This window comes from Plectropomus leopardus, chromosome 13, assembly GCF_008729295.1.
Source record: "Plectropomus leopardus isolate mb chromosome 13, YSFRI_Pleo_2.0, whole genome shotgun sequence".
NCBI lineage: Eukaryota > Metazoa > Chordata > Actinopteri > Perciformes > Serranidae > Plectropomus > Plectropomus leopardus.
The window spans coordinates 5674298-5815502 of record NC_056475.1 but is presented as its reverse complement, the minus strand read 5'-3'; the positions used below and the strand labels follow the sequence as shown (position 1 = coordinate 5815502).

Here is a 141205-nt window from a genome sequence, read left to right as displayed (position 1 = left end):
ACTTAATTGCACTGCAGGAAAGTCTGACACCTCTTTAGTGAGAAAAACTGCAGAAATCTTCCTGCAGTTTCTAGAATAAAACCCTGTAATTCATTCATTTTCTGTTGTAGCAATGCAATGTGTTTTCTCAACATTTCCTTGCACCTCACATTTTTAAATGCCAGGTCTGTGTGTGAAATGCTCTTTCATTTTTTCTGGGTGACACAAGGTTTCTGCAGGATGCACACACAATCTTTCTCTTAAGTTGTTCATGTTCAGCACCAGAACTCATCAGAAAAAGGAACCCTTCATATTTGACTAAAAAACAGAAGCTGGCATGTTACTGAGCTCACACACTGAAAACTCAAAGACACTTTAAACCCTGTCCGAATTTTCGGTCCTTTTTAATATTTCCATTTCGATTGAATCCAGCAATCTGGAAACCCTGAAACGCAGCAGCAGTGTCAGTGTGTGACTTTTTGTCACATGCAGCTCTGATCTATACAATTTTTTTTTCTTCTGATCCCAAAAAACTAAAATCTGTTGCTACAGTAGCATATAAAAAAAATCTATACATTAAAACATAAAAAACTTTAACACAAAACAAATAAGTGGAACGTTTCAGTGAGCAGGTGCCGAATTTTCAGTATTTCCTGAGACAATTTTTTTTTTTTTTTACAATTGATTTTGGATTTGTTTGTTCTGTTGGTTTGATTAAATTACAATTATGGTTAGACTTATTCTTCCCACCCTGCTTATTGAAATGCCCCTTTAGGGAGACAAATGAAGTTTTCATGTAGAGACCAAAAACACTGAACAGGAGGAAGTTTTCTCACTGTAATCTGCATCCTGGAGGGCTGTGTACTGTAATATGAGAGGGTTTTGGTCTGGTTGGGAAGAGTGTGGATAAAGTGCATATAGAGGGGATCATCCTAAACCAGGTTCACCATAATCTTCACAAAATCCTGAAGTGGCCCTCCAGGTAATCTGGTGTCAGAAGTCCAAATTGATGCAGCCAGGTGTAACAGTTAAAAGGATGAAGGACAGAAGGATTTTACAGCCAAGCAACAAAGTCAACGCCCGAGCAATGCAGAGAGGAAACTCTACTTTTTTAAAATTTGTTTCAGTGGCCAAGATGGTGGGTAGTCAGTGGTGATCTGAATGTTGGAGCTACTGTTGAATGGTCCCATGAAACAGCTTGGAGGTTAATGTTTCAACAGGTTTTTACATGAAAAATGATAATAATTTCTCTCCTCCAAAGCTGAGGTTTAACTGTTTGCTTTTGGGTTTTGTTTTTCACCAAAATGAGTGTGCCTAACCTTGGGATTGAGTGGCGTTGTTATTACTAACAGAAATAATGTACGAAAGTTTGAAAATGACACCCACGTTTTAATAAAACAGATTTATCTGCACAAGCAGACCTGCAGGATCCGTATTTCGAGGGGTCAGCTGGCTCGCCCCTAAACTTCATGATGGCGTTGCTGGATGAAAATGTCGGCCCAAATATTTCATGGGACCTTCGGCGTCTTGAGTGACGAGCAGCTTCGACACACGTCACATCTTAAAAGCCAGAGGGCGTGAGGATGTTCATGTCTCTGTGTTTGAGCTTGTGTGGGCGCGCTCCCTGCCGTCGACCCTCCACTGTGGGAATCTCCATTTTGGGAGGGGCCACCTTCTGAGCCACGGGGGCGTCAGCCAGCCGCGTGGCCTGTGACTTCATTACCTCCATTGGGGTCGGCTTCTGGGCACCGCGGTACCCCATCAATGCAAAGCCTGCCAGAAAAAGAGAAAAGAAAATAATCAGGGCTGTTAACGCAATGCTCGTAAAGTTTTTTATTTTTTTTTTTTTTTTTTAATTCACGTTAATCACCGTCTGCTGTTCCTGTCTTTAAGAGGCTGTACCGGGTTGAGTTTGAGTGATGATACTGCTGAAACTAGAAGAGAGAAAGTAAACTAAATAACGCTCCAAAGTTTGGCAAAATTTTGGCCACGGAAAAACTGCATGCCCGAAGGATTTGAGTTATAAAAATAGCTTTAATGTTGTTTATTTGTCTTAACATCCACCGTGGATGATTTATTTACAGCCTGTACTGCAGTCTGTAAATCATCTCAATAACTTCCTATGACATCTGGTGGACAGATCTGCTTCACATCAACAACTTTTTAAAGTGCTTTTGCCTGAAGCTCTTTAACTTATTAGACCTCAAAATCTAAGTAAATATTTAACTTTTTAAACCTGATTTCACATTTTCATTTTATTTATTGAATATTTTAACTTTGTCCTCATCATTGTTATTATGTATTATCTGTTATCTATTGCATATAAGTCTGTCCACTCTGGGTCCTTTTCTCCCGAAAGAGGATGTTTTATTGTTTTTTATTTAAATAAAACATTAAATAAATAAATACATCTAAATAAAGTAAATAAAGTAACCAAGAAAATTAATCAAAGACAGAAACTTAATTCCAACCTCTAAAGAATCTGTTTTCAGTGTTAGTGAATGTATTAAATTAAGTGCTACAGATGGTGTATGGTGTGTTGGTGGAGGTTTGTGCTCCTCTGGTTTATCGTGTATTATTGGATTGTTCAACAAAATGGCAAAGATTTAATATCCTGGCAGTGCAACGCGAAGTTTGCTCAATGACCCTGCCATCAGTCAGGACACCTGAGGTTATTTATCACCATGTTTATCACCACAGGAGGAGGTGAGTGAAGGGGAGAGCGTTTGTTTGTGTATGTGTTTCGTCCACTGTCTAGTGATAGAAAAGGCCTAAATTGCACTTTACACAGACAACAAGTTTATACTATTTAACGTAAGATTACAGTGGGGCATATTTTGTGTATTTTAATGTAATTAGTCTTTGACAGTCAAAGTTCAGTTCGGGGCCCATTCATGGCACACCATACAATATTATTTAATCAACAAATGAATCAGTGACAGCGCTATCATACAGTTTTTAGACATGTAAAAAGTACGATTTAAGTAGGCGGAGCTAATGTGGTTTCATAACAAGACGGTAAACAAGCAAACTAATGGTTACCTAACAGCAGACCTTTCTGGCGCGGTAGCAGACATAATGCTAATGATAATGATAATGATATAATAAACTTTATTTATATAGCACCTTCTAGACAGGAAATGCAGCACAAAGTGCTTTACAATAATGGGATTATAAGCACAGAGTGCTTCATATGAAAACAGACAGAATAAACATAAAAAAGGGCAGCGAGGCAATTTAGCATAAAAGAACATTTAAAAACAGTTTAAAACAAAAATTAAGTGCTTAAATTCGTAAAATCATAAGATGAAATCAAGTGAGATACATTTTAAAAGAATTGCAGCAGTCCTAAGTGTAAAAAGGAGAGTTTTAGAAAGTCAGAGCTAGTTAAAAGCTACAGTGAACATGCACTTTTAGCTTTTTTAAAAAATATATATATTTATGACATGGCCACAGCAAAGTAGTAATGTCGACAGTGATCGCCGTTGCTTTCAGGAGTGGTGGAAAATTGAATACTTTAACGCTGAAAGACAAAACAGTTTGTCTAATTTGTTTCTAAGGTTTTTTTATAACCCATATGACATGAGGAACAGCTGGACCCCAGGGATTTTTTACATAATCTAATCTGACTCCCACCCAAAAATATCCAGATAACTGCGGTTTAAGAGGGTGAATTTCATGCCCAATTTTGTTGTGCAAATAACTACTGAAACAAATAAATGTAACTGTCATAAAAAAGGTTCATCAATGTTTTAAGATTTTTTATTTTTCATCTCTATTTATTCTCAAGGCCTTTCATTGACGCTTCATTAACCTTGTGTGTTTTTATTCTCTGACAATGTTTACTTCATTTTTGTTTGAATGCTTTTTATTGCCATTGACAACTATTTAAGCACTTTGCAACCCTTTTTTTAAAAAGTGCTAAATACACTCTGAAAACTGTGACATTTCTAAACAATTGTTCTGAGTATATTGAGAGATTTTTGTCAATGTTCATACAGGTGTTTGGCATTATTGTATCTGCGAATACATTTCTCTGAAATTGAAAAGAAAATCCTTAAAATTTAATTTTAGCTGCCTTACTTTATAACAGAACCAACACTTTCCTGGTTAGTATCTCATATATTAATGTCTGTTTTTACATCAGTGCCTAAAACCTTAAAATCTATTTCCAGGTTACAATAATATTCCTGCTAATGACGAAGATATGCTGTTGAAGTGGATTTTCTTTCTTTGAGTGAAGAGCACCACAACGAAGTTAGTCTGTTACTTTATTGCAGCACCGCTATAAATGTCAATATCTACCCCTTTATAATGAAAAATTAAACCGACACAGGATAGTGTGAGTTTCTGGCCATTTTGTGAAAGATATCACGCATTTATTTGATTTGTTAGAAACCTTTTTTTTTAGCTTACAGATTTGTGAGGGAAACAACAGCGAAAACCTTTTGAAGTTTCACATAAATGACCTACCCAAAGTCATCGAGGAAAAAAGCTTCTCAGAGTTTCCAAACGCCATGTTTCGTCTGACATGAAAATAGAAACGTTGTTTCTCAGCAGCTGTTGGTGCTCTGAAATCAAACGCTTTTGATCGGACTTTTATACCACTGCGATGCAGAACAAGTGAACTTCATGCTAGAATTTGGTCTGCGTTTACTGTCAGTCCGAAGATCATTCGTTAACCCATTAACCCAATTTATTACATCTCTTCTCCTCATTGCATAACGTGTGTTGTTACATAACGTGTTGGCATGCCAGAACAAACAGGAGGGAGTATTTTTTGGCACCCCGCAGTGAGGCGATGCTGGTTACCTGGAGCTGTTGGGTCTGATCCCAGGTCAGAAGCCGACTTCTGGACAAGAGGCCGCGGGCCAAATACGCTCCATCGCTCAACTGCACCTCCCACTGCTGCGTCTCCTCCTCCCAGGTCTACGCTGCTGTTGGAGGAGCTGATGCTGATCTCTGAACTCGTACTGCCAAACCAGCCCCTAAAAACACAGAGTGCAAACTATCTGAGTTTGTTCATGATTAGATGATTAAGTGTGTGTGTGTGTGTGTGTGTGTGTGTGTGTGTACCTGCGTTGTTGTTTTGGGGAGGTGTGTGGTGTGTTGGATGGAGTGGACTGGGCGGACGAGGTCTGCCGCTCTTCTCTGGCCTCCATGCTCTGGATTTGCAATTTCTGAACAGCGACAAAAAAAACAAACTGAAGTAAAATCTTGGACGTATTTGCAGATAGATTTCAGTTTCATGGACCAGGACTCTGAAACTGTCATGAAATTACCATTAAGCACATTTTAAAGGGGATCTGCAGTAGGAGTTCTACTGCATGCGAGAAAAAAACATTATTTAAAGCCTTTTGTTACTCCAGAGGGAGCTGCGTCAATTCTCATAAATAGTCCCAAGTTGACCTATTATTACTGCTTTAAGAAACAGCTTAAAGATCTTTTTGGTAGTTAGGATGATTCATTTCCATCATCTGACAAACAAAAAATTAATGAAACAACAGACAAAGTGAAATTCTGCTCTGCTGAAACACTGCATTTATTAAAGCGATACTGCACTGATTTTCATCCAGGTCTGTGTCACTGTGGTGTGAGGAGTCTGTGCAGATAAACAGTGTTACGGAGGCCCCCAGGTTTTCAGCCCCCAAAGCTCCCCGCCTGTCCACCAGCCAAAATTGGATAACAAAAAAAAAAGACATATTTCACTTAACCTGGTGGATGTTTGCTCACAGCCATGAACAGTTCATCTGCACTCACTCCCCACAAAGCAGTGACACAGACCTGGTTAGAATTAGCAGTGCATGCCTTTGTATCTGCACCAACACTGATTTTCTCTGCCTGCAATAACAGCTACACAGTAAGCACAATGGCAAATGACTTTCTTATTACATTTCACAGTAGCACTATCTTGAACATAAAAGTCCATAAAATAAAAACACACTTAGTTATAGGCATTTCTGGTGCTGGGTTCCTGTATTCGATATCTTTAAGATATTAACCGAAATAACCAAGTCAAACAGTCCTGGTATTTGATCCTTTTTTTACCCAGATTGAAAATATCACCACAAACACTCTTTGATTTAATGCAATGTGTGAATGGCCAACTACAGCAGCAGATACAAACTCGTACAGCGAAGTCGAGCACGGTGTTGCTGATGATGTGTGTGTGTGGGTGTGTGTGTGTATTCCAGTGCAGGTCTTACCTGGAGTGATTCGGGCAGGCGGTGGTGGTGTCTCGTCTCCTCAGCGGTGAGGCCTTTATGGGGAGTGTAGCTGGTGTCAGTGAGCCCCGCTCTCTGCTCAAACTTGTACACGCTATCCTGAGTCTGCTCTGAAAGAGAGGGAGAGAAAATAGTTTTAATAATTGTTTTAAGGGACAATCCAATAACTCCACTACCTGCTAACTAACTAACTAACTAACTCACTAACTAACTAACTGCTTTCCGTCCCGATATCAGCGGTAAGTGCCGTATGATCAGGGATGGACAAAGTGCACAACTCTATTACTCGAGTATGGATACTCCTAGTCAAACATTACTCTAATACAAGTGAGAGTTGCTGAGTCAAAGTATTACTTGAGTTAAAGTATTGGAGTATTTACTTTTAAAAATACTTCAGTATATTGCAGAGCATGATACCAATTAAATTAAATAATGTATTAAACATGACAAAGCAAATGTTATGAGAGCCTTCGCAGGAATGCAGTGGGGTCAAAGAAGTACGTTTTCAAAAAAATAATAGTGAAATAAAGATACTCAAAAACTGTACTTGAGTACAGTACTCGAGTAAATGTACTTTATTACTGTCTACCACTGTGTATGATACAGTGCGGAGTGGGGGCGGTGAGCTGGCCTGTGGAAAAAGCTCTGAAATAAGAGGAAGTTCTTCTTAAACAGAATATTATGGTCATTAAGAGATGTAACTTACTGGTGATAAGAGAATTCATGATGATGGAGGACGCCTTGGTCTTCACTACATTTGGTGACCTGCAGGGGGCGCTCTCCGGCACCACAGACTGACTCACTGCGCCACTTTCATCCTCCTGGTGGGAAAAAACCCACACCATCATAATCATCATCTACATACTGAATCACGCCTTCCTCTTAATAATACAGACAGAAATAGAATAGTTTAACAGTAAATTAGGTTGTGTGTGTGTGTGTGTGTGTGTGTGTGTGTTGTGGAGGCCCTGGCTCACCTCAGCCAGGTGTGTGAACTTCCTCTCTGGTATGATGGGTCGTCTCCACAGGTTATTGATGCTGATGTCGTGTGGGGGCGTGGACATGGGGGCCTCCAGGTTGTCGTCGTAGCTGAGGCCCCGGCGGGTCATCCCGATGGGGAGCTTCATCCCGCCCATCCCCGAGCCCTCGATGGCTGCAGACACAAACAACAAACGGCAGCTAAACAACAGCTTTCCCTTCACGCTCATCACTCTGACACGGCGGCTCAGCAGAAACTAGCAGAAATCGATGACTCAGAAAGAGGACAGTCGTTAACTGCCTCACCAGTTGGCGGGTCTCCCAGCATGCCCCTCGGCTCCATGTTGTTAGGTAATTCACTGAGTGTCACATGCACATTAAAAGTTTTAGGAGTATTCCATGTCTGTGTTTGTGCATGTGAACATCACACACTAGTTTCAGAAACCTGGATCATGTTTTAAAAAATGGGTGTTTATTTTGTTTTGTGTAAACTTTATTTCCCCAAATAATCAAAGAGGATACTGTAGGACTAATCTTGGGTTAACTGTGAGACACTGGGACCCTGTCTTCTACACAGGAGCAAGACACACAGGTTTAATATTTGTTTCACCTCTTTTTGTTCTCTTTGTAGCCGTTATGCATCTCTCTGTGATTTTGTATATCTCTGTAGTCATTTAGTGTCTCTTTGTGGTCTTTTAGTGTCTCTTTGGTGTCATTTTGTGTGTCGTTGTGGCTGTTTTGACTCTTTTTATAGCCATTGTGAGTCTCCTTTATGCTGTAAAGCATCTTTTAATGTGTTTGTAGTATTTTTTTCCCTTTACTGCTGTTTTTGTTTTTCATGCAGCATTCCTACAGACAGGACTTGTGCTTTTGCTCTTGTTTAGTTCCTAAGAGCCAGTAGATAAGGATATTAATAGATACTAATACACAATGTGATTCAGTGTGACTCACAGTATAAATGTGTGGTTTAAATCCACTCAGATTTGTCTGACAAAACAAGACAAAACAATCTGTGTGACGCAACAAGTCGGTATTTCCTCCATCTGCTTCCAGTTGAAAGTAAAACTCTGCCTGCAAGCTAAAAATCACAGAGAAGACACTGAGGGCTTTAGAGGAAAGATGCTGTGGTCTGGCAAAACAGATGAATATTTAATATAGAAACATTGTATCATACAGTACAGAGCACAGGTATGTTGACGCCTGTGCATTACACCCATATCTGTTGCTGAACATTTAATTCCAGCCAATAAATCAGGCTTCCCACCAGATTTTGAAATCTGACTGCAGTGATTTGCTCCCATTCAGCCACTAAAGCATCAGTGAGGTCAGGTAGTTTGTCTGCATTTATGTGTGAGTATCATTTTTATGTGTTTGTTTGATTATGTGTGCCATCGTCTGGGATTTTTGGTGTGATGATACTGGTATGAGTGTGTTGGATGACGTTGGGTGGGAAAACCCTTTTCTTAATGGACATGTCTTTGTGAAAGGGGGCATTGTCTACTGGAAACAGGAAAAGGCCACAATCAAACTGTTGCTATAAAGTTTGGAGCATGTTATTGTCTAAAATGTCGCTGCAAGAGTAAGATTTCCCTTCGCTGAAAGTAAACGGCCGAGCTCAAACCATGAAAAACAGCCCCGTATCAGCATGGAAAGAATAACTTTTAATTTGAGAACCCAGACGGAAACCTTGGATGAAAACTGGACAAAATGGATAGTGAATGTTTCATGTGTCAGATTTGACTTAATGTCAAGTATCAGAAACACATTGTAAATTGCCTAATAGCCACCCATTGTATACATGTGCTGGTTTTGATCCAAAACCCTTGTCTTGAGAATTAAATTTTTTTTGTTTGCTTCTCGACTTATTTTCTACACCTATTTTATTGTATTGTTTTAATCTATTTAACTAACTTTTTTGTCTTTTTCCCACCTATTTATTTGTCCATTTAATTTTTATGTATTTATTCATTTATCTCTGTGATTTTGTTTCTCTGTAGTCATTTAATGTATCTTTATTTCGTTATTTATCTGCTTATTTATGTATTTATTTTTCCTTTTCACATGATTGAAAAGGTCTTTGTCTTTATTTGGTTGTGTCTTTTGTTTTCTATGTTCACATAAACCAATAAAAAAAGAATAAAAACTAAAAAAGGAAAAACAGTTCCAGACCAAAAAAAGCAATGACTTCTGCACCAACAAATAATCACCTGGTAAGTCCCCTGAGCCGGACATAGTTTCAGTAAGACGGTAAACAAGATCAAGCAGGACAAGACCTGGAAAAAGAGAGACAGAGTTTTCTCAATTATCTGGGGCTTTCATAGGATGAAAAAGTCCTCTCTTCACAGAACACATTTTATTCTGCAGCCCTATTCATCTGTTATATTTTTCCATAAATATCAGCGTGCATTAGAATACAGCAGAAGAGCAGAAGAGACACAAACACACTGAGCGAGATATGTGGTGGCACACGGTGAACAGGCTCCTACCTTCCGGCTGTGTTGATGTGATGCGAACTGGCTGGTGAGGTGACAGTGGCAACGGTTATATCGGTCTGTGTGAGACACACAAAGCCCTCTGGCAATGCATTGTGGGTAAGCAGCCGGGCCAGAGAAGCAACTATGTAGACAGGGGAGGTCAAAGGTCAACAGTGTGACAATCTCATCCATATAATTTGAGACAAATCCTTTTTACACTGAATTCTTTTGATATATTTCTTAAGGAATGTCAATCATTTGGCAGATTTATCCAGAAATAATAGCTGTAAAGAACCGTGAAAAAACTAGTAGTTACATTTCATTTTCATCTGTGAGAAGAAAATACCTTTATTTAACTGTATAAGAATTTTTCATGCTTGATTTGCCTGTTTCAACACTTGATGCTCATTAAAACAATGAGATGTTACGCTGTTTTTTCAGTGAAACATTCAAACTCAAAGACCATTCAATCACACTCTCATGCTCTTGATATATTGTGCATTATTTTACACAGATCAAAATCCAAGTTTGCATTCATTTTATATTTGCAAACTTTAACAGTTCCACTAAAAGGATGAAAAAATATGTTACATTGTCTTAATTAATGCTTGTTATTGTATACATTTTTAATGCTGAATGTACCAGCAGGGCCAAAAATGTAAACTATAGGTTTTATTTTAGGTTATTTTCACAAAATGGTGAGAAGGGAATACCGATTAAGACAGAAAAGATACAGTGTATGACAGAGGGGGCTTATGCTCTGTTATAACCAGTAGCTGACAGCAGGGTTGTCCCAGAGGATCACGGCAGACAGGCTGATTACATAATACCTGCAGCGGCGCTGCATCACTGACTTCAAAATAAAAGCATTTCTCTTTTCTTGTGTGCTTGATCGAACAAGCCTTGCAGTTTACACAGTAGACTTTATAATTATGTATTATTGTTATTATTATGATACAGCTGACTTATTGGGAACTGAATGATAAATGTAAATAGAAGCTGCATGCCCTCTCTTAAAGAGACTTCTCTTTGACCACAAACCAGATACTGTCTGTCAAAGACAAAAATAGAAATATATACACACCACCATCCCCAGACAGCATATATATATATATATATATATATATATATATATATATATATATATATGAATGGGTGTGTGGAAAGATGATGTTAGTGTTTTGAAAAAAGATGATGATTTTTGACTGCTTCGCACTGGTGAAATAAACCAGCTACGACCTCTGTATAACCAGTATCTATTATGTATAGCTAAGCTTGATCTTTCAGCGCGATCACATCACAAAGAAAACCAAAATAATCAAAGTCTGCCAGCATTATTCACGATAAGAGCCATAATCCCATACTCGCAAAACTCCATTCAAACACTCGGCATTTTAAGGCATTTTAAAGGCAGTGAGGACGGGCGGTATATTACTGTTTTATTGATGCCTTCGATATTCACGATATCAGTTTAAATAAAGGAAATACCAGAATCACCGAATAACGTTTATTTCCTTGCTAATGTTGATCGTTTATGTACGTCTCGGTGAGGGAGGCAACACAGAGGAGCCCGTTTTAAAACGTACATTTTCCCCTTTAAACAGGAAATATTGGGGATTTAATTGATGCCGAATGAAAGAATGGCTACTTCAAATTCACAAAATGTATTTAGTCGACTTTTTTCTCTTGCATACGTCAACACAGAAGCGCTGAAACGTTAAATTATTCATTTTTTGGAGTGTAGTTTGGTGGCAGCAGGAAGGTCGACGCGCCAGATAGCGGAACTGAAGCTGGCTGAAGGACAAGATGCTCATCAGCTGTCTGCTAACATCTGTCGACAAAAAAGTGCTTGTCTGCCTTATTTTCACTCACCGGAGGTAGAGGCGGTTTCACGACGACGATTCAGACATCGATGATCCTCCAATGTCGATGGGATCGCGTAGAAAACAACGGAGATGTTGGGTAGCAGCCATTATTGTGTCCGATAAATAATAGCCGCTTCCTCTCCATAGAACGGTACGTCGCCTGTTCTCGCGGCACATCGCGAGAGTTCTTAAAAAATGACTTAGGGTTACAAGGCAAGTATAAGCAAAGTTGTAATACGCAATTAAAATTTTTAAACTCATTAATTTTAAATTTGCAAAAGTGACGAGGTTATTTAGACATTTCAGTTTAGTTATACCTTTATAGCAGACCTTTTTTTCCCTTTTCTTTTAATTTATTATGAATTTGAATTTATTTTTTTATTAGGAAATATTGTCATACACTCTCTATTTTGGAAAATGTTGACTATATCTGTATAAAATGCATCAATAAAGTTTAAGGAATGTGAAAAGTTTCAAACACAAGTGCACATATTGAAATATTTTTTAAAAAAAATTTAAATGTATTTATCTAATAAACCAACACAACTCTTTTTTTGTGGAAATTACTAACTTTATTTTTTAAATACTAAATATCTTTATTTTTTATTTTCTTTTATTATTTGTTGTATCTTTTTATTTATTCATTTAAAATACTAAAGCCTTTGTAATGTCTATATTTATTTATTATTTAGTTTTAAAATATATAGGCCTACATATAATATGTCATGTTGTATGTAAATGCCAAATTCAACTCAACATTGCCAGGTTTTGAAGACATTTTTTAGTATTATTTAATTTATTGCATGTTTTAAAATTAAAAATCCCTTTTATCTAATCTTTCTATTAGATTATTTTGAATGAATTATTTAAAATATTTAGTCCCTTCAGCTAATTTCTGTTGTGTAAACACTGTAAATTTGAAAGATATTATTTTATTTGATGTATTATTTTATTTATGGAATACTTTATACTGTATTGTTTATTAATTATTTCTAACACTTTAGTTTCTTTTGTTTGCATATAATGTATTAATTTGAAGACACTTAATGTAATGTTAAGGTAAAAGTATAATATTTCTATCGGAGACATGAAGGACCAAACGTTTTAATAATCATAATGAAAATAAATAATAAGAAAATTAAAAATAATAATAATAATAATGCAAACATAAAATAAATACATTAAATGGGACAGGGTTTGGTTGAATTACTGGATAAATACACTTACATCAAATGACTAAAATTAGAGAAAAAAGGGAAGTGTAAATCTATTTATTTGTGTCTGCAGGTCTGTTTGTAGTTCCTATATATGTCCACAAGAGGAGGCTATTGCAACATAAAGCAGCAGCTGGTAAAACCATAGACTGTATATAAAGATTTATATATTTATTTATGGGTAAAACTCACGGATGTAGAAGTAAATGCTAATACTTTCAAATGTTGGTATTTTGAGTTCAGCGTATTTATCTAATGACCCAACCAAAATCTTTTGTTAAATGTTATCTAATGCATTTATTGTAAAATAATAAATCTTTTTATTTGAATCTATTTCTATTTTATTTTAGAATTTTGATATATTTATTTTTAAAAACGACAGCACTTTTGCTGTATTATTTTTCAGTCTTTTATTCCTCACTTTTAAGAATAAATATATATGTATTTCTTTAATTCCATCATTTTATTTTTATTAATAAAAAAGTGTTAACTGTATGAGTTTACTTGTCGGCTGCTGGTTTCTGCTGTAATGCTGCCCTCTAGTGGACACTAGTTGGAACTACAACCTAAGTTGCAGAGTACACAGATAAAACTGTTCACAGTTTTTTCCCTCTAATTTTATTATTTTAATCTAAATGTATTCATATAATATACCAATTCAGCCCTCTTAATTTAAGTTCAATGAGTTTAGTTTTAAATTATTAATCCCTTTATTTTAAAATTATTATATTTTTATATTACAATTATTTTAATTATTTTAAAAAAGTAACCTGCAGGCACTGTAATTATTTCTGTTTATTAAATTAAAGTTTAAAAAATGTTAAATGTATATACCATAATATATAAAGAATACATCATTTGTCATGTGTTAATATTACATTTTCTTCAGATTTGTTTATTAAGATCCCCATTAGCTTCTGTGTTAAACAGTAGCTACTCCATTAATTTCATTAACAGCGTTTCATTTATTCATTTATTAGATTACATGAATACACATCCAAAACATTCATACGCACAGTTTAGCTAAACACATTGCAGTACCAATACAGCAAATAACAATTAACACAAACTCAAAAACTAGCTAATACATACAGTAGCTTTGATTGATCTCTTCAAAAGTTGAGAAAAACTAACCTTAACCCAAGAAAAAAGATAGAAAGCTCAAAATCCATTTAATATCTGATTTGTCTACTATTGACATCATATTATGCAAAATTTGAAATTGAAAAATACGCATAATAAAGAAAGAAGGAATTGAATGTTTTGCGTGTTGATTGAAATCCACATACAAACATTTTTATGAAAGGACACTGATGATGGACACACACACAGTGTTATTAAAGAGCATTTTGGAGCGTCAAATCCACCTGCACGTGGGAGGAGCACCTGGAGTAAGCCCTCCTCCGCACGTTTTTTTTTTTTTTTGTTTTTCTCCAAAGAGCGATCAGGTCTTACTTCCTGCAGCTGAGAGTCTCTTCCCTCCCACCTCCTGAGCTGTACTCGCCTGCAGAGCGTCTTCCCCGGTAGTTTGGCTTTCTTGCTCCTGGGTGAACTGTTTTGACCGGACTTTTCACGCCAGTTTGCCCAGCAGAAGAGGACTTTAAACCGGGGCGACTCAACTTTCTAGCTACCTGCGTGTTTTTGTCCCGCGGCGACTTCTCCACTTCAAACTTTCTGCTATTTTTCGTTCACTCTCGGTTTCGTGGGGGGTCTGAGCTTCTCCTCTCCGCCGAAGATGTCTGTCGCGAGCCACAAGACGACGACGACAACCTACCGGACCGTGAACGTGGCCTCCCCGGAGCCGGTGGCCAGCACGTTGATCCGGACCACGCCGGCGTCCCCGTTGCCGTTAGCGGTGAACAACTCGTATGAGACGGTGCGGTACCTGGTCCCGGTGCAGCAGGCCGTCCAGCAGCCGTCCTACATCTTCATGCAGCAGCCTGTGGTGCAGCCGATGATGTCCCCGGTGTACCTGCACAGTGTGCCTCACCTGAGCGTCAGCAGCCAGGGGTCCGCAGACCTCCTGTACCAGCAGCAGAGCACCATGGAGGTGAGCCCCAATATTCAGCTTCCTAATGCTCGGTAAAACTAGGATTATAATCTTTGGTTTTCCTCTTCACAATAACAGAATGCAGGTCAGAATTCATGTTATTTGCATAATGAAAAAGTTAAACTAACTGAACTAACACTACAGTGATATTGACAGACAACACCAGTAAAAAAAAAAAAAGAGACGAGAAACTGGCGTACAAACTGGTTTAACTTATCCATCAAACACCTGCAGGCCAGTTGGCTTTCCTCATTCAAATTTTGCACCATGCACAAACAAAAAAAAAAACACTGCCCATGCTTTGACAAATATCTGTTTAATGTACATGTTGACCTCATAAGCAAAGATAAAGTCAACTTTTTTTTTAATTTTTAGAGTTAATATAAAGTAATTTCATAGCTTTATTTTTAATACTAAACCTCTTTAACCCTTTTATTTGTTTATTTTAATGTTTGCATTAAACCCTACATTTCAAGACATCGTTTTGTTTATTATATATAGTCCATATACTTTGGAGGCAATCTCTTATGCAAAGTTTAAGTACATGAGAAAATAGGACATACAATACTCATATTATTCAAACTAAACAGACCTTTGCAGGTGTAAATAAGTCATTTTTGGGCTCTTATAGGCTTTATGATTTGTACCTCTGCTGTGATCAAATGAAACTTGGTGTAAGATGAATGAGACAAGCTGTAATAATGCGAACTTCAACAGTTCGATGGTGGTGTCCATGTTTATTTTAATGAATGAAATGGGGTGCTTGCTGTTTCAGTGTACACCTTTCATGTTTTTCTGTCCCTCTTCACTTCGGTTGCTTGGTGTTCACTTGTGTCTGAACTGCCTTAAAAGCAGCTTGTTTATTGGACAGAGTTTGGTGAGAGGTTGTGAAGGTTGTAGCTCTAGTTAAATATCAGCATCTATCTCTAACTGCATCTTTTCCCTACGACAGTGTGTACATAGTTAGTGATTACAGGTCACTGGTCTTGGTGGTTTCTGAGTCTGTCAGTCACTCGTCAGCGTTAGTTGTTGGAGCAGGAGAGCGGTCAGATGAACACCAGCAGCATGCTTTTCATAAAGCGATGACTTATTCATTCTGACACTGCGCTCTGGATTTTCACAGCCTGTGACCAGATTAAAGTAGGTGAATATGATGGACAGAAAGCTGAGCTGAAAAATCACACCGTGTTACGGAGCACGTTACACCGAAGCATTAGGTCAGACGGTCATACAGCCAAAAACATAGTAGTTAGGAATAGTTTTCCCCTCTTTATATTATTTTAAAATTATCCTTAAATTGGGCGTACTGCATCTTTTTAATGTGATTAATTATTTACCGATTACACTTTGAAATATCTAGAAAAACAGAATGCCCAATGGTCATCAAGATGGCCTTTAATTTAACGGTTTAGACCATAAAATTGCAACTTTGCAAATTGATCTTAGTTGCTGCATATCATCTTGAGATACAATATTTAGTAGATTAATTGATAAATCAATGGACAGACAATTTGTGGGCGACTATTTTTATATTTAAGTAGTTTTGAGTCACTTTTTTTGTAAAAAAAAAAAACCCAAAAAACAACATTTGCTGTTTCCAACCTTTCAAATGTCTCTTTATTTTGTTATATGATAGTAAGCTGAATATCTGTAGGTTTTAGACTGTTGGTCAGACAAAACAAGACGTTACCTGCGGGGTGGCAATTTTCACTATTGGTTTGTTGGTTTGTTGACAAACCGATTGTTCGAGAAAATCAAAAGCATATTAATTATTATTTTCAGCCCTAATGTCGTCCCTGTCCTCGTGTTTCTTGTTTGTTTTGACTGCTGTCAATAAAAAGGCTAAAGTAATCTTAAACAGAAAAACACAGACATTAGCTATAGTTGGGGCTTGTTATCAAATCAGTATTTTCGTCAGTACTGACTGAAATGTGTCTGTTGTCTGCAGCTGTCAGATATCAAACTTTGGCATCCGATGCCTGTTCAGATTCTTTGTCTTGTTCACTTTTTCGATAACCAAATACCTCCTGATTTCATCGATTGATTTCATATTTTGCCTAGTGTTGACTGTATTTTTCATGGTTAAGTTTTTGCACATCTGATTATACTGTAAACACTGTTGTTAAAGGGAGGCGGGTATTAAAAGGGAAAAACTATGTCATGGGTATAAAAACATGAACCATTAATTGTGTTTTAAAGTTTGCTTCAGCCAGAATTTTCCCTCGTGATAGAATGAGCTCTGATGACGTGAACATCGTCTGTTTTTATCACTGAAGGATTAAGAAACTCTTGCTGATACGGCCCTTTGCCAGCTGACTAAGCGATTACTGCACGCTGTCTTGCTGCAAAAACATAATGCGGCATTAACAGTTTGACTGTCCTGCTGATCAATACAAACTGTGCTGCAGGCCTCAGAGTTTGTCAATTGTTAACTTCTGACTCTTTCTCTTCATTAATTAGGTTTTACGAGGCACCAGTCTATGTGTGCACCTGCTGAAGTCTTTTCAGTAAACTCTTCCCTGTTCTGCTCTGATAAATCACTTCCTGAAAACCTTCCCCTTTCGCCCTTAGGATGGTTTACAAGGTCTCCGCTGTATGCTGAAAGCATTTGAATAATGTCTTTTTTCCCCACACCGTCCTCCTTCTCCACGTCTTTGATAAATATATGCCTTCTCTCTCTTTACTCAGCTCCTGTTTTCATTAGATCTGCTTTAGTGAGTGCAGCAGAATATGTCAGGAGGATTTCCTCTAAATCTCCCTCCTGGCTGCTTGTTTCCTGATAATTTACGGTTTCGGGTTTGGCTGTTTGAGTCACTGCACTCAGAGCTGAACGCACTTGACGTGTTTGATAGAGCTGTGGTGCCACACCCGGTCTGACTCTGCTGAGGTGGCGCACCCTCACATATGAAGACAAACACATTCTTCCACCTGACTGGATCACCACAGCTGAATGAGACTGCAGTGATCAGAGCAGGGCTGGGCGATACAGTCACAATCATTTTTTTCATATCAGTCAATATTGATATATATCTCATGATATACATGAAATCACTATTTCTGTCAAGCTTAAAGGTTCCCTTTTACTCCTAAGTGAGATATGAAGATATAATAAGGTTAATTTTGGTTTAAATATTTATTTTCTGTCAGTCAACATGACAAATATACTGTAGAAAAGGCGTCACCAACTTCTGCCTGCTGACCTCTTAATTATTGGGATTTTTTTAATCATCACTGTTATCCATAGATTAAAAAAAAAAGTTGATTTTCTGACTTCACAGCTCAGTAGAAATGTAATCAAATGATAATTCAATAACATTTAGTTAAGTGTTTTGGATTTAGAGGCCAATCTGCTGGACTTATCTGTGTTGATTTCACGTGGAATTAAGCCGATAAACCTCATCTTACCTCATCTTACCTCCTGGGAATTTATTCTGACTGTTATTGGCTCTAATTCAGCTTTCGGTTTTTGCTCATGCCTTTGGTGTGACATCAGCGCGCACAGACAAGTACCAACATCCTCTCCGGAAGCAGTGCTGATCCATATTAAATGTGCTACATGGCTTTTAGCCTTGAATTTTGCACATTTTTTAAAAGGTCAATTCAGTTTACAACAAGAAAAATATACTTTCAGTTAGTTGAAGTCCGTAGTTGACATCAGAATCTTTTTTTTCAGTAGTTTTTCATATTCAAGGAATTTGCCTTGTTGTTTTGATGCAAACCAGTAAACAAAGTAAGGGAAAATAAAAGCAGGCATGAGTAAAAAAAAAATGTAAATATTTAATAGAAAAAACTTTTGGAAAAAAGCACAGTATATTTTTTTTATGAAAAAAAATTAAAAAACTGTTTTGTGCAGTAATGTGCAAAAGATAACTGTATAACTTATAACAGATATGTGCAATGTACCTTTATAAAAGACCAAAAAATGTGTGTCAAGGTAGCCTAACTCAGAGCAATGGTTCTTAACCTTCTGACCTTCTTCAGAAGCAAAAAAAAGAAAACGATTTCCATCCAACCCGCTCATTAACAATAATTGGGGAAGTAGCCAATAAACAGGATCCATGTTGCATTTTAGTGAAGTAAATGTGAGCATGATGGCATCATCACTCTTTTTTTCCCTTCAGAATTTTTTTTAATTCAAATTTGTTTAATTTCATATTTGCCCCCTTGTAATCAACGTCACACCTCCACACCTCCTCTTTGTCCCCCGACTTAACAGTCTGAGAACCACTGGCATACAGACAGATGTGAGGACGTTATTCTGACATAATGACATCGTGGTCGACTTGAGACCATCATCATTCTTATTTTACAAAATTCACCTGGCTCCCACCCATCTGATTCAGAGGTGAAACATGTTTTTACAGCTTTTTTAAGTTAAATGATGTCTCACTCTTCAGTAAAAAGCAACATTTCTACCTCCATCCTGCATAATACATCACAGCAGTTTGAAACACTGGGCCAACATCCACTGTGTAAAATATGGTCAGTTTAGTTTGTGTTGGACTGATGAACGCAGTTGCACTTTTGACATAATTTGAGACGATATTTGCCTTTATGTGTGGTGTTGCCTGCTGTCGGCCAGCTATGGTTTGGCTTCTGTCATTTATCCATGTGTATTTTAACTCTTAATGTTATCTTATTTGCACTTTTAGATTGTTTTTTACTGTGTGGAAATGAATTGAACTCTTTTTGCAAACTTGCCTCAAATTGCCAATGCAGGGATGAGTTAAGTATTTGAATGGAAAGTGCATCAAGTTCCAATCCATTCATTATAAAAGGCATCAAAGACTCAAAGAGTTAGTTTGGGCTGAATCAACATTTACATTGATTTGCTTTAGCTTTAACATTTTAAATAGGATTGCGAATCGTAAGCGCTTTCCTTAATCAGTTATTGGTGAAATTAACAATCGATTACCTGTTATTAGGAAGAAAACCATAAAAACTTTGCTTATTTCAAACAATACCAAAATGCATTTTTTCTTTTCAATTAAAGCAACAAATTGCATACACTTTGACAGCTTAGCTTAGCCTATCAATGAATCGAAAATTCACATTAAATTCTTAATGACCGATTAATCGATCATTGATTAATTGTATCATCCCTAGATTTAAAACATTTTCTCAATCTAAAGGATACAGATGAAGCCATGCGTTGTGTTTGTGATGCTAAGAAAGAAACTGATTTTTGTTTTTTTTTTTCCAAATCTGAATGTTTCTTATTGTTTCTCTTCTCCTTTGTCCATTATTTCAGAGCATCAGCGGGAAGTCTTCATCAGTGTTCAGCCAGTCATCCAAGAGCCCCGAGCCGAGTGCTGAGGTCAGGACACACACACACACACACACACACACACACACACATACACACGTGTACACAAAAATCCACACTCACTCCCTCATGAAAGCCTTCTTTTTGGTGAAACCCTCCGTAAACTCTGGCAACCACACAAGTATGTGTCCTTCACTTAGTGTCAACCTATTAAGCAGAAGCCTTGTTAAGTCTTGCATTGCTTATTTAGTTAAGATCAGCTTTTTCTCATCCATTTTACTTTGTGTTTGTTTCTGAGATAACACACACGTGAGAATGTCTGCAAACATAGAAATGACAGATGCAAATAAAGTTGAGGATAAGCATTAAAAAAAACAAACTTCTAATCTCAAACAAAAACAAAAGTTTAAGTGTAAACCCCTCTGACAGACCCCTGAAGTCAATGACTTTTAGCAAATGCAACACGCTCCCAAGAAAATGAGTCTCTAACTTGTCGTAGCAAGTTGCTGGTAATCTGCTCTCTAAAAACATCAGTCAGGTTGATAAGAAGAGCTTTGAGAGGCGTCTTACATCTGCACTGCATTTGATGTTGTGATGAACTAGAAGTAGAAAAGTCTTTGTACAGCTGAAAAGTGAACATTTTCTGCATATATGCGTTGTTTCTACTGCATTTCATGTGTGAATTAGTTCACTAGTGGAGTCATAGTCAAAGGTGGTGTTGGATTGGACTACATTATGGTCAAACATCAAAGACCTGACAGGCGTCAAAGGCCGATTGTTGCGTCGCCCCAAGTAGCCTGTGTCTCAGCAAAAAGTTGAAGCTGAACACTTTGCAACGGCTGCAGCCAGTGGCCAGCTAGCATGTATCTCCCCTAACCAGACAGCGGTAGTCTTTATTTTTCATCCTAAAAAGGGAAAATGGAAGACCAACAAGATGGATTTAAGACTTAAGTTAGCCAGTTTGCGCATTAACAGCACAACCTGTTATTGAAAGAATAAAAAATATTTACCGTGCGCTAGCAACCAATAAATCAAATGATCACAAACCGTTTCTGCTCAAGAGCTCTATGGCTAAATAAATAATCTTACTTTATATTACAAGTTTGTTTTTTTTTTTCAATCTCACGCCTTCTTGACTCTAGTCATTTGTTTGCTGTTTCTTTTGTCTCTTCTCGTGCACTGAGCTGAGTAAATTCCTCTATCAACGATATGAGACACCTGTAAACGTAATGCAGTCCAGTAAAACACCACCACTGACTACAACCTCAACGCAACTGTAAATATAAAGTTGACGCCGAGTTTATGGAAATCTGAAAACACACATTTTTTAACCAAATGTAGCTCAAGTTCAACTCTAGACGTCGTGGCTGTTTTTACTTCTGTGCTTTTAATTTAAGCTGATGATTTCATGAGCGTTAGAGTGAGAACAATATCTGGATACCACAGTGACAAGTTTTCCATTTTAATCCAAGCTGGCAGTGAGGTTTGTGCCTCGGTGCCAACTCTCCCAGCGACTCACAGTTTGAAGTACAATCTTTCTGCAGTACGTGGAGCTGTTTCTTCAAGATGAGAAACTATCAGAGGAAAATTGCAGATGGGATGTGGGGTGTGGAATCCATCTGTTGCTTCAGTGCAGACACACCCACCAGCATGAAACCTCAACATGGGAACATTTCGGTGTGTGAAAGTGCAGTAGCACAAGTATCTTCATTATTTTTCAATTTTTTGAATGTCAGCCGGGGGCGATTCATGCATGCTCTCTTAGTGTGCAGCTACGCCCTGCTGCCACATTCACACTCACAACAACACTTTGTTCATAATCACAGGAGCAGCAACTGTCGCAACTCTGACAAACCATTCAGGGTGGGTGTCACTGTGAGGTGTGTCCAGCCGCTTTTGCTGTGCGTACGTGCATTCCTTTGATTTGAGCCTGCGTGTATATGGCTGTTGTCAAAACAGGGAGGTTCTCTGATTTACAGCCGCTGTCGGCACTTTGATGCCGTCTGCCTTGGCCTGACATGAGAAAGTCATGCATACGTGCATAGTGTTTGTAATTTGATTTTTATTCAGTTGTTGGAGTGACAGCCTTATCGGCAGTCCATCAAAGAAGGCGGTAGTCTTGAAATACCTTTTAGCTCATGTGCTCTCCCAAATTAATCATTTCATTTTATCACCTTGATCACTTTGGCAGCAGTTGTTGCCTTTGGGCTGGAACTAATTATTATTTTTATGAGTGATTTGACTGGCTAGCTTTCCATTTAATTGTTAAGTGTATAAAATGTTAGAATATAGTGTAAAAAACCCAAGGTAACATCAAATTCCTTTTTTATCGCACAACCAGATCCTCAAAAACAATAAATGTTAACAATCATAAAATAGAGAAAAATAGTGCATCTGCATTTTATTTTAAAAAAATGCAGCTCCTGTATTTCAGGTATTGCACTTGGCCATATTGCAATTTTGATAATATTTTGATTAATTTTGCAGTCCTACTGGTTGAGAGAGCGCAGGGCTCCGCGAAAGCCAACAGCCTTAACTTGCAATGTTAATGAAAGTGAGAGATAATTAGTGTATCCACCCTGTAATTTGGTTCTGCTCCCAAATGTGAAGCCTGTCTGGTCATTAAAGCTGCAGATTAACCGTATTTCTTTCTTAGTCTCTGTTTTCCTCTGAGAATCGAACCTTAAAATACGTTGAGAGAAGGCCACCGCTGCCTCTAATCTGTTTTGGCTTCAGCTGTATCTTGAGAAAATATTTTGGGCTGTGAGACTACTAGTCAGCTTTTCTCAACAGTGCTTTCGGTTGATGCTTTTATTGTTTGGGGAGGACAAAGTCAAATGAAACTAGTCATCAGAGGGACTCGTTGACCGCACCCCTCTGTGTTTTTCTTTTGGGAATGGAGGAGGAGTGTTTTTCTGCTCGGTTGGGATTCAGTATTTGTTATTTATGTTTAAATTGATCATTTGTTAATTTTTAAGACATCAGATGTTATTTTGAGTCAGTGGTCATGTCGTCCTGTATGACCTCTACACTTAGGAAGTTTGGCTTCATGAATAGAATGGAGAAGTTTCTTGTCTCACAGAAAACAGACCCACTGTGGGGTTGAAGTGCTAAAAATGTGTGTGTGGGTGTTGGGATGGTGGGGGGACAGGTAAAAAAAATCCATTGCTGCAGTGTGCAGTGACACCTGAAGTGTGAGGCTCTGCTGTTTGATTAGTGACAGACACTCACTGACCTTAAATGATACTCTGATTACACGTAGACCCGCATTTCAGATGCAAATACACAAATTAATCATAACTGTGGACCCCAGGAAGAGTAGCTGCTGCTGATGTGGTAGCGTGTCATTCGCACCCCTTACTGAGGAGCTAGTGTGGCATGGTGGGTACCACTGGATTCTTTTAGTTTCACATGATACCAGTATCATCGAACTTGGTGGTCCATTTTCTAAGTCCCAAAAAAATGTCTCATGTGTGAAATAGACTGAAAAAAAAACATTGGGGGGCGAGAATTTTTTTTTTCTTTGGGAGGTAAAAAAAAAATTGGAAATTTGAGTTTCAGACAAGCTCCTGTTTGTTATGACCTGGCTCTTAGGTTGGACAAAAAGAGGCAAGATTAAAAAATAACTAATAAAATGATTTTTTATCTTTTCAAAAATCTCACCCCCAATTTTTTTTCACTCTATTTCACACATGAAAAAAACATTTTTTGGCTTAGAAAATGGACCACCAGAAAAAAAAACGTCTCACTTGCCCTCTCAGGGCTTCCGTAGAGTCTCACCAGCGATTAAAAAAAAAAAAACGCATTATATACGGACCTTAATCGATTGTGATTAACGCATTATCGCTGACAGCCCTAGAAACATAATTGCTTTTAAGAAGATGTACATAATGATCAATGGAAAGAATTCATGTTACGTAACGTACCCTGCGGCAACCACGTGTAGATTTGGAGGGTTCCCTCCTGACTGTATCAGGCCATGTGTTACTGCATTTTGTTACTTTTCAAAACAAATGCAAAACTACTACAACCAGATAAAAGCTAACCGTCTCATCACCTGCAAAGTCTTTTCTGTTTTCTCAACAATTTGACAAGACCATCAAGTTCACATTCTGTCATAGCTTCAATTAAGTACCTTGTCATGCTCTTGAAGTCTTGCCAACAGTGACTAAAAAATATGTTGCCAAAGCCGACGAATGACTGATTAATAGTGAGGATCAGTGATTGTTATCTGAGCGGAAGGTGTGGTCATTTAGCAAAGCCAAAAACCGGCTTTGGTTAACTGATTCTTCTCAAGCTCAGACTCACGGTGTGTGTAGTTGCAAGTTGTACAAGAGGCCTGCGGAGAAAATACATTTTCTTGAGTGAAACCTTGATATGAAAGACAAACACATGCTTAAATCGCATTATATTTGTTCACAGCTAAATCTCTATTAAACACTGCCTCTTGGATATGGCAGATCGAGGAAGAAAAATCAGTTTTAAAAATGTTGAATAACCTGAACACCTGCAGCTGAAGATTTAACCTCTAATTTAAAGATTTAACACACACACACACACACACAAAAGGGGGCTCTCAGAAGTGTTTTATTATGTATTTGGACCGTGACACAACATCATTATTAGTCAGTCAGCCTCTTCTGTGATTGGTCGACACATTCCTCGCAGCTCAGCTCTGCCTGCAGCTGTACAGGTATGTACAGGCCGGAGCCACAACTCTATATGTTAGATATGCATCACCTGACACAGAGGGGTGTGATTATTTATTCTGGTGCTGTAAAAAATGGATTTCATACAATAACAGACGAATTACATTCAACAGACCTGAGGCTTACCTGTACCTTCATGGGCCTCTATACATAAACATTTAAATACCACAACATTAAGACCCTTATAGAAGTTCCATTGAAGGGAAGCATTCATGCTACAGCATACAGTGATTGTTTTTTTAAAGGCGTTTTCAACTTTAGAGCATCAGTCTGTGTTTGACCTCCTGTTTCAACATGACAATGCCCCCGTGCACAATGCCAGGGCCACGAAGAGATGGTTTTTCCAGTTTGGTGTGGAAGAACTTGACAGGCCCGTACAGAGTCCTCACCGAAACCCCATCCCAGCTTTAGGGTGAACTGGAATAGGGCTTCATCTAACAATTTATTTTCACTATCAGTTAGTCTGCCGACTTGATTTATTTTTTTAATTGCGTAGTCTAAAAATCAGAAAATAGTGAAAAAATGTGTGTTCAATTTACTAAACTCAAAAGGGATGTCTTTCAAAATCCATAGATATTAATTATACAATAATTTAACAAGCTAAACACAGCAAATTTTAACATTGGAGAATCTGGAACTAGATATGTTTTGCTTAAAAATGACAATGAAATGACAATTTCACTGTCATCTGAATAGTTCTGTTTGTCTTTTTTGATCAGCAGCTGCTTTATTTTAAAGTTTAACAGCACTGAAAAAATGACATTTAGTCTAATTTTTTGTTCATCTGATCCAGTTGGTTCAGTGAAGGCAACACTGTTTTTGGTACATCTGATGCTTTTCTTTTTTTTTTCTTAAGACGTCTGTTATCATCGTGTAAACAATCAAATTCGAGTGGATCAAAGGTCAAAGCCATTGTGTGACAAAGAGAGGCGTTGAGTGCTTTTTCTTGAGGAAGCTGAGGTTCAAGTGTGTTGAGCCAGACTGAAGGACATGCTTGCTGCTGTGAGGATGGAATCTGTCGTCGTTTAGTTGTGAGATTTTAGTTGTGAGATAAAACCGATTCAAGGATTGTAGGAGTGTGACAAACTGTATCTGACAGGAGAACTTAAGCATTCTTCCTTTTGAAATAGGTTTTTATATCTGCTCAGCTGCGTCTTGAGCGACGTCTGTAACTGTTGTAGGTTATGCAAAGTATTTAGACATAATTACAGGATAGTGTAGGGGAGCGTCACATTGTGGAGAGGCAAGAATTTGAAATGGGATGCAATGGTTTTAATGGTTAATATGACGAAACCTCTGAAAATATGCAGCTTTTAATTAAATTATATAAATAATGTACTCATAAAATGTTCCTCGTGCATCTGTTGGAGTTGATTTGTAGCTTTCAGTTTCACTTTTGTCGCTGTTGTGGAAGAAAAACTTTGCAGCGACAGTACTTTAAAGCTTAACAACATTTCTGAACAAAATTTAGAGTTTTGCACCTGACAGACGGGTTTGCAGTCACCTTGTCGGTGCTCATATGCGCCTCTTGGAAATGCTTAGGATCTCTTGTTACAGGAGCATAAGATGATCTCAAAGATACGTTTGCAAAAGTTTCTCATGCTCATGATTTGTCTTCATTCACATTTTTGCAGCTGAAAGTCCTCTGTATATTTTTATCTTATCACAGCTGCATGCCATCTGCTCCACTGTGTGCCTCTGGTAAACGTTCACATTTCTGAAGCTGTCAGGCTGGTGCTTTGACTGAGTTACAGCCTCGTGGTGAGGTCACTGACATGGCTGCGCACAGTTGGTTTTCTTGGTAAAATGAGGATATCTTTTATTTATTTTTTTGACTAATTATGGTTTGGTTGGTGGTTGTAAAAGTGTAGCCTGATAATGACACTGATTTTGTATCTTTTTTTTATTTAGTCTGATCATTTTTATATTTGTTGTTTTGTGTTTGCTCTGAACAGCCTGTGGTGAATGATTCCTCTGTCTCATCAATATAACTTTCAGCTGATATCTTTTGCGAGGAGCAGTATGTTCATCGGAGGATTTTAGCTGATTTGTGACTGTTTACATCAATGTATGCTATTGTTCCACTTGCAACATGTGTGAATATGTCCGACTGAAGAACTCCTGCAGGCAGTTGCAAAGGCAGAAACTTCTGCTGCTAAAGGAGCTGATAAAGCAGCTGAGTGAGTCCAAGTCCCGTCTCTTCTCCTACACAAACTGAACCCAGGCACGAAAGCTGGTAGGAAGTTTGGAGTTTGCACAAACAAAATACTTTACTGTGATGAAAAAATGGAGAAGGTCAGTGCCAATCTACAGAAAAAATACTAAGTCATTAAATTATGACTGCTCAAAACCAATATGGCCTGTTACTGCACATTGTGCCACCCGGTCTAATTACTGATTTGTCATCGCTGAAGTTTGTTGCTCTGGAGACTCCTGATTCATAATAACTTTGTCAAGGTTTTCAAGGTGATGACATGCCAAGCAGTTATAACTTAACTCGTGCATGTGCTTTCTTGTTGCTTTTCTTGAGAAATGCAGTGAATAATGCAATGCACCATAAAACAGTTTTTTTCTGCATCACTGCATCTTATCACTGTGTCTTATCACTGTTTGGTTACATGACCTGTACCTTTTTTTTTTTTTTTTTTAAATTTCCAAAAGTAGGAGTAGTAGTAGAGATTACACTTAAAGTTGACTCAAATAACACTGCAGCAGTCTGTGAAACTGAAAGCGCATGGTCTAGACGTGCTTGATATGAAAAATATTTGACTTTTGTTATGATTTGGTGCTATAAAAGTAAAAATTGAGAGTTCCTGTTGTTTTTTATGTCCCTGCACCGGCGATAGCTGTGGGCAAACACACTAAATTTTCAGCTACTCCGTCCATCTTTCCCATTCTTTTGTATATACAATATCTCTTGAGAAGTTGATATCTCAAGAATGTTTTGAGGTAATTTTCTTGATGAACTGAATAGAATTTGGTAATCAAAGATACTAAAAGATAAAGATACTAAAACCTGTTTTGGTCCGTAACCCACAAATTTGTATTCTAAATCTGAAAAATAAACTCACACAAATGTTTAACAGTATGATAAGAAGGTCTTGAGTTGCACCGTTGTGACCTTAAAAAAAGCTAGTTTTATTCATAAGTTGCACATGATTAAAAGCTGGAAAAATTTCTGACTGTGCAAAGGTGGACATAGTGTAGTGGTGCAGAAATCTCAATCTTATCAAGCAATATCAATATCGAATCGAAAGGGGGAAAATGTCAATGCAAAAAGAAAGTTAACACAATTTAAATAAAATCAACTTGATTTCTTAGAAATAAGTGTCTTTGTCTTTACATACAAAGGAAGAATTAGGAAAAATCTAACTTTAATTTGGAAAATATAAAAAGTTTAAAAACAGTTAATCCAGCATGCTCAGGTTGAAATATTCTAATTGCACTGAGAGACTCACAAAAAATGACTTCATTAGGAGGAGATGTTTTGCAGTTTGCACTCACAGAGACTTACACAAAGAGCCTGTGTGGTAAAATGACTCTTCTCTCTCTATTATCATCCTCTAGTGTTACTCAGCTACACACAGAGTCCTGAGCGCCTGAACACTGACCTATATCCACACACACACACACACACACACACACACACACACACACACACACACACACACACACACACACACACACACACACACACACACACACACACACACAGGCCTGACATGGTGAAGAGGTGATGGTGTGCTGAGTTTGGATATTGGGTTTCTGGTGTTTGGTGACCCGCCTTTCACAGCCTGTAGAAGTGAAACTACATCAGTCGGCTTCTGATCCTAAAAGGACTTTGACTGATTTTTGTTTGCATTTGAAACAAGAAGGTGCAGTTTATTGAGATTATTTGATAAATGAGTTTTACCTGAAAAACCCCTGATGTGTCACCACATGTACAGGAGATTTTACCTGCAGGCACAGAGAGGAAAATCAAAGTAATCTCAACATGTCACTGTAGTTCAACAACTTTTTGATGTCAGATTGAAGACTTTAACTGGAGGCGCACACATGCATGAATGGAGCATGATAGACTTATTTAGGGGGGGCAGCTGAAAAAAACATACAAACAACCATTTCCTGCATAAATACTTATGTAGGGCTGCAGCTAATTTTGTTTTTCATTAAAAGTAACCCGTTAATTATTCATTTGATAAGTCAACATATTTTTTTAGGCTTTACATTTTCGAAAAACTGTGGAAATTGCACATAATTCGTTTTTTCACCAACTGTCCAAGATGCATAGTATTATATTTACAATAATATAAAACATTTTAACTCACACCTGAGATGTTGGTAACAGATAAAAGTGTCATGAATGATTTCAACTATTAATAACTTATCAAAATTGTCATCTATTGATTGTGAATTGATTATTCGATTCAGATCCAGTCTTATTTAACTTGCACAACTGTAAGCAACAGACAAGACGAACTGCCATTATTGGTAGAATAATTTCAACTTGATCCTAATACAAATGAACTTAATAGATTCTAAAATCAAGTTGTTTTTTTTTTGTAATGCTGGAGCAAGCAATATACACTTAATTACAGAAAATGGGTAAAACAATTTCTATGTGTTGTTGGAAAATCAGGTTTTTAAGGACTCACTTTAGACAGAAATAACATGAAGTGTTTGACCTGTGGCTGCTCTGTTCTGCCTGCGCTCTCACACTTTTTGAGGTCAGTCTACTTTTCATAGATCTGCAAACACACATACACACGTACATACACGCACCAGCCTATCATCATAAAGTTGTTATCCTCCGACACATTCTACACGGCGGTATGAGCTCAGGTCTGGCTGTGGATCTCTGGAATGTAGCGTTTGCAGGTTAGCTGCATATGAAAGTCTGTCAGAGTCCACCTGAGACATTTCTGTCATCCCTGAAAATGAGCCACACCACCACCAGCAACCCTTACAAAACAAAAACTGTTTCAGGCTTACGGCTGCAGAGCTTCTGTTCTTAAAAGTAAGCTATTTTAAAACCTGGCCGTGTAATTCCAGATGATTTTGGCTGGGTTGTAGTCAAGTTTTTACACGCACAGTTTTGCTTTGCAAGTAGCAGGGTGTATTGGTGATTTTGTATAGTTTATCCATCTTTCTGTCCATCGAACACTTTGATCCAGAGCAAGATATCTGTAACTGTAACTAGCCAGATTCCCATCATTTTTGTGATTGTCAAATTCCCAGAGCATGAATTATTTGGAGACCCCCTGATCTGTCTTGTAGCACCACCATTGGGCAAAATTTAAACTCTCACACCACCATCAATAAGTTAAACTCCAGTGTGATTTTTAGTACATCTAAATTATTACCCAAATTTTCACTTCAAATACAGCTTGGAAAGGATGGTATAAATATCACTGTAGTAAGCAGCGTCTTATCATTAGGACTGATATGTCCGGTATGTCTGGTGATAACGAGGTTGTTGTCCTCGACTTGTTTTGCATACAGACTAGTTTCAGGTCCATCTTTCGTTTCCACAATCTCCCTTTCTCTGCAGGAATGACAGGCATGTTACTGTAGCAGCCACAGCCCTGCAGCGTTCAGACACACCCACCTCCATATGACGCAGACGTCTCACACTCCTTATCCTCACTGTTGCACTCCTCTCTTATTTGCATGTTAATGTCTAACAACAAAATCATAGTTATAACAGCCCTAGAAGTGCCAACCTTTGGGCCTGCTGTGACCTGTGAGCTCCGCAGGATCATAAACCAAACTTTAGGTTTAACATCGTCTTCACTGCAGCCAGAGAGAGTTTGACTTTACAATCACACGCTGTCAGATACCAGAGTTGTGTCAGTTGACTTTCTTGCCTTAGTGCCAAGCCCTTATTCAAACACTGAGAGATCTGCTTCTGATGTGATGAAAATAACTCCACAGGTGTGTGGATTAAAGTGCAAATGTGCGTTGTTAAATGTTTGTTTTTGTATTACTTTCATTGGCTCGTACTCTGTCACAAGGCCTATTATGGCAACCATGTTTTTATCAAATTTAGCACATTAGAGGGCTGCTGAGACAATTTTGCATTGAGATATGTTGGTCTCTGTGACAGACTAAGTTAGTAGCAAACCTGCAGTTTGCAACATGACAGTGTTTGCTTATGTTTCACCTGCTTTGACTCAGCTTTTGTGAGAGTGCATGCTGGATTTGAAACAACATATAACAGTGAGTTTCTTCCGAGGCACAGAGTCCAAAAACCCAACAGTTTAACGTGTTTAACCTGCAGTTCAATCTGATGAACATAACAGTTCCCTGCAGGAATTAAATTCCTATCAGCCTCTGTTAGTGTTGGTTCCTGTTCACTGCCGCAGTGTACAATAACTGAGCTTGCTGGAATTCAGCGTTGAAATCAAACCTTCTTTCAGGTTGTTGTTCTTCCGTTCCTTGCAGTGTCTTGATTATTTTCTTTTCTTTATGTAACAATACTGAAACTTAACTGCCATGCCAGTGTTTCCTGGTAAAGAAGATATTATGTTTTTTTAGTCTTTCTTCCATTGGTTTTGCTGCATGGGTGGTGGCTGCAGGAAGTGCAAAGAGTTACAATTACTCAAAGACTTAGACACAAAAGAGACGAGGAACTTAAGCATCTGAAGTGTTTCTGAAGTAGCGGTTTATCAGGAACACCAACAATCATGCTGCTATAAATCCTCTATGAAGCTTAGAAATGGCATATCATAATTTAAAGATGCCACCTTTTACATCAATGTTTGGTATTTGTTTCCAATATTTTGTCCTCTTCTGCATAAATGAAAGAAAAGAATGCAGCCTAAAAAATAAGCACCGAGTGGCCTGAACACTTGTCTGACACAGTGTCAACAGAAACTAAACATTATATTGCTGGCTTCACGGCCCCATGCAGGTCTTGGTTGCCCTCCAATGGCACAAAAACGTAAACTTCACCTGCTGGGAAACGCTGGCTCTTTATCTCCCCCAGGGCTCATGAGGAATCTGGCTCGACCGCTCTGCACAGCCACAGTTTGGAAATTTAAGAAGGCATGACATCAGACAAAATGTCCTCACTGTTTGTGTTTGTGAGGGGTGAAACCAAGATAAAGATCAAATTAAGCCCCACATGGCAGAGCCTGGAACATCTCACGGAAGAGATACGCTTCTCTGTTTAGAAATCCCTCATTTCCATCCTTCCCTGTTTCCAAAGGAATGTAGCTAATCTCTTTAGTATGAATTTCCTTTTATTACCCAAAATGAAAGAGAGTATTAAGATAATTTAGTGAGCCAATAGGGAGTTAGGGAGTTATCTGAAAGGAAGACGGAGTGAAACTGAGCTGGCTAAAAGCTCACTTGGCTGCAGGATTTTTGCAATGCAGTAGGAACTTCGTACTGCAGCGTCATTGAGCCCAGAGTGCTGCTGTTGTGACCAAACACAGCATGGCAGTATTGTCCATTATGGTGCCCAACTCAAATTCTGGTATCACAGCTAAACAGTGCACAAACAAAATATGTTTCTAAAGCCATTAAAGGAAGAAATAGGCAGTGCAGTAAAACATCTTAGTACATATTTGTACTGCCTTGTTTTACTTTACAGTTTGGTTTGAGTTTGATAGACAGAGAAAGAGGGCGCCGTAGTTTTGGGCACTTGGAAATGCGGAAGTGCAATCTGTCATTCGAGCAACAACCTTCATGCCAGAGATCATTTAAACTGAGACATGAGATTAGGGCGCTGATAAAATTGAGGGAATTTTACTATAGTTCATTAATGTATGCTACATATTTTATGATAGAAAGCTGGTTAAAAATCCACAAAGTATCCCTCTAAGGCAGATGCATGCTGGGACACGGACGCTCAAGTTACCCATGTGGAAATAAAAGTCATTCACCTGCGTTTTTGATGTGCTGATTTGACTGAAATGTTAATCACAGACTCAAAAGAATTAATAACTAACCCATCATAATACCCCAACTTTGTCCACCAACCCTAATGATATATTGCATTTGGAGGGACAGGCATACAAACGTGCAGGCCCGGGGGATTTGGTGCAGTTGTAAGAAAAACTGCTACGCCCTTGGATTAAATCTTTAAGACGGGAGGGGTTAAATCAGGCTGCTAGTGGAGAAAAACAAACACAGGCCTTTCAAAAAACCCAACCAGCCTGTCAAAAAAAGAAATAAGCGCCAACGTTCATTCATCATTCTGTATCAGATAAAACCGCAGTCAGGATTTTCCCTCTGCTGGCTTCACATGAGGTCATCTTATTGCTGAGATGGTACTTCAGGTCTTGTGGGTGTAACTGAGAAGAATTGAAAAGAATTTGCAAAGTGCTTTTTAACAGCTAGTTTTGTCACAAAGTGCACCACGGGAGCTAAAAATAGACGAAAAGAGGTTGAAACAGGACAAGGCAAACAAATACTTTTACTGTGGACCACCACTGTTAGCAAACAGACAGGTGTTTGCAGAGAGTGAAAGGGCTTCCTGCATAAAGAGCATACACAGCAGGCGGCTCAGCGTCGCATTAGATAACAAGTTATGCAACAACAGTCAGACTCGACTCTGTTGCTACACGCAGGTAAAGGAATTGATGGGTGTGTTTGGCTTATAGCATGCATAGGTGCAGTGTGGACTGTGCAGGGTGGCAGGTGACCTTAGGGTTCACTGCTGAGCTCCATAGAAGTGATAAATGCCAAATTGTCGATGTGGTCAAAAGTTTGTGGACACATTTTTATGTGCTTTGGTCTCTGCACATTTTTCTTAGTTATGGCCTCTAAGCTCTAATTAACCCTAAGGGGACTGTTTGGCGCACTATACCTGCTTTTCATTCTTCGTTTTTTTTGATAATTTTGGCTGTGTTCATGCAAATAGCATAAATTTTGGTAAGGTTATTAAGAGTATTTTGGTTTAATCCTGGAATTCTCAGCTCAACTCCTACAGTAAGTCTAAAATACACTGTGGAAACAAAATTGGTACATTCATACTGTTAAGTGCAAAGATGAAACCTGTTCAAACTGCAATTTCAATCCCAAAACCATCAAAGCATAAAAACATTCATTTTATTATTTCTGGAATGTGTCATTTTTAGTATTTTACACTTGATAATGTCTTTTTTTTAAACCATATTTGGCATATGGAGAAAATACATGCTCATTCTATTTATTTATAAAAACATAGTGGCCTATAAACATATTTTTCTTGGCACAACATATAAACACACAGAGGTTAAAAATCTGTCTCTGCCCTGTTCTTCCAGGAGGAGGAGGAAGACGATGAGGAAGAAGAGGACACAGTGGAGGTGGAAGAGGTGGAGATTGTCAATGTCATACAGACAAAGCAGCCACCGCCGGCGATACAGAAGATCACCAAGGAGGTGAAGACCGAGTTAAGGGAAGTGCCCCAGCCGACCAAGATGGACACACGGTACTTCGGCGAGCTGCTAGCTGACGTCTACAGGAAGAACTGTGACATCCACTCCTGCATCTCCGAACACGTGTCCAAGATCCGTGGACAGTAAGTCTAATTTGGCATTAAGTTCTCTCTATAGCAAGATACAAAGGATGAAATATATCTCTATTATCTATTATCTGTGAACAAAAAAAGGATTTTTCCGGTCCACATGAAATTATTACAGAAAGACAAATTGGCATCATGAAGGGTTTTCTTACAGTAATGTCTTTATTTGGAGGGTCCGTCCCACCACAAGTCCTGATATCCAACACCTGAGAGTCAGCAACAAAATAGCAGTGCCTTTACAAGCTAACTTTTCCTGAAGGAGGTCATTCTCATACTCTATATGCTGGTACATGAATGCATCATCCTGAAATTTTCATTGAAGTCTTTCTATAGAATAGTAGAGTGGTGCAGGACTGAGTCCCAAAACCCAAAAATGAGTAGCATTTCAGCACTGGCGGTTCCCTTGTCTCAAAGTCAATGGGTTTATTGAAATAGTTTTTGGTTAGTAATCTGAAATAAGGTTGGTGGTTGACACAAGTTTAAGAGATTTTACTGGGACATAAAATGTGTAAAATGTATAAAAAATAAAAATAAAAAAAATTTGAGAAGTTATTGTTTTAAATCACCACCACAAAATATTGCCACATTGTGACCTATTTACAAAGGTAAATGGTCAAAAATAGAATTGGTGGTTGGTTAAGGGTTAAGTTTTAGATTTTGGCTGAGGATGCACCTTAATTGATAACAGTTAAATAGAGGATAAAGAAATACATTTTTAAATTTTGAATAAAAAGACCCTGATTAATGTATTATGCATATTATTTGCATATACAGTGCATACACTTATTTGCCAGTTTATTTGGAGCATCTTGTGTACCTAATAAACCGGCAGCTTAGTGTGATGACTTAGACCTGAACCACTGTTTAACGGACTCTAAAACTCGAGGCACTAATCTTCCCGGAGACAGTTTTTGTCAGTGTTGCAAAAATTTCATATTGGATTAAACCAACAATAGACAGACCTAATACTGATAATTAATAGCTTTTTAAGTGATGATATCATTCAGTCTGGTTTTATTATCCTGGCATTAACAGTAGGAATAGTAGACTCCTACACGCAGTTGTGGGATATTGTCATGGAGATAGACGCTGGGTTTAGTGGTTTGGATTAGCACCATGAGTATCATGCTGGAACAAGTCAAAGGTGAGTTTTGGTAGTTTTTTTTCTTTGGTTTATCTCGTAATTCTTTTACACACACAGCAGATGCCCTCGAGGGGAGAAAAGAAAAAGAAAGAAATTCTAAGGAAAACAGTCAAATGTCCTCAACCCTATTGTACAGTTTTACTTAGAAGTAATATTACAGTTTTGGTAGTCATCTATTTCCAGTTACATCACCTGATAGTGAGGATAGGTGGTTACAGGAATTCTGGGTGTGAAAAAAGGGAGGAGGATGATGATGCAGCCAATGAGAGCGAGATGCACCTCAGAGCAGCAATTTGTGAACGTGAGGTTTTTGTCCATGTAGCCACCACCCAGTTGATTCATATGCCGGCATTTTAAAGTGTGTGTGTGTGTGTGAGAAAGAGATTAATGATTAATCCTCCTCAGACTTTTCACCTCTCTGTCAGCCAGCTGTGACATGTGAGGCTCCAAATCACTCAGCACAGACGCCTGTATTAGTGTACGTGTGTATTGACTTACAGTCAGGTGTTGGGTGGTGTGATTGAAATCATTGTCATGCTTTTAAAGAGTGAGTCTGGTGTGTTTTTTCTTTATTTTCAATCCCATGAAAAAACCCAAGTCAATCCCAAATACTCAGTCCCAAATGCTGCAATAACTATTTGCCAGAACACTAATAGTTAATTTGGCTGAAAATAAACCCCAACAAATGCACTTTCCTATTGTTTTGGTGCTGTTTGGGAAAAACTACAGTAGCCATCTGTTTTCAAACATTACATAGTGAAAAACATAAATGACATGGTGGTGACCCAATTCAAAGTTTTACATCTTTACAAGTGAGGCATTCACTAAGGCAAGAAAATGTAGAATAATGCAAATTATACAGGTATGCTTTAATAAAAACATGTGTCTACCGATTTGTATCACAAACAACATTAAAGCAAAATTGCACATACATTTTTATTAACTGTGTTTACATGGAAATACAAACTATAGTCCTTTTTAAATTGCAGTTAGCTTTGAGTCATTGATTTGGAATATGTACAACAATAACATGCAAAAAGTTCACAAAAGCACGCACATCCAGCAAAAAGAACTAGGTGCAGAAAAAGAGATAATATGAGAGGAGAAAAAGCAAAGTCTATGCTCTGGATTATACTTCAATAGATAGTAAAGACCACTGAGGTAATGTTTCGAGCTACACGCTCTCCATCAGACTGATGATTATATTAAATATGTACTGGACCGTAATATAGTGTGCTTTTTTTCTCTTCTGTGACAATAGAATATGAATCATCGGCGTGAATCATAAAATGCCACTAAATGTTAATAAAAGATCACATTAAATTCTTCCACACGCTGTACCTAATTTCAACTCCAAGCTAATTTTAATGTTTCAGCTGCAATAATTAGTTTACCACCTGCTGCTTATATTGCCAGACAGGAGGTGAATCCCCTCAATGTGACACACACACACACACACACACACACACACACACACACACACACACACACACACACACACACACTCACTCACTCCAGTCATGCTGTCGTTCTCATTGTTTGTCTTTCCTCTCTGTGTGTTACAGGAAACACCAGCTGGATCCCAGCAATGACTACAAGGTGAGAAGCAAACCTGCATCACACACATCTGATAAATAAATCTGGACTGAGCCAAGCAGACACAGAGTTTTATCTGAAGTTAAAGTCACCCTAGTCTGAAATTTAATTCAGAACAATATAAAATATTCAGCTCGCTTTGGTCTAAACATCAAACATTAACTGTCATTTTTTCTGTTTGATTTTGCACACAAAACATATCGATGCAGCCGGTATGTTTGTTTTGTATGTTCTCCTAAGGAGCCTAATTATGGCAAATTTGTGAAAATAATTCTAAGGACTTTCTTCTTGCTTTATTTTCCAAAGGTTTTTATTCATTTGCATCTATTTTGGTGTGTGTGTGTGTCTGTCTGTCTATCTGTGTGGTGTGTGTGTGCATTCAGGTGGAGAGAGAGGAGGTGGAGGCTTTGCTCCCCAAAGGAGCCACTGAACTGACCAAACAACAAATCCGCTACCTGCTGCAGGTGAGTTATTTGTAATATTATTTAAGATATATTGTAACAAATTAATTTTTAGTTGACTGGAATATGATACACTGTATTGACATATATTTATTTATCCCTAATTTTAGGCATGCACCACATTTTTTACTTTTTTTATCATTTAGCTTCATTCTTTTTTGTTGAAAAAAGGGAGATTTGTCTCCCTTAAGAACTGAGTTTGCAAACAACACTGTTTTAACTTCACTTCTGTCACTACATCATAAACAACACAAGAGCTACACCTTGTTGATTGATGTTAAGTTGCTTTTTAAAATAATTTTAACCCATTTCTTTCTTGGTCACATATTGATCAACTAAATGTGTGTTTTTATAGATTTATCTATAGAATTCTATTTTTTTCAATGTGAAACACTTTTTTTACATGCCCTAGTGAATAGCTTAAAGTAAAGCAAATATGACTCTTTAAAAGTGTTTATAATGTATTTTTTTCAATGGTTGTAACTTCTGCTGAGCTGATAATTGTTAAATTAAATATTAAATTTAAAATTTATAATAGCTTTATGTAGCTGTAAACATACACAGTATAATGACATGCAATTACACACGTTGACAAACTCTTTAGTGTGCTATAAAGCGTTTATTATTTTTATACACATTTACACTTGATTTACAGGTATAAAAAGTATACTTTAAATTCATTTTGACTTATTATTAGCTGTGATTCTGTGAGGCTTCTATATATTTATGACAGTAAAGCAATGAGCGTCATCTCTCTCTTCTTCATCACTCGTGGAAATGACTGAGATTGTTATTCAGATATGTAAATATCTGTCACAGATAAGAAGTGGTCACTGAACCCTCCCTGGTGCTTATTCATCTTTCTGTGTGTTTCTTTGTCAGACTCGTCTCACTGCAGATAAGAGCATGCGTCTGCTGCTCTCCACCTTCAGCAGTCTGAGAGAGGAGCTCCTCCACATGTCTGAGGACCTGCGGGTAAGAAAACACATTACTTCGTTGCTAAGAGACGCTGAAGGAGTTAAATTTCATCCTAGTTTTGTCATTATAACCCAAACCCTAAAGCTCCTCCCTTCTCTGTGTGGGCTGACCACTGACAGACAGTAAAAAACAAACACATTGCCAGCATACCAGTCAGACAAACAACACCTCCAAAAAATACCACAAAAATGAAATAAAAAACAAAGCTTGATAGAAACATTTTTCAGATCATTTATTCAAGCAAAAGTACTAAAATCACAAGTAAAGATTTTACTTAAAAGTATATTTTCAGCAAAATACAAATGTCTGATTAGATTTTTATTATTATTATTGTTGTTATTATTATTATTATTGGTGCATGCACATGTAAGCAGCATGTTAATCTTCCAGCTGGTCAAGATGGTTTTCATTTTTTACATTATATTCTGGTGGGTGATTTAAGTCATAGATTTGATATTTTACATAATAGATATGTAAATCTATAATCTGCACACTGTCTAATAACTAAAATGTTCCCATCAGAATTTCCAGATTTTTGTATTTACTGAGAGTACTTGAGTATTAGAAATGAAATTCCCACAAGATAATCAAGTAATACATTTATTGTTATTTATTCATCATTATTTTGGCACTATTGTTTCCTTGTGTAATGAGCAAACAGTGGTGGTAGTGACTCTTATTGGCTCATAATAAAATGTTTTCACACAGATTTAGATCCTCCTTACAGCTCTGTGTGTCAGTATGTCCCCACAGCACATTATATGAGCCTGTCACAATCCTGCAAACTCATTTAATGCTTTGAATTACAGCTGTCAGGCCAGATAATGACAGCTTGTTATTGTCATTGTTGATGCGGAGCAGTGGGGACAGTTTTATTGTGTGCTTGCATTGCTGAACAGAAACAATTAGCATCTCACACAGACAGAATGCAAATGTCGTTTTTTCTAACAAAAAGAGACATAAACTATTCTTGGCACCATGTCACTTTATATTACTATTTTGTACCTTGTTTTCTTATTTACTTAGCACCTTGTTTTTTATTATTCTTTTTTTTTCATTTGTAATTATTTTTTACTATTTTTTACTATTATATTGTTCTTTTTATCCTATTCCTATAGCTGCTGCGACACTGCAGATTTCCCCACTGTGGGACTACTAAAGGATTATCTTATTTTATCTTATCTTATCAACACAATAAAAGCAGGTATCCACTTCAATCACCTACCGTCACATGATGTCGACATATCTGAGAGGAATTGAGAGGAAATATGTTATTGATCAAACATGAACATGACAAAATTTGCCAAAGTATTACTGAAGATGTGTCTGTCTGTCTCTTGTCGCAGCGTCTGGAGAGCGAGAAGGAGGGTTTAGAGAGAGATCTGAGCTTCAAAGCCGACCAGGCAAAGCAGTATGACTGCCTCCTGGAGGCCGTCCGAGAAAACAACAGACAGCTCCAGGTACAATACTTCCATCTGTGTGTGTGTTTGTGTGTGTGTGTGCGCGCATGTGTGTTTTAAGTAAAATTAAAGATCATGTATTTACTTGTTTTACTGTAGACCAGAATGCCCTGCAGAGCCTGGTGTCTGTAGAAGGTTCAGGTTAACACAAAATTGGACTCAAATCTAAAAAGTAATCATCTCGACACACATTGTGTTCTTTTATATTTTGTGAAAAGGTAAATGTATGTAGCAGTGTATATGTGAGAGCATATGTTAGAGAGTTTAATGTTAAAAACAAAGTACATATTTTAACATGTAAGTCATTTTAATTACAATTTATCATTCTTATTTTTAGTTTTGCCATCATTTTCTTTGCAGTCAGTGACATAACTATAACAAAGTCCAACAGGACACGAGTCAGATGATCAGACACGTTGTAAAGCATTTATCCAGATAAGTTCAACCACTGAATTTAGAGCAAGTGCACCCAAAATAGTGGAAGTAATTCCTCCGTGCACAAGACATTTTTGCACAGAACTTTCTCTAAGTCTGGTAAGCCAAAGTTGAAGTCTGTATATAAAATATTATTGATGTTTACAAGTAGAAGTTTGGGTAATGTTTTAGGGTTTGCTTTTTTTTTTCTTTTCCCATTAAGTTTGGCTAACCTGCGGGGGGGTTGGTATAAAAAAGTATGTAGGCCAAAAATGGACAAAAACCTCATAGTTTAGTATGTCAGTCAAAACTGGACAAAAACGCCACAGTTTAGTATGTAAGTTAAAAATTAATTTGAAGGAAAAGAAAAAAATCCTAGTTTAGTATGTCAATCAAAAATGGACACAAACTTTGCCAATTTACTAGTTTGTCTTAAATTCTGAGTGGCATTAAAAAAGTGTGTGTGTGTGTGTCGTCCCTCTCCAGGCATCTCTGAAGGAAACCACCATCGCCCAGCGTTCTCTGGAAACTCAGCTGATGAGCAGCCGAAACACTGAATCAAGCCACGACTACAAGATCAAAGAGGTGGAGGGGAGGATGAGAGCTCTGGAGAAGGAGAACGAGATGCTCCGGCAGAAGGTAACACACTGTCTGTCTCACCATCAATTATCAGCGGAGATCAGTTCAATCGTGTCTTAACCCTTTGAAACCTGAGCAAATTGGCTTGATTTCATTAAGAAAAATTAAGAAGGCAATGAGTAACAAGAAATGACTCAAAAATATTGATATCAAACCAACCAGCTCAAATTTCAAGTATTGAAATGTTTGATGTCGACCCAGGTTTGAAAGGGTTACTTGTAATGACAGACGGGGAGTTTTCTGGAGCACTGAGCTATTCTGAAGTTTGGCAGACTCTTGATAATACGGTTGTTAACACTCGTGCTTAGATCTTGTAGAACAAAGAGTCAAAAATACTTGCGTGATGAAAAACACGTTGATCGTGAGTTTGGAAACGAGGTGCAGGTAGCCTGCAGTAAAAACCGTTTGGCCTCTGATTGTAGTTCAGTTTTCAAGCCAGCTTTTATTTTCTTCATGACATAAATCAATCTCAGCGAAGATTCCAAAATGAGTTACTCCATGATTGATGAAGATTCCACATGCCAAAGTCAATAATCAGGAAAAAAAAATCCCGTCTTGCACAAATATGACTTAGACACTTTAGTTTCAATGACGAGGTCAAAAGATAAAAATAAGGCAGGTGTTAACTCTGCAGCGAGGCTGATGGTTTTCTGTCCTCTTGTCGTCCATGTGTCTGCAGCTGGCGGGACAGGGCAGCAGCAGCACCCTGCACATCAAGACAGAGGAGCTGTCCCGTCAGTACAGAGACCAGCTGAACTCCATGAGAGAGGAGAAAGACCGGGAGATCACCAGGCTGCGGGTGGATAGACCCATTCTCTCTCCCCCTTTCTCCCTCACCTTCTCTCTCTCTCACTCACCCCAGCCCTACTTTTCTTCCTCACCCCTGCACTTATTCCCCCTCTATCCCCCTTTCACCCTCACCCCTCACTCTCTCCCTCCATGTCCCTTGATCCCCCTCTCCCATACCCCTGCACTCTTTCACCCTTTCTCTCTAACCCTTGTTTCTCTCCCTCTCTCACCACCTCTCCCCCTTTCTCCTTCAACCGTCTGTGTCCCCTATCTGTCCCTTGTCCCTCTCCCTCACCCCTGGTCTCTCGTCTCACCTACCTCCCTCCCCCTTGATTCCCCTCTCACCCCCTCTCTGTCCTGCTTTCTCTTCCTTTCTCCCTCAACCCATCCCCCCCTTTTTAACTTTCTCTTTTTCTTATGTCCTCTCTCCCTCTCCCCTTCTCCCTCACACTCTTTCGCAGAGGCGAGCTCTGTCTTGCAGAACATATCTTTTAAGGGCAGCTGTAATGCGGCATGTGCCATTTACTTACTCAGGCTCTCCTTTTACTCATTTGTCTCCGTCCTCCCTCCAGAGCCAGATAACGAAGATCCAGACAGAGGTCACCACCGACAGGTCGTCCTCAGAAAAGAGTCTCCAGCTGAAAATCTCAGAGCTGCTCGCCCTGTTAGAGCAGCGGCAGACCACCATCACACGACAGGAGGAGGTCTGCAACAAAACAAACCAACAGTTTCTCATTTTATTTCAGCCAACTGTTTTACTCTTATTCGTGGAGAGAATTAGAACATCTTTCGACTTAAAGCTTTTTCTGGGACTACAGTGAGCCCAGGGAGCCGAGTACTATGCAAATTTTTTTTTTAAAACTATTCCTTTGACTGTGATTTTAAAGCACGTGTGATTTGTAGTAAATGATGCAAAATCTTTGGTATGTTCCATTAATTCTTGTTTATCACAACTTGGGGGTTTTTTTCATATTTTTTGGCCATCGTTTTCTATAAGTTACAATAATACTGCGTCCATAAAGTGACTTGCTGAGAACTGAGAATAGAAAGTCGTCAGACGGTGAGACAGGTTGTTAAAATAATCAGATTTACCTCCAAATTAACCTGAAATGTTGATAAAAGCTCATTACCCAATGTGCACACCACTACGGCAAGTACTGTAGGTCAAAGTTATTCCAGGTCATACTCTGAACGATCTTACGATGCACGTTTGATTTCTCATTCCGATATGTATGACTAAACTCTGGATTTGTTTAAAATGTGTCAGATCGGCGATTCTCAGTTTGCAGATAAAAAACAATGATGGACAAAACTGCAAAATAAGACCCAAGTTGTAATAAACTAGTTTCACATTTTGAGTTATCAGTTTACAATCACAGGCGCTACACTCCAAATCAACGAAAGGAGTGTGTGTGTGTGTCTGTGTGTCTGTGTGTCTGTGTGTCTGTCTGTGTGTGTGTGTGTGTGTGTCTGTGTGTCTGTGTGTCTGTGTCTATGTCTATGTCTGTGTCTGTGTCTGTGTGTGTGTGTGTCTGTGTGTGTGTGTCTGTGTGTCTGTGTCTTTGTGTGTGTGTGTGTGTGTGTCTGTGTGTCTGTGTCTATGTCTGTGTCTGTGTCTGTGTGTGTGTCTGTGTCTGTGTGTGTGTGTGTGTGTCTGTGTGTTCAGTCGTGCAGAAAGAAAGTACGTGACTTACCTGGGATGAAGTGTGTAAATCATGCCAGCTGGGAAATGTGACCTGTTTACACAGAAAGAAACACACACACACACACACACACACACACACACACACATCATTTATGCTTGTGAGCTGATTTGCTGCTTACTTCATTCATTCGTTTTCACCTGTCAGGTTCAACTGCATTCTGACCTCATTGTCTTTGTGCAGCTTCAACTGATGGGTTAATTTCACTTTGGCAATGCCTTTGTCCCCTCAGGGTGCTGCCATGTCACCTGTTTCATAGTTTCTCACACTAAAAACTGCAGCTAGTTCACAAGAAGAGAAGCAGATTGGAAAAAAATGTCAAATTAAGAGAATCAGCTACAAAACACTTTTTGTTTTTCCAGTTACACAATAGAAGCCGTACATTTTAATTGAAACACTGTCTAAACAAAAACCGCCAAAATAAAATACAGTCTAAAATTTGGAAAATTAGCAATGCAATCAATGAATAAATAAACTACAAATCTGACCAGACAATAGATTCCAAGTACCGACTGTATTTTTATGAATTACATGAATCACACAAGAGATGGCCTTTAAGCACACACTGTACTGACCTTTGACCTCTTGTGGCCCTCAGGAGATCAGGAGGCTGATGCAGGACAGAAACGAAAGCTCCAAGAGCCAAGTCACCAAGACCATCATCACCAAGAGGTACAACATCACAGCAGAGCATCTGAAAACACAAAAACCAAAACCGTTTTAATAATCAGTTAGCTGTTGAGGTCTTTCTTCAAGCAAATTTGCCAAATATTTTAAGGTTCCAGCTTCTTAATGGTAGAATCAGCTGTTTTTACATTTTAGTAAAAATATTATATTTTGGTTATGGACAGTTGGTTAAAAAAAGAAGCATTTTAAAATGTTACCATGGAATCAATGGACATTTTCATAAAGTTTTTAGACTCAAATTGTTGTCCCTTTAACTGCTGTCAATGCAAACTGACAACACAAAATAGAAAAATCTATTAGAAACAGATTTGACAGTCAAGGAGATGATTTAAAAAAAAAAAAAGGGGGAAAAATATCTGCACCAAATATAAAACGTAATTATTATCTCAGTCTGCAGTGAACTAACCAACCAAATCTGTCTGTAAAGGCCATAAGTGAACATACCTCCGTGTGTGTGTGCAGGTACAGGAACCAGTACCCGATCCTCGGGCTGCTGAGCGACGACTACCAGGTCACCTCGCCTGTCAAAGAAGCCAAGACCATCGTCATCGAGAAAACTGGAGAGATGATCAAGCAGGTAAAAATGGAATAAAGTTTTATAGGAGATGACCAAATACAGTAATATCACCTACTATCAATCAACATAATCCGCAATAAAACGTTAACAACAAGCACCAGAGCGAGCAGTTACTGTGAGGATTTTGGTCTCAAGAGTCTCTCTTGGTCTCTCTTTCTTATTGATAATTTCTGGTGCGATTAGCAGCAGATATTCAGCACTGCTGCTGTTTGAGAGAGGTTTATTAATTCTGAGAAACCAGCTGGCATTCAAGCACCGTGATAAACTGCAGAACTGGGAACTGATTCAACAGAACGCCTTCACGAAGCCACATCACATTCAACACTAACATAAGGAAGGGTGGGAGCCAGAGGTTAGAATGAGGGTGAGGGAAAATTACTATTATAATGATTTAATTGCACCTTTTTTCAAAAAGGCGGGGAATTTAATTCCAAGTGAGAAAAACACAATAAATAAAATTTTAAAAGAACAGCTGAGGTTTTGTACTGGCATGTACTTTTTTTTTTATTTTTAAATCGAGTTGGCTTATTGAAATTAGAGTTGAAGTGAGTTTGTGGCCACATTAACTGCACACGCACACACTTGCTGTTTGAAAACACAAGGGTTTGAAAACTCCTGTGTGTCTTTACATGAAGGTTTTAATTATTCCAGCAGGATAAATAGAGTTTGGAGGAGGTACTTATCCATAGTCAGTGTATTACATGCAGTGGATGTAATACACTGCAGGAGTACTGACATGTACTCTGAGTAATGTTCTGATGTGGAGGGTTTATTTAGCAATCAAGTGTTTTGTAGCCACCAAAAAAAATTTAAAAAATCAATATCAGTTTAAATGTCATATTTAATATATAAATTAAGCTGTTTTATTGCTCTCTTTAAAGCTAAACTCGATTGAGAAAAATAATGACGAAACATCATTAAATACAGGAGCTGCTGGTCTACTGCTGCTTCGATCAGATACTTTGTAATTGGTGTTTTTATTTCGGATACGCCAAAGCCGCACGATAACACCAACTGACTGATGGAGGCAGCAGCAGGTGGCTCCTGTGTTTAGCAAGCCAAACTGAAAATGATGTTTTTGTTAAATTTCGCCGTCTCAACCAGCTGTGTGACGGAAAGGTAAAGTGTAAAAATACTCAATATAGCATACACTTAACCCTTTGAAACCTGGATTGACATCAGTTTCCTTGTGCTGTGTTCAGATGCCTTTCACAGGCTACTGACACTTTGAAACCGGAGCAAATTGATAGGATTTCTTCTGAAAACATGGATAAAAACGCAATGACCAACTTGACAAGAAATGTCCCGCAAATTACAAGAAATTAGTAAAAATGTGACAAGCAAATTACCTACAAATGAGTTTTTAAAAAAGAGGGGAGCATTATTAGAAAATTATCCAAAAAATAGGGAAAATGTCCCAAAAGCTATTTATAATTACACTATTTTATATTTTAAATTGTAACAGAAAATATATAATAAATTCCCCTTTTCAGCATACCCCTTTTTTTCTTTTTCTTACGTTATCTGAATTATTAACCAATTTTTAGGCAAATGTCTCAGGTAGTTTCTCTAGCCTTTTCTCCATTTTTTTACTCAAAGTAAAACCAATTTGCTCAGGTTTCAAAAGCTTTAACTGGTTAAACTGATTTTTTTTTTTTGATGGCTTAAATATGTTGCTGCCCCTCATCCTGCTTTTGTTCTCCAAACTGGGGCCGTGCAAACAGACGTCTACTGTAGGTTAGACACTGACTATGAGGGTAAGTGCCTCATGCAACCCCACTTGAAAAAATACGAACCATCCTCTCGAATAAAACTAAATTTTACAGTTTTGAGAAATTGAAAACCTAAAAAACTGTAAGTTTTCTCTGCACTCAGTTAACATGGAATGATGGTTTACAATACAATACAAGAAAATAAAATAATTTCAGCTTGTTATCCACATTTTGAGTGGATCTGCCTTGTTGCTCGAACATCCAGACGGTTTCTTTCTTTTCTTTTTCGAGCTGACTAAACATTTGTATGAAATGTAACAACTGCACCTGTGCTTTGTTTATTTCGAAACAGGAAATCATTACAACCCCTTAAAGACACACTGCTTCTCTCCGACAGGAATGATTGATCGATGAGAAGACCCAGCTCTCCCCCCCCCTCCCATCCCGTCCCTCATCCTCAGGGCTCCCAGGGTTGGTGGTGGTTGAAATCTCCCTCTCCTCCCCATAGATTTGGGATCATTGGTTCGAATCTTTGGTTTGACCAAATTGGGTTGGTAACTGTTTAGTTTGGGATTTTTTTTCATGACAAAATAATCAAAGACCAAATCTTTCCAGAGTGTGCTACAGCCAGTTGGTTGTGCAATGGATTAAGGTGGAAGTAAAGCAATCATGACAACTGGGAACTGGGCGAGATTTGAGCTTCACATGGGGCAGTTTTGTTCAAAAATCTGAGATGATTTGCTCTGTGGCACAAACAGGCAGTTCCTTTCCTTTCTCAATTTCCCAACTTTATTTTGCTTGATTAAGTTAAGATTTAGTCTGAAAATATCACAACAAATGACAGAAGTAAACCACACACTGGCTCTTGATTAGCTGCTCTCCACACTGTTTGCAGCAGTTAAAAGTAAATGTCATGTCAGAAATACTAAAATAAAAAATGTATCTGAAGTTTTAACTTACGCTTACTTCTAAATTTAACAATTACTCTCTCCATCTGACTTTGACACTAAAACATGGCGCACAGTATTTCGATGAAGAATGAATGTTTGTACTACTTTTACCAGATAAATAAATGATCAACATTGTGCAGTGGGGCTGGCAAATCACAATACATTGCCAACAGTTGAATCTGAAAATGTGATTCTGTGATATAGTGCAAGACAGTCATCTGTGATACATTACAATCTATGTAACTGAGCAGAAATGGCAGATTATGTGAGAAAAACATAGGAATTGCCTGCATGATGAGGAAATTTCACAGAGTTGAATGCACAACTTTGACAAATGAGCCAAAATGCCAAAAACTATTAATTTTTAAGATAAGTATTCTGGAGTGGAAATAAGCAGATCTATCAGTATCACATGAGATTGTTTTGTGGTATATAACTGTATTGATTATTTGTCCCAACCCTACTCAGCAGCATAGAAACTACATTTAGGCTACATTCAGCTCCATGTGGATTTTGTCTCCCCTCATATTTAATTTCAAGTACCAAATTTAATTTGGCACATGCACTATTGTACTTTTCTCAATTCCATGAAGCTGAAGTTCTCAAATTGTAAATGCTGTCTAATTACAGGCGGATGTATGAGAGCTTAACTGGCAAAATTAAGATTTCAAATCACTCAAAAAATAAAGATAACATGATTACAAATTCAGCGAGCATTCAAAACCACCATAGTTGCACAGTGCTACAGATCAACCAGATCACCAGAAAAAAAAGTTTGTGTTGTACATTCCTGCACACAACAGATATGTTATAGTTGTATTATTAGTTGTTGCATTATTTTAGTTGTCAGGGCAGTCTGGTCAAAAATGTCCTCACTATGGGGCTCACTGAGGGGAAGACAATCGCCAAGCGCCGTCTCAGCTTCCAGTTGTCACTAATCCACTTTTAGACAAATCTGGCACCATCTAGCATGTAGCATGAAATCCTCCTTAAAGCCACCACAGCCATGGTAGCCCAGGGTACAGGGCAGAGGATGTGTTAGTATGAATACTTCTCTGCATGTTAATATTTATAGAGACAGATATATGTATTGTGAGATGGACTCGTTTTTTGAGCAGCCGTCCTACAATACAGTTTTGATGGACATTTGAGAAATGTTTTGATCGGGTAGTTTGCTTTGCTTTTGTTTTGTTTTTTTGTTAAATGGTAGTTTTTATCTGTGTTATTGTTTATTTTGTTGCTTCGTTAGACGCGGAGGTGCATGGGTATGTGTTGTCCACGTGTAGCTTTGGATGTGTTTATGTATGAAAGTGGTATCTGGGTCGGACCTGTGCAATGTCTCACATCCATGACAGAAACAGGACTCCCATGGGTGTGATGCATCGCAGCGGTCGAGTGGGTAGAACTGGAGCATGATTTTTTGGGGTTTTATGATGGTGGAAGAACATTTTAAAGCACAATATGTAAACTGTTAACTGAGTTTTCTTGGTTGTCTGTGTTCTGGGTTTTTACATAAGGAAGCATGTGGACGGCTTTGTGTCCATTGGGTGCTCGTCTTTAAGGTGCGGCGGCCTGTTTCACTGCTACAGCCTGATGGCAGTTGTTGGTAGGAGGTTTACAGAAACCATTCCACTAAAACTAGATGACTTTAAACGGAGGCTGTTTATTTATTGTTGCTCCACTGAGCCAAAGACAGAAACACATTTTATCTTTCTTGTTGCCAGTTACACAGGTATCTAATCTGGTTTGTCTCCCACATTGAATAGATATCATGGCTGCACGTGCAGGACGTGCAATACTAGCAACTAATAGATCTAACTTATACAGAGAACAACAGTGACATCAAGTGGCTAAACCACAAACAAACATACAAGCCAAACACTTAACAAACATACAGATATATGCTTCAGTATGCTACATTCCTCTTTTTGATGAAAATTGTATTTCTGTTTCCTCTTGATTACTGAGTGATGTTATTATAAACAGCAATTCAAACCTGCCATTTTTTTGTTGTGAAACTTTAAACTGCAGTTTTACTTTTGGCTTATAAAGCATGAAAAAGGGACAGTTAAATACAAAAATAAAATAAAAAATTCCACCTTTCTCTCTGCATATGTTTAAAGGAATACTTCACCCAAAAAGTGACCTTTTGCAGATCAATTACTTATGCCGTCTTACCTTCATGCCTCTATGGAAAACGTCAAACATGTTGAAATATCACATTTTTGCCGCAAAAAAAACTCTCACAGCTTGTTCAGTCAAGTCTAATTTATCCAGTTATGTCCTCAGTTTTTCCCAAACATATGTATTTTCGCAAAAAAATAAAAATAAAAACCTGAGTATTTGAGTCTGGCTTTGACGTGAGCATGAATATGTTTCTATTTCAGCTCAGTTTTAAGTAGTAAGGTTTGAGTGAAAATGAATTTGTTTGGGAAGCACTGAGCATATGACTGGATAAATTAAAATTGGATGTCACTGAAAGTTTTGTGAGAGTTTGTAACCAGATGTTTTTATATAGTTTTACTGTTGTTAAACGTGATCATTAATCAATCAGTTAATCAATATGTTTGCACAAATTCAAGATAACACTACATGACCATTAGATGCACAAATCATTTTTGGGGTGAAGTATTCCTTTAATAATGCATACTGAGAACTTTTTGTACACCTTGAACAGACTGATTGTTTGCCAGTATTTCTGGAATTAGCCTGGAGACAGGAGCTCACAGGTACGCTGCCATTTTGGTAAGACGAATTGTGCTAAGTTTGCTCTTTCACCTCTATCTAGAGGTTTTTTGTCCGTCCGAGTCATGGATTTACTGTGTCCTTAAGTCTAGCATTATTTTCACACCTTGCATGGGGACAGGATGAGCTTTAGGTCACCGTTAAATTTTGGAAATGGTTTGAGTTTGTGCAACAGACAAAAATTTTCAGATGCTTGTGCAGTATGTGGTTTAACAGGCTGCAGCACCAGTTTAAAATAATATTTAAAATATCCTATTTAACTCAAGCACCATGCCTATTTTTCAGCCAGTTAGCACCGACATTCCTCCTAAACATGTGATTTAACACTACTGACAGAAAAGAGCTGCCCAGTGGACACACAGCCAGATTCTGTTGGAAGCCTGTAAAAATTTACCGACTATCATGGGACCTCAAGTGCCTTATACTGTTAGCAACTTAAGCTTTTTATCAAACTAATGTTAAACCAGCGTCACTGTTGGGCTGACAAAATATCATCTGGTCAGTTAGTAAAAATCTGGCATCACTGATCAGTTTCAAACATCTTTTGGCAGCATGGAACCAACAGTGGCTCTTTGGTTGCCAAAAGGCCTTCATTTGCTATGTGGGTAATCTCTGAGGAAACCAAATCCTCCCTCTTTTTGCCAGCTGAGAATAAATTGTATGCTGAGCTAAATTAACTGGTTGTAGCTAATCTGCAAATAGATGTTTAAATATATTTTCTTAAACAAAACTGTTTCTTTAATTTTCCAGTTCAAGAGGATTTGGTCCTCTGCAGTAAGAAGTGATTTCACTGTGATAGGTTGTGATTAAAATGAGTAATGTCTCTATGCAAAAGTGCATTTGTTTTGTGTTTTACTGACCTGTTAACTGCACAGTCAACACAATAAGGCAAACAATTATACAAAAGGAGCTACATGGCATTAAACTTCCCTCTTTCTCTCTATGTGTCCTGGAAAATAATTTAAGGTCAGTGTCCACTTACAAGATTTTGATACATTTCAAGCACATCGCAGCCTGAGCCAGTCATTGTAATGAAAAATGCCATTAAAAGTCATAATACAGCATGCCATAAAAAAATACTGTTCTATAAAGGGCCTTGAAGAAAGGGAAAAAAGTATTGTAGGTCCTAGTCATAGTATACTATGTGGTCAAAATTGCTAAAAAAAAAAAAAAAAAGAAAGATGTAGTTTATGCCAAAAAAAAACCAAAAACGAAAAAGTTATAATACAGCATATCAAGAAATGCCTTGAATAGTATACTGTGAATAGGACCTACAATACTTTTTTCAGTATCTTCGAGGCCTTCAAGGTCAAATTTCACAGAGGGATCTGTTAATCAATGTTAAATAGGTTATCTCTGCATAATGAAGCTGCCTGCGTTTGGATCCCCTGTTATCTTGCTTACTCCGGCCATAACACTGTTTGTTGTTGATGTTAAGCACGCAAGACACATTATTTTAAAAGAAATATATGATTACACTGTAAGAATGAGAAGTCAGATATTTGAAAAAGACCAAACTCTGATTAACTTAAATATAATAAAAATAAATAACCACATTAACAGAGAGGAAGAGCACTTGTGCTTGTGATGGTGTCAGCATTTAGTTTCAGAATTTGAACTATGACAGTTGTTAAAGGTGGGGATATTTTTATTTTTTATGTTTAGGACAGAAATACAAACGCGTCAGTGGTGGATGTGCGTCAAAGCCACAGTTAATGCTCCATCTGTCACCTTCACGTCCTCACACTAAAGTACATTGAGACGTGGCTGTTAAAAATGCTGTTTACCTCAACCTGAAAACTTTTGATTTCCTGACCCCTAAATGTTTAATCATTATTTTTCTCCTTTTTCATCTTCTGTTGTTCTTTCTTGTCTTTAACCCTTTGGAACCTGGAGCAACATCACTTTTCTTTTGCTATTTTCAGATGCCTTTCACAAGTATTTTAGCCTTTGAACTCTAAGCAAGTTGGTGTAATTTCTGTCAGAAAGAATAAAGCAATGAGAACCTTGGTAAATTGCAAGAAAATTTGTAGATTTAGAAAATGATTTGAAAAAACCTAGGAAAAAAACAATAATTAAAAAATAATTACATTTTAAATTATGTTACATAGTTACTATAATTTTTAAAATACTTTTTGCGTGTCATTTTCTTTTAAAGAAAAATTTCAAATTATTTTAATTAATTTTCAGGTAATTATTCTCTATTATAATTCTACTTCTTTTTCAGTTTTTAAATTTATTTATATATTTATTGATTTTGGATCAGTTTCTTCTTTCCATTTTTTTGAAAGAAATCAAGCCAATTTGCTCCAGTTCCACAGGGTTAATTGGTTAACTAACTGGTTAACTAATTCTTATTATTTTAAATGTAGGGCTGAAATATGTTTGGGAGTTGTTCTTACTATCGGGGCGCCGCGGGATATCCAGGAGCTAGTGTCATTTAGGCTGAGTCCAGTGCGATTTAATGACTCTCAGGGTTGTGGTTATAGTCCCTTATCTAACTATCGCTCATGTCATATTTGGCAAATACAGAGCTGTGGAACATCTTGTTCAGGTTCCTCTTACGTGCTATAAAGAGCTGGGGAACACAGGACCCTGGGAAAACAGGAATGACCCCTGTTTGGGGCATGTGCAGTAAAACCCAGAGCGTATAAAGTTGGTAGTAAACTGAGGGTTCAGCCTGAACTTTGCATGACCACATAAAGTCATAAAAAAGTTACATCACAGTACAGGTTGAATCTCAATAGAGAAAACATCGCTCCATCCAAATTTGATGACACTTAAACAAAACAATATACAACAGTGTGCTGACCTCCAGGCTCAGACTTGTATGAACTGTGATGGCACTGTGTTCACATGTCTCATGGAGTATACATCACACAATCTCCTGCATCATTTTGTATCAACCGTTCCAGATCAGACACGGGACACTATGTTTTCTCCTGCAGGATGAAAGAAGAGCTCCTCCTGGGTCAGGCCAGGGGTCGGGGCTGGAGCAGTTCCCCGTGTCTCTTTTCACTGCAGCTGGCTGAGGATTTTACAGCCTACAAGTGTGCAGGAATGTTCACGTCTTGGTTTTCTGCGGGACATAATGTTTTATTGCACTACGGACGTGATTTCTGTCTTTCCTTGTTTGGCAGCTAATTCGGCATGGCAACAAGTGTTTCAGGGAAACTGGCAGGAGAAAGCTGAGGAAGAAGAGGGAAAGTTACTCAAACAGGAGATTGAACAGCAGCGGGCCAGAGAAGAGAAGCAGAAGAGGTCACAGCTTCAGTAAGCAGAAAGACAGACTTTCACTAAATACAGCAGGAATTTATCTCAGTGACAAGACTGTAAATTTAGCAGTAATTTAATTCAAAGCTGCTTTCACTTCGGATGTCTGTGTTTCAGTATCGTTAGTGCTGCACTCAGGAGTATGCAGTGTGTTTAGCAGGCATGGTGCTGATTGTTAGAGCTGCGTGGGCTGCTGTTAGTTTATTTTAAGCCATATCGGATTAACTGTTAAACTAAACTGATAGGGTGGAATAATCCCCCTCAATTAAAAGGGATCAGTCACTTATTTTAACTATCTGGATCAAATTAGATCACATTCTATTCAAAGTAGAAACCAATAGAGCCAGAGTGTGATTTCAGACAGTCAGTTTTTCCTATACTTTGGTGCTTTGGTCCAAACACAAACACCTGTCAGTGTTTGTGTTTTCTGTTTTCTGACAGTAACACAAGGTGGGTTTCCATTACAGTTCTGCGTAAATTGTTCTGCGTAAACTGCGATATTTCCAAATGTCAAAAAAAAAAAAAACAATTGCAAGATGCCTGTGTTTCCATTGAGTGATGTTATGCGACTTCTCCTATCAGGATAACATTCCAAGAAGCATGGCGATGGATGTTCAAAACATTATCAGGTTTATTTCTATTGCAGCCACTGCACTAGCCGTCATATTCCAGTCAGAGCCAATGTAGAGATGTTATGTGAGTGGTAATATAAAGGCAAGCCCCTTATACATACACATATAAAGGATTTCTGGGACGTGATAGTCCACAATTTTTACAGAGGAATTGAAGATTCAAAATTTCCAGATGATCCACTCAACTTCTGAAGAGTTATGTGATGCGATAACACCTTTTGTGGCGCCTGCTGCATTATGTCCTAGCACATAGCCATAGCAATAGTTTTGCAAAATATGGCTTTTTTGAATCACCTGAAATACCACCTCATTCCCTTAATGGGACATTTTTTTTTACATAACCAACCACTAGCAAGGTATACGGCAAAATTTTACATGTTTAATACTCCCCAACACTGCTGTTCACTAGGCTGCAATGTACCTGTGGTAAGTTCCAACTGAAATTGATGAAATTTCAAATATTTTTTTTTGCTAACATCAGCATGCTCACATATTCAAATTGACAAAATTAACATGTTCACTAGATTTTAATGTTTATCAGGTTCAATGAGCACTAAACACAAAGTAAAGCTGAGGCTGTCAGTTCTGCAATTATTATTATTCTGCAAAATATTTATAACTCTGAGCTGATGATGGCACTAGATAAAAAGTTATGGGATCACCATATAATTACGTAACATTGCAAGGGGAACTTGTATTAAATATCTTGGCAATGCCTCCAGTACTTTACGAGACATTTCACTCAAAACCGCAAGTGTCAAGCACCGCAGTGAATAAAGCCAGGGGATCACTACAAGTCGTTCAGATATGTTTGGGAACCATAAATTAACTGTACAAAATGTTCTGCCAACCTAACTATAGATATTATGAGTTACCATGGACCTGCCTGCAATTATGATGTAACGTTTACCCTCTTTTCAACTTCATAAAACCAAAACATCACAGGCACCAGCATTGATCCATGAGGAATGCCAGCAGGTTTTTAAGAATTCATGTGAAGTAGCATCTTCTAGAAACAAGTATCCCTAGCCCCCCGCCTTGCTGTGCCCATATATTAGGCTACATGCAGAGTGAAACCTTCTACACTCCTGGCAGTGTTTGGTGAGTTAGTGAGGAGTTGGAGGATCTTAAGTGAGTGACAACCATCCTGCATGTTGTCAGCAGGAGTAAGTCGTCCCCAGCGCTGATTTACTGTTGATCGGAGACAGCTGAGCCGGGGGGCATGGAGAGACGGATCTATTCCTCTGCTCTGGAAGGTCCGACACTCCTTCACATTGTTGGCTATAAAAAGCAAAGCCCCCCGGCATGTACAGTATAGGCTAGACAACGAAAACATGTAAATATTTCAATAACAACACAGTGGAAAACACAGTATTTTAAATGTTTTTTTGGAGGGCGGAGCACTTATTTTGATTTCAGAATATTCAATTGTGAAAAGAAAATTCTTATTGTTGTTTAACTTTCTCCTCCTTGGAAAAGTGTAGACAAATACAATATTCAAATACGGCATCTTTTGCAAGTTGTGGTTGGCACTGACGCTGAAACATCTCAAGGTATAAAGATAGCTATAACAATATACTGCAGGAGCGTTGGAGGAGGTGACGAAAAGATAAATAAGAAATAACATGGAGGGAGAGAGAAACCCCCACTGTGAAAGGCATGTCTGCTATTTGTGGAAGAGGGAGAGGAAGAGGTTTTCATTGCATGAAGATACAGTAGACGTAAACTGCAAGCTTGTGGACATGCTGTTGTCAATATCACCATTGGCTACTGAAAACTTGATTAGCTCTTTACTGTAAAAGACACAGTTTACAGAATAAGGCTTAATGTATTCTAGTCAGTTTAAAGTTGATTTAACTAAAAAGCATCCAAAGCCTGATATATTTTTTTCCTCTGTGCCACAGTGCTCCATTGTTGTCCAGAAACTTTGAAAAGCACATCAGTGAGCCCTTGTTGCACCGTCTTACATGTTCCATCACAATGACTATGTTCACATTAGTTTATTTTGAGCTAATCCCACAAACACCATCCTCCTGCTGCCGGGAAAACTATGCACAAAATGCTAAAAATAGTCCTCTAAAATATGCACTATTCCCTTCTTGGAGTAATGTTTGCTTAAAAACTACCCAGCTGATTAAGAAAATAATGAACCAGTAATTACTTTTAAAGATGAAAATTTATATCTGTGTACTTTTAGAGTTTTACAGGAAAGAGTTGCATATTTTAATTGTTGCTATTCAAATTGTAAAATCACGATGGTCGAATGTCAGTAAGAACATGTACCCAAGTACTGTTTTGAGGTACTTGTACTTTACTTGAGTACTTACATTTTATGCTACTTTATACTACTACTCCTACATTTATCAAACAGTATTAAAAAATAAATATTAGTCAGGTAGCATTAGTTACTATATAATGAATGCATAAATAATGATAATAATCTAATAATTTAAAATATACCATATTATTCTGAAATGGGACATTATGAATATGTACTTTTACTTTTGGTATATTTCAGTAAGACTCCAAAGTATTCCATTATTCCATTACTGTTGTAGTATAAATTACTTAGTGACAAACTGGAGTACCTCGTCCACGACTGCAAATTACATGAATAAGTCAACATAAAATCAACTCTATCGATAAATCAAAAAAATAGTATTTAATAAGTTGTTTACTCAATGTCCAACAAAATACATTTTTCAGACTTCATATGAGTGTATTTACTATGCTTATAATGCTTTTATTTTTCCTCTATTTACTGTGCCATATCCAGTGGCTGCTCTAAAAACCTAATTTCCCCTCTGGAACCATTATGGTTTCAAGTTATCTTCTCGCCTGACTTGCTCACTGGGGGGTCGTAACTAAGCCTTTTCCAAAAGGCCAGGGAAAGATAGCGATGAGCCCCAGAGACAGAGACACCTCTAAGTTTGTAGGTTGGAGGGATGTCGCACTATGTATAGCTGTGGAAACAGAGTAGAGGACATCAAGGGTTGAAGGAGACAGGGAAATATTTGCGCCTGCAGATAAAGGGCTGCGGAGGAAGGAGGGTTGGAATACCAGAGCAGAGCACAGAGGAAGAGTGGTGTTTCTCTCTGCAGCCAAATTAGACATTTTAGTGACATTTATTTTGTTAAAATTAAACAATTCCAATTTCACAGAGTGTGGCAGAACAGCAAAGAACAAGAAAACCACCAGAAGAGGAGGCTGAAGAGTTTTTTTTTACTCTTACAGGAACCAAGTTCTTCTTTCAGCTGCAGCAACAGAGTAAGTTGTAACGCTCCCCTAACCAAACTATATTTAGAAGCTCTCTGCTCGTACCAGTATGGAACAGCATGACTCCAATCAAGCTGTGTGTTAAGAAATTCAAGAAATGAATTTTTGGTGTGTTTTTCGCCAGTCTTGGCAGTAAAATTAGTTGTTGAGTTTGTTGCTACAGTTTGATCCAGAATGAAGTCTCTTAATAATTATTGGTTGGATTTCTGTGAAATTTGGTACAGACTGGGGTCCAGAGGATGAATCACATTAGCCCCCTGTCTTTTTATCGAATGTAAAAAATATTCCACCCCTTGTGGCCTCTAGGGCAGTCGGGATTGTCCCTATGTTGTTTTCTTTTGAAATGCTCTTGGATGCCTCGATAATGACGATAGTGTCCTCTAGAGCGGGGAGACTCAGCCTGCCCAGGGGCCTCTTTTGAAAAATAACAGGAGGCCAGGGGTCAGTTGACCTTTTGAAACTTAAGCAAATCCACTCAGTTTCTCTCAGAAACTTGGGAAGAAAACAATGACCAACTAATGTGGATATTACCCTACAAAATTAGAAATATTTTGTGAAAAAAGTTTCAAGAAAATGACGTGAAAATGAGTAAAAAGGGAAAATAAAGGACAAAAAAACAAGGGCATGTCCTGAAAACAAGTGCATGAAATTAAATTATCTATCTATCTATCTATATATGTGCGTATATATGTGTGTGTGTGTGTGTGTGTGTGTATATTCTGTCACATATTTTGATATGTCATTCTAATGATCTAAATATAGTTTCTGTACATTTTCCCCCTTTTTGATGATAATATTTTCTCTATCTAAACTGATGTCAGTCTAGGTTTCAAGGGGTTAATAAACATGTTGCAGCCCTGCACAGTTTAGGACAAGCTATATTTTTATGTTTTTTTATGCACTCTGGTACCTTATTTACATACAAGGTACAAAAAGAATCTAACTGTGAATCTTTTTTTTTCCACTGTGAATTAAAAAAAAAAATGGTTGGCAGTCCACCAGCACCCTGTAGTGGGCCAGATTTGGCCCCAGTGGACACGTCCCATAAAAGTTAAGCCAAGGCTCACATTTGACATATGACATATGATATGTCATATATGGACTCCCCTCTAAATGTTACATTTATTGCTCTGCTAGTTGTAAAAGGGGTATTTCCTATGTTACCCAGGGTCCTATAGGTCTCTTAATATAAACTAATAGTGTAAAAGATTTATGAGGGACAGATTGACAGTTCAAATTGCAAACAAACAAAAGTCAAGAAAACTATATTGCCGCCAAATTATATAACATCATCATATATGTAAGTATAACATCAGGAGACTATATAAGCTGAGGATGGGTGATTTTGACATATTGACCCAGGGAAACATACATTGGACATTTGACCTATGGGAGAGCATGCTGAGAATATTAAACACTTAATGTGTCATACAAAAAGGATATTGAGCTGGTTAACACAGATATACTCTTGCTGTAAGAATCAAAACAATAGCAAAGTTGCATCCAGTAACATAATCAGCTGACAGAGTTGCTATGTTTGCTATAGACTCTAACTTGGACTTGTCACATCACTGACACTTGTCTGCTTGTGTTTCCTCTTCTGATGTCTTCATTAATCAGCGGACCTGCAGAGGACATTTGGGGTCACAGCAGAACTATGGGCAAGAAGGACAACGAATATGGTTCTTGGGGAGGTAACATCATTTTCCACTAGTGTTTTGGTCATTAAACTTATACTGACATCTAGTGCAGCTCAGGCTGTGTATCATATATAGGAAGAAGATGTGTGAGAACAAATTAATGTTAGTTTCCATAGAGACATGAATCATGCTTTTATTTTAAATAGTCCCCTGTTTCTGTGGATTAATTAACTTCTGCCTGATGCCTGCTCATTGTTCTTTATCTTTGAGTGACAGTTATATAATTGTTCAAATACTGCAAGAAAAAATTGACATTAGCTCTGCTCTTCACCTCTTAACTGATTACAAAAGTCTCAGTAATATTTGAAATGTATTTGTGTATACCATGATCATTTGAGATTATTTAAAATGAATGAATGAATGAAAATGAATGAATGAATGCATGAATGAGTTAATCTTTATTTTGAACATGTAATGGACAAAAACAAAAAGACAAATAAAGGACTATAAATCAATCTCAATAACAAATACTCATGCCACTTAAACTTAAATATCATATTCTAAATAGGGAGAAATACACACTTACTTATTCCTTCCCCTTTATATACATTTGCATTCTACATAAATGTCTTCCCAAATGTTATAACAACGCGCTACGATGTGGACAACTATCCCAGTTTTTCACAGTCTAAATCTGAAGCACTTTCATGCACTTGTGATGTTGGTGCTGGTTGTTCCTGATCAGTGTGTTTACAGTATAGATTTCAAATGTACTCACACCGCAGTAAATCAACTGTCTCTCTTTCTGCTGGCAGACAGTAATGATCCCAAAGCAGACGCCGACAGAAAGACTGAAAGCTTCAATCAGCATGCTAGTAACTCGGTAGGATTCTCCTTCTCCCCTCATTTTGAGCTTTTGTCACAGTTTGAATGGAAATACTTTCTGGACTATTAATACATACAATGGAAATACTCAAGTTAAGTACAAATACCTTGAATTTCCAGTGAAGTACAGTTCTTTAGTAAATGTACTTTGTTACATTCCATCATGCTTATTTAGATGCATATCGTTCTCTGTTGGAATGAAGTAATTTTGTGATGAACTGATTGGCTCACTGTCCTTCTCTTGTCTGCACGTCTTGTCGGCCTGTTTGTCCCAAACACGACCACCAACACCTGCCTTCACCGCTTCATCTTCCCTTTGCGGCACATGTGTCAACACTAAACTCAGCCTGACGACAACCCACTCAAGCTTGAATCTGCTTTTCTCTGTGACAACGCTGTAAGTGCTGACGATGATGGATCGAAGAAGAACCACGAGGGGAAGAACGAGGACGACGAAGAGGGCCACCTGGTCTATCACGTCGGCCTTGTGATGAAAGGGAAATGTACGTGATGCCAGCCTTTGTCTTTAATGTCTTTTCTGACCTTGTCATAGCATTGGTGTGTAGAGCAACATGAAGGTAGCTGTGTGCTCACGTTGCCAGAAACTCCAGATATTATCTATGGTCACTATGTGACCTCAGTTACATTATTTTTGCAGAAAGAGGTGACACTACGATTTCTACATTTAATTAATATTTTTGTACTAGCATTGCACTTTTAAGACATTGACTGGCCCAAATATATCTCTGTCCTTCCCAGATGAAGTGTTATTTACACTGGGAGCTGGAGCCTTTGGAAAAGTGGTGGAGTGCATTGACAGAGAAAAGTAAGCACGCCTGTTGATTGAACCTTAACGTCCCAACTGTTGGGTGCTGATTGTTATGAGATTCTCTGAAACAAATTTAATCAATATGTGAAAAAAACAGAGAATTAATTTTTGTGCTACTTGCCATCTGTGTGTTTAGAGATGAGCATGTGGCTGTGAAGATTGTGAGGAACATTGATTGTTTCCGTGAAGTAGCGAAGTCTGAGATCGCGGTGCTGGAGGAAATCAACAGCCTCGATGATGACAACAGATTGTGAGTGCAGCAAAACCGCAGAATAAATCGTTGATGTCTTTGGTGTACCTGTGGACTTAGAGTATTATTATAACCCAAATGTTTACCTGACTCTCTGCTGCCAGTGCCTGTGTGAGGATGCTGGACTGGTTCGAGCACGAAGGTCACATCTGCATCGTGTTTGAGCTGCTCGGCCTCAGCATCTACGAGTTCCTCCGACAGAACCAGTTCCTGCCGTTCAGCGTGGAGCAGATCAGACACATGGCCTTCCAGCTCTTCAGAGCCGTCTGCTGTGAGTCAAGTGTGTGTGTTAACCGCTTTCTACCAGCTCTGACCTCTTAACTCTTCATTACACGCAATTTTTCATGGTGACAATCTTGAAATTGGGGTTTCTTATATCTTGCTAAAAACATAAATGTCATATTTCCATCCTGTTCTCTACAGTTTGAAGTTTGACTGGCACTCTTTTAATTTTGTCATCTCATAGCCGAATTTCCCCGCTGGGGATCAACAAAGGCGTATGTTATCATTGGGCCTTCTTTTTCTGCTGTAGTTTAATGGCAGTTTAATGGCAGCTGAATTGAGTGCCACCAAGTGTTTATCTCTATTATGATAAGAATAACAATGTTTATTTTTATAGCACCCATCAAAACCTAAGTTACAAAGTGCTTTACACAAAAAATCAAAAAAACACAATTTATTTTATCTTTTTTTAAATACACCACAAATAAAAATATAAAACAGTTATGAACTGAAATTAAATTTGACCCCCTGGCTTGCTTTTTCAGCTAAACTAGTGCAGTCCTCAACTGTGAGAAAAACAAGTCTTTTAACACATTTAACACAGCATTTGTGTTATGTGTGTGTGTTTCACAGTCCTGCATCGTAACAAGTTGACCCACACAGACCTGAAGCCGGAAAACATCCTGTTTGTCTGCTCCGACTATGACCTGGAGTACAACTATAACATGGTAAAAGTTTTGTGAAGTCAAATTAAACATGTCATGCCGCCATTCTGAGGTTTGCCATGTAGTAACGTGATGTTAAGCAGTGCGTGGGGGTATTATGTGTGTTTGTGTGTGTGTGTCAGAAATGTGAGCAGAAGACACTGAGGAGTCTGGATGTGAAGGTGGTGGATTTTGGGACCGCCACATTTGACCACGAACACCATGAATCCTTGGTGTCAACACGCCACTACCGAGCTCCAGAGGTCATACTGGGTACACACACAACTCTCTCTCTCTCACACACCTACACACACACACAGAATTTATAAATTTGACCAGTTACGCTGCATGTCAAATGATCTGTGTTTTTTGTGTTAACTGTGTTTGTACACAGATCTGGGCTGGAACCAGTCGTGTGACGTTTGGAGTCTGGGCTGCGTTCTGATGGAGTTTTACCTGGGACGCACACTCTTTCCGGTAACAAACACACACATAGACACATAGACACACACACACACACACACACACACACACACTCAGAAAAAAAGTTTTATTGGTAATAGTATCAGTAGTACATTTTTCTACCATGCCTGTATGTTGTTTCAGACACACGACAGTAAAGAACATCTGGCTATGATGGAGAAAATCTTGGGACCAATTCCCCCCCACCTGCTGAAACAGACCAGGTAACCAGAGGCGTCCTTACTTTGTGCCTAAACTATAAGATCATCCAAAATCAAACATAAATAACGTCTTTCTCTCGTCCAAGAAAAAAGTTTTCAATTAACTACTTAAGCAGAAGGGAAAACCCAAAAAACAAAAGCATTCAGCACAAACCACAGACTGTCTGTAAAGATGGACATCATGACAGCTCCCCCATAGTGTAACTTTTCAATTTGGATCGCCCCCTGGTGTCTAACTGCAGTATAGGTCATAAAAGCCGCCCCTCCATGTTAGTGAATGGAACATAGGCCAAACTAAAAACTCAAAGGTCACGCCAAATTAATTTTTTCCAAAGTTGGTGTCTGTCACTGAAGATGGTTCTCATCACCCTGATGTTTGTTCAAGTGTTTGTTTTTCTGATTAATTTCGTTTTAATGAGTTATTAAATCATATAGAAGGGGTTTTTCCGCCATGATTGAAAGCTGTGACAGCCAATCTGTGTGCTCGCATTCAATGTGGAGGCCAAAACACCCGTCCACCATTGGTCTGTCCAACTCCGGCTCTCAACGACATCATCATTGCAAGATTGCAACACCTTTATCTCTGATATTTTATCCTCACTTAAGCACAGTGGGGGTAAGTGGAGGCGTGTCGTGCATCTTTATACAGTCTATGTGTGGATCAGATTCACAGACTGTGGTGACGACTCGCAGACTTAAAATGACTAAGCCCTTAGTTAATTATATCTTTAAGCCTCAATAACGACTTAAACAGGTGAATTATATAAAAAATCACCCTCGTACAACTGACATGGCTGTTCAAATTAGTTATAAAGACCAAAATAGTTCTTGTATCAGGCTGTACACATGTTAATTTCTGCTGTGAATTTGGGCATTTGGGGGTCTGTGGGGGTTGACTCTGTTTTGGAGCCAGCCTTAACTGGTCATTAGAGGAACTGCAGTTTTGGGCATTCATTGTTGGCTTCATTTTTCAAATGTTTGAAACAGACTGTTTCTTCTATCTTACCTGCAACTAACTCCTGTGTGATCCGTGCGTGCTCCGTATCGTCTGTAGAAAGCAGCATTATGTTCACAATGAGCGTGTGAACTGGGACGAGCAGAGCTCCTCCGACGATTACATCAGGGAACACTGTAAACCTCTCAAGGTACTCACAGCGCTCCGATCAGCCAATCACCTACAGCCATAAGGTGCGGCAGGAAGTCATAGTTAACGGTGTGTTTCTCAGCAGCTCATGCTCAGGAAGAGCGAGGAAGAGAAGCAGCTGTTCGACCTGCTCGGCTGCATGTTGGAGTACGACGTCTACAGACGGATCACCCTGGAGGAGGCGCTGTGGCACCCGTTCTTCAGCCCGATGAGGGCGCAGAAGCAGCGCAGCTAGCACACAGACACACACACACATACACACACATTCATACCTCAGACTGTAATGTAAGCATTGTGATTACTAAACTGTTTGGGTTTGTAGCTCTGATTTGATGAGTTGAATGATTTTCAGTTTGGTTTACAGTCATAACAGTTTCAGAGAGCATTCCTGTCTACTTGAAATTATTTTAAAACATCTGATCTAACAGTCAGCATGCTGTTGTAAAAAGTCATGTGTAATGCAGTGTATTTATGTTTTTCTTCAGTTTGTTAATAAATATTGAACATTTTTGTCTTCTGTTTAATGCACAGTGTGTAGGATTTAGTGTCACCCAGTGGTGAGGATTGCAGATTGTAACCAGCTAAAACTTCTCCCATGTGTCAAGCATGAACTTCCGATTAAAATTTATTCCGTGTTCATCGTTAAGGAGGTTTTTTACTGGCAGCCGAAATTATGCACAGAGGTCTTTTTTTCTCTCCAACACAAATGGAAAAAAACATGGGGAGAAAGAAATTAGAAACGTAATTAGTTTCTTGTTTCTGGAAGCTTAAGTGAAAATAAACACACAAAAAAAGGAAAGTAAAAATCATAAAAAGAAACAAGAAAATTACCTGAACAGTGCTAAAAACAGAAAGAAAAAAAGTATGTGGTTCTTTTGTAATTTTTTTCGGATTTTAAATATTTAAGTATGATAATTATAAACATAGTTTTCTGGACATTATCCCTAGTTTACTTTTTTTAAGTATTCCCCTTTTTCTACATTTGTTTCAGATCATTGTTTATCACCCTTTACCAAATTTCTTGCAATTGTGAGTCACTTTTCTTGCCAGGTCGCTTACTGCCTTCCCCCCACATTTTCAAAGATAATCAAACCCATTTGCTCTGGTTTCAAAGGGTTAAAACAGGTAAAAACACAGAATAATACTGTTTCACATTAAAAATCAGGTGTGTTTTTTAATTCTGTTCGGCTTGTTGAGGAGGGGCCTGAGCCAATGTTTGGGTTGTCCATTCTGGGCTACTGTAGAAACATGGTGGCGCAACATGGTGGACAAGGACCAGCTGCCTATGTAGATATAAACAGCTCATTCTAAGGTACTGAAAACACACAAATTCTTATTTTCAGGTGATTATACACTAAAGAAAACACACATATATTATATTATATTCCAGCGTTACCAAACCTCTCCTCGAGTACCACTTGCTCTGCATGTTTTAGATCTGTCCCTGCTCCAGCACAGCTGATTCAAATGATCAACATGTCAGCCAGCAGCTGCAGGAGTTTATAAGTAGTTGATGATTTGAATCACCTGTGTTGCAGCAGGGAGAGATCTGCAAGACAAGAGATGCTCAGAAGAGGTATGTGAGCATCTGGTCACGCTTACATTTCTGCCAATTCTGCACATTAGAGAAGGTAAAGACGATATAATTTACTAAGACATTGCAACACTTCCAGCCATGTTTGTGATGACAAAAGCTGATATTTTAACCATTTGAAACCTAAACAAACAGGTTTGGTTCCCTCAAAAAAGGGCAATTAGCAACCAAAGAAGACATTACTGCAAAATTAGCATTACCTTTAAAAAGGTAAAAAAAAAAAAAAAAATTGCATTGTAATTTAAATTAAATTTAAAATTAATTTTCCCCTTTATCTTTTATGTTTTTTTTTTCCCCAGACTTTTTTTTTTTTTTTTTTTTTAAAAAAAGACAGTTCTCTAAACCTCTTATGATTTGTGGGACATTGCTTATAAAGTTGCTCATTGACTTTTTTCTCATGTTTTTGAAAGAAATCACACCAATCTGTTCAGATTTTGAAGGGTTAAACCAAAACACAACATTTTCCTGGCTCTAAACAAGTGTTTTTGTGCCTAAAGCTTACTACCATTTGATCAAAATGTTGTCACAACATAAATTAAAAACTGAAAATACAGAAGAGTAAAATTTCAACAAATTAACATATTTCAAAGTAAAATTCAACATATAAAATCCACAAATGTAGCTTATCTGTCATTTGCAGAAAAGCACAATGCCAAAATTTACAAAATTTACAGCTGGGTTTGCATAATGAGAACTGTTCACGCAGTATTCACAGGTGGTTAGTCACAGTGATATGCTCACAATTACAGGCCTTTTTTAGGGATATACACAAAAAATATGGCCTGATTCTGCAGGGAACTGCTAAAAGCTTGTGTGTGTAACAGCATGACGTGACACATGATGAAAGAGCTTTAGGTACATTAGAGCTATTTCCAGCTCAGCTGATTAGGCTTCATGTAGACACTGCAGTCTAAAGTAAATGTTAACTATCTTACCCTAAATAGAAATCCCTGACATCACCCGGCATAACTGCTCTGTTGATCCAGACTGCTGACACGTAAAGTGAATGTTTTTTTTATCAAGGTTCAAGCAGCCGAGGAAGTTTCCATGACTGAATACTTACCAAGCTATGAAAAATTACCGCTCGGATACACAGCGGGCTCTCATCTGCTATCTGAGAAAACCATCAGTTTAAAGCTACTAAACCACATGAAAGCAGTAAAGCAGTATAAAACAAAGCAGGTCCGATAGCCAAGGCACACAATTTATGCAGGTTCCAGTCTGTCTAATGACCCTTGCTGCACGTTATCTTTATATCTGCCTCAATATCTGCAAAGGAGAGATAACAAAACGCCAAAACACAGTGTTTTATTGAGAAAAGATGGGATTCAAATACTATATAAGGCCCTTGTCAGTGTCCAGCCAATAACCAGTCCTGAACAGGGTTCCCAGATTCAATTTACAAAAAAGTTTCCCAAATTACAGCCTATAACCTGTCCAATCATCAAAAAAAAAATGTAGCCCTATTTTTAATTTTCACTAAATTTCTCGCTGCCTGGAGAACACCAACAGCACTGTCACTGCTGAAAAATAAATTAAATTTCTCATTTTTGGTAAATACCGTTTTTATCAACAACAAAAAAAAATGTACACAAGTCAAAACAGACATATAGAAGATAAATGATTCCTCAGCAAAGAAATGTCTATTTTAATTTTACGTCTTTTACATCCATGTTTTATAACCTTACAGCCAATTATCATGTGGGTCTTTCCCTCAGCTAGACTTAGGCAGTGTCCTCTCACAGTGTCTGAGGGATCTCAGACTTGCAGTAAGTGTGCATAAAGGGCTCAAAAAGTCAGCGAGCACCCCGCACGTACTGATTCCACAGTTGCACGGCCGGACCTGAACCCTCGCAGACTTATCAGGAACACGTCAAAGTCTGTGAAACTGGACCGTTGAACTCTACTCCTGCTTCCTGCTGCCACTGACCTCTGACCCCTATGGTTTCACTGGGAAGTAAATCTTTAAAATATACTGTAGAGCTGTCACTGTTATGTATGGGAGCACAATGTATTCACATGAGAAAAAAATCTGCTCTGCTTTTCTGGATTTAGAAGATTGTTATCCAAAATTCTAAGAACATTTTTCACGTAAAAAAAATTGCTTTAACAGGAATTTCTAAATAATTGCTGTTAATTCAGGATACCAAGAGCAGATTTTTTTCCCCATTAAAACTTAAGAATTCTGAGATAATTATCTTGTTATAATCTTATTAATTCAGAAAAAACATGGAAAATATTTTTTGTCTCCTGCCCAATGTCAGTTAAACAACAGACCGACATTGCCCTACACCTAAATATTGCTATAAAAAACCCAAACCTGAAATAAACTTGAATTTTGCTTGAGTGCTCCATGATATTTGTTTTGTTTTTACTGCCAGCATATGCATTTTTAGAAGAAACTAGGGATGATTGTAACTAAACTTTGTACATAGCCTATACCTTTGAGTATACTTTGAGTCACCATGTTTCTTTTCCTAAACCTTAACTTTAAGTTAATTTTGTGACTTTACGTGACTTCATGTAACTTTTATTTAAAGATTTGGGGAGAGAGAGAGGGGATAACATGCAGCAAAGAGCCAAGGCCAGAAATGAACTGACAGTCAATGAGGACGCCTGCTCTTCCACCTGAGCTACTAGGTGCCCCAACTTCAAATAACTTTATGTTATATATGTAACATCATTCGAGGTGTGCCAATTTGTGGAATATCACAGAAACTGTTGTATGATGATATTTTGGTATTTGAGAAAAGTAGCATATATAAAAATTTTGCTGAAGTGTTACAAATAAACCCAGAACTTGTAGTCATGAATAAGCTAACCTTACACCAAACAGTCAAAACATAAGTACTAGCAACTTGCATGAAATATGTCTACATAGACACATAATAAACATGCTAAATTGTCTGTGACTGCCACAGGGTGCTAATTCCTCACACAAAGAATAAGAACTAAACGAAGCATATGCAGAATGAATCAGACTTTGTTGGTGAAGTTAAAAGTGTTACAACTTTCTCATTTTACAATCATCCCATTATACCCTATTAAACACATGGTGTAGGATAAGTAAGAGTCAAAAAATGAGGAGGAAGTTTCTACCCTCAAACTTTCTTAGTAGTCAGACCTGGATCGGGCTGAGGCCCATGTAGTACTCCTGCATAATGGTGCATTGATGAGACTTGGTTGTGTGAATTAAAGTAGGTGTACCATTGCAAATTTAATAGTAATACTTAACATTTTTATTTTAGGCTTACAGACCTCCATTCTAGAATATCACATTGATAATACACACTATCTTGCAATGTTTTATTGCCCTTTTTTTGAAGTCTCTTTTACAAGTTGGTCGTGGCAGATCGTGGCATAGTGTGAGCTGTGTCATTGCCAATAATTGGCCGCAGCAGCGAAGGGTTGAGGGTATCTCCAGCAGAAGCACCGGCTTGAGTCGGCACAGTTGGCTGCGGGTCACATGTTTCCGTGAAACCTGGTGGTCCAGCAGCCAACGACCTGCGTGTAAGACAGGAAAACATGGCTGCCAACTGCAGCCGCACCTCCCTCTGCCAGAAGGCGTACACCAGGGGATTGATCAGCGAGTTGGACAGTCCCAACAGCCACAGATAATTCTCCAAAACGTTAGTGAGTTTGCAGCTTTCACACAGAAGGTGCACGATGCACACCACAAAGAAGGGGCACCACAGGACCAAGAAGCAACCAACTAGCACCCCCACCGTCCTCAGGGCCTTGACGTGGCTCCAGTAGTGGCTCCTCAGCTGCTGGTGATGATGCTCGTAATGATGATGGCCATGGCTGTCGGCCGTCCTGGAACCAGCCTGCCTGATTTGACAAATCTGTCTCTGGTGGCTGCAGGCAATTTTCAGGATGTCCAGGTAGATGTAAACGAATGCAGAGAGCACGGGGAAGAAGCACACGCTGAATAACACGATCATGCCCACCTTGTGGATGACGGAGAAAAAGGCACAGAAGCCGCGGTACACGTCTGTCTGCAGCTGCCGTACCATAACTGAGAAAAAGGATATGTGTTATTGGCCACATGACACTACTGCAACATACACTCTTGGACTATCAAGAAAATAGTCTTCAAAGTCAGTCAGTAAATCCAGTTTGATACACCTTTAAATTCACATGTGTATTATTTAAACATCTATGACTTGCTAAATCACAACCAGTTTTGTTAATTTGTTGGTCTCAAACAGTGGTCTGCAGCTTGGGAGGCATCACGCTATCCACTATCCCGTCCACCCACTGATGACAAAGTGAACTCCTATACTGTGTCACTTTAGAAATGTTGATATGATACATAGGAAATGTATATATGCATATATGTAACAAAGCCAGTGATTTATTCTGGTGACTGAGACACAGTTGTAAATTTTTAAGTCTCACCTGGCAAGAATCCCATTGTCAGGGAGCTGATCCACAGAGCCAACAGAGATGTGACTGCTGTCCCCTTTCCAGACAGCTGGGAGTACCGGAGGGGCATCTTGATGGCTGCATACCTATCAAGTGAGATCAGGAACATGGACATGATGGATGCTGTGCAGGGCGATGTCACGAAAGCCATCCGCATCAAACACCGCGTCTTGCCCTGAGCAGGAGGTGTGGAGTTTGTGGGAGGACCAGCAGTGGCATACTTCTGCTGGTTCTGACTGATGCTGTTGCTGGTGAAGTCCTCTGTGGCCAGGCCAGTGATGGCCACGCCCACCAGGGCATCGGCTAGTGCCAGGTTAAGGACGAAGCACCAGCTCTGGCTTCTCTTCTTCAGGAGCAGCTTTAGTAGAGCGGCTGCCACCAGCAGGTTGGTGGAGATGATGAGGCAGGAGGCGATGCTCAGGATCAAACCCATCACCCGAGGCTTCATCTCGCTTGGGGTTGCCGGCTCGTTGGAGTCCATGCTGTCAGGAGTCAGGCTCAGGGTCTCCTCCGTGCTCACATGTCCACTCAAATATGACATGTTGATAACAACAATCCAAAGATTTCCAGGTGAAATTCACAAAGCATGTGTGCAACCGAGATGGACTGACATAGTTGTGACCAGAAAATGTGTTCAATCCTTACTGAGATACTATTAGAAACCATTAAAAAATGCACAGATCCCCAAACACAAACTTGGTTTAATCACCACAAGATGAAGAATCTCACTAGCCAACATTGTCCCATTAATCCAGTGTCATGTAATGTTTCCATAATGACTCATATCAAAGTTTAAGAAAGTCAAACTGTTGCTAAAACATCCAAACAGCCGATCTCTCTGTTCCCATCAGTGTCCTTAAAAGCTTTTCAACAAATGCAGGAAGACAGAGACACTCTTGGCAATATCAGCAAGTCTCGCTTGTCCCTCCCCCTAACACACACACACACACACACACACACACACACAGAGAGAGAGAGAGAGAGAGAGTCTAAAGATGCACACACAACAGCACATACCCTTCTGCTGCTCATCCGCTGCTGTTGTTGCCTCTCTGGGGTTGACCCTTGTCCCAGCTGCCTGCCTGCTGTCTCTCTGCCAAGCAGGAAGATCTTCATTTTTATTACCAATTTGCTGTATTTATAATTTTTTAAATATATGTTTGTTTGTGTTTTTTTTTTTTTTAAACTATGGCATGGTTAGGGTTAACTTACCAACTCTTGTTAAAGAAAATAATCAGAAATAAATGAAATCAGCATAAAATGAATGAATGGCTAAACCAAGTGGTAAACTCCATGGCTTAAAAAATCTGCAGTTCTTCAAGTGGCCACTTGAGGCTGGCTCCAGAGGCAAATCAATCCCGATAGACCCTGTGTAAAAAAATCCAACTTTACAAAAGAAATAAACATGTTTAGAGCCTGGTACAAAAAAAAACCCTGTTTGGTCTCACCCGTTAATGTTTTTATTAAGGCTTAAAGTTACACACAATTATAGGTGTGACCACTTCGAGTGAGCTCTGGCTTTCAGTCCACCCCTCGCTGCTCCACAGCTCCACCCTCTCGCCCAAATTTGGTCACTATTGGCTTCAAAAAATCCAAGATGGTGATGGCCAAAATGCCAAACTCGAGCCAAACTCACAGTTAGTGGCTATCTGAAGTGGTGGAAGAGGTATTAAAATACTCTACCTGTGTAAAAATACCACACTGTGAAAATACTCTGCTCCAAACAAAAGTTGTGCATTGAAAATGTTACAGCAGTCAAAGTATGTAAGTAGAATTAGGAAAATGTACTTAAAGTAAAGATGAAAATTGTCACCATTGACTTTGAAACTATTATATATGATATTATTATATTATTATTACTAATGCATTAATGTAAAAGCAGGATTTACTGTTGCAGTTGGTCATATTAGAGCTCATTTTGAACTATAATGAATATTTTCATTGTGGATTAATCTGTTGATTATTTTCTCCTTTATTCTATTTATTGACTTTTTGGTTGTAAATGTCATGAAAACAGTGGGACAATTACCCAGTTAATGTTAAAACAAATAATGTGCAGGCTATATTAATCTGTTATGTAGCTTTGCACAATTGTATGCATTTTATTGATTTGTACAGTTTGGATTTGAAAGAAAAAATAAAATAAATCAAGTTTGTTTCCCTGCACAGGGCAAGTAAAATACATATTATTATAATTCAGTGAATCAGTAATTTATTATTAAGTGGATTTAAGCAAGCTGTGTGCTCTGAACATTGCAGCCTGAATGTAGACGAGTGTTTTGCAGTGCAATAAAACAGAAGCAGCTAAGAATGTGTCTGTGTGCTGTCCAGAGCTGAATGGGTTTAGTTAAACTCTAACCCTGCTGGCTGCTGTCCTGCTCTGGCCCCAGAGGCCCTCAGAAGAGACATCTGGCATGGTGGGACCATTTTCCACTAAGATTCACACACAAATAGATCTGACTAATGATGCTTTCTCACTGTACACACTCAGGACATCACCTGGCATCACACCAGCATCTCAAATTAGAGCGAAGCAGCTACAGTCTGTCACTGGAGACCAATTTTTCGGGTTATTGATTTGCCTTGAAGCCCAATCGCAAGAAGAAAATGTCAACATTGTACAATGCATTACCACAATATGTTACATTTGCACATTTCATATGTATCATATCAACGTTTTTAAGGTGGAGTAGTAAATGAGCTGACTTTGTCATCCACGAGCCAAGCTGCAGACCACTTTTCTGAATCAAAAGAAAACAAAATTTGTTGTTTTTGATCAACAGTCTCAGTCAGCCCCGACTATCAGAGAACAGTTTCAATACGAGTCCAGAGCAACCTGAGAGAAAAAGATCATTTTTTTAATACCTCTGCCCCCCTCTCCCTCCCAACAAACCAAAATAACTCCAACAGACACACAATGTAGGCATGTTATTCACCCCTGCTAGACCTTTCAGGACCTTTCAAAACAAAGCGTGGGTCAGCAGTAATTGTGCCCAGTGTCCAGCAGCACCCAGGGAGCCCGGATCCTGTTTACACCTCTGCCAACGCCATCCTCCGCCTGGGCCTGGGATCAGTTTTGAAGGAACCTTGGAGTGCTTCTTGTAGTCCACAAGTCAGGAGATTCTGAAGATCGGTCTGTCAGAAAAGAGCTCTTCTTGACGGGATTGTTAAGGTGATGATGATGATGTTGTTGTGTGAGTGATGTTTTCAGGGTGATGTGTGGAGTCGGGGGTTTAACTGCTGCTTCCCATTGTTATTACACATCAGTGTGGCCTGCAGCAGAGGCTGAGCTGCATCGCAGGTCATGGGACTTGTATCTGTTTAGTGACAAACAGAAAGGAACAAAAAGTGGTTTAATCCCTTGAAACTTGGATCAACATCAGTTTTCTTGTGCTGTGATCATTTGCTTTCACAAGCTATTTACCCTTTTGAAACCTGAGCAAACTGATTTTGATTTCTTTGATAAATAATCTGTCTTTCAAATTTGGGCCATGTCTTGTTAAGTTGCTCATTGCCTTCTACCCGTGTTTTGAGAGAAATCAAACCATTTTAGCCAGGTTTCAGGGGATTAACAAATCTTATATTGTAATTAATTTTCCTTTTCAAATTTCGTTCTGTTCATATGGAGGATAGCTGTAAAAACTTTAGAAAAATGAGAGAAGGACTCTATATTACCCATTAATTCAAGTGTAACACTATTAATGTGCTTACCATCTGATTTAACATAAATGGGTGTAAATGTAACAAAATTTAAGATTATTTTCTCTCACACAATAGACACAACAATAATTCTATAAACCAGATAATGAAGATGGGCGACTGAAGTCTGCAGTTTCGTACCCTGAGTTTGGAATAATATATTATCAAAAGGCATTTGGAAACACTGTTTATAAGAGTTATAAGATATTTAAGTAAAGTGCCAGACCTTAAGAGTTTAATAAGAGTTAAGTTGGCTTTGTGTGTGCGAACCAGTCACCAACTTAAAAAAAGGCATAGATTTGTGTTTTGCATCGACATGCATTCCCTGTTCACGGTCAGCTGCAGACAAAGTCAATATGCTTTGCATTTGTGTTTGTGTCAGACTGAAGATGTCTTTAAAGAGACGACTGCTGTCCATGTTGTTGTGCTGTGTTTACTGCGTGGCCTCGCTCTTCTGCCTCCACCCAAACCGCAACAACTGCTTCTCTCTAGGAGCTCGGTGAGTCTCTACGTCATCTTTAACGTACAGTGTTTGCATCTGTGCTCTTCTTCTGTGGCTTGGACACGCCAATTAATTATAAATACAGTTAAATATGAGCATCATTTTTAGCGCTTTCTCACAGCAGACAGTTAGTATGTAAAAGTCACCTCTCTAACCTGTCGATTAGTTTTAAAAAGAAAGCACATCAGTGCAAACAAACATCAACAGATGCAGAACAAAAGAAGGCAAAACATGTTATAAAACATCATAAAAACTGACAACTACTATGTAGCTTTCTCTAAGCATTTTATATTTTCTATCATGGGAAATTCAAGCACAGCTATTTTTGCTAAAGTATTGCTAAACAAAGCATTGCATGCACAACTAATTCCTTGAAATGCTCATTTATTATTTTCAATGTAGGTCAATAAGACATAAGACAAAACAAAATGTGTTTTCAAAAGTGAAAATAATTATCCTATTGCACTGTAGGTGGGCACTGGATGTCAAAATTCTGCAATACATTTGCCTTGAAAGTCAGAGGTGGGAATGTCACACCTTAGTTGACAGCACTCCACAACAACAAGTCGAAAAACCAAGACAAAAACAGCTCTAGCTATTATTAGTACCTCCAGTTAACAACCTATTATGTAGTACTTTGCTCATACAAATACAGAAGCAACTTGTTCACAGGTAGAGGTTGGACAATATTGTATGTACAATTGAATTAATGACACAAAAATTAGATGGAATTACTGATAAACTGTATATTACACCAACTTCTACTGCTGCAAAGCAGCCATCTTGGATTTTGAGGCTGGTTTTGGTAAGGTTCTTTCGGCTTTCCAAATCAGAAATTTGATTTCGGGGGACATTCCACTCGAAATTTCTGATTGGGAACTTGAAAACTGTGACTACTTAGTTTAAATGGAACACAGCTATTTTTATTAAAACCCATGGATGATTAAAGTACAAGACACTTGGATAAAGTTGCACATCTTGTCATAAAGTTTTTCGGATGTTTTATAACCTTGTTTTTGCTGTCTTCAGCCTCCCTCAAACTCTGTTTGTACTGATATTATTATCTATTCTGGGTGCTTTGCTCTCTCCATTTGATAGAGAACTTATTCAAGGTCCTTACAAAGCTTGTGAAGGTGATTTTTACATATAATTTATTTAGTTTCTAGGAGAAGTATTCCTCTTAAGATTTCAGTTTTTGTTATATGACGTCTCCTTTCACAGTAATGTTACAAGAAGCATGGCGATGGATGTTCAAAAGATTAGGAGGTTTATTTCTATTGCAGCCACAGCAGGGAGCGGCCACTTATAAGGGATTTCTGGGAGGTGATAGTCCACGATTTCACGGAGGAATTGTGGATTCAAAACTTCTGGATGATCTGCTTAACTTTTAACCTTTTTCTGGCTCACTCATGGCTTTTTGGCAAAATGTTTGTCTCTTTCTTTCCTTAGTCTTCCTTTTCCCTTTCTCTGCTGCTTTAACTCTTTTCTTTACTCCCACTTTTCTCTCTCTCTCTCTCTCTATCCACTTCTCTGTCCATTCATTCTTCTTAACTTCACTCAGGAATATGGTGTCAGTCGTGCAGCAACTTTACCAGCGTGTCATTCGACTGCTGCGCACCACCCTCTGATCCACAGCGCCTCCTGGGTTTAAACCAATAACTCCAGACCTGTCCTGCAACTGAGGCCACTCTGGCTGTTGTCAAGCATGTCATCTGGTAGTGCATCACCAATTAAAAAGAAGAAACAGATCAAGAGGAACGGTGTCATTCCACTCCTGGACTGTGACGTTTTCAATGCATTGGGCTTGAACCGCCCTGCTGTGTTCATGACTGCAAACCTCCTACTATATTTAAGATGAGGAGGCGAGAAATAGGGCCTATCTGAAAATGTTTATTTTTTTACTGACATGGATTTACATTGTGGGTGTCTGCTGTGTGAGATGCGAGTGAGGTGGAAAGAAAAGGACAGTTGTTTCTTAAATGCATTTTGAAGTTGAGCTCGGCTGCTCTGCTGTAAAGAGCAACAAGAGAACTGTGAAGCTTAAAGATTTTTTTGAAACCAAGAGGTTAGTGGTTGAAATTGCAGGATAAGCTGTCACTATTGTTGTATTGTGTGTGGAAGAGTAAACCTTCTTCCCTTTGTTAACAACCATCACAGAGCACGGCATAACGTTTTTAATTGGGGCTGCATTGTTGTGGGCAGAAGCTCCTGTGGTGTGAGTGAAGCTTGAAAAAAAAAACATATGAGGGGTCTTCACAGGTCAAGAATTTAAGAAAACCTACCCCAAATCAACATGCATTAATATATTTTTATGGAAAGATCTGAAAGGAGATCTGTTTAAAAAAAACTGAGGATGATCAGATCTGATCCACACAGAAACACATGCTCTCCCTATTAAGGTGCATCCGTATTTGAGAAGAGTAACATTTTATGTCATATTTCTCGGAAACACAGAAAGTCAGTCTTCTTGCAGACATGAGACCTGTGGCAAAAACCAATTGATCAATTAAACCTCTACGCTACCTAAAGATCCAGTGTGCAGGATTTGTCAGAAATTGACTATAATATAACAAGTATGTTTTCTTAAGTGAATATTCACCTGAAAATAAGAATCATCGTGCTTTTGTTACCTCAGAATGAGACGCTCATATCGACATAGGGAACGGGTCCTCTTGCCCGAAGTCTGCAGTGTTGCACTGCCATGTTTCCACAGTTTATGTTAGGCAAGACATTGACTTTGCATTGCAAGAAGCACTATCAATTTTGTTTGTATTCTGGGTATGTTTGGGTTTAAAAAGAGTTTTGGGTTACGCAATCCAATAGATATAACAGGAACACACTGCAGCAAAAAAAAGATGAAAACTGGCCTTTGACGGTGCAATAAAAATGTGTGGTAATAATGCAAAGTGACTTCTACTTTTGAGCATAGCTCTGTTAGGCTGTAGTGACAATTTTACTTTTTAACATTTTTGTATAAACTGAGAATGTGGAACATTCCCTCCATCATTAGCCACAACACCCAGGAGGTTATGGTAAAATAAAACAAGGTGTTCTAAGTCAAGATGTTTGCTTGAGTAAATGAATTATAGAAAAAAAAGCATGTTGCTGTTGAACAGTGGTGAATAAATACCAGCCTATTGTCTCTTGAAGTGACATGATTGATGACTTTCCTATTCAGTTTCAATGCAATATGTAAGAACACGCAGCAGGTGTGTTTGGTTATCTGATATTATTATTTAGACAGATCCACTCTAACACCCTAACATTTACTCCAATAAAGTAAAATCATTGTTCTTAAAAAGCTTTTATGTCATTTTTACCCCATGCATCTGTTAGTCTAAGTAGATATATCAGTTGTTTATGAATTTTTAGTAATGTACTAAATTATACTATATTATATACTGTTCTTTTAATTTCTATTCATCTATATTAAGCCATACTTTACTATTTTTTATTTTTTATATTTATAAAAAAATATTTAAAAAAATAAAAAATAGTAAAGTATGGCTTAATATAGATGAATAGAAATTAAAAGAACAGTATATAATATAGTATAACTGGTCTTGTTTTTTTCTTTGTCTCTTTTTTGCTTGTGTTGTTTTTGTTTTGCTAATTTTGGGGTTTGCTCATAGCCTTCTTCCTGTGTTTTTGAAAACACAACATGTATTCCAGTATGATACAATTTAATTCAAGGCAATGAAAGAAATGAAAAGATTGCTGGAGTTTGGTGAAAGTGTCTGGACTGATGTGGAAACTCTGACTCACCTGTAGTCTGTAGTAGTTCGCTCTCTCCAGCAGGTGGCAGCATTGCATCACCACAGAAGTCAGCTACAGTTAAACCTCAAAGGAGAAGAAGAAGAAGAAGAAGTGTGTTTCTGGTGTGTTTGACATTAGCTGAAATGGAAAGCTAACAGCGGGCAAGAAGTTTTCTGCTTGCACTTTATTAAAGTCAAGCCACGCGTGTATTCAAAGTCATGGCAGACCAAGTGAAGTAGCAGTCCTCTGATTTTACCGACACTAAAGGTACGTGACATTTTGACTGACTGTAACGGTCGCTAACTGGTAAACTCGCTAACAAGCTGGCTAGTAATTTCCACAAGTGTTAGCCGACTAGCAGTTAGCCTAGCAGGAGCCATCTGCTTCGAGGGAAACGTCATTAACAGTTGGGACGGCCATCTCTGTGTACTAAATTAAAATTTTGTACATTTTAAATTTTTACTTTGAAGCTAAAGTTTCTGATTTATATACTGTTTATAAATTGGCGTGATCATATGACAACCATTAACGATTATAAATAACTTAATTTAATTCCCGTTACACTGTTGCTGCCACCGAGCTGTCAGTCAGGGTTCGCCTCCCCAGCGTACCAGCCAATCAGATTGCTTCAAAATTTGATTGACGTACCTCACAGCCAATAGGGACCCTCACAACAATACGATACCTCTCTCCTCGGTACTCCTCACAGGGCGTCTCTTTCCGGCGCAGTATGCTGGGATGCTGATGCTGAGGAGCCTCGTTGATCTGTAGCCTCGTTTAGATCTCAAATGTTTATCGCCATGTTGTATTGTCTGAGGTTGCATCACTGTGTTGACCTCTGTCTGGGCTGCTTGTTGTTGTTTTTAGCGGGGCTGCAGCAGGTGGAAGCAGCCGCCGCCACGGAGATGGCAAACTTGAACTGGAAGCCGTTCATCTACGGAGGGATGGCCTCGATTGTCGCAGAATTCGGTAGGCTACGTGATGTACCGGGACATGCAGACCCATGCATATTGTTGGTCTTAATTCATTGTATTGCTATGGCAGAACATGTAGCTAAATGTCTTTTAAATTACATGCATTTGCAGCCACGAGATAATTCTGCATCAGCACCTGCTAAGTGATGGTGGTTTCATAAAGGGAACGATGCATCCAGCCGAATACATATCAAACCTTTTTTTGCACGCAACATTTGCTGTCCTGCAACTACAGATAATTCACAAAGTTAGAATTTAGTCACGTTATTGTTTACGCCAGCAGTGCTTAAATATATATATATATATATTTTATATATATATATATTATATATTTATTATATATATTGCATATTTGCACAAACAGCAATATTCATAGTAAGTCAGTTAGACCCAGTTTGCACCCCTCAGATATTATAATTACCAAAAATTAAAAAAAGTTATTTTTGTATAGCTTATATTGATGTTTTACTATCATGTGGTTTATACTCTTGTGTTGTACACTGGATATCTGTGCGTCAAAATGTTTAAATTTTATAAATATTAGGCCTTAAATTTGAGGTTGTGAGGACTTAATTGCAACCAGTGTTGTGCAAGGTACTGAGAAAAGTTATAAACCAATTCCTACATATAAAAATAATTTGTTACTAGAGAGAGTAACTTTTGTGTTAGCACTAAATATCTGTTTCAGTTCTCTCTGCCATTTCCAGCACCTGAAAAGGAGCTATAATTTGGCAAGCAGGTTAAGTTGTGTTTTTATTTTTATCTTTATTTTATTATAACATATATTGTGCTCTGAATCAAATGTAATAAAATGTAAATGTAATAATGAAATGATGAATGGAAACTGGGGTTACTGAGCAGTATGAAATTGAGAAGGGCACAAAATATCTTGAATGCTTAATTGTCTCTATAACTACACTTATTCAGTTGATCTTTATCATTCTTGATATTATTCTCATAATTTTAATCCTTAGGGACATTTCCCATCGACCTGACTAAGACCAGGCTGCAGGTCCAGGGTCAGTCCCAGTACACGGAGGTGCGCTACAGGGGCATGTTTCATGCCCTCTTCAGGATTGGCAAGGAGGAGGGCATCCGAGCGCTCTATTCTGGGTACGGAATGTGTTTTTATTTAGGCACTGTATAAACATGATATGTTATGTTTACACACAATTTGGGCACCACAGCTTATTTTTCAAGATCAGATCAAGTGCATGCTGCATTGGAGCACAGTCAACAGAGAGTGTGTGATGGTCGAGGGCCGAATTCAGAAAAACTCAATCATTTTTATTATAGCTCATATGCTTTGGATTAATTATTCCAGTGTGCTTTCTTAGTCCTTCATGGTCTTCACAGGAAACCAATCCATAATCACAACAATCTGAATATACATATTTCTATGTGTGATGCCTATATGTCGCAATGTGGCAAACATTTTGAATTATTTGTCAATTTAACACTAAGTAGAGACAAATTACTGCTGTATTTACTGGACCATTACTTTGTTGGCATTAAAAAGACCATGTGAAAATGGGTGCCATCAGTAGCCCACAGTAACAGTCTTACATCATCAGTGCTGTTCAGTAGGATTGGGCTGATGAAAAAATGTTCAAACTGGTTTGATATTAAGCCAAAACACAGGAACAGACCAGTTGACCAAATTTTTCCCCTATGATTTAGCAGTCAGTGAGTGGAACATTATGACACCGTATCACAACAGAAAGCGAGTGTCTCGGGATCACATAGCATCACATAACACCGGAGCTCTCTGTCAAAAATGAATCCATAAAATATGCACCTCTGTTACTTCATGTAAAAAAAAAAAGCCAAAAAACAAAACAGTAAATATCAGCCGTGCACTTGAGATCAGACCATTTGTACACATACATGTGTAGCATTACTTTTTAAATCAGAAAACATGTTTTATATTGTGAAATTTACTGGAAATTACATACAAGTGTAGCCGACAGCAAGTTATTTTAGCCTAGCTTGTTTTTAGCGACAGTCATATTCCTTAACAGGAACATTCATCTTCCCAGTGATCTCCCTCCAGCCTGCTGACACTGTGTTTAGGTTTTTATAGTGAAATGAGATTTGTATTAAAATGCATCCATTTCAACTGTATGAATCAACCAGTCCTCTTCTACTGCAGCACTTTCAAAGAGAGTGGCAGATAACAGTAATAACAAAGCGTCCAACGAAAGTTCAGCTCACACGCTTGCAGCCAGTAAGGACACCTCTTTCACTGGCTTCAAATCCAAAATGTTGCCATATTAGTGCAGTTTTAGTCTTTTTAATAGAATAACTCTTCAATGTAGCTCTCACAAGTACAAGGGTGAGTGAATCAGTTGGTGCTTGTCATAGTGCGTAGGTATTTTAAATTTCCACATGTCTACCGTACATCTTATCTTATGTTTTTATAACTTTTTGTGACTTTCGTCATGCTGCTGCCTCGGCCAGGTCGCCCCTGAAAAAGAGATAGTTGATCTCAACCCTAACCCTACCTGGTTAAATATGGGTTAGAAAAAAATAAATTTAAAAAAATAAATAAATGTCTCCCCTCATCAGCCCAAAAAGTAAACAAACACAGCTACTGTCACTTATGCTACTTTTATAATTGTCAGACCGTGACATCGTGACAAAGCACTGGACCGGCAAAAACGGATATCAGCCCTTCTCCACTGCTGAGTTGATGCGCCTGTCAGATGAGAATGAAATAGGTTGTGATACAGCATTAATTGTGTAATGGGATTAAATTAATTTAATCTGCACAACATGGATCATCCCTGCGCAATCTGCTCTGGACCACTTTATCAGATATCTCTTCCCTTTGCTTAAAACTATAATAATATCTAAAAAAAAAAAAAAAAAAAAAAGAATAATAAAGCTACAGAAAAGCGTTCCCACTTACTTTTCACAGTTTACCTTACAGACAGAGCTTTATTGAAGGATTTAAAGTAGGATTCAACTGTAATTTTATGGAGTAATTTCTGGGAAGAGCTCAAAAGGATTTCTTTTGGCTTGCAGCAGTCGGAGCTCTCAGTTCCAGGAAGTAGTGAATGTAGCCCCAGATGCCCCTCTGTTCCCAGGAGAGAGAGCTTTCAGTTAAACACCTGCTAAGTAAATCTAGTTACTTCTTTTTGCTACAAGCTGGCGACATGCTCCATGCTGATGGAAACAGCATGTGCTCAATATGATATGCAGTAATAAGCTTTGCACACAGTGCTGTTACACTTTGTGGGTGGTTGAACTGTGATATTGCTGAATCCAACTTGAAAGAAGCCCAGCGGGACAGGAAATATATTTCATTGTGCTTCTCTTTGACTTATCAAGCAGAATGTGTGATTCAAGGGGTTTTTGTCTACGATTATTAAGATTTTTTGCAACAATAATCCAGGATTTCATGCTCCTCTATAAGAGTGACATTTTGTTGATTTGCATCCTAAGCCACATGAACACAGTCAGGTTAGGGAAGTACATGATTCGCACTTCTTCTCCTCCTCCTGCACCTGCCTTCAGTTTATCCCCAGGATAAAGATTAATAACATATATTGCCTTTCTTCTCAGAATTTCTCCTGCACTGTTGAGACAAGCCTCTTATGGGACAATCAAGATAGGAACCTACAACTCTCTGAAGAGGCTGTTTGTCAGTCAACCAGAAGGTGAGTGTTGACCATTTCTGCCTTTAACGTCCTGTCTCCTACGTCTCTCTTAACTGGAGTTGCCCCTTGAAAGTCGGAGATTCAAAAAATCAGCCCGAGATCCTCATTTGACAGAGATTGCTTCAAGTCAAGTAGATGTTTTTTTCTGTGCATTTTACTCTTGGAGAGGTTTTGGTCCCCGGATTTTGGTGAGGAGCGAGCGCTGTTGACTTTTACAATAATCTTTGCAGCTGCGAACAGAGGCAGAGGCACGGAGAGAGAGAGGGAGACTGCACTGTAAGGTGAAGAAGTTGTGAATTTACAGCTCACAGCAAGTTAATAGGACAAAGTGTCTGTCTTTTGTTGATGCTGAGTGTTGCAAAAAATGCTGCTGTGCATTTGCAATCCGTTGCTTGCACCGTGAATGTCACTGTTACACTGAACATACCATGGAGCCCGTTCAGACTTCAAAACTGATTCGTAATTCTAATAGCCCTACTGTTAACCGCTTTTTGTTAACTTTTTCATCCTCAAACTCTACACTTATAGCCAAGTTTTTTTAACATCTATTTATTGATTTTATAAAGCGCTTAAGAGTACAATAAAAAACACCAACAGAACAGCCAGTGCACAAACAAACATGCATCTTTAAATTTTTTTTGTAACTTTAAATTGTATCAAACCATGCCTAGCATTCGTAGAACTGCTGTGAATATTTTCAATACAAGTTTTCCAGGTTAGTGCAATTTTCTTTTATGTCACAGATCTCATACAACCTTGAAAGCATTAAACAAGTCGAACTCAGGTCATATCTGCATTGTGGCTTTGACTGGTTTAAGGCTCATGCAGTTTCCTACAAAACACGCTTGTTCTTTAAGCATTGATTACAGCCATTGATTACAAACCCAACCAGAAACCCCAGTTAGTCCTCCAGCACCACAATATGTAAAACTCCTTTTAGCCAACTGAGTTAGATTAGAAACAACCCCTAAACAGCTGGGAACATTTACGTAAATTTGCATTTTATACGGTTAACTGATGCCATGCCTACAGTGAAGTATAATAAGAATACTGTTGAATACTGTTGAATACTACTTCTACTTACTAGAGAGTCGTACAGTGGTAAAAGTTCAGAATAGTAAAGGCCCAAATGCAGTGTATCTTCAGCTGATGGCTTTATTGTGCCAAGACTCTGTAAATATGTTCCATATTTCTCGCCTCAACTGTTTTCAGAAACACATTTTATCTTACAGTTTAACAGCAATTTAAGATCATTAGTTACAAGCTGGCTGCCTTATACTTTCCTGTGTCAAAACGGACAAAATCACATTAAACCACCCACCAGCAGGAGCGTTTTTTGGTCCAGCGTGTTGCAGTGCATTCTGGTACTTGAGCAAAAGCAAATGCCACAGTCCTTATTCTCAGTTTTCTCCAGTCATGTAAAACCGAGTTTTTCTTGTCTTTCTATGTCACAAACCATCCAGTTTTATGAAAAGACCATCTTTTCAGCAGTGAAATGTTTTTTTAACAGGACTCAAGCTCAACCTAAGCTGCAGTCAAATTCCACTGACCAAAGTATTTTAAATATATAATGCATATCGTATTTATTGGACAGTAAACTAATTCAACAGACTGCTAGAGTGGTGCTGGTTTCATGTGTGTTATATTGAATAAAAAGAAGACACATTTAAAGGTAATGTTTCTAAAACAATGCTTAAATCTTTTTGTCCTTCAAAAATCTTTTTTAGTATGTTTTCTCCAACTTTAGAAGTCAAAAATATTCTGGCTCTGCTGATTGCATGCTGCTTTTTCTTATTTCTCATCCCGAGATTCTGTAATCCTCGAACCCTCTGTTGGACTTCAAATATCTTTTTTTGCCTTAAATGGTAAAAGCCCCTTGCTCCACTCTCCTCTTATGATACATTAGGGTGTTTTGCAGTCAGGTGGGGTGCTTTGGTGTCACTCAGCAGGTAGTAAGTTTCTTCTGTTGGCATTGCAGAAATGGATATAATAGGAGTTGCAAGTTTTACCACAATCAAAGTAGTATGCAGCAGTAAAACTGTATGTGCCTTTGAGTGTATGGCTGTACGACCCCATATCCGCCAGAAAAGGGTTGGATGTGTCGTGACAAACCCGTGTTGACCCGCCTGGAAGCACATTGAGTGCGTTAACCTGCCGGCACTAATTTGCAAGTTAAATAAGAGACAAAGAGCTTCTAGGAAGGAAGGAATAGATGGATGGATGGAGAGGGAGGAGAGGAGACAGAGAGAGAGGCAACGGGAGAGTTGAGGGAAATTGAGAGCGTGAGTCAGACTACATTCACACTGCAGCTGTAAGTGCTCCAGAGTGCCTTTTCCCTCCTGTCTGACATCGATCTCATATGGAGCGCAAACATTCTATATATTTAATTGAAATGGAAATCTTCCATCATTCAGAACCCAAAGAGACGACAGGATTGCTGCTCAGTGAAGTGCTTTAAATCTGTCAAAACTTCAGCGTGACTGAAGTGTGTGCAAAAGTAGCCTCTTGAAAAGTGTCACAGTGAGATGCAAGGAAATAAACTTGATTTATTCAGAGCTAAAAGAGATACTTTTATTAGTGATTGTAATAATCATGTTTGAAGAAAAAAATGCCAAACATGTTCCACGTTCAGCTTCTCAGCTTACCTGCCTTTTTTGGGAAACGCAATATTGTTTTTTACATTGAATATCAATCAAGACATGACATTTTAGAGTGAGGACATAGCACAATGACTCAGTGATTATTTGAAAAAAATAACCAACAGACTGATCAATGAATAATGGTTATGTGCAGCTTTAAACTAGGGCAGTTAATTATAGGTCATTCCCATGTGATTTTTGTTTCCATGAACAATAGCTATGTAATTAACACTGTTTGCTGTTGTGCAGTAAATCATAAGTTTGTCCCATCACAACCATTTGTATTTTTAACATGCATTAATTCTAAAAATGTGAAGAAAAAAAATTGTTCATACTATGTACATGTTATATTTTAATCTCATATTTTATTTTCTGCATTTTTTTTGTCTTAGGATATTATCATGATGCTTTAGTCACAATATAATAATATTGCAATATTAAATTTTAAGTATTGCCGTGACATATATTGTGATTTATTACCTTTGTTCAACTGTTAATCCCCTAAGAGAAACTTTGTCAATATCTGTTTTATCTAATAAGCTGGAAGTTTTAATGGTAAGTTTTTCAATTGAGTTTATTGCGGCAACCTGTATCTAGTGGACCGAAAAAGCAATAGGTTTTATTATTCTAGATGGCTACCAAAGGTTCAGTTTGTATTTGCAGTATTATTTATTATTTCTGTAATAAAGAAAATATTAACTGGCATTCATGTACCTATATAATATGGCCAAACAAATTTCCACGATACTGTGCTGCATTGAGTTTATCCCCTACCCCTATTAGATTCCCATTTTTACTTGCTTTATTTTAATGCATAATTAATGAGCATTGTTAGGGAGGCTGAGATCTAAGATCTTCATTGTAATTGTTGTACATATGGCAATAAGAAATTTGGAATATAAAGAGACATAGAGAACCACTTGAGTTATCAGCCATATGTGCAATACATTTATCAGCAATTGTCTGGTGCCAGCATGTTTTCTGGAGCAGGAAGTTTGTGACCACAGGCTCTTCCTCCATTCCCTCTGCATCTGCTTTTTTATTTGTAATTTGTCTTTCCCCATTGACTGGTCCCTCCAACTTTCACCGTCTCTCTTTGTTCGCTTTCTTCCGCTTTGTTGTTTTTTTTCCCCCTCTTCTCTCCCCATCTGTCCTTCTGTTCCTCTCAATATTTAATGGCCAATTAGTGCACATAAGATAGAAACTCTGAATAATAGAGTAGATCAAGACAGGAGACCAGATCTGAGTGATTGAAGGGAATGAAAGAGTGAAGCTGGATGTTTTATTTCTGTCATTTGTTAGGACTTATCTGAAAGGAGTTGTTCAGTTGTTTTTTTTTTTTGAAAATATAATAATTTGCTTAACATTGGGAGAAGCAGCTAACCTACCAGCACCTCTGAAGCTCACTACCTTACACTTCATTTGCACAAAATTATTCACTGGGGTTTATATGCCGGACTACACTGCCCTACAAAGGCTAACCACTGCCATTACACTAACACTGAAACTAGTGTAAAGTTTTTTAACTATTCAGTCAAATGTATTATCGGTAGAAAAGTGGTAATGCACTTATTGAATAGGTATTCATAAAGTATTATTTATGCCAAAAAGCCACGATTAAGGATTTACCCTATGACCTTAAAGAATGCACATAAATTGTAGTTAATGCACTGTGCCTTTGTATTACTGTAAACAGCTCTTATAGATAATGCAAATGCAAAGTGCAGTAACTTCAATTTTAGTGTCTCATCTTTTTCAGTAAAAGTTAAAATGCTTCATATCTTACCGGATACGGTTTGTTTCATTCAAAGATGTCTGTTTTAGAAGTAACAGAGAGAATTTTAGGCAACCCTCGATTATTATTTCAATGTAATATTCACTTTATTCAGGTATGTCTTAAATAACGATTACTTGACGTCATTATCACAACCTTCAGCAGTGATCCTGCTACGGTCCAGGTATCAGTTATTTTGTCGTTGGAATAATCCTCATTTTCACGCTCACCATTCTGTGTGTGTTGTAATGTCTTTATTTTAAGATCTTTGCTGTGGAGTTTAAAGACAGTATTAAAAACTCAAATCAGAACCACCTTGAAAAGACAGTTAAAAGCTGCTCACTGACCTTAAACTCTGGATTTTATAACTTGTTGCAGTTTGACAAGCATTCACTTGCGGTGCACTATTATGTGTAATGTTTTAATCTGTGTTTTTTAAGTGATGTGCTCTTTTTATGTAGTTTTATGTTGTATTGTCTGTCTTGTGTCTTCTTGTCTCTTCTTCTTGTACAACTTGTACAAGATCTTGTACAATTATCAAGTCATTGCGCTGTGTATTTGTTTTGACCTGCCGAGCGACAGCAGATGCAAATTAGTTCTGAGATATAATCTGGTATGGTACATCAACTGCCAAAACACAAAAAGCTCAAAAGCTCTTTTTTTGTTTCTGTTGAATGTTGTGCCTCTCCACGCTGCATGCCTTCTGCCACAATGGTGCCACTGTGTTCTCAATGCTTGTTTTGATACAGGCTTTGGTTTGCCCTGTGGTTGTGGTGGGATCGAACGCCCGTTTCACCTGCCCAAAAAAATGAGCGGCGCGAGGACCGCCACACTATTTGGTCAAGGATCACTGTAACTACTGTTCTAAACTCAGTCCGTCTCCTCCTCCTCCTCCTCCTCCTCCTCCTCCTCCTCCTTCTCCTTCTCCTTCTCCTTCTTCTCAGACACCATGCTGAGTTTCTACTAACGAGAGCCACTACTTGCTAACAAACTGTGCCGAGGCTAATTGCTAACTCTAGTTCCTGTTTATTTAAAGCGAATTTACAGAGTGTGTATTCTGGTTTTGATCTGCTTGGAGTGCCTGGCGGGTGGAGTTTGACACATCATCAGAGAGAGACCAATGTGAGAAAGTTGCGACTGTTTGAAGGTTTTATGTATACAGTCAGCTCCAACATTGTGGTGAGAAAAAATATGAACATGTAAAAAGAAAGTATACATGATGATTTCTTAAATTCTCACAAAACTCTCTCTGTGACCTAAATTCTGCATACCTGCAGGGAGCTCTAAGCAGTAGACCATAATTAACTTTTCTAGGAAATTCCCAGAAATATAAAGACCGTCTGCAACCCTATTTGAAAATGAGACACCAGTTGTTAAAGTGGAGCGCATGCATGACAATGTTATGATCTACAGTAATAACATATCACCCCTGTAGAAATCTGTACTTTATACTTTTATACTTTTATTTATACTTTTTAAATTAAAGCCTAATCTGAATCAGCTTGTGTGTTTTTGGTTGCTTTTTATGTGTGTTAATCCATATCATTTCTTGTCTTTTCCCTGCCAGACGAGACGATGGTCATCAACGTCTTCTGTGGTGTCGTGTCTGGAGTCCTGTCCTCTTCTCTGGCCAACCCCACTGACGTCCTCAAGGTGATTCTTTATGTTTGGGGACGAGGTTCAAACTAAACTGCTTATTATTAATCAACATCAAACCAGCCAGTCATCCACTGCTACCTGATCACAGTCCCTAAAAATCAACCAAATCAGACTTTCCTGGGTGTCGGGTTCAGTGTCACATGGTCTAAATGTTATGTCTTTTTGTGCCAAGAATAATGATTCAGCTTGTAAATTGTAAAAATTGTTAAGATATACTGCTGATTTCTGTAGAAATGAGTGATGATTGAACAGGAAATGTATTGATATTTTTTTTGGTATTTTTTTGTGATTGATTAATTGTTTTGAATAGTAGAGTGGCTTTATTCCTACAGCTGCTTAAAATGAGCCCTTAAATCTGAATTCAGAGTGAAGTGCTGGGTTGTAAATTTGTGTGTGTGTGTGTGTGTGTGTGTGTGTGTGTGTGTGTGTGTGTGTCTGTTTTTGTTCCAGATCAGAATGCAGGCGCAGGGCAGTCTTCTGCAAGGCAGCATGATGTCCAACTTCATCAACATCTACCAGACGGAGGGCACCAGAGGGCTTTGGAGAGTGAGTGCTGGATGTTTAGGCATGTGTATCTGCCTTATGCATGTATGTGGAGAGGAGTCTCACATAAGATGTACATTTTTTTGACTTCATGGCTAAAATTGTCGTAATACAAAACATAAACTCATGTTTGTGACATACAGACATGAAGGTGTGTGCTGAAAGTGTGTGTGTGTTGAAACTGAGACCTTGCAGCAAATGATCACCTGAATCTGACGCTCTCCTCGGCTTTACCGAGCTTTTGGGCGATTTTAAGCTCATTGTTTATCTCTCTGACCTAGTTTTACGATCAGACTTATTTTCTGTCTCAGGGTGTCATCCCCACAGCGCAGCGAGCAGCCATTGTTGTCGGAGTTGAACTTCCTGTTTATGACATAACAAAGAAGCACCTCCTTCGCTCTGGCGTCATGGGAGACACAATTTTGACACATTTTATGTAAGTTTTATTCTGATCCTATATTATGTCTGTGGCTGCAGTGCACTGCTTTTGTTTATCTGTATTTTTTGTAGAGGTGGACGACTCCCACTTTGATAACCTTCATGTCTGTATGTGTGCACAGTTCAAGTTTCACGTGTGGCTTGGCGGGCGCGCTGGCTTCCAACCCTGTGGACGTGGTCAGGACCCGTATGATGAACCAGCGAGTTTTGTCGGGGAGCCCCATGTACAAAGGAACACTTGACGGAGTGATGCAGACGTGGAAGAACGAGGGCTTCTTCGCTCTCTATAAGGGATTCTGGCCTAACTGGCTGCGGCTGGGACCTTGGAACATCATTGTATCCTTTAAAATCTACAAAGGTGGAAAATCAGACTTTGATCATTTATGGTGCTTAGAAAAAATGTGGAGAGTTTTTCTGAGCAGCTTCAGTTTGTTTACTGTTATAAATTGTGACTCTCTCCTTAACACACGTCTCAGTTCTTCATCACCTTCGAGCAGCTGAAGAAGCTCCCGTTTTAATGGGAGCATGAAGTGGGACTTCACTGGTCTGTTAGACTGTGTTGGGCATAAGTGGGGTGTGAGCACGGCAGCACCTGGAGTTTTGGCACCAGTATAATCACACTCCCTACAAATTCATACCAATGATACGATATTACCCACCTGTCCATGCTCATCCAAATCTTATGTTGATTTCTCTTCTGAATTTGCAATGTGTTTTATTTATTGTCACTGGTTATGTTCTCGTACTGTTTTAAGGACCGTTGCTTTGGTGATTACGCTCACCTTCAGCCACCTCCGACACTCCCCAGGCAGCTAAATATTTGGTTGTAGCAGATGACTGAAAGTCTGGAAGACTAGGTTTATTATCCTCAAGCTGATGGGAAAGACAGAGTTCACCGCCGCGGATTGGGTGAGTTGAATCTTGTGAACTTTGGCCTTTCTTAAACCAAGAGGATTGTTTGCTCAGGATTCCTGCGAAGAAAAACATTGTAATTTCTTTTGTTAATAAGCCGAGGAATTGCAGAATGTCAGCTCACACATGCACATTTTGTGGAGGTTTTAAAAAAAGAAGAAAATATTATGGAATTTTAAACTGATTGAAGTGTAGGAACCCTGTATTTTAAATGCGCTGGCACTGCATGAAATGTGCTCGGATTTTACTGCTGAATGTTGAAGAATTGCATGGAAGAGTGGTACAAATAGCAGACTGACTGTTACAGGTTGTTTGACAGAGAGAGCAGAATTAAGAAACTGACAGTTGCGATTGCGACATCCTGGAGGGACTGATTAGTTGTTAACCAAATTAAAAATGTTTGGAAAGTGACACTCGGAGATATGTTGTTATCTCTGGTACATTAACGTGTGGATAAAAGGTGCCACCCAGCCTCTGAAATGCAATTTTGAATCTCTTAATGAGTCGGAAAAATCCCCTTTTTCTATATAAATTTTAAACTTGTAGGAAAAAAAACTTTTTTGCTATTTATTGTTTGTCAGGCGAAGCAATTTCCAGACAACACAAACTCTGAATATCTTAAACATCTACTGAAGTTTTACTTGAAAATGTCAAAAATCTGAACCAAAGCCTCTTATGATAAAAGGGAAAAACATTTCTCCCATTTATTCACAACCAAAAGAGGATCTTTTCCTTCCTTTTTATTTTATTTCTTTAACTTTAAGGAAATGTTCAATCCAGATCAGTCACTCCTGATGAATGTTTATTTTGCTGTAGACATCTCTGTTTTGTTTTGCTCACCTCCAGTCTGCTGCTGTATTGGAAGCTAATAACTATATTATAATTATTATCCAGTACATAATGTAAATTGTTGTACAGACTCACAGAGAGGTGGATGTATTTTATCCTGTCGTGTCCAGGTGCACATATGATGCCTTGTTGCGCTATTCTTACTGTTGTGTTCCTCGTTTTAGATAAGTCATGGCATGAAAGGAGGAGGCGTGTTTTTGTGCCAAAATGTATTTCTACCAAACTGGGTTTCATCTATTTGTAGATAATTCTTAAAAGAGATTTTGTTTGCAGCTACTCGGGGGTCTGCATAAAATTTGGTTGTCTGGAGAAACTCTTTGCTGAAAAGTGTAGTGTAGTTTGGAATTGATAACAGACTTTAATTAAACGAATAACATCTCTAAAACAAACCAAATGCATTTTAAACAACTTGATTTTTTAATTCTCTTAACAATATCCGAACAGTAATCTTTCCACATGCTGCGAATTATCTCCAAATACTGATTGTCCCGTGTTTGAGAGAGTGTCCTGAGAGAGTGGCACTGCTGCAGCCTTACGCTTTAGGTTGATCACCTGTTCTTATTGCTGCTCCTCTGACCACAGAGGAGCAACATGATGGGGTGTCTTTTAGTTACTGTCTACAGATTTTGATTACAGTTCTCAATATTTCAGTTAAAATATAAAAAGCTGTTTTTGTACATTTCAGTGCATTTGTGAGGAGATATGTTCGGTGTTACCTCAGCGGTCATGCTTTCCTGAGCCACTTAAATCGTCTGTTAGCAGTTCTGCATAGTACTCGAGTACAGCAAAGTATGACAATATCTGCAACCTACAATTCATTCATCTATTTAATTATTTATCTTCCTATAGACTGTGTGCAGGTTCTGATCAGGCTTATTTGAAGTTTAATCAGCTTGTTGAGTAAAGAGTTAGTCTGAGTGCAGGAGGTAATCATAGGAATAGAGTCAAGGTGAAAACATGTCATTGTGTTTTTTTCTGTTTCATCCACACTGAGGAAACAAAAAAGGCTCACATGCTGAGATCAGTTCAACCATGTTTGAGAAAGCATGGCCAGCTTGTAACCGGATGATAATGATTATAAATTTTTTTAGTTTGAAAAGAGAGGGATGGGAAAAAAAGAGAGGGATCAAAAAAGAGAGGGATGAAAAAGAGATTTTTGTAATGGTTTGAGTGAAACGATTAAGGTTAATCACCAACAGTTTCATTGCTAAACTGAAATATAATGATTTACTAATTTTCTGTGTTTTGCTTAATAAGTAATTCAGATATTTCAATTTTTGGACTCTTGGTCAGACAAAACAAGGAATTCAAAAATGTAATCTTTGGGAAATTCTGGTGCATTTTTCCCTGTTTTTTTTTTTTTAACTTTATTTCATGTTATTTTGTTTTATTTCAATAATTGCGTTTTTTGGATAAACAAATGATTAATGGAAAACAGTTCTCTATGTTTATATAATGGAAATCATTTATTGATTTAGCTTTGCAGCATGAACGACACGCATGCAAAAAGTAAAATGTCAGTGTGAAAAGCCTGTTTGACTTGTTGAAGGGAAACTGGTATATTTCAACCTGGACCCTATTTCCACATGTTTTTGTGTCTAAGTGACTAATAGGATTAACAATTTTATATAGATATAAATGCATAAAATTGTTGCTTGTTAGGCACAAAACAAAATAAAGGTCTAGGTTGAAAAATAGTGGCGTTACACCTTACCAGCATTTTCAAATGTCCCCATATTAGTGATGACGCTATTTAAACTGGTTTCTGCCCGCCAATACGTTATAATAGAATCACAACAGAAATTTACATTTGATGCAAAAATATGAATGAAAATTAATCAAGATGAGATACAAATGAATGCACAAAATTATCCATCAAGATGGATGTAGAAGTTTATTTCATGCTCAACAAGTTGCTTCGTGTGTAACTTTGCACATTGTTGTGAATGTAAGTGCTGTTGTGATATTCGGCCTGGTTTATATTTATGAAAACTAAACTAAATTAGATAATAAAATTTCCAGGAAGCTCAGCACAGCAAGTGGCAACATCATATTCAAGGGTCAAAAACAGTTTCTTAGTATCTCAAGTGGTATTTTTAGAACTTTAGGTGAGTGTTGAAAATGAGCGCTTTGTTCATGATGAATTTTTCTTTAAAGAACGTCTCGCTCTCAGCTGATCACGCCAGTATCACGTCATAGCATAGCAGAGTCTGTTCAGTGTTACATGAACTGTCCAGCCTTTAAAATGTCCACAAGGGTTTCCATTGATTGTTTTCTAGTTCAACAGTGTCATCGTGTTTGTGTTGTAAAAGTTGGTTTTAGAACTATACTTGCAAATTTTATGTTTTAAGTTTTTGCAGAGTTTTAGCTATTTTCTAATTATTTCTCTGCTTTTTATTTTTGATCTGATTTATCTGTTTATTTGACTCTGTGTTGAGTGATGCTACTCACCATTCCTGCTTAAAGTATTTAATCCTCACGCTGGCATGTTTTATTTTTTTCTTAAAATGTTTTAATTTGAGCTGTTAACTAGCGCTTTGATTCAATCACACTGGCAACTCTCCTGTATTTGCCTAAATATTAATTCCCTTAACCGTTATTTTATCTTCATGATGAACAATTTGAGCTCTGATTAAAGGAATAGTTTCCCCACTTAACATATGTAGTACTCACCTCCCTCGGCTCTTTATGGTCCCAGAAAAGGGCTTTTATTGAGTGGTGTTAAGGATGAAAAAAAAGCATAAGTGCAAACAGACTTTACAGAGGCTGAAAAACGATAAAGAAGCTCATCAAATGTCTGAAAACTTTCTGAGGATTCCTGTGCACCTTTATCCAAGTTTCTTGTATCCATTCACGGGCTCATGGAAGACCGAACAAAACTATTTTCACTGAACTGTTGCTAAACAAAGCATTTTTGGATTATTACAATTAGAATTGCACATGCATGCACACTTGGATGATGAGACACAGCAATTTTCAGAAAGTGTTTCATCAGTCATAACTGACAGCAGAGCAAGAAAACAGTCGGTCAGAATAAGACTGCAATCTTCACGTGTGGCATTTGTGTTTTGTGTACACAGTGACAAGAAAACGTCACGTCACGCTATCTGAAAAGTTCATTGCGAACTGTAAGCGTACAGATTGTGTTGTCATTAGTTACACTGAAGATATGCTTTGGTAAATATCCGACGTTAGACGTACATACAGAGGCTACGTCCTCACTGCAGCGGTCGCAGGTTCAATTCTGTTCTCGGCCCTATCAAATAAAGGCAAAAAGAAAAGCCCCAAAAATGATCCTTAAAAGAAAAAACTTTTTCGGGGACCATAGAGAGCCGAGAGAGGTGAATGTTATACACAAGTAAAGCTGTTTTGGAGTGTACTATTCCTTTAAAAATTATGGGGGAAAAAATGTCTTTGATGCCCTCTCTGATTGAGCATCTTGAGCCTGTTTCATCTTTGCCCTGTTGAAAGCTCCAGAAAAGGCTAGAAAGTCGATCTTGAATGTATTTTTTATTTTATTTTGTTTATTTTATTTTTTATTTTTTTAGGTTGTAGAGTTTCACATTGTTTGCTGAACTCTGTGTTATCCTCACACTCCAAAAATAAAGATCTCCAATCTGCACTGAGGCCCAAATCATAAAACCCACATATTTTTTTAAGGTTTAAGGTAGCTCAAAAGGAATACAAAATTATCAACTTTTTTCACAGTCTGCACCCTCTTTCTCTCCAACTGTCCCTGACCGTGCAGTCTGTCTGTCTGTGTTTGACTGAATCAGTTCTGTTTGTCTTTATGTTTCCGTCTCATGTTGAACAAAACGAAAGCACTGTTACACTCATCAAATGAAGAAAATGTTGGACATTTATCGGGGTTTTGGCCAGTTGGCATCATTCCTCCTGATCTCATTTAAAACCTGTGTTTAAAACATGTTCTCTCTGACTTTTAGTTTATCAGCTTGTTTTTTTGGTGACACTTTATACATTATTTTTTTTCATTTAAAGGCCAAAATATTAGATCCTCTACTAAAAAAAAAAAACCTCATGTAGGTTTTTAAAGGGGTTATTTGTGCCCCACTTCTATCGAGATGCAGATCACTCAAACATTTCATCTTTCTGATCTTTAAACACTTATTAACTGACATCTGTGTGGCAGTCTGACAGGAGAGGAAAATCTATAAATATTTTTTGTAAATTTCCACTTATTTGCACTTTGGTGTATTATTGCTGTCTATAACCTTTTACGCTTGTTCACTATGAATTTCTATGATGGAGGTTTTAAGCGGGGAGTATTATTTTTTTGAGTTTTTTTTGACAGAATGGGTCTGGCTTTATATAAATTCAATGTTCACTCAAATAAAATATATGCTGTGATTGTTTCTGTATCAGTTTGTTTCTTCTTGCTCATTAGGTTGGGCCGGTGTAATCAATTTCCGAAAGAATGACATTAACGGAAATAAGTATATACATAGCAGTTCTAATAAAAGTACAGCAGGGTGTCTGCAGGACCTTAAAATGTCTTTAAATATCTTAAATTTAGTTTTTAAAATAGTAGGCCTTAAAATTCATTAAAATCAACCCCCTCAGATTATTATAATATAATTAATAATTATTATATTTATTTTTTGTTATTCAATTGATGTATAAATTTATCTGCATCGAAATGTAACACAAAATATAAATGTTAATACAAGAAAAAACAAGTTCATAGAGCGTCACATTAAAACTTTATTATAACCAGAGTTAAGAGCATTCTCTGCCATAAAATATCCTGAATTTTTCACATTTTGGACATTATTTTGAAGTCCTGTGGAGTAAGTAATTGTTGGATTTTCTGAGCCAAAAGTTATTTTTATCTTTTATGGAAGCGGTCACTCATTCATTTACACACTCTCTCTCTCTCTTACACACACACACACACACACACACACACACACACACACACACACACAGACAGTCATTAAGCCAACCAGCTTCTGGTGTGTGGGCTTGTCACACAGCTGAACTGTGGTTTTATTAAACCACAGGAGAAAAAGGAGAGAGTGACTCTTTCAGTGTTTGATATATGTGAGGTTTTCCAAAAGCTGCTGCTTCACACACAGATTAAGACACATGTTTTGGTTGGTTTTTTTATTGTTGTAAAAGCTTTAGAAACCAAAGCTGACTTCTCTCTGTAGAGCTCCAGCAGCAAATATGTTTGCTTAAGTTGTCTGGCTGCCAGTTTGTCCTGTTTCTTTTATGTTCTTTGTTTTTCTATAAGAGTAGGATCACCCTACACATGTTTTATTCTCTGTGGAGGTTTTAACAGTACAGGTTTGCTAAGGATAAAAAAAGTACAGCCATGAAAGAGGAGATCGCTGCTGCTGTGTTCTTTGTGGCTCGGCTGGTGAAGAGATATGGCTGTCTGGATAATGACAGCAGGGAGCGCTTCGCTGCTGCCCTCACCTCAGCTCTGTTTGAGAACTACAAGAACCACTGGCACCTGAATGCACCCACCAAGGGACAGGCCTACAGGTCAGTAAACCTCAATTTAAGTTTTTGAGTTGATATTTAAAAAAAGAAAATCAATTAAGAATGGCCAGTTAAATATTAAACATCATAGTAGTCATTTCATTACAGAAATCAAAGCCAAACTTACAAAACATTGGTCTCTCCAACAAAATATTCTATTCATCAGCCACAAAACTCATTTCTTTTGAATCGCTTATTAAAACACATTTTTATAGACTTGCTTTTATGTGATGTCCTCTTTTAGTTTGTCTTGTAGTTTGCCCTTTAATTTATGTTTTTATCATCTTGATCCTGCTTATTATTGAGCATGCATATAAGATAAAAACAATAATCATGGGGCTCGGTTTTTAGAGCAGGCGCACCCTGTGCAGAGGCGTGTCCTTGCTGCAGCAGCCTGGGGTCTGAATCTGGCCTTGGCCCTTTGCTGCATTTCAACCCCTCTCTCTCTCACCCCTCAAGGCTACGTCTGTCCTGTCTAAGGCCTAAAAAAACATCTTTAAAAAAAAACAATAATCACATAAAACATGTTAAATAAAATGGTGTACTTAAATTGGTGAAATGCTTTTTAGAAAAGATCAGTTTTCATTTAAGATTTTATTGTTTCTGCAAGTGTCCTGACTCATAAGCGAACCACAACTCTGCACTTAACTGGGGGTTAATAAAGTGCTTAAAGGCAATCATTAAAAAAAAAATAAACTGGTAACCACAACAGAGAGGTGAATTCTGTGCTCACTTATATGTGTTTCAGGTGTCTCCGTATGAACCGTGTGCAGCTGCAGGACCCGGTGCTGCAGCAGGCCTGCGAGCAGAGTGCGGTGCAGTACGAGGATCTGGGCCTTCCCCAGGAGCTGACGGTGTGGGTCGACCCCGGAGAGGTGTCCTGCAGGTCAGGACACTTAACCCTTTGAAACCTGAACTGACATCACTTCTTTTTGCTGCATTCATTCTTTAAGAAGTATTTAAACCTCTGCAACCTGAGCAAGTTGGTTTGACTTTTTTCAAATATGTGGAGGCAAAAGGCAATGAGCAACATGGTAAGAAATGTTCTGCGAATTGCAAGACATTGGAAGATTTTTTTTTTTTTTTAAGGCTAGGAAAAAATATCCAGTAAGTTAAAAATGTATATTTAAAATTAGAACTTTAAGCATTTTTCTCATGTAATTTCCTTATTTGTTTGTTTTGTTTGTTTTTTGTTGTTTTTTTTTTTTACTTTTTTTTGTTTTGTGTTTTGCTCATTCAGTTTTCTTGTAACTTTCTACTGATTTCTTTAACTTTTGGGTCAGTTGCTCATGCCTTTTTTTCCATGTTTTGGGAGGAGATCAAATTAATATTCTCAGGTTTTAAAGGGTTAACGCAGAGCCATCATCAGACTTGACACAAGATCAGGAGTTCAGAGCCAATAGACCGGCTGGTTGCTATGATTTGTTTGCACCAAAATCTGTAGCTCTCCTTGTGTCTCCACTAAATGCCTCGAAACGTCACTGAGTATGTTTACACACAAAATAATTTGGTTTTGGCCCTTTTTGTTTCAGAGACAACATTCCTGATCTGTTTTACATGGATAATGAGTATATCTCTGATGAATGTATAAACATGCTGTTGACAAGTCTTTTTATTAATTGATAAAAAATACAGTTTTGGTGGTTTTGTACATCTTTGCAGGTACGGTGAACACAGCACTCCATTCTGCGTCTCAGTGGTGGACAGTTGTCGGCGTGGAGACGGGGAATTCTCCCGCCGCATCCATGACGCTGTGGAGCGGGCAAGCCACGACGTCCGATCAGGAAGCGTTTCGGACGACAACGATGAGGAGGAGGGGGTCGGAGACAACAGCATGAGCAACAACAGCAGCATGAGTAGCAGCAACTTATCAACTATCTGCCCTGCTCCGATCCCTCCGATCAACCCCGAACCTAAAACCATCCCAACTGTCAGCAACCCCAACAGTGTCTACCGGGTAGGTTGAATACACAAAGGATCAGTCCTGAGCTTTTATCCATGCCTACCATACAACAGAAAGCCTGAAAAATAGTTGTCTAAAAGACTTAACTGCTGATAAAATATTACACCAAACACCCTTTAAGAAATATTACATTAACCCCTTGAAACTTGGATCAACATCACTTTTCTGCGTTCAGACGCCTTTCACAAGATGTTAAACCTTTGAACTCTGAACAAATTGGCTTGATTTCCTTGTGAAAACATGGGACAAAAGGCAATGAGCAACATGGTGAGAAATGTCCAGCAAATTGCAACATTTAATAGATTTAGAATTTTCTTTAAGGAAAAAATTTACAAAAAAATTAACTGGAAAACTATAGTGATCTAAAATTATGTTATGGAATTATTATTATTTTATATTATTAAGCACTTTTTTCTGGTGATTTCCTTTTTCCTTGACTTTTTTCTTTTCTTGATAATTTTTGTGCTTTTTTTTTCTTAAATTACTCATTGCCTTCTTGCTATGTTTTTTTTTTTTTTTTTAATTTATTTAAGTCAATTTGTTCAGATTTTACAGGGTCACCATGGGTAAGAATTGGAACACAGACTGCCAGAAAAGCAACTTTATCTTTTAATAAATGCAAAAGACGCAGACCAATCTTTTGACCATAAACCGTTTAAATTCTGCTGAATGAACCTTTGAAGGAATTTGGACGTGGTCTCTTACTGTTTCTCTCTAACCTTTGCTCCTCTTCAGTTCAGTGAGTTTTCTCCAGGCGCCCCTCAGACGTGGCTCAGGGAGAAGCGGAAGGCCTTTGCTGGGGATGCGTTCCCACCTCATGCTCCCCCAGTTGGAGGTCCAACCTCCCAGTTCTCCAGCCAGAAAGGCTTCAAGTCCTACAGAGCCACATTCACCTTCACTGGACCTCGTGTGGACAAGTATCACTGGGTCAGCAAATCTCGATCCTAAAGCGAACCGAGCCTTCGCCTTAGAAACAGAAGTTTTGCTTGAGACGGAAGCCACAGACCCTGTTGTTGTTGGGGGGGAAAAAAGTGTACAGGACAGTCAACAAATATTTAAAGGATAATTATTATTAATGGTATCTGGTTTAAAGTGTTAATGATTTAAAGTAATGCTGTTTAAGCATGTTTTTATACTTTGAAATATTCATGTATTTTAAACTATTCTCCCTTGTAAATGTGTGTTTTTAAACTAACATTAAAGTAAGTGTGAATAAACATTGAACTGTCATTGAAAAGAAATAAAAGCGTCCGTGTCAGCTCTGCTGGTTGCCCCAATGTGTTTTTGTTTGTTTGTTTTTTGTTTTTTTTTACATTTCACTAACATTTGGCCGATGTAGTCACTCATACCAAAAACCAAACCATTTTAGCAGCTTTACCATTTTTTTGAGAAATTTAAATTGGGCTAAAACAAATATCAATGAATAACTGGATATAGTACAACTTTGTTTTAATAACATTGTTTGCTTTAATATCTGACAAAGATTTGCAAGCAGCCAACTGTCATGATGCAATAATAATTCCCTGCAGCCATGAAATCATTTTCCAAACAGTCTGGTATAAAAGGAAAAAACTGTTTGCATTTTATATTTTGCTGAATTTGTAAGGGTGAGTGTCTGAATGTAAGAGCAGTGCAGGACGGTAACATGCCTGAGCAGTTGTGTGTGCGGTGGTGGTTGTACTGGTAGTGAAGTTAGTGATTGGTGTGTAAGAACAATCAGCTAACAACACTGCCTACACAGCAACCCCAATCACATTCACCATCAGGGATCTGTAATATACATGATAGTGCATGAAAATGACCAACATGGATAGAGACAGAGAAACATTATAAAAAGATTTTTTTTAAAGCGTCAATAATAAATTGTACCTTTAAATTTTTATTTATTTATTTATTTTAATTAATCTTATTTCCTCTTGAAAGACTTGGATGAGAAGATTTGATTGATACCTGTTACCAGGTGACAAAATTCATTGTCAGGACAAGGACACCATCTAATGCCCAACTCAAACTGACATACAATATTGTAGAAATTTATGTTTATATTTTTTTGGTTTGACGTTGTATAGGTAACCAAAATCCAGCATCTTCCAGGCGTCTGGAATGAAAGGCGTCTTAATATTTAATCATAAGGTATAGAGAAAAAAAGAGCTTCTGCAAAGTCACAATGTGGATGTTATCATCCATACAAGTAAAATTCTTTAAAATCCTGTCATCACGATTTTCACTCTAACCTCAGTTAAACATCTCACCAACGCAAAAGTCCAACACCTTTCTGACGTCAAATGGAGCTGTATGTATTAATACAATAACCTCATCAAAAAACAAGAAAGCTATCAAAACCTTGCGCTTGCGCTCCCAATTTAGGTCATTTTTTTCTGTTTGTTTTTTAATATTGACCCCTGGCATGTTTTGTGTCTATTTTAAGTTATTTTAGTCCTATCATTTGCTATTATGTATATTTACCGATGTTTTTGTTTCAGCTTAAACTTAACTCTTTATTTGTTTTATTGTTTTGTTAACTGATTTAACAAAAAAATAAAATAATAAGAGAAAAAAAGTTGGTAATTTAGTTTAACAGTTAGTTCCAACCAAGCAATCTGATTGGACAAGAGGCATTTCACGAGTTTCCGGACTTTTGACTGTTCATGTATCACTCCGCTTAACAGGTGTTCTGAATCCATGATTATGTTAGCCGTTGAGTAGCCTACAGTAACGTCGTCCCATCGCAAAAAAATAACAATATTCCACTAATAACATTTGAGTTTTGTAATGAATGGTCGTCAGAAGAGGAAGGGAAGGAAAGAAACCTGGTTACTTCACTGCAAATCTCAAGGTATGCTAATATGACAGCAGACGAGTCGCGACGCACTAATTAAGCTGTTAACTCATAGTCTTCACACGCAAGCCTCCAAAGCGACTGTCAAAAGAGTCTTATTTCACTAGTCGCACAATAAATGGAAACATACAGACACATTTATTCACATTTGTACATTTTTTACAAAATAGCTGGCCTGGGGTAAGGTGTAGACCTAGCTTACGCAAAGTAGCAAGCTTGTATGCTAACGAGTTGCTCGGTAACTGTCCCAGTCCAGTTCTGTTTGTTTTGGCGGAAGCAAACAGGCTAATTATTAAACAAACAAGTTATGATCTGTTGTTGCTTTTTAGGGACTGTGCTGTATTTATCAGAGGAAGGACGTGGCTGGGGTGTGACTAAATGTTTTAATTTTATTTTCCCCGAAGCTACAAATGAGCCTCCCTGAATGAACGGGGTAAAATGCAGGACCCTGTCTCCACCATGAATTAGATAGTACTTTTTTTTTTTAAATTGTGAATGATATGCCATATACATATAATCATCTTTAAATGGTATGAGTAATTAGCAGACATATATAGGTTTAATATATAATAATAAATACAATTTCCACATATAAAATTTGATTGAGTAACTGACAAAAATGCAAAAAGTGTTGCAACCTTCCCCAGTCTACCTTAAACAGCTTGGCTGGCTTGTCGACCTTGTTGCACGCAGTGTTATCACAGGCTGGAAGCTTTGGCCACCTCCATAGAGTTGTATTTTTAAAAAAGGACGCTTCAAAATAAAAAACAACTATCAAAATACAACAGTAGTGTGTAAAGTGAATTAAAAAGTGTGTATATGTGGATGGACGAGCGCTGTGATCCTACCTGTGGTCGCTACAGTTCTCACTGCTCTGTTTACAAATGACCACTACTGGAGAAACACAACCGTATCCACAGCTACACTTTACTCTGTGTGTGTGTACGTGTGTTTGTGTGTGTCTGCGTGTGTGCCCATGTCTCAGGTCATGCCTTGACTTGCCCCTGGCTGGCAGGTATGTTGCCAGGGTGAAGCAGTCAGTGGCAGCAAAAAACTCTCCCAGAGCCCCCAGGATTTTTCAGTTTTGCTCAGTTTCATGTGCAGAATTCTCTTTTTTTCTGTCAAACTATGACTTGCAGAACTTACATCTTTAATTGTAGGTCCACTGATGGTTATGATTCCTCAATGTACATGTTAAGAGGTTGGCTAATGCAGTGTTTTGGTATTGCACTTAATTAAAAAAAGTTGGATGAAACAAACTAGGGTTCAAACATTCGGTAAAAATAGAGAAAATATAAAGGTAAAAAAGGGGAATGTAGTGCTACAGTAAAAGCAATTTCTGGGTCCCAGAATCACAAGATTTTTTTAACCTATTAATGTTTTTTTTTCTTTCTTTCTTTTTCTTCTGAGTTTCAGCAGGAGGTAGAGCATGTTGTCTGCTAATTGGATGATCACCAGTAGGATCCCTGGCTCTCCCAGTCCCCATGTTGAAGTATCCTCCTTGGGTAAGATACTGAATCCCAAATTGCATTTTGTGTTTGTGTGTCTGTGTGTCTGTGTGTCTGTGTGTGTGTGTGTGTGTGTGTGTGTGTATGTGTTCAAACCAGGGTCTCCAAAAATGTGAAAAACAAGTAGGAATTACATTAAAAAGCCTTCATTATAGTGGCTAAATCATAAAAAATAGACATGTTTTGACCACTACCAGTCTTCATTAGGGCTTTAAAAAATTGATGTGTTCACCCTGAACAGGATTATATCAAACATTTCAGCAAACCTCAGAGGGAAAGCATTTATTCCTTTATTTAATTTCTCAGAGTATAAAAATAAAGACATTGTTACATTTTCATCTGAGCTGAGTCTCCCTGTACAGTCGCCTAGTATACAGTGAGGCTATACTCATGATCAAAGGTTCATTTTGAGTAGCAAACCTATTATGGAAACGCTTATAACATACCTTGTATATAAAATGTGAGAATTTATTGCTGTAAATTGAGTGTATCTTTGTACTTTTTGGCCACTCAATGTACCAACACTCTTAACAGCTCAAATACATCAAAATATGAACAGTGGCTGGCTTGACCTTAGGGTTTTTCAGTGCTGCTGTTTTGTCTGTTATTCTGTTTGTTTTTTCAAAATTGTTAGACAGCTACTGCTCCATCTGGTTTATTTTGTCATGGTGTTTAACTTTATTCTGATCTTCACGTCTGTCAGGCCTTTATCAGCGCATACATGAATCAACAATGGTCCTGTCTCACAGCAGACATTTTGGTAAAAAAAAAAAAAAGCGCAGGTGTTTAATTAACATTACAGCTAATACCAAACATTTCCCTCTCAGAGGCCCATTTTTAATGTGGTAAATATATATTTATGTATTTTGTAACAGATATGGCTTTAATTTGTACGCCTCACAGTACTTTATTCAGTACTTAAAAAACTAGTATTGGTATGTTGCATACTGCCAGTGATTATAATGGGATTGGCTATGTTTACCTGCCTTTCAATTGTTGATTTCACGTTTGCTCTGATGAAGGTCTGATAATATAATCACTGCATATACTGTAAAGTGTACAAAAGCCAGTTCCAGCAGTACTCAAGCATCGGACTGAAGTGCAATTTTGAGGAATTTGCACTGTTTCATTTTAAACCACTTAATATTTCTGCTCCAATAAATCTCAGAGCCACTACAATCATTAGATAATAGTGGTTACTGGCTACTTTGCAGACTTAAATTCTTAATACAAAATAACAAATAAATTATGGATCATTATAAATTATTCCATCGAGCAGCATATAAAGCTGTTAAATTGGCTCCAAGTTTACTAGCTGGCTGCAAAATTGAAGTGATGAACAACTTATTGCATCAGTAATTATAAATGTATATTATTCTGTAATAGGCCATTCTGCCCAATTACTTTTACTTTTGGCGTTTTGTTTACATTTTACAAATACTTTTGTGCTTTTACTTAACATTTTCAATGCAGGATTTTAAACTAATTTTTTTGCACTAATATTACTGCTTTGAGTAGTAAAATTGTTGAATAATTTTAATTTTAGAAAATTAGACTCTTAATTGCATAATTTTAGTTTTATTCTCTTAAGTGAAGCACTTTGTGTCGTATTTTAAGCATGTGTGCTATTGAAATAAAGTATTTCAGCTTTATTCAAGTTTTATACATATTTTACCAGAAGCAGTATGTAAAAGTAGCTCTTTATATCAAGATTTTTGTTCAAATGTCTGTTGTCGCTTTAAATGTTCTTGTTTTGCATTAAAAACAAACCAAAATATTGTCTCTGATGCTGAAATATCAAGATTTGAACCAAGACTCGCCTTTCTTTTCCCCCCCAACAGCTTTTGGTCAAGAAAATGTCTTTTAACCCACCACGACTTCACACTGTCCAACATTCAGGTCAGTATTTTCATCTCCACACCTCTTTCTGCTTTTCCTTCATATCCCTTCAGTCTAAACTTGAGAGAAGAATGGAAATATTGGTCAGATTGCGCCGATATTTGCTCAGTATCTGCCGTCCTGGGAGTGTAGACCTTGACGTCGGTGATCCAACCATATGTAGACCCAAAGAGCCGGGGGTCTATTCAATATGTCATATCCCTACGATCCAAATTAACTATTTCCAAACACTGTGAAGTCAAGCCTGAAATATTTGTTCACTCAAAAGTTTAGCATAATTATTCATATTCAGTTAATTTTAAACACGTCGCCCTTTTTAGATTTGTATTTTTGTAGACCATAAAACGGAGCGTGTTACAGCACCAGGACAAATGACCTAAAAGTCTTCTATTTTTCAGGACTAGGATCATAATTAACAGTACATTAAGCATTAGAAATACACAGAAAATTACAAACGAGAATGTTTATTACTAATAAATTGCCAGAGACACTAGCCGAGGAGACTCCAGGGGCCTGAAGTCCGTCCAGAAAACAAACTAGGCAGACATTTAGCTTCAGAGCGGTTATTTCTAAAAACCATTGACACTTGACAAACACAAACTAAACCAGCATAGAAACTCAACAATTTGCTTGTCATGTTAAAGGTATGATTTAACAAGAAGTCTGCAGTGGCATGTGGTTAAATCTTTTTCCCCCTCAATTACATCCCACATACTTGTATGCTTTCAGTTGTTAAATTCCCTGGTCAATTTATTAAGTTTGCAGACAGCTGTTTCAGTTTTAAGGAATCATAACCTGGTAAAAAAATGATTCCACACAAAGGGGGGAAAAAATACCAAATGTGACTGAGGTAATGTGAAACAGCTCATGAGTTACGCTCAACATTCCTTCATTACAGATCACTGGATTGTGGCGACACAAAGACCATGAGAACTCAATGTTGACAACTGCATCTGAATCCTAAATCTGTTCAACTTCACAATCTTTCACCCCATAACCTGGAAGCATCAGGAAAAAAATTACTGAAAACTGTTTATTTGTCAAAAAAGCTCCTTTACAGCGCCAAGATTTTCAACCTGTAAAGCCAGCAAACATGTAAAATACAAGCCTTACAATACATTAGAATCAAAACAGGTACCAAAAAGTACAGTAAAAATTACACTTCCGTTGATGGAAATGTGGAAGGAAAAAAAAAGAACACCAAAGGGAAAAGTAAAACCTAAAAATGATAGGATTTAAAAAAAAAAAAAAAAAAAAAAAAAAAAAAAAGTTACATTTCGGATGTTTTCTGTACAAATGGTCTTCAGTCATAAAAGAGGTTGCGTCATTCCCAGTGTGTCCGCCCAGCTGTCGGTCTCGCTGGATCACTGGAGTCCTGGGGAAGGAGTTACAGGGTCACACTTTCATCATCCCAAACATTTTAAATCTAAAACTGTTTTTAAGAAAAAAGGCACACTGGCCAAGCAGTCACCAATGTTCAGGAAATAATGGGCTGACCTCTCGTTAACATTTAATACCTTTAAAATTCGTCAGGATCCATTTTTGCTGATTTCCTATGTTCTTGTTTCTTCAAACTGAAGCATTTTGAATTGCATTTGATTTGTTCGAAAGGTGCTTTATAAATAAAATGTAATTGATTCAAATTTGGCAGGGGGTAAAATGTCTAAATCCTCTGGTGCTCTGCGGGATTGAAAGGCTAGTTTTTGTCATTTTAAAAGCTGGCTTTGTGTAGTTGGGGGTGAAGTGTCTTTGCTTACAAGCACCAAGACAGAAAATAAAAAAAGATGGGTAGTTATAGCCACAGCATACCTTGCGCTACCATGTGATCATCAGTATGGCTTGTAGCCGGTCTGGTGTGCCCCCCGTCTTGGAGTTTTCCCGTAGCTGCCATTGCCTTGGTCTGCTGGGCAGAGAGGATAGACAGGTCAGACACACAGACATGTTTCCATTCAGACAGACACAGTATTATTCAATCTGCTCAGTATTACAGATACAATTTAAACACTTTGTTAAATATGCTGAATCACTTTGTTTCTAAGACTGAGACGAGTTGTCTGAGATCAATCTCATGCCTGTGTGTTTAGTTGTCAGTGACTGAAATCACTCTGATTGGCAGTTCAGCTCAGTGCACGCCAGGAGAAATGGAAGTGAGGAATATAAGTTTGAAATAAACTGGTTTCATAAAGGTCAGATTATTTGTCTTAAGCTGTGAGCTCTGTAGCAGAAACATTTCTGGTGGTTTGTGTTGTTGTTGTTGTCCACTTCCAATCAGTAAATATGCTTTGTTCTTTCAACACTGGATTGTGTTGTTAATGTTTTACCTGAGTAACCAGTGTAAAAAAGGTCATCAGGTGTCCCTTTTGAAGGACGATTACAGACTACAGCTGTCTGCTCTTATGAAGACTTATTTCCTCTCACATGGGCACAGTACATACGTGCTGGTTGGTATGTTTATGTGCAACTTTATAACAGACGTGGCGATACGAGGCGATGCAGTTGGGGGCTTTTATCACCGCTAGTTCGCTGTTGGCCTGGTGTGTCTGGGCCTTTATTTAACAGACTTGGTGTTGGCCAGACACACACACTTCTAATTTTACTTATTGTACAATCAATAAGTCAGTAAGTTTAGGTATCAGTAAAGAAAATTTAGACTGATGCGTCTCTAATCACAACATTCAACTCCATGTAACCATGATGTACCGTACATGGCTCTTTCTGTGTGCACTTACTGTAATCATATCCGGGACCGTATCCATAGTAACCAGAAGAGTAGTCATAGTTGCCATAGCCGCTGTATCCACTGTAGCCATAGCCTTGGTTACCGTATCCCTGGTTCCAGTAGTTTCCATATCCCTGGTTCCAGCCCTGGCTCTGACCTGAGACAAACAAAGTGCAGTGTTTACATTAAGATTTCAGTCTCAACAGCCCCTTAAAAAACATATCATTATAATCACAAAATGCTGCAAAACCACTTTACAAGTTTGACTGCAAAGTTTGGGTTCCTGTACAGTTGCAAGGCTAATTGTTACCTCTGCCATTACATTAAAAAGATAAATGTTTTGTGAGTTTTTATGCATTGGAAAAGTTAAAAAAAAAAAGTGCAGATTCCCCTTCCTTACCTCCACGGCCCCTTCCTCCCCGTCCTCCATATCCACCGCCACGTCCTTGTCCATACTGCTGCTGCTGCTGGTACACCTCTTTTGGCTGGGCGATCTTCAGCTCACACTAAGGAGGAGAGGCCATTTCGATTATGCTTTTATTGTGTCAACGGTGGTAATGCATATACTTTAGGACAGTACAGAGAAGCCTCATCATGACTTCCATCAAACATTTGCATGCTCAGCAATCATATGCAAAGAAACCACAGTATCAGTTACATGTAATAAAATGGCTTATTATTTAAAGGTGGAACTACTTAATACTGTATTTTAATTTAGAGTACAAAACAGTTTTTCAAGCTGTTGTCTGCAAATATTCATCACTAAGCTGCTTAAATTTTCAAAATCTCATGCAGAATTTCTTTATGGTTGTATTAAAATAATGTGTTTTTGCCCAGTATTTTAGACATGATGTGCCACTTTTAATCAAGGCAGAAATGTTGTTCAGTACATACCCTGCCGCCCTGGATGTTGTGGTATTTCTTCTCCAGACACTTCTTGACACTGGCTTCCTCTTTGTATGTGATGAAGATGAAACCCCTCCTTTTCTTTGATTTGGGGTCGATAGGAAGTTCAATGGTTTCGATCTAGAAGAGAAGAAGAATTGGAGATGTGCATGGTAAAATTTTAATCCAAAATGATTCATACTTTTGAAACTTAACTGAGTGTTTTCTACTAGCTCTTTCATTGGTAGACCAAAAGCAGCCTTTAGCAACCCGTTGTTTCCTGTTAGGTCTTCACTTAACAGGTAACTGGTTTTTTTTTATGCGGCTTAATTTAGTAAAACTGACCTCTCCAAAGGCTCCGAAATATTCCCTGATGGCATCCTCGGTTGCCTCAGGGTTCAAACCCCCAACAAAGATTTTCTTGACAGGCTCCTTCTTCATGGCCATCGCCTTCTTAGGGTCGATTGGACGTCCGTCCAATCTGTGCTCTTTCTGCTCAAGCACCTGCAGACGAAGAAACACACATTATCTTAGTACACATAGTGATGTTGTCAAAGCAATAAGGGGTGAAAAGCCTGGAAATATCCTGTTGCATCATTTTACATTTCATTTAATTGTGCAGCACACATTTTAATTGTTTCGAGCAACACAAAAGATCCAACACTTTCACTGTTGTCTGTTTTGACTGCATATTGAATTTTATGTTAGTCATAGCATACCTAATCAGATGTATTGCTAGCAATAGTTTTGGTGATGTAAACACATGCTGTCTTAACATGAAAAAAATGCACTGCCCCCAATTCAAAACTAAACCAAGAATATAATTACCAACATCAATCAATTAACTGTTTAACATCCAGATGTTGACTATGTTTAACCCTAATCTGATCCTATCACAACTACTATGGTGAGAGTCAGAGTGACGCACCTTATCCACACAGCAGGCGTCTTTGAAGAGAACAAAGCCAAAGCCTCGGGATCGGCCAGTGTTGTTGTCAATCTTAATGGTGCAGTCTGACACCTCGCCGAACTTACTGAAGTAATCCTTCAGGTCCTTTTTACTCGTGTCCCAGCTGAGGCCACCCACGAACATTTTACTGCAAAAAAGAGGGACATGTTAGTGTTCATTTCTTATTGTTTTCACCAGTAGTTGCATGGGAAGCCCCTACTGATGTAGATGCTTGCCTCAATGTTATTGTTGTTGTATAGTACATATACATCAGTCTGATTTGTTCTTAGCCACTTATTCTACTCAGTCTCACCAAAATCTTTGTCCTCTGCTCTTTTCCACCCATCTGCCCATACATAAGAGTGTGGTGGATCTCAGGGAAACACTCACCCAGCATCCTCCTCTCCTTTGCTGGCATCAATCTTGCCTCCATCTCCGCCATTGTCCTGACCTTCCTGGCTATCCTGGCTCTCCAGGCAGTCGTCGTCTCCACCCATCAGCTCCTGCTCAGCTCCATTCTGGTCCTCCTCTCCCTCTGCTCCGTTCTGGTCTGATGTCTCCATGAGGAGAGTCTCAGCATCTGCCATTCTGACGGTGGGGTCTTTAAAAGACTGTAGAAATACAGAAGCATGTTAACAGGGGGCAAAAACACACAAAGCATAGGGGGCATGTCCATTACCAATTGCTTAGAGGAAAAACAGCTTGCAACAAATAAGTAATAGGAATTTAAGACATACATATTTTATAGTAATTTATAAGGGGGTTGAAACATTATTGGCCTTCACTTGACCTTATAAAAAAAAACAAAGTTTTGTATTGGAGTCTGTTATATTCCAAATATTATGTATTGAGAGACAGATTTTCATTTTGTTGTGTGAATGCATGTCCGTTCCAAATATTGATGATCGGTCTCTTTCACTACCAATAATCGGCATCAGCCTTGAAAAAAAACAATTCTTGTCAACCCCTAAATGTATTTCATGGTTTACAAACATTATCAAAAACTAAAACGCGGTCACCATAGGGCTTTGGGGGGGACAGACAGGCGTTGCAAAGTTGAAACACATTTTTAAATTTTTAAAGAAAAATGTCGGCATGAAATAGTCTTATTTGTTTCTGGGTTTACACGTGTTTGCTAATTTTAAATGACAACATACATATAGGGAAACACCGCGGAGGCTAACAGAAGGCTAACAATAGCTAAGGCTGTTGCTATGCTAACAGTTTCTCAGCTAACGTCAGGTAATTTAATTTTACAATTTTTAAATTTCACCATATCGTTCACATTTCAGTAGTCATTAAACTACATGAACGTCAATATTGTAACAGTAATGGGTGAGATACAGCGATCGGTGTTTATACGTACATTGAGTACTTTGTTAGCTTACAAGAAGAAGCAATAATCCGGCGTGGATCACCATGTTCAGTGTTCAAGCGGACCGCGCTTTGCTTCGTTGCCGCTCGGAGCAGTCAGGCCCGGCAGCAGCAAACCAGCTCAAACTGAATTAAATACCCTCTAAAATTACAATCTGCGCACCATATAAAAAAACGGCAAAGATCGTCCCAAACGCAATAACAGCTTATTAAATACTCCAACCGATAGACGAACTATTCAATGAGCGCAATAACCGCGTTAACGGATTTAGCACCACTGCGGCTAACGAGCACCGAGCTTGATTTGCTGCCAACAAGAAGACACATTACTAATAAAAAAGCAGGGCGAAAGCGAGCACAACAATGAAATAACCCCTTGATTCAAAGCTAAACTTCCTCGCCAGTGTTTAAATGAAGGTATAAAAATAACAAGAGGTACTTACTTTAAGGGGGAAAAATAACAGAGACGCCGACTCGCTGTTCAAAATGGACACTCTCCAAATTCGCCGCTAACTCGTGGCAAAATATATACGACCGGATGTGAGCAGGCACTGGGGGACGTCTTAATGAAAAGCCCCGTGATTGGACATGTCTTTCCTTTGTCCGAAAAAAGGCGTAATGACATTGGCTGACTGGCTGACGCACTGATGACAAAAAGTTAAATACAGCAGCCAAATGTCCTTCCTGCTTCCTGTCCTCTCAGTACTAGATCGTGCTGTTGTTTGATATATAATGACTTTTCTTTTTTTAATCAATGCATTTTTGTGCGGTATTTTTCGTTATACGAGCATGGCTAATCTGCGAATTTCTGCCTTTATTTTTAGTGAGCGAATGAGAAGCGACTTCAAAAGTGAATCAGTTGCGATGATTTCGTCTTTCTGTGCAGTTTATTTTAGTAACGAACAAAGATAATGTGACCAAGAACCCCTAACTCGATACTGCAGAAGTGTAATGCATTTAGATTAGAGGAGAAATCTGCTCAGTTTTTCTAAATTAACAAGATCATTATCAAATAACGTTTTTCATTTTGAAAAAAAAAAATCCCTTCTAGTATTTTTAGGAAATATATATATATATATGTATGTATGTATGTATGTATGTATGTATTCTATTTTTAATTAATGCATCACATTAACATACAAATACAACCAGAATACGGACTTATGATCAAGACATTTTTATTGTTTTCTGTTGTAATGGACAAATTATCTTTAAATCGAAATGAATCAATTTTAGCAGAAGTAAAGGGTGAAATCTAGAGAACTGCTAACTTTTACACACTCGGACCCATGCAGTGTTTGGGTCAGGCCCCCCTGGCCTTCACTTGCAAAATATCACTCAAATAAACCCGAGAGACACAGAAAGACTGCAAAGATGCAAAGCACTGAACTGAGAAAAAAAAACTTCAAGAACGGGCAATACAATCTCAAGGAGACACAAAATGACGACAAAAACACAAAACCAATAAGGAGCAAAACGACCACAAAGAGACCCAAAACCACATCTGTGTGTCTCGCCCCTATGTAGGAGAGGTGGTGGGGCCCTTTGCATTTCTGTGTCTAGGGCCCTATTGTCTCATAATTTGCCAGTGCCACAAGTTAAGAGAGTCACAGTGATGTGTCTCTTGATAATCTATTGAAAACCTGCAGAATTCTGACACAAAATGAAAACCAACATGCCATAAAAGATAATACATTAAACAAATAAAAAGTTAATGAAATTTACAGTAGCCTATATTTAAACAGGGAATATCTGGAGGCAGTGGGTTGGCTGTCCTTTTTTACAACTCTGATGAGGAAAAAAAAAACATGAATTGAAAAGCCAAGATGACTGACTACTGAGGGATAAGCTGGTGTTTTTGTTTGTTTGATACATATATGTGGCTTGTTTAGAGCATTACACCTGTGAAGATCACTGTGAAACCACATGACCAACCCAGAGTGGGCTGGCCCCTTCACTCACTGAGTATCTCTTGAGGCTTGTTTGCACTGAGGCCTCTGCCTTATGCTTCTTCAAGCCTTTAAGGCACACGGAGAGCCACACCTTCCTCTGACACCTGCAAATATGGAGTAAACTTAAAAAAGACACCATCATCAAGCAGGTGAGTCATTTTTGTATATATATTTTTATTTATAGTGACTGTTTTAACCTCTAAATGGTTCTACAGCGGTGTGTTTGATCAAAAAGAGCCAGGTCTCAGGTTTTTGTAGCCAAAGCCTTAAACACTTCAGTTGAGTTCCATATGTTGTTAAGAGGAAATGTTTTATTTTCACAATAGTTTTATTGTCATCTACTGGTCTATGTTGCTGTAAGAACTGTAAAATAGCTGCAAAAATCATTACTGAAAACTGTTTTCCTTCTCACCATGTGCCGTTAGATTGACAAATGTGCAGTTAGGCAGTAACCTATTATTCTGTGGTGTGAGCAGACTTTATTTTAAAGAGGAGCTGTAATCTGAATCCATTTTCCCCGCTTAAAATATAATATTATTCAGTCCTGTCAATGAGTTTTTTGAGTTGTCTTCTAAGTTGTTTTCCAAACTACTGTGCGCATGCATGGTCATATTTGATGAGAGTTCAGGGTAAATGATTTCTCTGAAACTAAGTCAAACATTCTCCACTTCCAGGTGAAGAAACAGCTGCTCACTATGGAGCCAAAAGACATATCAAAACCCCGACTGAGTCTGGACTCCGGCTCTGGTCTACAGTACGGCTCCTCTGTGAACAGCCTTCCGTCACTTACACCAATGGCAGAGAAAGAAGAAGAGCCAGTCATTTCACCGAGACGCTCCTACATAGCTGTAGCTGTGCTCTGTTACCTCAACTTGCTTAACTACACAGAACGGTTCACAATAGCAGGTAAGGACTCCTGTGTACACAACAAACAATCACCATAAACAAACACTATTTCCTGATTCTCCTTTGGTGGGTTTACTCTTGAACTGTTTTTGCTGTCATATAGGTATCCTTCCCAACATTCAAAGATTCTTTGATATAAATGACAGTGCGGCTGCACTTATACAAACAGGTATGATGATGTAGAAACACTCATATTGTGAAGGTCAAAAATTTATGCAACATATGGTGTTGCTTATTGCAAGACGGAAATATAAAATTAGTAAATAAGTCAACTTGTTACACTATTAATATGAACTTAATTGTTTTTAATGTACTTACAGTTTTCATCTGCAGTTTCTTGCTTTTGGCTCCTCTCTTCGGTTTCCTTGGGGACCGCTACAACCGGAAATATGTCATGATTGCTGGTTTGAGCGTGTGGCTTGTGACTGCAGCTGGCAGCTCTTTTGTCACTAAGTCGGTAGGTAAGAATAGATGTTGACATACACTTTGTGAGAAATAAGAAGAAACAAGAACACAAGATGTCACCTCCTGCTGCTGGTAGTTTTTCCTCCTCTGTCATTTGACTTCATCATGCAACTGCTCCTCAAATGGAAATGCTCCTGATTGTCAGTGCAAGAATTATCAAATGGAAAGTTGGTTCAAGCAACCTGTCATTAGGGCAACAAACATGTGAAGCTCATGTAGACAATTGCAAATATTGCAAGAGACAACTCGAAATGTCATGCAAATGTCAAACATCTTTGTGAATTTGTTTAGTGGAGAACATGGACCTCAACATATGAATGCTGTATGTTTACTGAAAGGACCTCTGTGGTATTTTGAAGTGAATCTTGTTAAACTGCACCTAAGTTGTTGTCTTGATTTCTGTAGCACTTCTGGCTTCTGATGCTGTTGCGAGCCATTGTCGGGGTAGGAGAGGCCAGCTTCTCAACCATTGCTCCCACCATCATCAGTGATCTCTTTGTTGGGACTAAACGGAGCACCATGATCTGTTTGTTCTACATCTTTGTCCCAGTTGGATGGTAAGAAACAAACTCATAAGTCCACAAATCTGTGTTTTAATTATTATTATTATTAGTAGTAATAGTATTATTAGTATTATTATCAATTTTTTGCCTAAAATCATATACTGTACGTGGGAATGCAGTTGAAAGTGTGGATTGTTCCAACACATATTGTGAGTCATGCATTCCCTGCTAGTTGGAAACTCTTTATTAAAGGTTTGAGGCTCAACTGAACAGTATATCATTTACGAACAATACTTGGCTGCAACATGCATACTGTGTTGTTGAAGTGGTCAATGCATTAAATTGTGGCCCATCTGTTATAGAGATGGTCAATGGTGTTTATAATGTGAATTCCTAAATACTAAATGTATATCTGCAATTATCTAGAGTGGTCCCAGTCTTTAAAGCGTGCTGGAGTTGCATATTACATAATGGGTAAGCTCTGTTTGAGTCAAAGAATTGAAATTTAATTAGACAAATTCAAAATTTTAATATTTCAATTTTAACAGTTCATTGTTCTAGATTACAAATCAAAAATCTCACTGTTCTGTTTTACGTCACTATGTTTTGTTCAAAAGACATTATCGTACTGTACAGGGAACTGTACAAGTCACTGAATTTTCCGAAACATTTACCTGTTTCACTGGGAAACCCTTGTTAGAAAATGAAGATGCACTTAAACATCACAGCGCTTTTAATTTGAAACAAATAAATGTATGTATGACAGTATGACTTGCACAGCTGTCATATATAACCTACTTTAATTTTAGCTGCTGCCATCTTATGGCACTTATACAGTACTGCAAAATACAGTTTGGCTGGGACATTAACACACATTGATCAACCACTGAGCCAAAACATTAAAACCACTGACAGGTAAAGAGAATAACATTGGCCACCTCCTTAAAATGCAATATTTTGCTTGGAAATCTTGGATCATTCATGAGAATGTCACTTAATATGCTTCATCCACCCAAACACTGTTGCAGACCAAGTACACCCCATCATGACAACAGCAGTCCTTAATGGCAGTGACACCCCCAGCAGGACAAGGCACCATGACAAAGCGTAAAAAATGGTAAGGAATGGCCAGTGAACCGTGACAAAGAGCTCAGAGGTCAGAGCCAGGTTCAATCCAATGAGGCCCCGCTGTAGACCAGGAGTACCTCTGGGATACTGGCACATTTGGCATATTGGCTTGGGATCTGGGAAATTTGGAGGCCAGGTCGACGCCTTGATGTCTTTGTCATGTTCTTCAGGCCATTTATTAACAGTTTTGGTGCTGTGGCATGGTGCATTGTCCTGCTTGGGAGGTCACTGCCATCGAGGAGTGTCACAGCTATGAAGGGGGCACTTGGTCTGCAAAAGTTTTTGGGATCATGGAGCGCATCAAGTGGTATCCATAGGAATGCCAGGACTCAAGCATCCTTGGGATGTGCTCGTATCTCAGAGGTACCCCCATCCCATAGTGGGGCGTCCTTGGATTGGGCTTGGCTTTGGCCTGTTGTGGCACAGCACCTCTAGAGGTGTCCTGTGGTGTCTGAAACCACGCCATTGATGGCAAATTCTTTGAGTCCTTTGGTATGTTAGGTTGGACACTAGATTGATCAGACTGGGATCTTGGAATTTTGGCCAGTTCTTTGTCACGTTCCTTCTGCCATTCCTGGGCAGTTTTTGCAATGTAGCATGGAAAGTTTTCCTGCTGGTGGGCCACTGCTGACAGGTAGTGCCATTGCCACGGGGGGGTGTACTCGAACTGCAATGGTGTTTGGGTCAGTAGTGCATATCAGGTGGCATTCATATGAATGCGAAGACCGAATCATGTTATTCACTTCATCAGCCAGTGGTTTTAAAGTTGTGGCTTATTGGTATACACCCACACTGAAATAGAACAAGCATTGATTTTGTGTTAACAGCTTAAAGCCACAACAAAGATTTAATGGAGTAAACAGAAGCAAATCATAGAAGAACTAAGCTTCAGTTTAAAGTATGACAAAATGTACTTACCAAACAGAGTGAATTACACATAAAGGCCTGTCTCTGGTATAAGCTTGATTTAAATAATGCTGGCCCCATCTGTGGTTGTGGTAAATACAGATCTTTGTTCACTATTTGTTCACATTTGTGTTTTTTCAGTGGTTTTGGATTTATAATAGGAGCAGGGGTGACTGCCGCCACAGGAGATTGGCGTTGGGCTCTCAGGGTGAGAACATTGTCATGGCAGTTATGTTAGCTGAGCACTGACGGATACAGAGTGATAGATATTACAACTTGATTCTGTGTTATCAGATCACTCCCATCTTGGGTGTAGTGGGACTTGTCCTGCTGGTCTTCTTATGCCCCAACCCACCCAGAGGTGCTGCAGAAACCCATGGAAAGGGAGTCACAGGGGAGAGCTCTTACCTGGAGGACATCAAATATCTTCTGAAAAAGTGAGACATGGAAATGAGTACTGGATTATTATTATTATTATTATTATTTATTATTATTATTATTATTATTATTATTATTATTATTATTATTATTATTATTATAGCCAGGCTAAAAAGGGGTTTTTGAGGCCAATACAGACATTGATTGAGAGGGTAAAAAAAAAAAGAAAAATGTAAACACAATATAATTTTTTTTTGGGAAACACATAAAAAGTAAATATTTTAGATTTGTCAGGCTCTTTTGATAAATATTCATGGTTCTTCTGTTTTGTTACTCTGACCCTAGTAAAAGTTATGTGTGGTTATCCTTGGGAATGACGGCGACAACCTTCGTCACCGGAGCCCTGGCTTTCTGGATGCCTACTTTTCTATCCAGAGCTCGGGTCAGTCAGGGACTCCAACTGCCATGTGTCAAAGAGCCCTGCAACCCGACGGACAGGTTCAGCATCACACTGTTTCCCCAATTTACTTAAGAATTAGTACATAGTTTGAACAACACTGTCTGCTTCTTTTCCCTGTATAGTTATATTGTTGGCGCTGTGACGGTGGTGACGGGCATTCTGGGAGGGTTTCTTGGCAGTGGCTTATCTAGATGGTTAAGGGACAAAGTCCCAAAGGCGGACCCACTCATCTGCACAGTAGGCCTGCTGGGATCTGTTCCCTGCCTCATCATCACCATCTTTGTTGCATCAGCAAGCATTCCTGCCACTTATGTAAGAGACAAATGTCTGTTTTTGCTGGAGTCCACCGACTAAATGATCATTGTTATATACGGCTCTAGACTGTAGAACAATGATATATATATATATATATATATATATATATATGTATAGTGGTGTTGTAGTCTTTGAGGTCAGTCTAGGTTTAAGACTACTTTTTGCAGGGTTCCCACAGTCATAGAAAACCTGAAAAGTCAAGAATTTCCATTTCAGGCCTTAAAAACTCATGGAATCAGTAAAAATAATTGTTTGTGAAAAGTCATGGTATTTTGAGGTGTTATTAAATTGTCATAGTATTCTTCTGAAAGAACCTTCCACGTAATGCAACATTGCAGCAAAATTATTTTCTGTCGCTGTCGACTTACCATTGCTCAGCTATGCATCGATGTGCAGTGTTTTTTTACCATCACAAACATTTCTTCATTCATAGCTAGAATTATGTTTACATAAAGTTGGAATTTGATATGTTTGAAAAAAGCCAGACAAGTTTATTGCAGGCAAGTCATGAAAAGATTTTTGAAATTACGTCCATGAAAATGTGTGGGAACCATTTTTGTGGGTCTTGTCTCAGACTCAACTGCATTCTTCTCTCAGTCTGAAAGGGGACAAAGATGACATATCACTCAAGTACCTGTGCTGAATATATATGGTTACGTTGTTTATACACATAAACAATACGGTAGTAACAGAGGTGAATGAAGTTTAATCTTTCTGTGGGTGTTTTTATGGGATTGTAGATGTTTCAGATCAAATTGAGGAGCGCCCTATGGTTTGCAAGTTTCCTATAATTGTAAGTGTGTCGTGCAGTGTGGAACTCAAACTTATTTGGTCTTGGTTTATATTGTATGTACTTCATATCCACACACCTCATGTATAAAGTAACATTTTAGATTAATCATTCTAGATGTATTTCAGCAGCCTTTGCAATCTGCACCTCTGCACTGTTGTCCAATTGTTTCATGCTTCATTTCGTCCTTGTTTTAAGCTTTATGTCGTTACTATGTATGTACACTCCCTCATTTCAGGTTTTCATTTTCTTCGGTCAATTATTGATATCACTGAACTGGGCTGTAATGGCTGATATACTGCTGGTGAGTTTGAACAGTGTGTGGTAATAAGAACAATATGAAACAGTTTGCTGAAACTTGAAGCCAACAGGCTGTTTTGTGTTTCTTTTTCTTCAGTATGTTGTCATTCCAACAAGAAGATCCACAGCTGAGGCTCTCCAGACAACAGTCATGCATCTCTTGGGTGACGCTGGCAGTCCTTTCCTCCTAGGAGCGGTAAGAAATACATCAACTTACTTTTAACTGTACTGTTTCATCAATTGTACCTCTAAGCTTGAGTACACCATTTTTGTGTGTGTGCAATTGAGCTGTCTTCATATTTGTCTCTCTAGATTTCTGATGCTATACGCAAATCTAAACCTGCTACTCCTGACTGGAGGTTCCGCAGTCTGCAGTACAGCTTCCTGGTCTGCCCAGTTGTTGGGCTCCTGGGTGGACTATTTTTCCTCATGACATCCTTCCACATTACTGAAGACAGAAAGGCAGCTGAGCTTTATGTTAAAGGTATTTTTACTGTCCTTTTATTTTCTATAAATGGTGATACAGTGCAGTCACGGCTGAAATAGAAAATCGCTCTTCAAATTCTGCTTTAGCACATTTAAAGGTTTAAATTGTGTTTCTGTGTAGGAGTTTTGTGTGGATAACACTCTGGCTGTCCTTACCATTGTGTTTGCTTGTTAAACGTCAGTGTCACCCATGCTTGACAGCCCTCACTCAACAATAGCCCTCTTTTCAACACACGTACACCAAACATATATACCAAACACCAAAACACCAAATATAAACACATGCAGAAATATAGAATCTAAGACTTTTTGTATGCAAACAAAACTGTTATTTCTACAAAATTTTGTGCACAAATTTGTGCGAAATTTCGCACAAATTTTGATTTAAATCCATCTTAGTAAGCATTTCTCATAACATATCAAGATGCTGATTAAACAGCATCATTACTACATAGGTTTGCCTTAAGATGGTCACAATACAAAGCCACTCTGAATTGTGCAGGGCTTAGTCGGCATCAGTTTTGTAGTCAAGACCTTCTAAAATGGTCTGATCCTGCATCATGTGTCTGTATATACATATACTTAAAAAACACTTTTTCAATGTCTTTCTAATAAGTGCTCTTTACTGTAATTTTAAATGTTTGAAATGTGTGTGTATGCACGTGTGCATGTGTGTGTGTGTGTGTGTGCACGTGTGTGTGTATGTGTGTGTGTGTGTGTGTGTGTGTGTGTGTGTGTGTGTGTGTGCTCGTTACCAGGAGATCCTCCACCACAGCAGGGTCCTGCATCTGAGCCCCCAGTGGAACTGAGCAATGTGGGAATTGAGTAAAGCTGGACAAAAGCAACAATGCAATTAACTTATCAGTAAATATTTGAAGTTAAGTTATTAACTACTGTTGTTTAAAACAGGTCGTCTTGAAAAGATCCATCTTTGTCACTTAACAGCCACATACTAATGACAGATGCAGAGAAAACGTGTTTATTCACACAGTAAGACCAAATGAAATTCCTTTTTGTTCACTCAGGTTTAAAATTGTATTTTCCACAGTTGAATTCGAGTCATGTCGATCTTGTATTTCCCAAAATCACAATTATCATATTTGCCTCAAAGCGCTTCACAATATGTACAGCGAACAACACCCTCTATCCTTAGACCCTCGATTCAGATACCTACCCTCAAAAGGAGAGGTGGAAACACTGACATTTTACAGTAAAGTCAATTTTAAAGTGTTGCATTGCTTTCTATTCAGGAGCAAAGCACATCATCTATCATAATTTTAAAATGGCTTTGCTCAGTTGTTTATAACAATCATCTACTTATTTTTATTTTCTTGATGATTCTTCTGAATTTTGCTGACAACTGTCCAAACTCATGCGGCCAGTTTGGGATGATCCTCATTATGCGAGAAGGATCCATATTGAGGATCATCAGATTAACCTCTACATCTATGAATGTCCCAGCCAGCATGCAGCTGCTGCCTCCTAATGAGGGCCGCAGGGCATCAGGCTGGAACACAACATATGCACATAATGGAGTTAAATCTCTGTATTTACTGCAATGCTTGCTGCTGAATTCCACATTCACTATTAATTTCAGTTGACTGACCCTGGAGTTGTCTCAAATCTCTGTCAATGTAAATGAGTTCCTATTTAACCAAAAAAAGTAAACAAATTTTTGCATTTTGTGTAAGCTCTTTTCATTTTTTGACTGTGTCCACTAGATGGCACAGCTACACAGCTGTAAAACAGGCTGTCAGGAGAATCCCAGTCGTCTTTCATTGGTGAGTTACAATGGATTTGCCAGATGTTCACAGGGACCTTCAGTACTACTGCTGCCAAGGCAGCATGTACATAATGTGCAGATTTACTGTTATAGTCTTTAATATCGCTCTGTGTCTTGGGCAGCCCTGTTGCATGTAAGGATCTTCTTGTTGTGACATCACAACTTCACAGAAGTCCTGATGGCTCGTTTAAAGGCACAGTTTCTGAATACGGACTGTATGCATTTTTCTGTGGTTTGAGCATTTTCATACTTTCACAGTATTTATATAGCATTAGACCAAACGTTATTTATATCAAGAAAGACATGGAAATCTAACCTTTTACAATATGGGACCTTCAAAATCTTTTCATTCCGATGTAAAACCAAATATGCAAGACAACGTCACACCCAGCCATGATCTCAAATACTAAATTTAGTTTAATAGTGCACAGTAGCCTAAGGATGACCTGATTTATTTTGATGTAGATAGTGTCGGTATGTTAAGTATGATATTAACTTCAATGTTCTCATTTAACACTAAACTGGTTTCTTCTTTATCTGAAGGTGAGAAGTAATTTCACACTTGTGTTGAGAGTGAAAGAGGAAGTCCATTGGTTCATGATATTATTGCAAATTCTTGTGGAGCAGTTACCACACTTGCAGCTGTGTTAGTCGGGGATGAGCCTGTAATTATTGTACGTTTCTTGTTTTATATTATGTTTGACATAGAGTAAACAACAAAAACATTTGGAAAGTAGCAGTTTTGTTAGTCCTGAGTAAAAACCCCTTCTTCTCCATGCTATACAAAATTGTATTTTAGGGCACTTAGTTCTTAGACTTAGATGACAACCATTTTCAAGGTAGAAGTCCTGCATTATTGCTGAGGATGGGCAGTTCCACCTTTTAAGTATCTGCAAATCAATTAGACAAAAACTTGGAACTGACATACCATGATATATCGGCTGTAATATTTCTTTTTCAAAATCCAAATACATAAACACTTTCTGCTTCAACAACAAAACTGCAACCACTGATTAAAGTCATAACACATTGATCTGTAGCTGGCCACCTGTCATGCACCAACCACATCAACTATCAGCAGCACAAGTAGCAATATCTCCTTCAAACATGCGTATTAAAAATGTACTGCTGTATCACTTAAGAATGCCGCCTTTTAATTGCAGTCGTTATGTGTGCTGTATTTATGAAGTGTGAGGAGGAGGCAACTTTAGAATCAGAAACTCGGGGGGTTAATGGGTGTCAAATTATGTGTGAATTAGATATGAGCGAGACCTCACTTTAGAATGGTCAGCATATTCTGAGAAATATTTAATTTAGAGTTGTTGATATTTTATAAATTATTAATATTTATTTTATATTTATTAAGTTTTATTAAGTGCACAGCAACTTCCTATCAGTAAACAGTACACAAAAAGGCATTAATAAGTGCTTTATAAAGACTAAATAAAAGAGCCAAATTGCTTCTAATATTCATACTAATAAGCAACTAGTTAATAGCGATTATGTGTATCTTACAATACAGTGTTACCAGAAAAAAAAGGAAGACAGGAGATCCATGAGGCTTGTTTACAGCATTACATCACAGGGAAGATGGGAAGATCTGTGTGAAAGCATATGACCAACCCAGAGTGGGCTGGTCCCTTAACTAACTTAATATCTCTTGAGGCATGTTAGAGCTGAGGCCTCTGTTAGCGTCTTCAACCCACAGAGGCTCACTGGAAGCCACACTGTCCTGCAGCTATGGAATGAACTGAAACAACATAAACCAAGCATCGGCAACAAGTGGGTGAGTCTTTTGTTGACATTTTTCTTTATAGAGACTGTTTTAAATATGAAAGGTTATACCTGTTTGATATGAATGCATTTGCAGTATCTGTGTGTTTGATTTTTTTAAAAAAGTGCCAGGTCTGAGGTTGTTGTAGCCAAAGTTTTGACAGTGCAACTGTATTCCACTAAGTTTAGAGGAAATCTTTTTCTGCACAATAGTTTGATTGTTTTCAAAGCACTAACTCTGTAACCAGTGCAGAATGCACCAAGGCTTTTCACACCACATTTAAACTTTCATACTTAAGTGGTTATATCTTTCGATATTGTGTTTTTTTATATTCCTTATCTTTTTAATTCATGATATGTCCATTGCATGCTTTTATACAGTTTGTAATTTAACAGTATTTGATAAGGTTGTACATTATACACCCAAAGTTTTGTCTTTTTTTCCTGAAATATATATAATGAGCTGTAAACTCTTTACATAATCTCATTATCTAGTGTTCTATGGTGCTATAAGAAGTGTTCTCTGTATAGCTCCTTTAAGTGCAATTTATTGGCACATCCACTAATGATGTTTTGCGGTAATGCTTGTCTATATGGCTGGATATAGATAGAGGTGCCTTTGTATTTAAAACAGGATGCCCCTTGAACATATAGGAAGAGGACTCTACCATTTCCACCCCATGGATATTCACAAAGGAGGGAAACAATGTACGTATAGAGTAAATTAAGTACACAAATTCTAGTGTATTGTATGTTTAGAAAAAGACCGCAATAGCTATCACAGTACTGCATCAACCACAGGACAGCATCAAAATCAGCCAACATGACCATAATGATCTGATCTGAGGTCCAACAGGATCTGGTCTGATAAAGTTCATAGAGTTCAACATCATAATAATGATTTGACAATTTCCATAGAATCCAATATAATCCTAATGATCTTATCACATTCATACATTCTAACATGGTCCCAATGACCTGAAAAAGTTCAATATCATCCTCTTTAGCTAATAAAGTCCACAGAGTTAAGCGCCATTTTAAGGATCTGATAACTTCCATAGAATCCAACATCATCCGAATGAGCTAAAAAAGTTCAATATCATCCTCTTTATCAAATAAAGTCCACAGAGTTAAGAGCCATTTTAAGGATCTGATAACGTCCATAGAATCCAACACCATCCTAATGATTTGATTAAGTCCATCGAATTCAACATTATTTTTAATGATCTGATCAACTCCATACATTCCAACATGATCTTAATGATCTAAAAGAAGTTCAATATCATCCTAACGTGTTGATAAAGTGCACAGAATCCATCATCATAATGATCTAAAGAAGTCCATACATTCCAACATGATCCTAATAGTCTGAAAAAGTTCAATATCATCCCCTTGATCTAATAAAGTCCACAGAGGCCATTATCATCTTAATGATTTCATAAATTTTATAGAGTCTAACATCATACTTATGATCTGATGAAGTCCATTGGGTCTCACATAATCCTAATGATCTGATTATTCCAGAGGCCAATGACATTCTAGTGATCTGATCAAGTTCATAGAGTCTTTAATGTTACCCTTTACATATCATCATCATCACAGGAAAATCCCAGGAAATCCTCATTTGCATTGTTTTACAAGATATGATGCCTTTAATGTTGAAACTGTCTCCTGAGTGAGGATGCTTCATGTTTTATATGCAAAGTAGCGTTGTTGTCTGTCCCTGCATCTGTATTTGCCAGATGGGATCTGACTGAAAGTGTGAACGGGCGAGGGGGCAGGTCTGCTCTGATGAGGATTTTCAGGTACAATCAGAGTTCCCATGCTGATGAAAGACCAACATAAAAGACTGTGAACTTGATAGGATCATTAGAAGGATGTTGGACTCTATGGACTTGATTAGATCAATAGGGTGATGTAGGTTGGCTTGGATGCTGTCCTGTGGTTGGGTTTGGTTTACTTAACATGCATGGCTTTTTCCCCTCCTTTGTGATTGTCTGTGGGCTGGATATTGCAGATTCCTGTTGCTACATGTTCTAGGGACTTCCTATTGGTACCTCTATCTTGATCCAGCCACATAGAAGGTAAGACGGCTACTGGCTTGGTGTTATTCTTTTGTGCTGTGAGGTTATGATCTATATTTTTTTCTATATTTCTATATTTTTTTGTATTAGCTATGTGTAAAGGTTTCTCTCAAAGGAATACTTCACCCACAAAATGACCATCTGCTAATCGGTAAGTCATGCCATGTCACCCACATCTCATTTGTTTTTCTCACAATTCCATGGAAAACGGCAAACATATTGATTTAGTAACTGATCATGTGTAACAACGTCAAAACTATGTCAAAACAACTGCTTACAATCTTTAACACAATGAGTGCAGTATAATCCAGTTCTCATTTATTCAGTCATATGCTCAGTACAGTAAAAACACTTATTTTAGGGTCTGGCTTTCAGATCATAGAATATGTTTCACTTTCAGTTCAGTTTTAAATAGTGAGGTTTTAGATTTTATGTTGTTGTTGATTTTGTCAAAGTTTCTTCCCGCATTCAAGGTAACATAGCATGACTAAGCAATATACAAATGGTCATTTTGTGGGTGAGGCATTCCTTTTACATGTATTTTATGTGATATGATGTTTTCTTTTTAGCAATCTATGTTTCACTGGTGTCATCATGTGACTATCCTATGATCAGAGCATTTGAATTCCTGGATGACGTGCATTGTTTGTTGTAGGAACTGTAAAACAGCTAAAAAAAAAAATCACACAGACCTTCCTTCTCCTTTTTTTGACATTTTGAAACAGTTGTAAAGCTTTTCCCTTACAGAGTTGTGTAATTTCCTTTTATGTCACTGTAAGGACTTTTTGTAAAGTGTTTCTGTGAGCCACAGTAACTGATTTCCTGCAAACTACTGTAGGGGAGGGCTTTAAAAGAAACACATAGAAAATGCATTACACTTCTCACTGTGCTATTATGTTGATAAATGCACAGAGGGATAGATGCAGTCACTTCTGGTTTTGTGATGTGAGAAGAATTTATTTTAAAGAGGAGCTGTTGGTTGTATCTACTTTGAGTATAAGTCAGTCCTGTTACTGAGCTTTATTGAATTGTTTTATAGAACTTTATACTGTGTGCATGCTACAATATTATCGTCTTTGATGAGAATGCAGAGGGTAAATGATTTCTAGGTCACACATTCTCCATTCTCAGGTGAAGAAACAGCTGCTCACTATGGAACCAAAGGACATACCAAAACCTCGATGGAGTGTGGGCTCCAACTCTGGTCTACAGTATGGCTCTTTTGCAAACAGCCTTTCATCACTTACACCGAGGGCAGAGGAAGACGAGAAACCAGGAATATCACCCAGACGCGCCTACATAGCTGTAGCCGTGCTCTGTTATGTCAACTTGCTTAACTACATGGAACGATACACAATAGCAGGTTAGATGGCCTCTTGCATACACACTCCATAATCAAACACTGTTCACTGCTTGTATTTTGGTGTATTTACGTTTGAATTGTTTTTATTGTCTTACAGGTGTCCTCGCCAACATACAGCAATTCTTTGATATAAAAGATAGTACGGCTGCACTTATACAAACAGGTATGATTACACTCATCTGCATACGCACAATTTTAAGGTTACCCTGCATTGCTTAATTTAAAGTTAAGCAACATGTGCTGCAAGTGGATTGCAAAGAACTGTTGGTTATGGTGAGACAAAATTATGAAATTGGTCAACTTGTCACATTATAAAAATAGAATTGATTCTTATTAATGTACTTACAGTTTTCATCTGCAGTTTCTTGCTTTTGGCACCGCTCTTTGGTTACCTTGGGGACCGTTACAATCGGAAATACATCATGATTGGTGGTTTGAGCGTGTGGCTTTTGACAGCAGCTGGCAGCTCTTTTGTCACCGCGTCGGTAAGTGTGAAATGTGTGTTCACACACTCTTTGCAAGAAATAAGAAGCAACATGATCAAGATGACAAGATGTCACTTCCTATCTTTTCCTGCTTCCTCTATTATTTAACCTCATCATGCCTCTGAGTGCATGGATGGATAATGAGACAGTGGGGCCCTGGGCACAGATATGCAATAGGCCCCACCACTTCTCCTTCACAGGAGGAAGACTTTGTGGTGGTTTAGCCTTTTTTTTTGTTTTGCCAAGTCATTACGCAACTTTTTGTGGTTTGTGTCTCTTTATTGTCATTTTGTCTTCCTTTTAGGTTATTTAGTGTCTTTTTGTTGTAATTTATTGTCTTTTTTATATTTTTTGTCTCTCTGGTCATCTTTGTTTTTTGTAGTATTTTGTGCTTCTTTTAGGTAATTTTGTGTCTGTAGAAGGTTTGTGTCTCTTTAACGTCAATTTGTTGGGTTTTTTTGTTTGTTTTTGAGCAGTTTTGTGTCTGTACGTATTTTATGTCTCTTTTTTGGTCATTTTTGTTTCTTTAAGGTCAATTTGTGTCTTTTTGTAGACATTTTGTATCTGTTTCTGGATATTCTATCTCCCCTTTTTTGGTTGTTTTGTCTCTATGAATGTAGAGCCAAAATACAATGTTTACTTTTAAACCGAACTACAGGCATTTGCTGCCAAACCTAACCAACCATACTTTAGCTAAATCCTACCCATGTGCTTTTGTTGATGTCCCAGTGTTGGTTGCCATGTGCTTTTGTTGCTTAAGCATATCTTCAAACTTTTGTGCCTAATCCTAACCATGTGCTTTAATTGACATCCTGGTGTTTGTTGCGGTATCCCGACACAGAAGGATACCTAGAGCGAATATGTAGACATGGAAGTCCATTTATAATGCGCCTATGTATAACGACTTGGGATACGAATGTGTCAGGTATTTTGGACTCAATCTTTTTAACTGCTTCTGTTGTCTTGATTTGTGTAGCACTTCTGGCTTCTGATGCTGTTGCGAGCCATGGTCGGGGTAGGAGAGGCCAGCTACTCAACCATTGCTCCCACCATCATTGGTGACCTCTTCGTTGGGACTCAACGGAGCACCATGATCCTTGTCTTTTACATCTTAATCCCTGTCGGAAGGTTAGAAACAAACTCATACGCCTGCAACAACACTTTTTTTTCCTTTTGCACATTGTTGTGTGGAAATGCAATTGATGCAGTTTATCATGTGTGTTTTCAGTGGTCTTGGATACATATTAGGAGCAGGGGTTGCTACTATCACAGGAGACTGGCGCTGGGCTCTTAGGGTGAGAACATTTTCATTAAGAGTCACGTAAATGTTCACTGAGCACTGACAGATAATATTACAGCTTTTTTTCTGTTTTATCAGATCACTCCCATCTTGGGTGTGTTAGGACTTGTCCTGCTGGTCTTCTTATGCCCTAACCCACCCAGAGGTGCTGCAGAAACCCACGGAGAAGGAGTAACAGGGAAGAGCTCTTACCTGGAGGACGTCAAGTATCTTCTGAAAACGTAGGACACAGAAACTAATACTGGATAACCTGGCTAATAATGAATTTTTGAGGCTAATACAGATATTAATTGCGTGTATAAAAACTCTGATATAGCAGCATTTTAGTTTTTGCTCCAATTTTTCACAGGTTTAAGTTCAAAATCTAAGACTTTATTAAGCACTTAATAAACAGTTCTCTGTTCTCTGTTTTTTTTCTGTTACTCTGATTCCAGTAAAAGTTATGTGTGGTCATCGTTTGGAGTGACAGCGACGGCCTTTCTCACTGGAGCCCTGGCTTTCTGGATGCCTACTTTTCTGTCCAGAGCTCAGGTCAGTCAGGGTCTCCAACCACCATGCGTCAAAGAGCCCTGCAACCCCACAGACAGGTGCAGCATCACTCTTCATTTATCACATTTCATGTAAAATTACTGCAGATTTTTAAAAAGGCTGTGTGCGTCTTTTCCTTGTACAGTTATATCTTCGGCGCTGTGACGGTGGTGACGGGCGTTCTGGGAGGGTGTCTTGGCAGTGGTTTGTCAAGGTGGTTTAGGGACAAAGTCCCAAATGCGGATCCAATCATCTGTGCTATAGGCCTGCTAGGATCGGCTCCTTGCCTCTTCATCACCATCTTTGTGGCGTCAGCAAGCATCCCCGCCACTTATGTAAGAGACAAACCAATTTGTTTTTACACATATGAAACAGAGGGTGTGGTGGTCAGGAAATTTTGAACAGTAACCTCTTGATTTCTTGTATTCTGGTGATTTCTTTGCACAAATTTTTGAATGTTCTGCATAAATTTACGGTGCAAGTGTCTTGGATTTTGTCAAAAGTCCTTCGCTATTTTCATGGTTTAGGGTGGAACATATGCATGTTCTAAATACTGAACGGGACATGTCCGCCCTCGAAATCTATGGCTATGGTCAAACCACTACTTCTGTCCAGACTTAATAACCACCAGAAGCACATTTATTCACCCAGCCAAAAGCAAGAAAGTGGTCATTTAAATTGAGACACTTGAACACTTTCATCTGCTCACTGTGTAATGTTTGTAATGAAAGGAGGCCTGTAGCACAAGGTCATTTGTAAAGGCAATGATGTACTCACCAGGCAAATCAATCAAATTGTGGGAAAAATTACTTTTCTTGGTTTTGTATGGATCACATGTTTTTATCAATTTATGCCCTTCGTCTGAATTTCATGCATCATAAAAGACACATGATTGCAAGCAAATTATTAAATAAAGCTCATTTTGATATGAAAAAGTACACTGTGTGTCAGTGTAGCCATGGCATCGGGGCGTAATACTCAGTATAGGTATTATAGGGCTAACAACATATTGTAACAAACTTGTAAAATAATTTGTGGTGAAATCAAAAAAGTGTGGACAAAGATACATTTTAAGAGGAAATTTAGTGAATATTATTCAATAATTATTGGTTATTGTGTGTCATTTCAGGTTTTCATTTTCTTTGGTGAAGTATTGATATCACTCAACTGGGCTGTCATGGCTGATATACTGCTGGTGAGTTTGAACGTTTTTTGTGGAAATGAAAATATGTAACAGTCTGCTGAAGCTTGAAGCCAATGTGTTGTTCTGTGTTTGTATTTTTTTACTTCAGTATGTTGTCATACCAACCAGAAGATCCACAGCCGAGGCTCTTCAGATTTCAGTCTGTCATCTCCTGGGTGATGCTGGGAGTCCTTACTTAGTTGGAGCGGTGAGAAATAGTCAGATTTGTCCCTGTCAAATTCCTTTTTAACAATATTGTTTTATCAAGTACATCTCTGTGAACTTGTATCACTGAGCTGTCTTCACATCTGTGCCTCTAGATCTCTGATGCCGTACGTGGATCTCGATCTGCAACTTTCGATTTGAACTTCCGCAGTCTGAAGTACAGCCTCCTGATATGCCCATTTGTTGGTCTTCTGGGTGGACTATTTTTCCTGCTGTCTTCTTTCTACATTAGTGACGACAGAAAGGCAGCTATGCAATTGGTTGAAGGTACTGTCAATGCATAGTTCTTTTTATTCTCTATAAATGGTGTTAGCTCAACCATCAAACACAACACCTCTGCACATTCTGCTGTTCTTTTGAGCCATGATTACATGTTAAAATCAGCACATTTAAAGGTTTAACTTTGTATTTGTGCACAGGAGTTTAAGTAGATGACACACTGGCAGTCCTCACCATTGTGTTTGCATGTTAATGTCAGTGTCATGGATGCTGGCGAGCCCTTCCTCAACAATGGCCCTCTGTTCAATGCACTTACTACAAAATAGCAGTCAGTTAAGAACAAATTCCCCTTTTCTGCACACATGCCAGAGTAACACAGTGGCAGTCCAGTTTTTCTGGCAACTCAGATGGGCCAAACTTGATAAACACACACATTGTCTTCCTGGTTTGGTTCTGAGTTTACTGCATTCTCCCATTTCTGTTATTTGGTGTGTGTGTGTGTGTGTGTGTGTGTGTGTGTGTGTGTGTGTGTGTGTGTGTGTGTGTGTGTGTGTGTGTGTGTGTGTGTGTGTGTGTGTGAGGCATCTACACGAAGAGGGCCACTTACTTGACAGTTGTCACCTTTTTTCAAACCTTTATTTAAACAGGGAAGGCCATTGAGAGCAAGCTCTTTTTTACAAGGATGCTCTAATTACATAAAAAACAACTATTATTGGCAGAAAAGAGCTGCTAACACAGTCCTGAACCAATTAGTGTGCGTGTAACCCAAATACCCAAATAAATGTTGGCAATGTACATTTCTGCAAAACAAGGATATGTTCCATTATGTGTTGGTATGTTGGGGATACGTTTAAACTTACGGTTTCAAACGGTTCAATTTACTTGCGCAAATAAGTGTGGGAGTATTTTGAAATGCTCTTTTCTTTATTATTTATTGATTTTAACCTGATTTAAACTGCAGAAGCTTACTTTTAAAATTGTGTAACTCCTTTTACACTTGGCTGTACTTTGCACCTTTTAAAAATGTAAATCTTCTACCTGTGCTGTATTTTTATTACCCTGTTAAGCACTTTGAAATGCCCACAAACAGAGCTAGAGAGGCCATCAGTGTCTCCGTAATGTACAACTGCTTTCCGTGGCACTACCCTGGCAGGAAATGCAGCAATATCTCAGTAAAAAACAGCCGCTTTTCTGTCAGAATCCTGAGGACTTTGTTTCCTGGGTTGTTGTTGTTGTTGTTGTTGTTGTTGTTTTCCTGTTTCATGTCATTCATTCATGTTTAGTCTGTTTCCTGATTTATTTTGTAGGTTCACTCCTCATGTCACATGTCTTGTTTTACTTCCTGCCTTTGTGTGTTTTCTTACCTTTCCACCCCACCCTGATTTATTTCACCTGTCCCCCATTAACCCTGATGTCACCTGCCCCTTGTTATCCCCTGCTCTTCTTAGTCTTTGTGCTCCCTTTTTTTTAGTCTGTCTGGTGGTCATTGGTGTTCCTTGAATGAGTTTGTTCCTAGTTCAAGATGTTGTGTTTCTTCTTTGTTTTTCCTCTGTCAGCTCCCTCGCTTTAGTTGCCCTGCCTGTTTCATTTTTTAATTTCATCTGCATATCATTAAAGTTCACGTTTTTGTTTAAGACCTGCCCAAGACCTCTTTTGAGCCATGAAGTAACAACTTTTTGTGATAGTATCCCAGCAGCAAGCGCGACGACAAGTTGCTAAAAAACACAGCATTGACCCACTACAAACAACTGGTTTTGTGTGTTTTGTTGGTCTTGAGCAGTGGTCTGCAGCTTGGCGGCTCTCTCGTTTAGGTGACGTTGTTTGGCGAAACAAACAACGTCACCATTTTGGTGACTAAGCTGATGTGTATTTGCTTATACTTGATTACCTGACTTACTGTACTTTAGTGCTCCATGCTTAATTTTCAAGTTTTTGTTTATGTGTTACCAGGAGATCCTCCACCACAGCAGGGTCCTGAGCCCCATATGGAACTGAACAACGAGGACAAAAGCAGCAACTATGCAAATAATGTATCTGTAAATATTTAAACGTAACTTAAAAACTACTGATGTTGACAACAGGATGTTGGAGTTCATTTGCAGAGATCCATTTTTGTCACTGTACAGTCGTATACTGATAACAGAAATTGTATTTTTTAACAGATTAAGTCAATGGTTGATGTTATTTGTATTTCCCAAAATTCGCCTATAAGGGCTTTAAGTTTGTACAGCGTACAACACCCTCTAGACCCTTGTTTCCATATTTTTGAGTAAAAGTGGAAACACTTACCTTTTCTCAGTACTTTAAAAAATATTGAACTTGTTTGCTGACCTGTTAATGTTATTTCAATGTGACCTTTCATTCAGGGGCACTGTGCAGTATACTTGAAAAGTACATGCATATATTTTCTTAATGGAAATGTTGTTTTTCATTTTTCAATAAATTTTCATGTAAAGCCATTACTGAGCATTCTCCTATTTCCAAACTTCAAAAAGTTTTTTCCTGTTCCACAATCTATTTTTTTCATTTTTTTTTTTTTTTTCAACTTTGATGTCACTGATGTTTTTAATCCTTCAACAATCAAAATTTACTGTTAAGATGTTAATTCATGAAGAAAAGTTTTCAGTTTGCTTCATACAATCCAAGTGTTGGCAGCCAGAATAGGGCCAGTATATTTTGCAAGATTCTTGGGCATCATTCATCTCAAGTCTCAACTGAGTCTTACAACCTTATTCAGCTCGACTTATTTCTTCTGGTCTGCCTAGTTTGGGCCGATGCTGGACCAGGTCACTTTGACTAACTGTAAAATCACAGTAGCTGTTTTCACTGGTTGTTTTTTGCTGAATATATCCACTTACAGAGACAATCCTCCTGAAACTCTTCTAGGAGAATCAGTGAATGACTTGACGCTCCATCATCGCAAAGGGAATAGAATATTTTCTTATTACATCCTAAAACATAGTTATAGCTTTCTTTAATTGATAGCACAGTTCTCAGACTACTGTTTTGCCAACACCAGAATTTCAAATTGTGTCAATGGCAAGTAAAATAGTTGGCAAGCCACAAAAGGCCTTGAGCCAACTTTTTACAGAAAGGATGAGGAAAAAAGTGAGGAGTATCTTGGCAGATAGCTGCCATCCTCTCTTCAGCCAGTTTCAGCTCCTGAGCACTGGGGGGCGCTAGAGAGCCCTTCTGGCAACTAGAAACGTATTTAAGAAATCCGTCATCCAAAGGGCTATCAGTTTTCGTAACTCAACAAAGTGACTGTTTCAAACTACAGACAGACAGCGATATGAGCTAATTTAATGTGGTTAGAGTTTGTTTTCTATCTAAGTGTTTGCTTGTAGTTGTCTTATCTCATGTGTCTGGTGGGCTAAAGACAATTTTCCACCTCCTGCATTTACTGAAAACCGTCAACCCTCCACCCTCTGCTGGCCCATAAATCTAGGCAGAGTAAACTGAATTTGCCCAAGTATCCATTCTGAGGATCATGGGATTAACCTCCCCATCTATGAACACATGCAGCTGCTGTCTCCTAATTAGGACCAGAGGGGCATCAGGCTCGACCACAACATATGCACATAATGGAGTTAGATCTCAGCACTTTCTGGAGAGTAATCTCATAATTCCACCCTGAAAGTGTCTCAAAACTGCATGTTGTCCATGCACTGTTGGAAAACGTGTTTATCGAGCAAAAATGCGCGAATGAAAAGTGTATTCTGTCTCTTCTGTTGTTTTTAGTGCGTCCACTAGATGGCACAGCTGCATTGCTGTAAAACAAGCTGTCAGGAGGATCCCAGTTGGTGAGTTACAGTGGACAGCCAGATGTTCACGAGGAGCTCCAGTCGAACTGCCTAAAAATGTTCATGCTTGCAGCAGTTAAGGCAGCATGTGCAGATTTACTGTTATGGTCTTTAGCATCCCTCTGTGTCTTGGGAAGTACCATTACACAAAATGATCTTATAGTAATTATATTACTGAAGTGATTAGGCAACATTAAACCCAGCCTTGCAAACACTGTTTTTTAAATGATTAATATTTTATTGATTTTTCTGTATTTTGCCTTTCATAGGGAACAGCAATCAGGGGAAAAGCATTAAAGACACAAAGGAGAAGAAATAGGTCCCCTCAGCAGGATAGAGCCTGAGGGACGTGACAAAGATCTCAAGGCCTCCAGACTTTCCAGATCAAGTGGCATCCACATGCAAGCCAGGACCCAAGGTTCCCCAGCAGCACATTGCATGATCCTAAGGAGATGATCAATGTTATTCTCATCACCTGTGAGTGCTTCTAACTACAACTACACAAAAACACCTGTGCACATTTAACTCTACACCATACACCCTACATGCAGTAAACAGGGTGGCTAAACCAAATCTGCCAAACTAATGAGAGTGTGGTTGCAATAAATATCTTAAATACATAGATAAATACATGTACAGTCACTTAAATCAACCATTGAATCAAATTTGATTTATATGGCACCTCTCAAACAAATCAATGTAATTCAAAGTTCTTTACAGTTTGATTGAAGAAACAAAAGCAAGAACAACATATGAAAAAAGAAAGCAAGTATAAACCCTAAAGCTGTGATATTAAGACACTACATAAAAGCCAGACTAAAAAGATAGGTTTTTAGTTTATGAGAAAGGTATCAATCCATCTCCTCTCAGATCCAACGGCAAGCGGTTCCAGTGTTTTGGAGCATAATGGCTAAAAGCAGAATCGCCAAATATGTTAGTTCTACTCTGTGAAACAGCTAAAAAAGAAAAGTCAGAGGATCTGAGGAGCCTTCCAGGTTCATAAACTAAAAGCATCTCTGAGATGTCTGGTGCAAGGCCATGCAGTGCCTTTTAAATTAATAAAAGAATTTTAAAATCAATGCAAAAACGAACAGGCAGCCAGCGTAACGTTTTTAAAACAGGCTTAATGTGTGCTCTCCCTCTGGTCTCAGTCAGAACTCGTGCTGCAGAATTCTGAATTAGATGCAGCTGATTAATTGTGTTCTTTGGCAGAGCAGAAAGGAGAGAGTTGCAGTAGTCCAGCCTGCTGGTTATAAAAGTGTGCATTAGTTTCTCTGTGTTGCTCAGAGAGAGACACAGCCTGACTTTTTTAAATGATAAAATGTTGTTTTTTGTGATATAGCATATACGTGGTTAAAGCGTGGTTCAACTTAAAGGGGTCTATTCAAATTAATCTTCAATATTCAAAAAACAAAAGACAAAAAAAAGCTGTTTCTATCCCTGATCTGCTTCTAAACATTACCCTGAGCAACTGTATCCTTCAAAACAAATGCAGCATACAGCAGTAACCCAAAACCAATGCAAGTCCGATACATCTATGTGCAAAACTATATATATCTTGCAAATAAAGAAGTATTAACACCACCTCATATTCAGTGAGGAATTACATCTCACAGGTGTTAGTTCTTGATTTTTTTCTTAACTTCCATTTTCCTTTTAAGTACTATCCGTTTTTATATTCTATGGTGAAGGCAGGTGTGATATTAAAGGTAGAGGTGACAGAGATGTAATATGAGCACAGACTGCATTTATTTTGGACGTAGGAGCAAGACACCATGACTTTGTGGTGTTGCATCTCTTTGTAGTCTTTACAGTCATTTTGTGTTTCCCTGTGGTTGTTTTGTGTCTTTTTGTTGTCGCTTGGGTGTCTTTAAGGGAATATTGTGTCTTTTTTTGGTCATTTTGCGTCTCTTTGCAGTTGTTCTGTGTCTCATTGTGGCTGTTTTGTATGCTTTTGGTGTCATTTTGTGTCCCTTTATGGCCATTTTTCTCGTTTTGTAGTTATTTTGTGTCTCTTTGCAGTGTCTTTGCATCTCTTTGTGGTCTTTTTGTGTCTCTTTGTAGTAATTTTGTGTTTCTTTGTTGCGTCTTTTTTGTACATTGTTTGGTTCTCTGAGGTAATTATGTGTTCCTCTGAGGTAACATTGTGCCTTAGTGAGGTTATTTTGAGTCTTTTTTTGTCATTTTGTGTCTCTTTGTAGTCATTGAGCATCTCCATTTGGCCTTTCACTGTCTTTTTGTAGTCATTTGGATGTCTTTGATGTAATTTTTGTCGTATCAAGGTAAGTTTGTGTCTTTTTTAGTCAAAATTGTGTCTTTTTTTGTTTTGTGTCCATTTGTAGTCATTTTTGTGTCTCCTTTGGGTTGTTTTGCCCATTTTTAGAGTCATTTTGTGTTTCTTTGCACTCTCTTTGCATGTCTGTTTTCTTTTAGTGTCTCTTTGTGGTAACTGGTGTTTGGCAGCCTACTTTTTAATTTGTGTGGCATGTTACAAGTGAAAGCCAGGGGGGCCCTTGACACTTTGGGAGGGCCTGTACTGAACTGTAGGCCAGTTCAGTTATCCATCTGTGTGTGGCAGTATAGAGACCTGTGGGTGAGCCTGCCTAATTAGCAACACCACAGCCAACCACCAGAGGCGATCCCTCCCTGCCAGCTCTCTCTCGCTGCTCCTGACTGTGACGTCACTTCCGGGTCGGACCTTTGCGCTTAGACAGGTAACGCGGTTCGTCTGCTCACCTGCTGCTTTCGGCTCATGTGGCCAGGAGCTAATGTTTGTGTGTCACGCAGAGCGGCTGACTTGGGGCTTTCAGAGACTCCTGTGTGTGTGTGTCACCTGGATGGCCTGCTGCGGTGAGTTTCTCTCCCTCTCTGTAAACTGCTGGTCATGACCGCGGCTAACAAGTGCATGATTGTAGGTGAACGTCAGTAGCTGCGCGATTCTCTCCCTCTTCCTCTGGTGCGTCATACCCAGCCGACCCTGCTAACCCGTATGTAGCCTTTCGCATTCCTAATCGTTATAAGCACGTGTGAATGTGTAGATGATGATTTGTCGGGTCCTCAGATCCCAGCCGCCCACGAGTGTATGAGCGTCAGCTGCCCAACAGTACGCGAGTGACGTCGGCATCAGCTGATCGGGTGCGGCGGGTTTAAAGCGACACATCGCCACAGCTACAGGGGGCCGCTGCTGCTTTTCTTGCTGCTTTTGACCGCTGCTGCTTTTGGCCGCTGCTTTGTTTGCAGCTTTGCTTTGCTTTGTTTTACCGCTGCTGCTTTGTCCTTGGGTTAGTGCTGCTTTTGGTGCTATGCTCTCTGTTTTTGCTTTTCCTGTTTTTCTTTGCTTCTGCACCAAGGTTTTAATCACTATGAATTCACCAATTTTAATGTAGTGATTGAATAGTGGGGTTAGATCCCTCCCCACATTTGTTTATTTCTTTTGTTTTTGTTCTCATTAGTTACTTATTTAGTTTCTCTGCCTGTTTGCCTAATTTGCTATCTAATTTCTTTGGTTTTGATATTTTGGTGGGGCAGAGGGTTATTCTTTCAGTATTTGTCTTTATTTCTTTCATTTGTGGTTGGTAGTTTGTATTGTTTAGTTTCTGATTTGTATAGTTTTGGATATTTCTGTTCGTTGAATTTTGTTGCGACCCCACTAATTTTCTTTTGTTTTCCTCTTTAGTTGCTGAGGTCCGGTGGTGGTGGTGACCTGGTGGCCCTTCTCATGTGCTGTGCTCCCCTGGGTTCTGGGTTTTCCTCACCGAGTGTGTGCTGTGTGTGACTGTCACGTGTGTTTGGGTGTTTATATTTTTGGTTGGGGATTCTCCGCATCAGTCCGTAGCCCACGCACCCCGGTAAGCCTCAGCTTTAATTTAGTTCCCCCCGTTGATTTGTCCCTGTGTGAATGGTGTTTTTAGTGTTTTAAATCGATTGTTAAAATAGAGGATGCTTGTTTGAACGGAACCGTGTCTACTCTGCCTTGAGTAAAATGAACTGCGTGCCTTAAAGGTGAAATTGGTTTAAAACTAATTCCTGGGGCGAAACTCCCCAGGTGGCGTTGTTGGCAACAATACAGTTGAAGTGTACAATCTGACCAAAAACTCTTATACTCTCACCCCCGTCTCTCGCCACAATCTGGCGTTGTCGGCAGGATCTGCTCATTTAACAGCAGAGACACGTGTTCCTCCTTTGTTTTGCTTGGCGTTTATATATATATATATATTTTTTTCTTTCTTCTCTGTGCCCTAACGATGTTTTTCTTGTAGGCACATTGGAGCAGTGGTGTTTACGGAGACAAAGCAGCAGTGGTTCCCAGTCGTCCCTTGCGTAGGTTTTTGGTGAGAACCCTTCCACACACTTCGCTTGTCAGCCCCATATCCAAGCATACTTATTAGCCTATTAGTTTGGCCATAGTCATGGAGACTGAGTTGCAGGAACTCAAGGAATTGGTCGCCCAGTTAAAAGCTGATAATGATCGTTTGCGACGTGAACAGGTTGACCCTAGTGCTGTTCCATCCACTTCATCTGCCCCACCTACTGCCCCCTCCACTGTTAGTGTCCCTGTAACAGAGAGACTAGTTTTCGTGCCCCGAGATAGGAAGTGTCCCATCTTCAGGGGAAGGACAGGCATAGGGTTGGGTGAGTGGGTTGAAGAAATACAGGCATGCATGAGCGCCCGACATTCATCCCGGTCTGATCAGGCGTTTTTCATATTCGATCACCTAGAGGGAGAGGCTAGAGAGGAGATTAAGTATCGCTGCAGTGCAGAGAGGGGAGATCCTGACAAAGTATTGGCCATTTTACAGGAGCTGTATGGGTGCTCTGAGTCATATGTTGCTCTGCAGGAGGCTTTCTTCTCCAGGAGGCAGCAAGAGGGAGAAACTCTTCAGGAGTTCTCCCTAGTCTTGATGGGCCTCATGGAGAAAGTGAAGCAGCGTGCGCCTAGTCACATGCCAAATTCAGCAGCTCTATTGAGAGATCAATTTGTCGAGCATGTGCTAGATGGCTCCCTGCGTCGTGAGTTGAGGCAGTTGGTGCGCAGACAGCCTGATTACACCTTGCTTGATGTCCGAGCAGAGGCGATCCGGTGGGAGCGCGAGGGTTTGCCTGGTGGTGCGAGGGGTCGCAGTCACTCCGTCCCCTCTGTGTTTGGTGTTCAGTACGGTGTTCGTGTTGGCCCACAGGAAACTGTTGCCTCACCCCCAGTGTCTGAGATGGCTGAGCTGAGGGAGATGCTCAAGCGTCAGCAAGAGCAATTTAGTCAGCTCGCTCTCCTGCAGACCTCTCACCAACATAGTCGTCCACCCCGAAATGGTCCAGTAATATGCCGGCGCTGTCACCAGCCTGGTCAGTTTGCGAGGGACTGTGGAGTGCATGTTCCTTCTCCTTCGCTGTCCCATTAGCAGCCCCCATCCAATTCTGCTGCGCGGTCTCATTCTGCATCTGTGTTGGAAAACTAGTGCCCACCGAACTGCAGAGCCACAGTTTGGGTGGGGCCGCTACTGGCTCACAAGCTTCTTCAGCTAGTTTAGAGGCTTCTAAACTGATTTCGTCTTGTCCCCATTTGGATGTGGATGTGGGTGGAGTAAGGGTACCCTGTTCAGTAGATACTGGTTCCATGGTGTCTACTATCTCTGAGAGCTTTTTCCGCCAGCACTTTGAGCCTTGGGGTCAGGAGCGCCTTCAATCATGCCACTGGTTGCAGCTTAGGGCTGCTAATGGCCTGGAGATCCCTTATATTGGCTATCTAGAGCTAGAGGTACATCTTTGCGGCAAGTTGATGTCACACTGCAGAGTGTTGGTTGTGAGGGACCCCCCTGGTGGTGTGCCTTCACAGTTGCCTCGCGTTTTGGGGATGAACATCATCCGTAAGTGCTACCAAGAACTTTTTGGGCAGCATGGCGCAGCTTTGTTTTCCCAGCCCTGTGTCTCTTGGTCCCCAGAACCTGTTGTGCAGGCACTGCAGCAGTGCCATCGTGCTAGCACTAAAGCCCCACAGGACAGTCCAGGGAAGGTAAAAGTCAGGGGTAAGAGAGCTTGGCGCATTCCTGGTGGTGTCATGAAGATCGTGGCAGCCACGTGTTCTGAGGCGTTTTCAGAGTCCACTGTACTGTTTGAACCATTGGACTCCGGGTTGCCTGCTGGTCTGCTTGCGTCCCCTGCTCTGGTTCGAGTAAGTCGGGGAACCGCATACATACCAGTCGTCAATGTGGGTTCAACAGATGTGCTATTGTACCCCCGCACTGTTGTCGGCACGTTAGACACTGTAAATGTTGTCAGCCTTCCATCCGGTGTCGCCGAGGTTCCGTCAGCGGTGGCCACTGTCTTGTCTCACACAGTTTCCCCCACAGTGCAGCAGCAGGTGGACGACATAGACCTGTCCTCATTGTCATCTGAGGAGCAGGGTCAGGTGCGGTCCCTGCTTAGGCAGTACACCCCTGTCTTTTCAGCTCATGATGGAGACTTGGGTTGCACCAATCTGGTCTCTCATGACATCCCCCTGGTTGATGATGCTCCCGTTCGCCAAAGCTATCGGCGCATTCCCCCCTCTGAATATGAGGCGGTGAAAGAGCACATCTACCAGCTGTTGTCATCACAAGTCATTCGAGAGAGTAGCAGTCCCTATGCGTCCCCTATCGTGCTAGTTAGGAAAAAGGATGGTAGCCTCCGTATGTGTGTCGACTACCGACAGCTGAACAGCGAAACCAGAAAGGACGCCTTCCCTCTGCCACGCATAGAGGAGTCTTTAGGCGCGTTGTTTGGTGCCCGCTGGTTCTCAACTCTGGACCTGGCCAGCGGCTACAACCAGGTACCGGTGACCGAGACAGAGCGACCAAAGACTGCCTTCTGTACACCATTCGGCCTGTTTGAATGGAACAGGATGCCCTTTGGTCTCTGTAACGCCCCTAGCACCTTTCAGAGGCTCATGCAGCGCATCTTTGGGGATCAACAGTGTCAGTCGCTGTTGTTTTATCTGGATGACATTGTGGTATTTTCGTCAACTGTGGAGCAACACTTGGAGAGACAGGAGGTTGTGCTTAGCAGACTCAAACATGAAGGCCTCAAGGCCAAGCTCAGCAAATGCTCCTTTCAGAAGGAGGTGCATTACTTGAGCCATGTAATCTCTGGTGATGGTGTTTC

At 38.6% G+C, this 141205-nt stretch overlaps 9 protein-coding genes and 2 long non-coding RNA genes across 24 annotated transcripts in view; 7 read left to right on the top strand and 4 right to left on the bottom strand.

Annotated features, from left to right (window-relative positions):
• LOC121952945 (putative monooxygenase p33MONOX) overlaps nucleotides 1-11665 on the bottom strand; it is a 12299-nt gene extending 634 nt beyond the window's left edge. The window contains exons 1-9 of the mRNA XM_042499832.1: nucleotides 11528-11665; nucleotides 9668-9797; nucleotides 9389-9454; nucleotides 7181-7356; nucleotides 6910-7024; nucleotides 6186-6313; nucleotides 5056-5159; nucleotides 4792-4967; nucleotides 1-1752 (exon numbers count right to left, since the gene is read on the bottom strand). The exon at nucleotides 1-1752 is cut by the window's left edge and continues 634 nt beyond it. Of these exons, the coding sequence (XP_042355766.1) occupies nucleotides 1541-1752; nucleotides 4792-4967; nucleotides 5056-5159; nucleotides 6186-6313; nucleotides 6910-7024; nucleotides 7181-7356; nucleotides 9389-9413 (936 nt within the window). The 5' untranslated portion in view covers nucleotides 9414-9454; nucleotides 9668-9797; nucleotides 11528-11665 and the 3' untranslated portion in view covers nucleotides 1-1540. The remainder of the gene's footprint in view (nucleotides 1753-4791; nucleotides 4968-5055; nucleotides 5160-6185; nucleotides 6314-6909; nucleotides 7025-7180; nucleotides 7357-9388; nucleotides 9455-9667; nucleotides 9798-11527) is intronic.
• Nucleotides 11666-14197: 2532 nt separating this feature from the next.
• On the top strand, nucleotides 14198-46871 carry pof1b (POF1B actin binding protein). Of its 2 annotated transcripts, none has more exons than XM_042499019.1 (13): nucleotides 14198-14784; nucleotides 20036-20102; nucleotides 34012-34270; nucleotides 36983-37016; nucleotides 37397-37477; nucleotides 38357-38449; nucleotides 39799-39912; nucleotides 40813-40965; nucleotides 41645-41764; nucleotides 42327-42458; nucleotides 44056-44129; nucleotides 44607-44721; nucleotides 46831-46871. In XM_042499019.1, the coding sequence occupies exons 1-13, from the start codon at nucleotides 14470-14472 to the stop codon at nucleotides 46834-46836; spliced, it is 1563 nt and encodes a 520-aa protein (XP_042354953.1). In that variant the 5' UTR covers nucleotides 14198-14469; the 3' UTR covers nucleotides 46837-46871. The 2 variants fall into 2 exon arrangements, with proteins under 2 accessions (XP_042354953.1, XP_042354952.1); XM_042499018.1 differs by having other exon boundaries at nucleotides 20036-20101; nucleotides 34014-34270; nucleotides 46786-46869.
• Nucleotides 46872-57126: 10255 nt separating this feature from the next.
• Nucleotides 57127-64116, top strand: LOC121952635 (dual specificity protein kinase CLK4-like). 4 transcript variants are annotated; one of them, XM_042499421.1, is made up of 13 exons: nucleotides 57127-57300; nucleotides 58930-59003; nucleotides 59769-59832; nucleotides 60181-60337; nucleotides 60594-60660; nucleotides 60800-60913; nucleotides 61018-61184; nucleotides 61769-61863; nucleotides 61983-62112; nucleotides 62234-62316; nucleotides 62446-62525; nucleotides 63577-63667; nucleotides 63749-64116. In XM_042499421.1, exons 4-13 carry the CDS (start codon nucleotides 60325-60327, stop codon nucleotides 63899-63901), a joined length of 993 nt encoding a protein of 330 aa, XP_042355355.1. In that variant the 5' UTR covers nucleotides 57127-57300; nucleotides 58930-59003; nucleotides 59769-59832; nucleotides 60181-60324; the 3' UTR covers nucleotides 63902-64116. The 4 variants fall into 4 exon arrangements, with proteins under 4 accessions (XP_042355355.1, XP_042355354.1, XP_042355352.1 ...); XM_042499420.1 differs by having other exon boundaries at nucleotides 57229-57300; nucleotides 59765-59832; nucleotides 63752-64116; XM_042499418.1 differs by having other exon boundaries at nucleotides 57229-57300; nucleotides 59765-59832.
• A 4352-nt stretch (nucleotides 64117-68468) lies between these two features.
• LOC121953098 (glucose-dependent insulinotropic receptor) lies at nucleotides 68469-70378 on the bottom strand. The gene is made up of 2 exons (XM_042500043.1): nucleotides 69662-70378; nucleotides 68469-69278 (listed from the first exon to the last, which is right to left on the bottom strand). The coding sequence occupies exons 1-2, from the start codon at nucleotides 70227-70229 to the stop codon at nucleotides 68593-68595; spliced, it is 1254 nt and encodes a 417-aa protein (XP_042355977.1). The 5' UTR covers nucleotides 70230-70378; the 3' UTR covers nucleotides 68469-68592.
• Nucleotides 70379-77777: 7399 nt separating this feature from the next.
• Nucleotides 77778-92425, top strand: slc25a14 (solute carrier family 25 member 14). 2 transcript variants are annotated; one of them, XM_042498813.1, is made up of 9 exons: nucleotides 77778-77912; nucleotides 78513-78614; nucleotides 79594-79732; nucleotides 82187-82281; nucleotides 88262-88347; nucleotides 88804-88899; nucleotides 89208-89332; nucleotides 89457-89670; nucleotides 89811-92425. In XM_042498813.1, the coding sequence occupies exons 2-9, from the start codon at nucleotides 78551-78553 to the stop codon at nucleotides 89850-89852; spliced, it is 861 nt and encodes a 286-aa protein (XP_042354747.1). In that variant the 5' UTR covers nucleotides 77778-77912; nucleotides 78513-78550; the 3' UTR covers nucleotides 89853-92425. The 2 variants fall into 2 exon arrangements, with proteins under 2 accessions (XP_042354747.1, XP_042354746.1); XM_042498812.1 differs by lacking the exon at nucleotides 77778-77912 and having other exon boundaries at nucleotides 78416-78614.
• Nucleotides 92426-96113: 3688 nt separating this feature from the next.
• Nucleotides 96114-99827, top strand: btg4 (B-cell translocation gene 4). The gene is made up of 4 exons (XM_042499414.1): nucleotides 96114-96603; nucleotides 97349-97486; nucleotides 98263-98557; nucleotides 99299-99827. The coding sequence occupies exons 1-4, from the start codon at nucleotides 96431-96433 to the stop codon at nucleotides 99509-99511; spliced, it is 819 nt and encodes a 272-aa protein (XP_042355348.1). The 5' UTR covers nucleotides 96114-96430; the 3' UTR covers nucleotides 99512-99827.
• Nucleotides 99828-101261: 1434 nt separating this feature from the next.
• Nucleotides 101262-109802, top strand: LOC121952840. The gene is made up of 4 exons (XR_006106465.1): nucleotides 101262-101399; nucleotides 102819-102907; nucleotides 104752-104809; nucleotides 109724-109802. It is a non-coding gene; the product is annotated as an uncharacterized LOC121952840 (long non-coding RNA).
• LOC121952839 (heterogeneous nuclear ribonucleoprotein A/B-like) lies at nucleotides 105258-111286 on the bottom strand. Of its 2 annotated transcripts, none has more exons than XM_042499687.1 (9): nucleotides 111180-111286; nucleotides 109753-109973; nucleotides 109342-109510; nucleotides 108759-108917; nucleotides 108423-108554; nucleotides 107929-108034; nucleotides 107539-107685; nucleotides 106619-106712; nucleotides 105258-106184 (listed from the first exon to the last, which is right to left on the bottom strand). In XM_042499687.1, exons 2-8 carry the CDS (start codon nucleotides 109947-109949, stop codon nucleotides 106639-106641), a joined length of 984 nt encoding a protein of 327 aa, XP_042355621.1. In that variant the 5' UTR covers nucleotides 109950-109973; nucleotides 111180-111286; the 3' UTR covers nucleotides 105258-106184; nucleotides 106619-106638. The 2 variants fall into 2 exon arrangements, with proteins under 2 accessions (XP_042355621.1, XP_042355622.1); XM_042499688.1 differs by having other exon boundaries at nucleotides 106619-106709.
• A 1354-nt stretch (nucleotides 111287-112640) lies between these two features.
• On the top strand, nucleotides 112641-120154 carry LOC121952325 (protein spinster homolog 3-like). The gene is made up of 13 exons (XM_042498924.1): nucleotides 112641-112837; nucleotides 113363-113594; nucleotides 113698-113763; nucleotides 113915-114051; nucleotides 114465-114616; nucleotides 116738-116804; nucleotides 116891-117033; nucleotides 117320-117472; nucleotides 117557-117746; nucleotides 118778-118843; nucleotides 118937-119035; nucleotides 119152-119323; nucleotides 120084-120154. The coding sequence occupies exons 2-13, from the start codon at nucleotides 113384-113386 to the stop codon at nucleotides 120152-120154; spliced, it is 1527 nt and encodes a 508-aa protein (XP_042354858.1). The 5' UTR covers nucleotides 112641-112837; nucleotides 113363-113383.
• On the bottom strand, nucleotides 118947-126761 carry LOC121952326. Its single transcript, XR_006106445.1, has 3 exons — nucleotides 126675-126761; nucleotides 120081-120156; nucleotides 118947-119026 (listed from the first exon to the last, which is right to left on the bottom strand). It is a non-coding gene; the product is annotated as an uncharacterized LOC121952326 (long non-coding RNA).
• On the top strand, nucleotides 122739-132727 carry spns3 (spinster homolog 3 (Drosophila)). Of its 8 annotated transcripts, none has more exons than XM_042498922.1 (13): nucleotides 122739-122894; nucleotides 126097-126328; nucleotides 126426-126491; nucleotides 126677-126813; nucleotides 127790-127941; nucleotides 128042-128108; nucleotides 128192-128334; nucleotides 128548-128700; nucleotides 128787-128976; nucleotides 129771-129836; nucleotides 129934-130032; nucleotides 130145-130316; nucleotides 132219-132727. In XM_042498922.1, exons 2-13 carry the CDS (start codon nucleotides 126118-126120, stop codon nucleotides 132314-132316), a joined length of 1554 nt encoding a protein of 517 aa, XP_042354856.1. In that variant the 5' UTR covers nucleotides 122739-122894; nucleotides 126097-126117; the 3' UTR covers nucleotides 132317-132727. The 8 variants fall into 8 exon arrangements, with proteins under 8 accessions (XP_042354856.1, XP_042354857.1, XP_042354850.1 ...); XM_042498923.1 differs by lacking the exon at nucleotides 122739-122894 and adding an exon at nucleotides 124939-124965; XM_042498916.1 differs by lacking the exon at nucleotides 122739-122894 and adding an exon at nucleotides 124972-125116.
• Nucleotides 132728-141205: the final 8478 nt, after the last annotated feature.

What these genes read in the sequence shown, in the direction of transcription:
- pof1b (XM_042499018.1), top strand. Translation starts at nt 14,470, where the DNA reads ATGTCTGTCGCGAGCCACAAGACGACGACGACAACCTACCGGACCGTG. An exon ending in ATCCCAGCAATGACTACAAG is followed by an intron (nt 37,017 to 37,396) that starts GTGAGAAGCAAA and finishes GTGTGCATTCAG; the next exon opens with GTGGAGAGAGAGGAGGTGGA. An exon ending in CCATCACACGACAGGAGGAG is followed by an intron (nt 42,459 to 44,055) that starts GTCTGCAACAAA and finishes TGTGGCCCTCAG; the next exon opens with GAGATCAGGAGGCTGATGCA.
- LOC121952635 (XM_042499418.1), top strand. Translation starts at nt 58,967, where the DNA reads ATGGGCAAGAAGGACAACGAATATGGTTCTTGGGGAG. An exon ending in TGGAGTACAACTATAACATG is followed by an intron (nt 61,864 to 61,982) that starts GTAAAAGTTTTG and finishes TGTGTGTGTCAG; the next exon opens with AAATGTGAGCAGAAGACACT. An exon ending in AACACTGTAAACCTCTCAAG is followed by an intron (nt 63,668 to 63,748) that starts GTACTCACAGCG and finishes TGTGTTTCTCAG; the next exon opens with CAGCTCATGCTCAGGAAGAG.
- LOC121953098 (XM_042500043.1), bottom strand. Translation starts at nt 70,229, where the DNA reads ATGTCATATTTGAGTGGACATGTGAGCACGGAGGAGACCCTGAGCCTG. An exon ending in GACAATGGGATTCTTGCCAG is followed by an intron (nt 69,279 to 69,661) that starts GTGAGACTTAAA and finishes CCTTTTTCTCAG; the next exon opens with TTATGGTACGGCAGCTGCAG.
- slc25a14 (XM_042498812.1), top strand. Translation starts at nt 78,434, where the DNA reads ATGTTTATCGCCATGTTGTATTGTCTGAGGTTGCATCACTGTGTTGAC. An exon ending in ATCCGAGCGCTCTATTCTGG is followed by an intron (nt 79,733 to 82,186) that starts GTACGGAATGTG and finishes CTTTCTTCTCAG; the next exon opens with AATTTCTCCTGCACTGTTGA. An exon ending in GTTTGTCAGTCAACCAGAAG is followed by an intron (nt 82,282 to 88,261) that starts GTGAGTGTTGAC and finishes TTTCCCTGCCAG; the next exon opens with ACGAGACGATGGTCATCAAC.
- btg4 (XM_042499414.1), top strand. Translation starts at nt 96,431, where the DNA reads ATGAAAGAGGAGATCGCTGCTGCTGTGTTCTTTGTGGCTCGGCTGGTG. An exon ending in ACCAAGGGACAGGCCTACAG is followed by an intron (nt 96,604 to 97,348) that starts GTCAGTAAACCT and finishes TATGTGTTTCAG; the next exon opens with GTGTCTCCGTATGAACCGTG. An exon ending in CCCGGAGAGGTGTCCTGCAG is followed by an intron (nt 97,487 to 98,262) that starts GTCAGGACACTT and finishes ACATCTTTGCAG; the next exon opens with GTACGGTGAACACAGCACTC.
- LOC121952839 (XM_042499687.1), bottom strand. Translation starts at nt 109,949, where the DNA reads ATGGCAGATGCTGAGACTCTCCTCATGGAGACATCAGACCAGAACGGA. An exon ending in ATTTCGGAGCCTTTGGAGAG is followed by an intron (nt 108,555 to 108,758) that starts GTCAGTTTTACT and finishes CTTCTCTTCTAG; the next exon opens with ATCGAAACCATTGAACTTCC. An exon ending in ACAACATCCAGGGCGGCAGG is followed by an intron (nt 108,035 to 108,422) that starts GTATGTACTGAA and finishes TCTCCTCCTTAG; the next exon opens with TGTGAGCTGAAGATCGCCCA.
- LOC121952325 (XM_042498924.1), top strand. Translation starts at nt 113,384, where the DNA reads ATGGAGCCAAAAGACATATCAAAACCCCGACTGAGTCTGGACTCCGGC. An exon ending in ATCAAATATCTTCTGAAAAA is followed by an intron (nt 117,034 to 117,319) that starts GTGAGACATGGA and finishes CTCTGACCCTAG; the next exon opens with TAAAAGTTATGTGTGGTTAT. An exon ending in TAATGGCTGATATACTGCTG is followed by an intron (nt 118,844 to 118,936) that starts GTGAGTTTGAAC and finishes CTTTTTCTTCAG; the next exon opens with TATGTTGTCATTCCAACAAG.
- spns3 (XM_042498915.1), top strand. Translation starts at nt 126,064, where the DNA reads ATGATTTCTAGGTCACACATTCTCCATTCTCAGGTGAAGAAACAGCTG. An exon ending in ACTGGCGCTGGGCTCTTAGG is followed by an intron (nt 128,109 to 128,191) that starts GTGAGAACATTT and finishes CTGTTTTATCAG; the next exon opens with ATCACTCCCATCTTGGGTGT. An exon ending in CAAGCATCCCCGCCACTTAT is followed by an intron (nt 128,977 to 129,770) that starts GTAAGAGACAAA and finishes GTGTCATTTCAG; the next exon opens with GTTTTCATTTTCTTTGGTGA.